The sequence below is a fragment of the Eulemur rufifrons genome, chromosome 18, assembly GCF_041146395.1.
Source record: "Eulemur rufifrons isolate Redbay chromosome 18, OSU_ERuf_1, whole genome shotgun sequence".
Taxonomy (NCBI): Eukaryota; Metazoa; Chordata; class Mammalia; order Primates; family Lemuridae; genus Eulemur; species Eulemur rufifrons.
The window spans coordinates 36,639,187-36,749,255 of record NC_091000.1 but is presented as its reverse complement, the minus strand read 5'-3'; the positions used below and the strand labels follow the sequence as shown (position 1 = coordinate 36,749,255).

Below are 110,069 nucleotides of genomic sequence, written 5' to 3'. Positions count from 1 at the left end.
TAGGAAAAAGAACTTAAGATCATTACTGCACCAAGATAAGGATATTTTAGCTAGGAAACCCCCCACTTTTTTTTTGTTTGTTTGTTTTTTAGTAATTATTGCTAATCTGGAAGAAGGCCATGAAGTTTTTGAAAGTACACAGCCTCCTGCAGCTTTGAGTTGGTTAATTCAGTATAGCACTTGTGGCCACAACCCACAATGAATATTGTACTTTTCATTTCAACTGAATTTAGGTGCATCATTTCAAGGATTCTACCTAGTAGCTGTTGGAAAAAAACACCAAATCTACCTGAAAGTCCAGATTTACTTGAAAGGCCGTTATCATAAGCAGCTTGGCAGTGGCTGCCACGCTTCTACAGCAGGTTTTAGACAAACGCATTCGTGAATTATTTTTGCACAGCGCTGACCCTGGGTTACGAGATGGAAGCATCCGAATGGAACCCTCTCACTGCCTCCCTGGGTCAAACAGCTTAGCAAAAGTCATGTATGTAAAGGCATCACTACCAAATTCCCTCTTCTAAAATATCTGCAGGGCAAAAAGAGGCCTTGACATAGGGGGGCCTTTTGTAGACTTGTCCCAATAAAAAGTTAGCTGACACTCTAAGGAGCACAGCCTTCTGAAGCCTCAGCTCCATGAAATTTATAATCTGGCCTGAGACCTTCCACCACCTTTGTCGAGGGCTAAAATGATACAGTAAATCCAAACTCCCCAAAAGATGCCTGAAATGCATAACGAACTCATGCTGATGGAATCCTACTGACAGTCTTGTTACTTGTGTGGGTGACAGCGTTAGGTTAATCCATGGTGACCTGACAGGATAGGAAAGGTCACTCCTCGCCAAAATCATCATCTGTTCTAGGATTCTACATGCAAAAGGACAAAGAACTGAAGGCTTCCCCCACTCTGTCCTAAAGAATCTCACTGAAAATCTTTCACTAAAGCCCTGTTTATCCAGTTAATGAGCTGCCAGGGTAATCTGTCCTCCCCAAACAAGTAATGGCCTAATAAATGCCTGGACGTAGAGAGGATTTACTGAGGCAAAATTATCCTGAAAACCATTCTTAGTCTTCTGAGAGCTCCTTCTAAAGCATTAGGTTTATGATGGTCATTGAAAAAGAAAAAAAAAAAAGAGAGTCAACTCTGTTCTCGTTTCCTCAATGATGTGATTTAAGGGTGGAATATAAACTGGCTTGACAGTGTTCTGTTTTAAGCTGTTATTTGATGGAGAATTAGTGTTACGTGATTTATAGACTGACAGCTGAAGCAAGAAGGGGCCTAGAATGTCTTCTTAATCACTTCAAGCTGATTGGCCTCAGCTCCAAGAGGACTGCGGTTTCCTGGAAGAGCGAACACTGCAAAGCAGGCTGAGGTTCACAGCAACCACACATGACACTGGCCTGGCCCAGTGACTTGAAATAGCACATGCGATAATAGCTGTCCTGCAATACAGTGTTCCATAAAAACAGCTAGCAGGACAGCCGTTTCAGTAAACACAGGGCTGGTAATTAGCAATTAAATTGAACTGCCCTTAAATGAGAACTGGAGCGTATGCAGATGTTGAACATCACACCAGTGACAGGTCCCACCCCTGCTGGGCCAGTGCTTCCCTGCGGAAGGCCACCTAGACACACTGAGCCAGATTCCGAAGGGGCAGCCCAGCCACCACCCTAAACCTCTAAACAGACCTGGGAATCAACCCACATGGCCACTGCAGCCAAGCTGATTCAGAGAAAGTGAAAACAGCTTTCAACCCTGAGTAACCCTGGCTGCCCAGATTAAATGGCCTACCCACATATTCACACGCCCTGTTTGTAGATTCTCTGCATTAGAGGATGCTTCCCTGACAACACCCCAGCTCCATGTATCTCAGTGGATTAGAACCCACAAGTCTATCAGACCTAAACAAAAGCCTCCTGAGGACCTGTAAAAGCACCGAGTGCATCCTCCCTCTATGTAATAGGGACTTCAACTCAAACCTCAGCACATCAAAGTATTTTCCAAAACAATACTAAGCAAAATGGGACAACTTCAAAATTCCTCTGAATACCAGGATAGGAAATATGACAAAGAAAATCACATCTCTAATTGATCATTCCAGCATCCCCATTTCTTGGCCGGGAAATTATAACTTACACCCATGAAATTATGTTTGAATTTCCTTGTTTAAAATTTTAAAACATTTACTTGGCCATTTCCAAAAATCAATTTTAAATATCCCCAGTGCTCTCATATGTTTTGAGCCACAAAATTCACTCGGTCTAGAACTTTAAATCAGACCCTGAATTATGCATTGAGGTTAACGTCGTGATGTTCCGGGAACCTTTGACTCACTCACCTTTACTGCCCAGGCCCAGTGGGCCAGACACAGCGACGCCAGCCCTGGGCTGCCCCAAAGGCCTGTGCCTCCTCTTCCTCTCTTCCCCATGTTCTTCCAGCAAGTAGCACAGCAACTGATGTGAGAACCTATCATATGGAAAAGTGTCCACACTCTCAGACCACCACATTTTTAAGCATGCCACATAGCTTTAAAAATTTTTCCCCAAAATTCATTACTCAAAAAGATATTTCTAAGGGCCTCGCCTATTTGTCTTAGGACTGGAATATTCTACTTCATTACCATAACTTTTTTCCCGCCAAGGAGTTCCAGCATCACCTGCCTGCTACATGGTGTCTTCATATCTGCCTAGACCAATGTTCACTCCCCGAATCTTTCAGGATTTGCTCTTCTATCTGTAGCCTCAGGTCTCTGCTGTTTTTCTTTTGGCATGTCCATCCCCTGCCCTGAATAACCCACTCCTGGATATTTCACCCAACTACACTGGCTTTTCAATTCTCTATACTGTATTTCCAGGTCAATTTCCTGACTTCATTTTGCAAAAGCCTAATACAACCCTCTGGAGGAGGACTGCGATGGATTCAGAAACATGAGCCAGTTTCCAATTCCAAGTAGGAAGTTGGGGGGGGGGCCGTTAGTGTGTGAATTTGCTGCCAGACCCCACCATGGGAAGTTGCATTTTCCTGCCTGTCATCTCTGTCCTCCTTTAAGTCTACTTCAGTACCTACTGAAAAAAATAAGAGGCATAAAATCAATCTCTTTCCCAAAGGGCACCTTGCACAAAGGAACCATGGTGTCCCATAATAAAGCACTACGGACTCAGGAGGAACTGACACCACCACCGGATAGTGGAGAGAGGTGTAAATCAAACAAAAAGCCAAAGAACACAGTTTCCAGATGTGGCTTTAGCATTCTGTGACCTGGCAAGTCCAAACAAGAAGATAAACACTTGTGCAAAACAAAGTTAGAGGATAATAATCTACAACTTAAATTCCATCTTTACCTGTTCTCTCTCTATCTTAAGCTACCTTCTTTTCTGATGGAGACGTGTAGGCAGTGCAAATACAAGCAGGCCAGTGTGCCCTGCCTCATCCCTCCTGGCTGCTGCACCACAGCTGAGCAAACCACTTCTCAAGACAAACAGAAACATGCAATGAGTAGGTAGCTGTCTTTGGTTTCTTGCTTATATTATGAACCACTTGTCAGGCTGGCTCCTAACAGCTCACCCAGCCCAGGTGGGATCTCCGGTGCCTTTGTGTTACGGGCTGGCTCTCAATCTCTCATTACCAAGCTCCTTCCAGAGCCCTGGAGCACAGAAGGGCCACCTCCGCTCTGCAGCGTCCAGATGTGATTCTCTCCTCCATTCCCCTTCCTGTGCGCTACGGGCCTGATTAAGACCAAAACAGCGCTCTTAAGGCACAAGCACCGGACCCGCTGCTGCCTCGGGGCTCCGCAGAGATGCCCACAAAGAAAAAGAGAGAACCAGGTCTTCCGATTTCCCTCCAAACAGGGAGGGCATGCTCATTACTCGCTTCTCATCTGCTGACTGGGCCCAAAATAGAGGGGAGTGGAATTTAATATCCATAAATATCAGTTGTTTATGGTCTCGTTTTTAGCCCACAATTATTCTTTGTTTCCCCCCTTGGTGGTGGTTTAACGTGGCTGTGGCTCTAAGTATAATTATGTCTCCTGGAGCAGGCTGAATAAATACAGACAGCATGTTGGGGCCTTCTAATGAGCCCCATTACTCAGAAAGCAGCACTTCCACGTGGAGCGAGTCCCCAGCAGGCACCTGGCTTTGCTGGACACCCTGAGACCCGTTTGCATTTACATCCCAGCTCCCGAAGTGGGCTGTACACTTCCTGTCTCTCTACAAAGTGCAACGTGTTAGCAAAAGCACACAGAATTTTAAATAATTACCAGTGTTTTTACAGGCTGCATTTAGTTTACTTTTATCTTTTTCCCCTACTCCATACTTTCCTCCAAAAAACCCACTATGAAATGGCTTCACAAGTTAATCTACTTCTTTTCATAAAACACTTAAAAAATGATGGCTGTGTTCTTATATAAGTATATAATACCATACTTTCTTTATCTGCTCAAACTCCTGAAAACCAAAGTAACAGTTTGCATAGGTACACCCAATTTTGTGCAAATCTTACTAAAATAAGGCTACATTCAGTGTTTAGGTAGTGCCACACTGATTAAAGTAAGTTCTCAAGCAACAAGAAAAATTGTCTGCATCCCAAATTCTCTCCAACTACATCTGACTTCCCAGGCAGGCAGCTGAGACTGGTGGATTTGCCTGCACCGTAAGGCAACACATGCTGGCCAAAAGACAAGTCCTGGAATAAAGTTAAAAGGGACGTATGCTACGTGCTTATGTGTGCAGGCAAGGGGGCTCCATCTTCAGTCTTCCCTTTTATGAAATGGAAGCCAAAATGCAGAAGGCAGCAGGAGCGTCTACGCAGCTGCAGGTATGTTTCTTCTCGTGTGCTGCTGAAGAGCCGGCCTTCTGACACGGAGCCTTCCAGAAATCGCTGAGCCCCAATATCTGCTTGATGCAATCTGAGCTGCAAGATGAGTGACTCAAGGGGGCGGGGAGAATAACCACCAAAAAATGCAAGGAGGAAAAACTGAGCAAAGAAAACCACCAAGGGAGCAATCAGCTCATGAGGCTTACATTCTATACAACAGAAGGTGGAAAGACCCGGCGTGAGAGAGAGGAGATACATAGAAAATTCCCCTCCCACAAATCAAGTATTGTCAGGAAATTTCAAAGTAGAAATTTTTGTAAGCAGCTTTGCATTTAACATTCAGTCAAGACACTAAAACCTTATAAAACAAGAACCTCTATTTTAAAAAAAGAAAAAAGAGCTAACAATAGGAGTCCTCGAAGTCACCCAGAATCTTGTAGCACAGAATGGAGTGTTCCTGGGCCAAGGCAGCCAGCTCCTTCAGGAACTCAGGGAAGAGGGCAGCGGCCAGCATGGTGTTCCTCACCGGCAAGGGCAGGCTTGGGGGGGCCCCAGCCACCCTGCCTCTGTTTGTCAGGAAGGGCTGAAGTACTCTTGGAGGACCATCCAGAAGGTTCTTGCCACTTCCTGTCCTGGAAGCCTCCTGAATGGGATCTGAAACCAGAAAGAAGACGGTCAGAAGGTGACCCTCTGTAGCCCTCTGTCCACCCTCTTAAGTGTATGTGCTGGGGGGCAGGGATGGTGGAGGGTGTCTAATCACGGGGGCAGTTCCTATAACTGGTTAAATCCTGAAGACGGCCCTTGAGCACTACGTGACACACGTATTGCCCAACAGATAACCTCCATATGAGATTTTAACCCCAAATCCTGTATAAGAAACTTTGTGCAAAAATTGTGGCAAAAACCCTCCGTGCCCAGAAGGTAGGGGAGAAAAATGAAAAAGGCATCTCCTACCACTGGCATTAACCGAGTGAAGACCTAGCTCGCCAGGATGCTTATGTAGGGATGACAAGGAACTCCCCCTGTTCTCACAGCCTCCCAGTGTGGGGTGACCATTCTCCCTTTGCCTGTTCAGCCCTGACCACACAGCAGAGCTACAGCAGGGAGGCTGGGTTACATGAGCCACTCTGAGTTCTCTGCAGCTGCTGCTGCAGACTTTAGGGCTCCCTGTTGACCCCCAGGCTCCTTCTGAACGAGACCTCTAACCTTTTATATAAAAGGAGAGTGGAAGATTTCTTCTGATCCATAGAAATAATGGAGAGGAAGTTGGGGGCTGGTAAGACCAGACTAAGAACTTCTTGGAACCATGGGGAAGAGGGTTTCCATCTCAGTTTCAATAACTAAGGTCTAAGACAATATGAGCCCAGACTTAAACATATTCAAGTGATTCGTATTTTCTTATCAAATCAGTTTTTGCTAATTAAAATGGTTCAACTTCCCTAATTCCTGAACATCACCAGCCCCCATATATTAATATTTGTGGGAATTATTTATGCCTTTCTCTGCCCCTATACAAACAGTCCCATTACTCCTTATAAATCATCATATTCAAGCTCCTCATTATTTTGGCTGCTTTTTTAGAATTCATTCCCATTTTTCAACACTCTTCTCAGAGTGTTGCTTAACTGCAGTACTAAAAATTCTTGACATTTATAGTACTTTCCACATTTCACTACTATAGTCTTTAGTGTTAAAAAAAATCTTCCACTTTACTGCTTTAAATATCCTTTTAGATTAAGGCATATCACAGCTTTAATGCCATAAAGAACTGGAAAAGTTGTTGAGAATCTGTCTTCTGTTACCTTTCTGCAGATACCACGTGCCCTGACCACAGAGTGAGGACCAAACGGTCGACTTCACCAAGGCACTGCCAACCTTGCAGACCACCCTCCCCATCCCCACCACAGCCCAGGCCTGCAGCTCTCCAAGGGCCCCGCGAAGCTCAGGAAGGAAGCTGACCTGCACACCAGTGGGGAATGGCCACTTGTGGACCCCACTCCCAGATCAAGACCAGTGTTGTTCAGGCTCGTTCCGCCACCTGGAATTCCCTGCCCCACATCTCTGCTCACCTAAATCTTACTCCCTTCGGAAGCACTAGTACAGTGGATAGGAGCGCAGACTCTGCCACTTACTGGCTGAGTGACTGCAGGCAAGTTGCTTTACCTCTCTGTACTTTAATTTCCTCACCTGTCAAAAGCTCAGAGAGTTGTTGTAAGGATTAAATGAGTCAATAGGTGTAAAGTACGCAGGGACCTCTAGATAGTGTCAGCCATCACATCATCCTCAGTGCAGCTGCCACTAACTTCACAGAGCATTTCCAGTTTCCTACTCCTTGTCCTGGCCTCCTCCCCCACGTTAGTGACCAGCGAAGGCCAGCACTGCCCTTCAGCCTTGCACTGTCGTTGATGTTCTGTCTCCTCCACCAGACTTGGAGCTTTCTCAAAGCTGAATCCCTATCAGATAAAGTCTTAGTATCTTGTGTAACCCCTAACACACTTCCCTACTCATAGCAGAAGCGAATAAAAACTTGCTGAATGAATGAGTGACCTCCTTAGTCTTCCCCACTCCTGATCCTCCCTGGAGCTGCTTATATTCCTCATCTCCACCTTCCTCTTTCCAATCCACTCTTCTTCTCCCCTAGAAAGCGTTTTTGTGATTCATTCATCTAGCCTGATCCATGAATAACAAGTGTCATCACTAAGGCTCATTTACACAGCTAGAAACCAAGAATCAAAACTGTATTCACCAGTGAAGGCAGGAGAGCACCCCGTGGGGAGATCAAGGACCAGTGGGGAAAATCTTCAGGGGGCTCCATCAGCGGCTGGGACGTATCAACCCAGCTCTCCTCTGGGGTCTTGGCCTTTCAGTGTGTCACCAAGCACCATCAAGCTCTCGATTCAAAAGCAAGCAGACCTGGGTTAGGGTCCCTACCTGACAACCAAAGCTAATCATAATGCCTCAGTTTGCTTCTCTGTGAAATGGGGCTATTACCTACCTGACCTCCCTTCTGGAATTAGAGATCAGTGGAAAAGACTTTAAATATAAGAAAATTCAAGGTTGAAGTATTCAACTCTGTGGTTTAGGAAGTATTTCAGGAGAAAAAGAAAAGCCTGGCAAGTGGCTGAACCTCAGAGAGCAGCAGCCTCAAGAGTAATAACGTGGCAGCTGGCACCAGGACGCCGCCTGCTCTGGAGCAGTGGTCACACGGGCTTTTGCTGGTGCTGGAAGCATTAGTGCGGCGGCTCGTTTTCCACCGGGGCTGCCAGGCAGCAAAGGGCACGCAGGGTCTGCGTGCTGGAGCAGTGCCGCTGCAGGGGCCCCAGTTGCGCCCCTAATAAAAGGGTCCAACAAGCATGCACGGGCACCTGAAGAAGGCAGGAGGAAGGGAAGCAGAAATAAATTTCAGAATTAGGAACGGTTTCTGAAATGCTGCCCTGGGTCTGAAGAGCTGCAATAAAAGGTTTTCAAGACTAATACTGGGAAGATTTGAGAAGTGAGGAGAGAGAGAGAGAGAGAGATGTTACAGGCTCCTCTCGCTGGCAGCAGTGTAAGGCAAAGGGCATAGCACACAGACACTGGAAACTGGCCCATTACCATGATTCTTAATTATAAATTGTTCTGTGTCACAGTAAGAATGGTGGGGGGGAAGATTTGGTGCACTTACAGGCAAATGATTCAGAAGTCAGCTTTATACAAGAGGATGGGAAACTTTCCCATTCTGTGAATTTAGACATTTTTTACCTTGGGGGGAGGGTGTTGCTTTGCTCACCTGAAAGAAGTTAGAAAGTTAATCTGAAAAACTCAGAGAAAGTCTTACATCCCAAGAGAAGCTTCCTACAAGTCAGAGTTCCCTGAGTGCCCCACACCCTTGTTAAAAAGCACTGACCCCAGCTGACTAGTCTGACAGTCTTCTGCAGTGAGAACAAGCTCCCCTGGGCACACATCTTACAACCACGGGCCCAGACAATCTGCAGCCAGGACAAAGCCCAAGGTGTGAGTGACCCCACCGCCCTCCTGAACGTGTTGGGTAAGTCTCAGTGCTCGTGCATTTGTCTCCCTGAATTAGGCAGGACAGGCTCAGGCACTTGAGCTTCATGATCCTGGCTGACTACCCTGGGCCTCTCATTTCAGCTTCCTTATATGAAAATGAAGCCAAGGGCACCTTTCTTGCCCATTTCACAGTGCCGTCTGACAATAAAAATTGACTGCCTGGGAAAGCACTTTATAAATTGTACAATACAAATGAAGACCAGGCCTGAAGTACAATGTAAAGAGACTGCAGCCACCTTCTGTCTAGGAGATGCAAAGATGGCCACAATTTATTGCATCAAGAGGTGGGGTTTTTGTTCCATTCTTGAATCCGCGCAGGCCCTGTGAGTTGCTTTGACCAACAGAACGCAGCAGAATTGACCTTGTACGAGGTCCGGGTTTGAGCCACAGATGTGAGTGAGGCCATCCTAGACATCCAGCCGCCTACTGACAGAAGACACACAAGTGAGTCCAGGCAAAATCAGCCTGGCCCAGGTCAGAAAACACCCAGATGACCACACAGACTCATAAGCAATCAGAAATGGCTTTGTTTAAAGCCAATGCATTTTTGCAGTGGTTTGATATGCACAGAAGCTAACTGATATACCTCCCTTCACAGGGTGAGTTACAGCAGCATGCTGTCTGTTCAGAAGAAACTCAGCTCACAGAGACCATACATGTGGCTAAGAGAGGCCACATGGGGCCTCAAGCCCACCTTCCCACGGAGATGTGGGGGTTCTTTCCCTCCACGAATGGCCTTGCCTGCTCGTCTCAAAGTCCAAGAGCTCAAAGCCTGGCCCCTCTTCCACCAGTGGCATGGCCTCCCTTTCTTTCCAACTCTGCCTTGCAGTACCCTAGCGGCTCATCACAACTCAAGTTCTGGTTTTAGCCAGAACAGATCTGAGAGATGGAGAACACATCCTTCATTTAAAAGTCAAGGGACAGGGGCCTAGTGAGACAAAGTGACCAAGATCAAATAGCTACACAGAGGAAGGATCAGGCCTTCAGAGTTCTGGGGGTTTTTTTTGTCTTTTTTTTTTTTTTCCCCAGCTTCTTTTAAAGGTTAAACAATTGCTCTGAGTTTCATTTCTGCCTCTCACTCCCAATCTTGTTTCTGATCACTTGCGTTAGCCCAGGACCGAGAGCCCTACTCTCTCCATTGTTCACCTGCCACAAAGAAGCCTGACTTGTCCGTGTGTGGGAAAGTAAAAGCCAGGGCCGTATGGGGCATTTCCTAGTTTGCTCACACCAAGGCATAAGTCACAGCTCAGAGGACAACAGCCATCAAATCTGTCCAACCAGAGCTTACATAAGGCAAAGCAGCGGCGCCCTATGGGCCCAGCAGGCAGCAGGATCACTCACTCTCAGTGCCCTCCCCCACCTGCACTGCCAGGGGCCCAACACCTCCTCCAGAGCTGATAAAAAGGCACTCTTGGGAATTTTAGGCTGAGCATAAACTTTACTTCTCCCAGTCCAAACAAACAGTTTTTTTTTTTTTTTTTTTACCTCCTAGAGCCCTGGAGCACATTTATTTTTGGCCCAAGAGCCTCTGAAAACATTAAAGAGAACAGATGCCCTCCTCAGGACAGGGTTGGTCAAAAAATGGCTCAGGGAGTGCACATAATGCCTCTTTCTGGCCCATATGTGCCGTGTTATTTATTCTAGACAACATCCCACACATCAGCTCCTTCCTGGAACCACTCTTGGTTAGGAAAACAAATGCCCTGCTAGACCCTCCAGGGAAGGAACAAGCCAAGTGTGGGCAAGGCAGATCTTTGTTTAGGTTTAAGGACACTAAGAGGAGGCTCCTCCCTGGTGGGTAAAACTGAAAGTATCTTTGGATGCTTCTAGGACCCAGGAGCCAGTGCAGCATCTGTGAACTCGAACCAGCGGGCTGGGGAAATGGAGGGACGCAGTGTACCTTTGGTTAGTGCCACAGGGGTCATATCGGACATGTCCACTCGGAAGAGCAGGTATTGCTGGGCTTGTATGAGGAGTCCCGGGAAGTCTCTCTCCACAGAAGCAAACTGTTCAATCTTGTTTTTCACAGATGCAAGGACCTGTCAAAAACAGCATTAATGACGTTAATGTTTCACAATGGAGTTCCACCCTCCGTTATCCATGTATCTTTCAGGTACAGCCCTCATTATAGGAATTATTATGACCTTAAGCATTTGCTCATTTTTGACTGCCTGGGTGTTCTGGGTAGAGCACCCTCAAAACATCAAACTAAATGAAGCTTTGCAGTTTGTCTACAATAATCTACACAGCTAGCTAACAGAACAGGGAAGGAAAGCAAATGAATTAGAACAGAAGGATTTTTGAAAAACTAAATAACAAGGGGAAAGAGAGAAGCAGCCCTGCAAATTAGCACCCACAAAATCAGCAGGTAAGGATGTGGGCTCAGCCAACTTACCTGGTAGAGAGAGCGTACACTCGGCTGGAAGACCATGTTGGTGTTGAGCAGAAAGGAGCGCAGGAGTGGCTGGGGGTAGCTAGCTAGCTGAGTAATGATCCCAATAAGCAGCAAATTAACATGTAAAGAGTTCTCCAGCATGTTCTCTAGCTTTGACAGGACCACGCTGATGAATGGGCCTGCAGGAAGAACACAAGGCTTCAGGGCTGGCTGGGCTCAAGGGGATGTCTTTCTTCATCACCTGCAGAACCCCTGGAGCCTCAGCTGCCAAACCACCACAGGCCCACGGTGCAAACCCTGACACAAGTACAGCTAGGTTTTCTCCTGCCTCACGACCAACGTGGAAGACAAACCACCACCACAACAAGAAAACAGAGAAACATGCATGGGAACTAAATATTCTGATTCCACCAGCAGTTTTAACACTTACTAAAATTATCACAGACCTTGAAAAAAATGTTAAATAATTTAATTTTTAAAAATTAAAATCTGCTTTTCTATATTGTTGCTGTATTTCTTGGGGCTATCAATGCTTAAAACATGATAGTCATCATCTCATGATGCCGTGGGCAGTAGGGTTTCATGCAAACATTAGAGGCCATTAAAAGTCTTGGTAACAAAAAAATCTTTGTTTATTAAAGAATACCAAAAACAAGACCAGGTACAGTGGCTCACTCCTGTAATCATAACTACTTTGGGAGGCTGAGGCCGGAGGATTGCTTGAGGTCAGGAATTTGAGACCAGCCTGGCAACAGCAAGACCTCATCTCTCTACAAAAAATTAGTGTGGATGTGGTGGTGCACACCTGGAGTCCCTGCTTCTTGGGAGGCTGAGGCAGGAGGATCACTTGAGCCCAGGACTTGGAGGTTGCAGTGAGCTATGATGATGCCACGGCACTCTAGCCTGGGTGACAGAGCAAGATTCTGTCTCAATTAAAAAAAAAAAAAGAATACCAAAAACATATAAATTATGTTTATCAGATAGCAACACTGTGAATAGGGATTGTCTATCCTGAACAAGCACTCTGAGAAAGATTTTGCTTTGTCAAGTGTCACAGTGTGGAAGAATGAAAAATGACAGACGAGAGGTGAATGAGCCCCTGGGCCTCTTGGTAACCACGCTTCAGCTTTCAGATGAGAGAGAGAGAAGAGACTCTGTTTTGGGAGATATAGTTTGGTGTGTCATAGATTTCTTAAAAAAGAAAATCCACATGACTACAAAAGTAGTCATAAAAAAAGCAGTTCATAACAAAAAAATTAGTCATACAAAAGCATTTTGTAAAAAAAATTAGGCAAAAAGGAGCTCCTGCTACTTAGGGTCACTAGAAAATTAATATGTTTTATGTTTGAGTTCATTGAAGACAGGGAAAACAAAAGAAATAAATCTGGCATTAATAAAATTACTTGAAGATGTTTTAAATTTTTACCATAAAAGTGTTCCATTCAACAAAATCGATAAGAATTTTGTACTTCCCCCAATGGAGCTATTGATGATGCAACTAAAGTACGGCATATTTACGACAAAGGCACACAGCCCTTGATGAGTAAACACGCCTCCTGAAGAGTTCACCAACATCAATACGAGTTTAACAAAAACATACTTCATCACAAGAGGCTTCATTCAGAAGGCCTGGGTAGCATAAGACAGTAAAACCCTTTGCAAGGAAACAGATGGTCTCTGTGAAAAGTGGTAACACCAAACCTAAACCTTTTACCCACCAGGTGAGTAACAGGGTAACTGTAATATTCTTGTTTCTAGGACTACTGAGGATGTCTCTAAGGGGTCTGGGAAAACAGAAGAGGCACCATCCCCTCACGTTGTCAAGTTTAGCCTCAACTGCCCGATCCTTGGGATGGGAGGCAGAGCCCTTCAGTTACTTCCATGACATAGGAGGTCAATGAACTCTTCAGATACAGAGTCCTCAGAGATGCTTACAAAACAAAACTGGGAGAGTTTGCCAAACACATTCAGAAACTCAGGATTGGAACCGCCCAGTTTGAAAGCAGCTAATGATTTTCCCATCAAGAACCCCAGAAATGTCACTGGAAACTCTTCTTAACGCATCACAACACAATTTTGGCTTTCTAGGGAGATCTACGGGGAGAAGGCTGCTGTCCTGGCCTCCTCGAGTTGAGGCCCAGTCTTTCTGCATCCCCTCCTGCCTGCTCCCCTGCAGTCCCGGGATCAGCATCTGTTTCCTTCCAGATGGAACAAAAACAGGTAAGACAGATCAGGGCCGGGCTCGGTGACTCACGCCTGTAATCCTAGCACTCTGGGAGGCCGAGGCGGGCGGATCATTTGAGCTCAGGAGTTCGAGACCAGCCTGAGCAAGAGCGAGACCCCGTCTCTACTAAAAATAGAACGAAATTATATGGACAGCTAAAATATATATAGAAAAATTATCTGGGCATGGTGGTGCATGCCTGTAGTCCCAGCTACTTGGGAGGCTGAGGCAGAAGGATTGCTTGGGCCCAGGAGTTTGAGGTTGCTGTGAGCTAGGCTGACGCCATGGCACTGTAGCCCGGGCAACAGAGTGAGACTCTGTCTCAAAAAAAAAAAAAGACAGATCAGGGGGGCAGCATCTTCTAGGTCCCTCAGCTTCCCTTTCTCAGTTCCAGACCCTACTTGGCCTCATCTGGCCATGCTACAAACCCTAAACTGCTGACCATGCAGTGACCAGGGGAGACCACCACTAATTTTAAGGGGTGAAAAACACCAGCTTAAACCCCATACCCTCTGGAGAGTAAAAGCATGTCATCATTCTCTCATTTGAATGGCAGAATATTAGGTCAAGGCCAGCAGACTGTCATACAAAAGCAGTCCACTTTGATATTATAATTAACATCCACTAGTGACATTAATTACAACTTGTTAGCCATGTGCAATCAAAAAAACTTATTGAGCACTTTCAATTAATCTTTTATTCTTACTTGGTTTCTAGCACTTAAAAAAATACTGCTTAGCAAAAAGTAGTTGCTAGGGTAAACTGGTAAGCAGCTGAAAATCAGAAGACTCAGCTACAATTTAGAAAGCCACAGGTGAATGTGGAGAATGGTGGGTATATTTTCTTCCCACATCTCCTAGGAGGACAGAAGAACTCCCCACCCATAAAATATTTAATTTTTCAGAGTCACCAGGACCTCACTGCCCCTCCCTGTCATTCACCTGTCTCCCTTCATGTGCCCCCATCCCCTGCCTCAATGGACTCCACACCCTCTGCCTGTATTTCCTCACTCCGAGGATGGAGCTGCCGGTAATCCCGCACCTCGGCTCTGAGCACGCATCTCCCAAGTGTGGACCTGCGCCTCCACCTCCCCTGCCAGCACCACCTTGGGTCAGACTCTCACCGTGTCTTGTCTGGACTCCAGAACAGTGCTTCTACGTTAAGAGAGATTAAATTGATTTAAAAAAAATTTTTTTCAAACATAAGGATATAAAATGAAAAATAAGCCTACCCCCTCGAGGCAACTCCTGTTAACAGATTCTAGTGTATTGTTCCAGAAATGTTTTATGTTATACAATAAAAATAATAATGGAATTATTATTAAAAACATGTATTAAGAACATCCTACATGCTGGGCAGTGTTCTAAGCACTTTTTATGTATCAACTCACTTAAGATTCACAACCCTAGGAAGTATATTTATTATTTATCCCCATTTAAAGATGAGGCAAAATGCATAAGTGCACACAGCTACAGCTAGTAAATAAAGAGCCAGAATTTTGATTCAAATCATCTGATCTGTTTCTAGGACTTTTTTTTTTGGTGGGCGGTGCAGAAATAGGGTCTCGCTCTGTTACACAGGCTAGAGTGCAGTGGCTCAATCATAGCTCACTGCAGCTTGAAACTCCTGGGCTCAAGCAATCCTTCTGCCTCAGCCTTCCAAGTAGCTGGGACTGCAGGCACATACAACCATGCCTGGCTATGTTTCCAGTGCTCTTAACCAATCCATTATCTTGCCACCGAAGGGTGTATGGGGGGGTGTGTGTGTGTGTGCATGTGTCTCACTCTCTCTAACTCCTGGTATTTTAAACAATATATCCCAGAGATTGCCTCATACCAGCACATACGGAGCTGTCTCATCTCAGGACCACAAAATATTGGATTGTTAGGGGTGATGCATGAGTAAGCCAGTCTCCTACTGGGGGGCATTTGGGCATTTGGTTTGTTTCCAGTCTTTTTCTATTAATATTATAAACAATGCTGAAATGAACATCCTCATACATACATCTTGTCTCCTAAATGTGAATACAGCTGCGAAAACATTCCTAGAAACAGAACTACTAGATCAAAACACTGGTGCATTCTGAATTCTGGTATGACAAGATTCTCTCACTTATTCTTCCTGGCACCAACCTCTCCCTACTCCAGTGCTGTCTCCACGCTGATCAAAGCTGGCTTTTCCAGATCTAGTCATGTCACTCTCCAGCTTTAATACTTCAAGGGTTTCTTTAGTGCCAGGGGCACAAGGTCCCTATTTCTCAGCTTGGCCCAATGGCCCCCCATAAGCTGGCATCAACCAAGCTTTCTGGCTCCCTCAGCTACCATCCTGCCCCACACAATCCACACTGTCACACGCCATGGGCTGTCAGGCTCTTGGTCTTCCTCCTGTTGTCTCCTCTGCCTGGACTATCATTCTCATCCACTTTCCCCTGGGGACTTCCCCTCCTCTGGGACGCCTTTCCCACTGCGCTCCATGGGCCGTGGCATGCAAGGACTAATAATGCATCTCTCACTGAGACAGTACAGTTCTTTGTTGGTGTCTCCTCTGAAAGTCTGTGAGTTCCTTTAATTTTGTGTGCTTACTTCCTAGCATAGAACCTGCCAAACATTAGAGGGTCAATAAAAGATTGTTGAATACATGAATAAATAAAATTAGATAAATGGAACGCTTTGATTTTGCTGGGAAGTGAATTCATTTCAGCGGAAATCAGATTCCCTGGAGAGAAGGAAGTTAAGCCTAATGCACAGAATACACTCAGAAGTTTGGACACTACAAAGCACACACACAGGGAAAGAGAAAAGATGTTTCCTGAAGCTGTGTACAAGTTTCAAAGGAGGAGAAAGGCAAGGTTTTAGTTACCATTACCTATATGTATCAAAGAACTCCCATTATGTTTTGTCACTTTTCTAGTTCTCAGGCGTATTATATGTAAAATATTGATGTTTTTTTATAAGGTGTTGTATTAGCTTTTTTTTTTTTTTTTTTTTTTTTTTGCCCTAAGCTATACTTTGTTTCCTCAATTTACACATTTCCCAGGGATGAAGCTCCTTTACAGGAAGGCTGGCATTCTAAAGAACAGCCTTCCTTAGCCACGGGTGGCCCTGATGTCCTACAAAAGGCAAGACTGTGATGTGTGCTAGGTTATTTCTGCCCCGTTCCCTCTGACTGAGCCCTCCCAGCTCCCTCCCTTCCCTGTCCCCCTTATCTGCTGGGAAAGTGAGATTATCTACTCCTTTTTACTTATGATTGACTGATTGGATTTTAATTAAAACCTGTTCACACTGAAATGTTATCTCAACTAGAACTGCAAGCCTTTTAATTATGGAATTAAAAGCTTTCTTCCTGTTTATATAAATCTTCAGGCATCAGTAAATAGAAGAATGAGTATTGGAGGAGGAGGGTGGAAGAGCTCTGAAGTCACATTAAGCCTACTTGGCTGGCTGGAGATGGCAATCTGCTTTAGGCGACCCTGGGAGGTGGGCGCACAGCCCCTCCTCACCAAGCTTCTCCCTGCTCAGCAGGGAAGAACAAGCCTCAGCTGAGGCTGCTGGGGGCTCCCTGTCATAACACTGGGAATGACGTCCCCAATCTCAGTCAGTGCTCCCAGGGGCACATGAAGGGTCAGGGGTGCCAAAGCTACATGGCTGGTAAGTGCTAGAGACTGGATTCATCCAGGCCTGACTCCAAGGCCACTGTCTTTCCCTCCATGTTGCTAGCATCTTCCAGCACCTCTCCCTGCTACGTGGACACCATGCAGAGGTCCCACCCCACCCTTCCCTGAGCTTAGTGAGCCCTCTCCTCTGTGGCAGTTCCCTCTGCACCACAATTTGCATCTTCCGATTTCACTGGCTAACATCTAATGATGTCTTCTATCACAATTCTTCACCCCAATTACCTGTATTCTATCCCTTTGCCTCTTACATGATTTCTACCTGTTGCTGGTGGTGTATCACTTCAACACACCCACTCTTTAGAAGAGGTATGAGTTTATGTGGGTCTACTCGGCTTATTTTTGGATAAAGGTCTTGTGATTATCTGAAATGAGCTCCCAGGCAAAGGGAGAACTAACCCCAATGGCCTCTGATGTATGCACACAGCTACTGTCTTTCAACAGCATGCTGAGCAATGCCCATGTGCCCTGTGCCCTGTTCAGGTGCTAGGGACAGGGCAGAGAACAAACGCGTCTCTGCCCTCATGCACCACATGTTCTAGCGGGGGAGACAGTAATTTTTAAAAAACACATATAAATAAGTGCCAAGGAGAAAAATAAGTTAGACTAAAGGAAATGAGGTTATTAAATAAGACTGGATTGTTGTGTGGTTTAATCAGTCCTATTACTTGATCACAGATATAGAGAGAAGTTACTAAACAGTAAAAATTTAACTCCTAAGAGAAACAAGACAACCATTACAAGAATGACAGAATAAAAATACAACCATCCCTCTTTGCTCTTCACAAAAATATTTCAGCCCTCTGTTAGGTAAACTGATGATGCTTCTTACCTTTACCTACCTTACTTTCCTGTTCCAAAATGTATAAGTACTTTCAAAAGCAGAAACCACAAACCAATTTAAGATCGTCACCTGTGAACGGGGTGCTCTGAGTCCTCACGGGATGGTGACTGGCAAAGGCAGTCTCATCTCTCACCCCAAATGGGGAAGGCACGGTCTCTACAGCAGGAGCTTCCACCGTGAAAGAGTCGAAGTCATCCTCTTCCTCTTCTAGTGCATTCTTCCCCTCCTCCTCCTCCTCTTCTCCTTTGCTCTCTTCTTCCTTTCCTTCCTCCTCCTTTGGGAGCAGCAAGGGATCAGGTGTGGGAAAAGTCTGCTCTATCAAGCCCTGGGTGTCAGAATCCAGTTCCTTAATGATCTGGTCATAGTGGGCGATGAAATCTTCACTCTCTGGGTTGATAACCGTTGGGTTTGTATTGTGCTCTGCATCAGAGACAGGGGACGCTAACTCTAAGTTTGAATCTTGGGCTACTTCAGGCTCACTCTCTTCCTTTGGCTCCTTGGACACATTTGGAAATAGGTCTGAACTGTCCCTATTGTGTTCCTCCTCTGAATCGATCTCTAGCTGGGGGCTGACGAGGGGGCCATTGTTCACAGGGACACTCTGAACACTGGTCTGGGTGTCAGCTGGTGGCTTCGCGGTTTCCTCTTGGGCATCCCTGGTGTCCTCAGAGTCCTTCTCAGCACACAGCCTGTACACTATCACATCGTCCTGAAAGTCTGACTCCTCGATGTAGGACCCTTTGAAGAGCAGGATAGCATTCTTCTTCATCTCCTGGATATGTTTGGGGGGATCGATGGGCACCGGGGGGCCTGAAGCCTCCAGATCATCAAAAGGCTTGGAGGAGCCCACATCAGCCCCTGAGGAGATCCCAGTGTCGTAGCTGTCATCCCATTCCAGCTCCGTCTGGGTCTTGTCCTTTCTGGGAGGCAGCTGAGGTCCAGTCTTCCTGGGGAGTTGCTGCGGGAGCCCAAACACAGGGCAGGCTGAGCTGGCGCTGCCCTCCTCTGTCAGACCTTGGAGAAACGTCTCGGCATCAGGGGAGTCCCCGTCATACAGAGCGGACCAGACGCGGCAGTCCCTCATGCAGCGCAGGATGTTGGTGTGGGCCTCCCAGAGGTACTGCAGGTAGCTGATGTCCAGGGCCTTCCCATACTCCACGATGCAGGCCGCCGGGGAGAACGGCTCTGGGAGCGGCTGCTCCACGGACCCTGCACAGGAGGCAGACGCCGGTCAGAACAGAGAGGTGTGGGGACAACTGTGGTGGGTGGGGATGTGACCCACTGGGCTAAGACTCTGCCTCACCAGCTACTTAGGTCTGATAATGTCTGATTCAATGATTTCTGAATAATAAAAAATGAATAGGGTGTAAGAAGGAAAGATAATAATAGAAACTCTACCCTCACAGAAGATATAAAACCAACATGGCCAGTCAGGTACTGGCCACGGCCAACGGAAAACAGTTATGTGGTCTCGGTCACTAGAGAAAGAAGAGCTATGACGGCAACCTCTCGGGTTGTTGAGAGGGCTCAATTAGGTAATAAACCTAATATGGTACCTGCCGCAGGGTGGTAATAACTTAAAAGGTTTTGGAATCTAAAGTAGAAGGATAGTAATCCACAAATTTGGGAACCAGATTTTCTGTAGAAAAACCCTAGGTTTTTAGAAAAGCTTCTTAACTCATTCTGCCTTCCTGGGCTATGAGGACTATATCAAATGGTCTCTTACAGTAAAGTTATATTCACTACAGAAGTCATTTTAACCTAAGAATGCTTCCTATGTTACCATGACTGCCTTTGATATGAAAAGTTCCAATTTCATTACTGAAATAATTGTGAAAACATCTGCATTTAAGTTTACGTTTTCACTCAAAAAAAAAAAAAGACTCAGACAAGGAAATTATATATATGTGTACGTGTGTATATATATTTCTTCTACCATTTCTTGAACATCTGATATGTTGCAGATGCTTTATCAATGCTAATTCTCCCATGATTCTAAATGGTAAATACTATTTTCTCCATTTACAGATATAGAAATAGGCTCAGAGATGAAAGAACACCCAATCCAAATTGTGGCAGAGCCACAATTCAAGCGCAGGATATTTCATGACAACTCCGATTCTTACTTCAGTGCCACACCTGTGCTAGCTTCGTGTCTCTTCATGATCCAAATCTCTAACAGACTGGGCCAGAAATGAGCCTTTAAGGGTACACATTAGTCATTAGCATAGATAGACGTCATTCATTTCTTACAGCTCTACTGCTAAAAGGTTAGTGTTTATCTCTTATCTACTTTAAAAATACATCAAAAATTACTACTGGCAACATTTATTGAGCACTTACTACATGCCAGGCCGTCTTCTAAGAGCTTTACATATCTTAACTCATTTATCCTTAGAATAATCCTTTGAGGTGGTACTATTTTACAGAAAAGAAAAAAAATTTAGAAAGGTTAAGTAATTTACCCAAGAAAGTAGCAGAGCCAAGACTTAGGTTTTCTACTTTTTTGAACAAATTACTTACCACTGCACAATAATTACTCTAGGTAGCTACTATGTGACCATCCATCCATTAGAGCTTTTATCTGCTGTTAATGCAACCCCAGAGGCAGGACAGAAGAACATGGAATTTAGAATCAGAGAACCTACCAGCTGTATAACCTTGAACAAGTCAATTCCTCTCTCTGAGTTTGTTTCTTCATCTGTAAAGTGGGAATACTAGTATATATTCTTCAAAGCATAAAAAGTGATCATATGGGGAAAGAAGTTGGCAAGTTATGGACAATAATGTTTAATTTGAATCTAGAATTCTGGGGCAAAGTTAGCCACAAAATCATTCTTGAAACAACTTTTCTGGTAAATTTAAAAAACATTAATTTTTAAAATGTTTTAAAAATAACTTAGGTGAGAAAATATAATATATCCACACTAGTTTTTCCAACAGGGAAATATTATTAAGATATAGTCACATAGATTAATTTCCATGCACAAACTGTATCTTTATATAAAGACCAAGAATCAGCAAGACAACCTTCATTTACAGAAATTACATTTACATCAAATATGCTGATATTTTCTTAGTCAAGTAACTTGGTTTTTAAATCTATTTTATCTAAGAGGAGTGTGGCTGGGTGGACAGAACAACATGTTAGGGTGGATATCAGAATACAGATCGGAAACATTTGAGTCAACACGAGGACTGGACCATTTCCTAGTGGTCACAGTACAGCAGAATGTTCCTGAACTGAAACAGCCATATGACCATCAGAAATACACAAATGCCCCCTTGCTCCAACTGCCTGTCAGGGGGCCAAGGTTGACAGAAGGGGCCATTTAAACTTTACTTGTATGAGGTGAACTGTAACTGGCAAACAGCACCTGAGTATTATAAGACCTGTAAAAACAGTATTTATGAAAGCCTCTGATTAGGTCAATCAAATGAATCAGACACTGTCGTCATATCACAACTTTCAAGCTTTATAATGATATTATATGTATACATCATTTGGAAAGTATGTATTTCCAAAAATGGCATTTTGGAAATTAAAATAAGGGCTAACTCTATCTCAGCTACAGCCATAACCACACCTCTCACCCCCATTTTGTTTTAGAAGACATGCTATACATGTTTTCATTCGCTTGGACTCAGAGGATGCCAGCAGAGAATGTCACTAGAAAGTCCACTTAAAATAAAGGTGTGGGAGCACTAACTAGGTGACAAGTGGGTGCTTCAATGAACACTCGTTACAAAGTGTCATAACTCCTTACAAGCAGAAAAGCATTGGTCATTCCTAAAAGAAACTAGACCCAGTTGGTCATTCCTAAAAGAAACTAGACCCACTGCATTATTCCCTACCTACCTAAAGAGACACATATCCTAAGGAGCGACGGATTTGGCATCGTTTTGTTTAAAGACCATCACCAGCACCTTCCTACCTGGACTATCGTGCGTATACTTTGACCAGAGAATATAATCCCTCTCTTGGTTCCCGAGCGTCAGAGTGATTCCACTGGAGCAGCAGACGGGGGTCAAGGCAAGCAGCTTGGCCGCAGAAACAGAGTAACAGTCTCTCTCCTTCACAGCCCACCTTTGACTCAGCATCATGTGATTGCAGGGGATCAGATACCTAGAATGACAAAAAGAGCCACATTCAGTCTCCACAATGTCCTAAACCATCACCAGGACTAACATTCTAAACCATAATAGGGACTGGTCATGGCCAGGGGTGGACTCATCCTCTCCCGGCTCTCAATCTACCCGTCATACCCTTGCCTGAAACTTGTCAAGTGCTTCTTTCTTCCAACAGAACCTCTGTGCAGAGCATTTATGGGCCTTCACAGTTCACCCCACACAAACTTCATCTCGTACCAATCCCTCTTTGCCTGTGGGCCTTTCCACCCACTGTACTCTTCACCTGGAGTGTGCGTCCCCTTTTTCTGCCTGACAGATACCTTTCATGCCACAAAGTCCAGCCGCAGTGTCTGTCACCTTTTCTGGGAAGGCCTCCTGGCTCCCTACTCCAAGACAGAGCTAATCTTCCTCTCCGCTATGCTCCCAGGCCTCCATTAAGCACTGTTACCTTGTACGACAATTATTTCAGTGTCTGCCTCCTCAATATAATGTGCTACCACAGCAAGGGCCTGCTTCAATATTTTGTTTTATAATCCTGGAAACTTTGGCTCATAGTGGGCACTGAATGGCAGCGGCAAATATCCACCCTGTAGTGTAAACCTCTTCTTATGCTGTCATGAGTGACCAGGGAAAAAATATAGTGGCCAATGACTCACTGAGGATCACTGGACCCCATTTCACACAAAACACTTTGGGTTTGTGATCAAAAGCATTTTAGTATCGTTATGAAACTGGAGACAAGAAACGCTGGGCAATCATTTCTGACACACCTGGAGCACATCAGTGGCTGCATGGGTAGAATAAAGTGTGTTTAAATGGCTTACTTTCTTAACAGGGAAAAAACCATACTGTTTACTTAAACAAAGGTGGAGCAAATGGGATAAAGGACTCAGAGCCAGGGCCAAGCATCACATTTGTGTACAGGAGCCAATTCCAGATGAGACAGCTCTTCTGGGAATAATCCCAACTTTTCAATAAACCAGAATGGTTTTGTTTCTGTAATCAGCCTTTGAGAAAGCAGCAGTCCAGAGGAAAACAAGCTAAGATTAAATTTTTCATAAAAAAGATAAAAAGTACAACGTTTAGGGTATATGTCTTAAGGCCTAGAAACATTAAGCCATTTCCCATACCTCCTGCTGATCCAAATGAGGAAAGCCTGAGTGTGTATTAATGCAAGAGCCATTGCAAGAGCCTGAGTCAAAGAGAAAAGAAAGATTCAATTCTTGTTGTGGTACTTTACCCTAAAGGTTTTAATAATACTTTCCAGGTAAGAAATGACAAACTTGCCACTTAACCTTCAGTTCTCCAAAAAAAAAAAAAAAAAAATCAAACCATTTCTCAAGAACTCTAACTACCTTGTATAGTTAGGTAAGGGGGTCCTGGTCCCTCCCCTCACTGCACCTGTGGGCATATACAAACTTCAACTGCTACCATTAAGAACCAGACACAACCCTGCATGTCTGATGTGGTAACATCTATTTTAATAAGCTCAGTTTCATGAAAGCCAAAGTTTACAAGAACGAAAAGGAAAGATGGAGGAGGACAGAATGAGAAAGGAGGGAGCTCTTCTCTAATGCTTGGCTCAGCTTCGGGGACTTTATCTGAGCCCCACTGGAGGAAAATGGATGCCACTGGAAGAAAATGAAGGAGCAGTGTTTCACAAGGATCTCGGTGAGTAGAGATGCTCTGGCAGCCAGGAATGACACAGGGGACAGAGGCATTCTCCCACCTCTGTCTGAACATGGCACAGTTGGGGCCAAGAGGGCACCAAGGGAAGGTGGAGGGGCCGGGGGCACAGCAGGGACAGAGGTGAGGTGGCCACAACAAAAGGAGCCAGAGAAGGTGAGGAGACCACAGCAGATGCTGCTGAGGCGACTGTGGAGGAAGAGAGGCATGTTCATGAATGTATGTAAGACTCTTGCTTGGGGACCCCGGGAAGCAATGGCTGATGCTTTGCAGGAAGTCAAGATCTGACCTGAGGTGGCCAGCGGGAGAGCTGGGGAAACCTGTCCTGTGGCTGTTGATGTGAACTACCTTTGTCCCATACACTGGTGAGGCCTAGGGAAATTCAGATAACACAGGATTTATTATATCCTTATTTTGGTCATTAATTATTTAAGAAATAAACTGCCTCAGTGCTTTTATATACTGCAGGAACTCAATGACTACTTACAGCCCAAACCAAGCATATTTCATGATTTAAGTTAACATACATAGGTTTCTACTCTTTGAAGTATTAAAAATGAAATACTGGATCAAAGCTAATAAAGCCATTTATCAAATATCACCAGTGGGTAACCTGAACTTATCTTAAAGAGTTATTGAGAATTTGCAACTTTGCAAATACATGCTTTCAGTAGAAACTAAGAATTTTCTTCTGAATAAATCAAATACAGGGAGATCCCCTAAGAGTTAAAGGAGAGATTCTACGAAATTGGAAATGCAGGAGTCTGTTCAAATGAACAACCACTCTTGGTATTCAAAGCAGTAGTTCTTGGGGGTCATTATGTTAGTGAAATAAGCCAGGAACAGAAAGACAAGTATCACATGTTCTCACTCACACATGGGAGCTAAAAAAGTGGATCTCATGGAGGAAGAGAGTAGAATGGAGGGTACCAGAGGCTGGGGAAAGAGGGAAGGATGAAGACAAGTTAGTTGTTAGTTAAGGAGTACAAAAATACAGTCGAATAGAAGAAATAAGTTCCAGTATTTGATACTACAGTGGGGAAATTATAGTTAACAATAATTTACTGTATATTTCAAAATAGCTAGACGAAAAGAACTATAATAGTCCCAACACAAAGAAAAGATAAATGTTGGAGGTGATGGATATCTCAATTACCATGATCTGATCATTACACATTGTATACAGTATCAATATATATCACATCTGCCCCTTAAATGCATAACTATTAAAGATCGATTTTTAAAAAAAGAAAACAAAACAAAATGGTGGTTCTGCTGTGCCTTTAAAATGAAGGGTCATCCCAGAGGGAAGAGTAGAAAAACCATACCTGGACCCTCTGTCTTTCCATCATGTACAGGGAAAGATTAGGGACAGAAGGAATGCCAGAAACTCCCCAAATGTCAAATATCAAAATGAACTGGTTGTCAATAGCAGAAACATCACTTACGAATTTAGTACAGGTATTTATCATCAAACTATCTTTTTATTTTTACTATATTTATTTTGTCTGGAAATTTTAATTAAATTCGGGAAACAGTAAAAATGATCAGATACTAACAAGTATCTAACTTCAGAGGTCCAGATTCCTTGAAGCCATTCTTCAACATAACAGGAAAAAAAATATTGCCCATGTTGTCCTGCCTATTCTCAGTACTTCCCACCCCTCTACAACCCTGGGTCTATTTCCTATTTTCTTGGATATCGTTCATTAAAATAAGTTACCATCACTTCTGAAATAAATCAGTGCCAATCAATTGACAACAAAGAACATGTATTGCCTACTGCTATATTGACCCAAAACAAGCAAAACAAAGCAGCGAAGTCCAAGGAGGTAAGTGAAGTGCATCTTCTGAGATGATGACACCCCCAACAATGCAGCAGTAGCCAAAAATCTACAAAGCAATGTTAGTGGATTTCACAAACATCGTTTGTTGTTCAAAGAAGTTCTGGCCATATTTCTCCTATGCATTTTCCCTCAGGCTGGCTGGCTCTTTTTATTTGTTTGCATGTTTTTCTTCTCCTCCAGACCCCCACCTCCTACGCAGATGGAAATGTTCCTGAAGTGTACACACAGCTCCTCTTCAAGCAAAACAGCCTCTATCTGAACACAACAGACAATGCAGTTCAGAAACCTGACAATGGACCAGCACTTCTGAAAAAACACCCTAACCAGAATATTCAGAAATGGCATTCAATGAAGCAATTAAATTGTGTCTCTACTGGGACATTCTGGGATGATGGCAGTGATCCGTCACTTCCCTGCTTGTCAACATTTCCTGCCTGCCTTTGGCCTATCGTATGTCACATCCGTGGCAGTGGACAATTTCTCCTTGGTTGTCTGCTCACTAAAATATCCTCTCTTTGGGGGTACCTTATTTCAGCTCACTTTTCTGACATTTTGCCAAATGAAAGAAACTAATACCAGCTACAAATGGATTATCACTTTGAAATGTTGATATTCGAGAGTATTTGGGTTGCAACAAAAATTGACACATGGCTATTATTTATCACATAACAAATACCTTCATTAAAAGCATCCACATAATCCTCACTGCTCTACTGCTTCTCAGATCTACAAGTACATCGCATACATTCAAATGACTGCAGCAGCAGCAACAACAAAAAGGATGCATGATAAATCTATTTTTTATGTCCCTCAAAATAATATTTAAATGACTAGAAGAATAAACATTTCTTATTGTCCTTGATTTTGGTACAGATTCTAAATCAGAATAGAATTGTTTTCATTACTTTAAAATGTATAGAAAATTCCCCTTCCTTAAATTTGTATAATATTTCACAGTGTTTCAAAGCATTTTCCCAGATATCACCACTGTGATCCTCCCAATAACCTGATAAGGTAGCACATCCCCAAACCAGAGCACGTCGAGTCATGTCAGCAGCTTGGAGAAGGAGACCAGAAACCAGGGGTCTCCTATGTGCCTATCATGTGCCCGATCGACAGAAGTCGGTACCCGTGAGTCCTCTCACTTGCTCTCCTCCTGGTTCCCCCAGGCAATGCGGAAGAATTAGAAATAGAGTAAAGGTTCAATAAAGAGCAACTATAGTATTACATTATTGTCACTATCATCCTAAAGAAACAAAGAAACCTGGGCTCAGAGAGCCTAGGACCAGTAGGTCAAGCCCATCTCCCAACCTCAGGTCTGGCATTTTCCCCACTATTCCATTCAGAGCTTGTGATAACATGCCCTGCAGGCACTTTTCTGGCAAATTATTTGTCCTTATTAACCCTGGGAATGAACATCCCTGACTTGGACATCTACGTGTTTCAACCATGAGCCACTTTCTTCATCTTCATAAGGTACAGGTTTGGGTCTCAAGAGAAGCCATGACTGACGCCATCTCTGAGGACAGTTTTCAACACAACAAGGCACCACTAATGTGAGCAGATAAAGGGTGCTCAGAGCTCACCTTGTAAAGGTCACTGAACAGCCAGCAAGTAAAAGCTTCCACCACCGGGGCTAAATCTGACCTGGTGACCCAGAGATGGGAAGCTCTGCACCTCCAGCAAGGCCAGGCTTCCAGGAACACTGAAAGAGACAGCTGCTTTTCCTGCCATCAAAGAAGCAGTATTTAAGAATTTCACATTTAAATATAATCAGGTTTCACTCGTGTGTTGGAGTAAAAGCCTGGGTTTTTGGCAATAGAAACGGCTTTGCCAAGTTGTTCTTCTGGATTCCATTCAGGCCTCGCTAATACATTCTGTCATATCAGCAGCAGAGACTTGCTAGGGAGCTAAAGTAATCTTTTTAGGACAGATAACTAATGCTCTGCCCAGACTACCAAGGGTGTTTCTTTATGATCGATCGGATTTGTTCTCCACTAATGCCTTAAGATTAGTTACTGATGACCTAATCTAAAACCCTAAAAAGTCCAAAAACTTTTAAATTTAAAAAATTAATAGGTGATACTCTCCCATAAAACAACTCTGTAAAGCCCTGCACAATATGCCACCACCAACTTTTTCAGACTGATTTTTCAATCACTCTCTTTTGAAAGGATGTTACATCTACACGGTACCATTCCTCAAACCAGTGGTTCTCAAATTTAGTAGGGGCATCAGAATCCCCTGGAGAGTTTGTTAAAAACACAGTTAGCTGAACCTCAATCCCAGTTTCTCATTCAGTAGATCTGGGAGGAGGCCAAGGATTCACATTTCTAACTAGGATCCCACTTTGACACCCCTCACTTTTCCAGAGCTACCTATTTGGAAATGTTACTGCACCTATTAGAATGCCTTCTCCTTGGTAACTTCTACTCCAGTCACATCAGAACCCCAGTTTCATCCACCCTTATTCCCAAGGACAGGTCAAATGAAGGGTCAGAAAGTCCACTAAGGGAAGAGGAGAGAGGTGTACATGCTGGAGGACCCTGGTGACTCTTTTTCTTTGTCACCTCCCACGCTACCAGAAGGGCATGTCAGAGCACAAACCCTGGCCACAAACTCTTGAGCTCCTCTGGCCCTAGCCCTCCACTCCTTTCTCAGCTTTGGGGCAACATCCTCCCTGGCTCCATTTCCTGTAGTTCAAGGGTGGGTCTTACTTGAGCAGTCAACTCCAAGATTCAGGATCTGGGTTTGGAGAAAAGAAGGAAATACGTGCACCATGGTCTAGCCTGTGGTTTGTAGAGTTCTGCCCTGGGGTTCAAGGCCAAATCCTGAGCTAACAATGAAGCATCATTGCTTTCCTTCACAAAAGCAGAAGCTTCCCTCAGGAATCTGGATAGGAAGAGGCACTGCTGGGCCAAGACAGGATTTGGTGCTCCTGAGTCCTCTACCTAAAGTTACCAAATTAATGTCATCTTAACAGGTGTCCACTTTGACTCCCAATGCCCATCTTCAAATGCCAGCCACTTCGTAAAACCTTTCCCACCTGTACTTCTGAAGGACACACCTTGGCTACCTTGTACATAAGCTCTTTTCAGTCCATCTACTCTACACCTTACTCCCTTCTGAATTGTGCACTGAAAGTACTCAATAAATAGTCACTGAATTTAACTGAAACATACTCACAGATCAGACTGTGCATACCAGATGTGTACCATTACCAAAGCAGAAATAAAAAAAATTATATATCAAAAGCAATTCATATTTGGAAAGTTGTTTTTAATAGCAGAATTCCCCTAGAAATGCACAGGAGAAAGATGTTTAGCCACAGATCAGAAGAACTTTCATAATACTTCTGAAAATTTCCAAGCATTCTACCTATTGTTCCCAGGAGCATGTTCATAATAAAATATATATGGCCCCTTAAAAACTTTTAATAGGAAAAGTAAAATTAACCTTGGGAAATAATGCAGAAAATAAACTAATGTTCTAGATAATTTTCTTCCTTAGATGCATGGCCCCTACTTAGCTTATATTACCAAAGTAATGTAAGGTATATAAAGCACAGAGGGAATTTTTCTTTAAAGGGAACAAAGAAGGCAACTCACCTTAGAATTAGTTGTAACATCACATCTTCACAATGTAAACCAATGAGAGTTCTGAATAACGCCAAGGACACCACACAGAGCTGGGAAGCAACAAACACACATTCCATTTCAGATACTGGAATAACTCCACTCCCCACAGATGGGAAATAAAGTAGAATTACAAAATAAAATGGCCTCTTTAAAAAAAAAAAAAACAAAAACAGTTTTGATAAAAAGCATGCTTCTGCCAGGGAGAATATATATTCAGGGTATCAGTTCTTCTACAGGATTTGATTGGAAAGCCAATGTCTGGAATTATGCCATTATGCAGAATTATCCTAGGCATTTTTTAAATGCCTATGCTCATATTTCCAATTTCTAAAGATCCAGATAAACCTGCCCCCTACAATTCCCCAACACTACTCTCTCCCTCTCTCTGCCTCTCTCTCTCCCTCACACACACACCCACACCCACACCCACACCCACACACAATCTCCTGTGTATGTAATTTGTTTTCCTAAGTTATTTTCAAGTATGATATTGGTTATTTACAAGATAGGGCTCACAGAAAACTGCATATAACCTGGCCAACTTGCCCTTCAGAGTTCTCAGCCAAGCCTCAGACCTTCTCTTGGCTTTGGTGCAAACATTCTCCTTGGATACATATCCTAAAGTGTTGAGGGTGAGATAATGTACTTTTCTAAGAAGTTCATCCAAAAAACAAGAAATCTTTCAATCTCTGATTTCCAAAAAGGAAAGACAAACTGCCACATAGGAGAGATACCCAAAGGTACATTATAAAATCATTGTGCTCTTTAGAGAATAAACTTCTATCAATCTACTAGGCCATTTAAGTAATTTAGGCTCTAATTCTTTGTACAGAAGAATAAATGCTCATCTGTCTTCCAGGCAAGATGGGTATAAAACCTGGCCGATGAAATCCACTATGGTGTTGTAAAGAAACAGCTGTTCTTGGCCTGCCCCAAAACATCTCTTACGTTCAGGGCAGGCCATATACTTATAGTTAGCCATAAGCAACACGCTCTGACTCCATTCCAAGTCTTTGCACATGCTGTTCCATTACCTGGAATGCCTTTTCCCGCCTTCTCCACAGGCTAATTCCTATTTATCCTCAGAAACTTTAGCTTAGGCATCACCTATCCCCTAGGAAATCTTTATGTTCTTTCTCACAATAGTACCATCCAACATCTCCTTTTTCCAAACTCAGTTCTTATCTATTGCCATAGTAACCCCTGAAAATCACTGTTCAGCGTCTTTAGTAGGGTGTATTTGTCCTTTTATTTTTGAGTTGTAGGAGTTCCTGATTCTGTGTACAAGTACCTTATCAGATACATAGTTTACAAAATTTTTTAATCATTTTTGTGGGTTGTCTTTTCAATTTCTTAATGGTGTCCTTTGAAGCACAAACCTTTTTATTTCTGATAATGTTCAATTTCACTATTTTTTCATTTGTTGCTCATGCCTTTGGTGTAATATCTAAGAAACCACTGCCAAGGCCACAAGGATTTATTCCTATGTTTTCTAAGAGTTTTATAATTTTAGCTCTTCCATTTAGGCCTTTGATCCATTTTGAGTTAATTTTTGTACATGGTGTAACATAAGGGTTCAGCTTTATTATTTTGCATGCGGATATACAACTGTGACAGCACCATTTATTAAAAAGACTATTCTTTCTCCCATGGAAAGGGCTTGAAACCTTGTTGAAAATTCACTGAGATACATGCGTTTATTTCGGGACTTTCAATTCTTTTCCATGGATCTGTATATCTATCCTTATACCAGTACCACACTGTTTTGATTACTGCAGCTTTGTAGCAAGTTTTGAAATTAGAAAGTGTGAGTTCTCCAACTTTGTTTTTTCAAGTTTGTTTTGGCTATTCTGGGTTCCGTGAATTTCCACACGAATTTTAGAATCCGCTTGTCTATTTTAACAAAGAGGTCAGCTAGCAGTTTCACAGGGAATGCACTGAATCTGCAAATCAATTAGGGGAGTATTCCTATATTAATAATATTAAGTCTTCTTATGTACGAACATGGGATGTTTTCCCATTTGTTTAGGTTGTCCTTAATCTCTTTCAACAATGTTTTGTAGTTTTCACAGCGTAAGTTTTGCACTTCTTTTGTGAAACTTACTCCTAAGTATTTTATTCTTCTTGATGCTATTGTAAATGGGATTTTATTGGTTTGATTTTTGGACTGTTCCCTGTTACTGTATAGAATACAACTGATTTTTGTACATTTACCTTATAACCTGCAATCTTTCCAAACTTATTATTAATTCTAATAGTTTTTTAGTGCATTCCTTAGCTGTCTACATCTACATGTAGATAATACGTAAACCATGTCACCCATAAATACAGATGGTTTTGCTTTGAATGTGGATTTTTAAATTTCATTTTCTTCTTTAATTGCCCTGACTAGAACTTCAAGCACTATGTTGAACAGAACTGGTGCGAGCAGATATTTTATCTTATTCTTTTTATTAGGGGAAAAGCTTTGTTCACCATTAAGTATGTTGTTAGCACTGACTTTTTCACAGATGCCCTTTATCAGATAGCTAGGAAGTTCTCTTCTATTCCTAGTTTATTATGTTTATCATGAAGCAGTGATGAATTTTGTAAAAAGCTTTTTCTGTGTCTACTCAGATAATCATTTGATTTTTTTTCTTTATCCTGTTGCTATGATGTATTACATTAACTGATTTTCAGATTTTAAACCAGTTTTGCAATCCTGGTTTGATAAATCCCACTTGATCATAGTGTATAATCCTTTCTATATATTCTAGATTCCATTTGCTAGTGTTTTATTGAGGATTTTTGTGCCTATATCATAACAGATGTTAGTCTGTAGTTTTCTTTTCTTGTGATATCTCTGCCTGGTTTGGAATTAGGATAACATTGGCCTCATAGAGTGAGCTGGGAAGTATCTCCTCCTCTTCTATTTTTTAGAAGATTTGCTGAAGAATTGGTATTAATTATTCTTTTTTAAAAAATGTGATTAAAAAACACATTTACGTGTACAATTCAGTACTGTTAAGTACGTTCCCATTGTTGCTCAAGAGGTCTCTAAAACATTTACATCTACAGCAGTCCCCAACCTTTTTGGCACCAGGGACCGGTTTCATGGAAGACAATTTTTCCTTGGATGACGGGGGAGGCACATGATTCTGGGATGATTCAAGTGCATTACATTTATTGTGCAGTCAAACCTCTCTGCTAATGATAATCTGTACTTGCAGCCACTCACCAGCGCTAGTTTCACCACCTCAGCTCCACCTCAGCTCATCAGGCATTAGATCCCTCACATGTACAGTTTACAGTAGGGGTTCGTGCTCCTATGAGAAGCTAATGCCCTGCTGATCTGACAGGAGGCAGAGCTTATACAGTGATGCGAGCAATGGGGAGTGGTTGTAAATACAGATGAAGCTTCTTTTGTTTGCCACTTACCTCCTGCTGTGCAGCCCAGTTCCTAACAGGCCATGGAGGGGTACCAGTCCGCAGCCCAGGGGTTGAGGACCACAGTCTTACAAAACAGAAACTCAGTAACCACTGAACACAACTCCACATTTTCTCTATCACCCAGTCCTTGGCAACCAACATTTTACTTTGTGTAAGTTTGACTTTAGACACCTCACTTCAGTGGAATCATACAGTTTTGTCTTTTTGTGACTGGCTTAATTTCACTTAGCATAATGTCCTCAAAGTTCATCCACACTGTAGCATGTGAAAAAATTTCCTTCTTTTTTAAGGTTAAATAATATTCAATTGTATGTATATATCACATTTTTTTATGCATTCATTTTTATGTTCATTTTTATGGACACCTAGGTTGCTTCAGCCTCTTGGCTACTGAATTAATGCTGCCATGAATGTGAGTGTACAACCAGTTCTTCAAGATTCTGCTTTCAATTCCTTTAGATATATACCCAGAAGTGAGATTGCCGGATCATATGGTAATTCTATTTTCCACTTTTTGAGGACCCTCCATACTGTTTTCCATAGCAACTGCACCATCCTACATTTCCACAAACAGGGCACAGAGCTTCCAATTTCTCCACATTCTCACCAACACTTACTTTCTTCTGCTGTTTTTGATAGTGGCCACCCCAATGGGTATGAGATATTTCATTGTGGTTTTGATTTGGACTTCCCTAATGATTGGTGATGTTAAGCATCTTTTCATATGCTTTTTGGCCTTTGTATATCTTCTTTGGAGAAATGTCTATTCAGATCATTTGCCCCTTTTTTAAACAGATCATTTGGGGTTCTTTGGTTGTTGTTGAGTTACAGGAATTTGTATACATTCTGGATATTAACCCCTTATCAGATATATGACTTGTAAATATTTTCTCCAATTCTGTAGTTGCCTTTTCATTTTGTTGTTTCCTTTGATGCACCAAAGTTTTTAAGTTTGATATACCCTCATTTGTCTATTTTTGCCTGTGATTTTGATGTCATATCCAAGATATTATTATAAAATCCACTGTCACGAAGCTCTTTCTGTTTCCTTCAAGGATTTTTATGGTTTTAGGTTTTACATTTAAGTTTTTGGTCAATTTTGAGTTAATTTTGCATATGATGTAGGGTAAGGGTTCAACTTCATTCTTTTGCACGTGGAGATCCAGTTTTCTCAGAGACTGTCCTTTCCTCATTGTGTGGTCTTAGCACCCTTGTTGACAATCATTTGACCACAGCATGAGGGCTCATTTCTAGGCGCTCTAATCTGCTTCACTGGTCTATGTGTCTGTCTTTATGCTAGCACCACACTGTTTTGATTACTATAGCTTCGTAATATGTTTGGAAATCAGGAAGTGTGAACCCTCCAACTTTTTTCCTCTTTTTCAAGATTGTTTTGGCTATTCAGGGTCCCTTGGCAATGCACATGCATATTAAGGTTTTTTTTTTTTATTTCTACAAAAAAAAATACCACTGGGATTTTATAGTTATTATACTGAATCTGTAGATTGCTTTGGGCAGTATGGACAGTTAAGTAAGTCTTTCAATCCACGAACATGGAATGTCTTTCCATTTATTTATTCTTCTCTCATTTCAGCAATATTTTGTGGTTTTCAGTGTACAAATCTTTCACCTCCTTAGTTAAATTTATTCCTAAGTGTTTTATTCTTTTTTTCTTTCCTTTTTTTTTTTTTTTTTTTTTTTTTTTTGAGAAAGAGCCTCACTCTGTTGCCCAGGCTAGAGTATCACAGCATCAGCCTAGCTCACAGCAACCTCAAACTCCTGGGCTCATGTGATTCTCCTGCCTCAGCCTCCTAAGTAGCTGGGACTATAGGTGTGTGCCACCACACTCAGCTAATTTTTCTATTTTTAGTAGAGATGGGATCTCACTCTTGCTCAGGCTGGTCTCGAACTCCTGACCTCAAGCAATCCTCCCACCTCAGCCTCCCAGAGTGCTAGGTTTACAGGCATGAGCCACCATGCCTGGCCAAGTATTTTATTCTTTTTGATGCTATTGTAAATAGTTTTTCTTAACTTCTTTTTCTAAGTGTTTGTTGTTAGTATATAGGAATGATCTTTGTGTGTTAATTTTGTATCCTGCAACTTTACTAAATTCATTCATGAGTTCTAATAGTTTTTTGGTGGCATCTTCAGGGTTTTCTGTATGTATGATCATGTTGTCTGCAAACAGGGATAATTTAATTTCTTCCTTTCTAATTTGGATGCCTTCTATTTTTTTCTCTTGTCTAAGTGCTCTGGCTAGGACTTCCAAGTGGGCATCCTAACATTGTTCCTGATGTCAGAGAAAAAGCTTTCAGTCTTTTACCACTGAGTATGATGCTAGCTGTGGGCTTTCATACATAGCCTTTACTATGTTGACGTTGTTTCCTTCTATTTCTAGTTTGTTGACTGTTTTTATCATGAAAGGATGTTTAATTTTGTCAAAGGTTTTTTTCTGCATCAATTGAGATGACCATGGGGGGTTTGTTCTTTATTCTGCTAATGTGGCATATTACACTGACTGATTTTCATATGTTGAACCATCTTTGCATTCTAGGACTAAATCCCACTTAGTCATGGTGTATAGTCTTTCTCATGTTGTTGAATTCTGTTTGCTAGCATTTTATCATTTCTGCATCAATTTTCATCAGGGATACTGGTCTCTAGTTTTCTTTTCTTATAATCTTTGTCTAGCTTCCTTATGAGGCTACTGCTGGCCTCATAAAATGAGTTTGGAAATGTTCCCTGATATTCAATGTTCTAGGAGTTTGAGAAGGACTGGTGTGTTCATTCTTCATTAAATGTTTCGTAGAATTCTCCAGTGAAGTCATCTGGTCTTGGGCTAATTCTTTGTTGAGTGATTTTTGATTACTGTCCTTACTAGATGTAAGTCTGTTCAGATTTTTAAAATTCCTTCATGATTAAGTCTTGGTGGGTTGTATATTTCTAAGAATTTATCCATTTCTTCTAGGTTATCCATTTAGTTGCTGTGTAATTGTTCATAGTATTCTCTTATAATCCTTTTTTTAATTTCTGTGGCATAAGTTGTAATGTCCCCTCTCTCATTTCTGATTTTAGTTATTTCAGTCTTCTCTTTTATTTAATCCAGCTAAGGGTTTATCAATTTTGTTGATTTTCTTTTTCCAAAAAAACTCCTGGTTTCATTGATGTTTTTTCTATTGTTTTCTCGATTCTCTATTGTCTCTTTTTCTCTGACCTTATTTCCTTTCTTCTGCCAACTTTGAGTTTAATTATCCTTCTTTTTCTAGCTCCTTGAGACATAAAGTTAGGTGGTTGTTTTGAAATCTTCTCTTTTAATTTAAGTGTTTACAGCTTCCTTCTTAGTACTGCTTTCACTGCATCTCATAAGTTTTAGTATGTTGTGCTTTCATTTTCATTCATCTCAAGATATTTTCTAAATTCCTGGTGATTTCTTCTTTGGTCCAATGGTTGTTTAAGGGCATGTTGTTTAATTTACATGTATTTGGGGATTTTTCCAGTTTTCCTTCTGCTATTCTAGTTTCATTCCATTGCAGTCAGAAAAAAATCTTTGTATGCTTTTAATCTTTGTAAATTTGTTAAGCCTTATTTTGTGATCTAACATGTGGTCTATCCTAGAGAATGGTCCATGTGCACTTGAGAAGAATGTATATTCTGCTGTTGCTGGGTGGAGTGTTCTATATATGTCTGTTAGGGCCAGTTGGTTTACAGCGTTGTTCAAATCCTCTGTTTCCTCATTCATCATCTGTCTAGTTGTTCTATCCATTATTGAAAGCAGGGCATTGAAGTCTCCTATTATTGTGCAACTGTCTATTTCTTGCTTCAGTTCTGTCAATGTTTGCTTCATAACATATATATATGTTATGTGCATATTTACAATTATTATATCTTCCTGGTGAATTGACCTTTTTATATTATATAATGTCTTGTGTGTCTCTTGTGTCCTTTGTCTCTTTATCTCAAAGTCTATTTTTTAAATATAAGTATGGCCACCTTTGTTCTATTTTAGTTACGATTTGCATGGAATATCTTTTTCCAACTTTTGACTTCCAGCCTATGTGTATGTTCTTAGATCAAAAGCGAGTCTCTTGTAGACAGTATATACTTGGATCTTGTTCTTTTATCCATTTAGCCAATTTATGTCTTTTGATTGGGATGTTTAATCCATTTACGTTTAAAATAATTACTGATAGGGAAGGACTTACCATTGTCATTTTGTTGATTGTCTTCTGTATATCTTGTAGCTATTTTGTTCCTCTTTTCCCAAAGACAAGACAGAAGATAAGAGGAAAAGTTCACTCTTCTTGTTCCCTCCTAAGAAAAAAATGGGTAGTTGGGAGTTTTCTCCTGATCTTGCCCCACTGTGCTGGGGAGGGGGAGTGGCTAGGACAGGTAATATGCCACCAATTTTCCTACCCACTTCAATATGCCTCTTCTTGGCTTCATGTTGCAACCTCTTAACTGGTTTTTGTAGTTCTAACAAAGGCAATTTGGTCCACAAATTTTTGTTAAGTCAGTGTCTCTGTGAAGAAATTAGGGCCTGGGGCTTCCTATTCCACCATCTTGTTGACATTACTTTTTAATTTTTCTTTAAATGTTTAATAGAATTCACCAGTGAGGCGAGGCGAGCAGGGCTTTTCTTTGTGGGTAGTTTTTTTAAACTACTGTTTTTTAATCTCTTGGCTGGTTATAGATCTATTTAGATTTTCCATTTCTTCCTGAATCAGTTTCAGAAGTTTGTATCTTTCTAGAATTTGTCTACTTCATCTAAGTTATCTTTTGGCATACAGTTGTTCATAGTACTCCCTTGTAATTGCTGTCATTTCTGTAAGGTCGATAGTAGTATCCCCCTCTTTCATCACTGATTTTAGAAATTTGACTTTTCTCTCTTCTTGGTCAGTCTAAATAAAGGTTTGTCAATTTTGTCAATCTTTTCAAAAAACCAACTTTTGGTTTTGTTGATTTTCTCTATTGTTTCTCCATTTTCTATTTCATTAATTTTTGCTCTTATCCTTATTTTCTTCTTTCTGCTTGCTTTAAGGGTACTTTTCTTCTTCCAGTGTGTTAAAGTGGAAGATTAGCTTACCGATTTGAGATCTTCTTTCTTCACATTTAAAACATATGTCTACATATTTCCCTCTAAACAATGCTTTCACTACATCTCATAAGCTTTGGTACATGTCTTCATTCTCATTCATCTCAATGTAAATTCTCCTTCCCCTGGTGATTTCTTCTTTGATCTACCGATTATTTAGGAGTGTGCTGTTTAATTTCCAAATATTTGTGAATTTCCCAAATTTCTTTCTGCCAATAATTTTTAATTTCAATCCACTGTGATCAGAGAATATACTTTGCATGCTTTCAATCCTTTTAAATTCACTGAGGCCTGTTATATGGCATAGCATATGGTCTGTCTTGGAAAATATTCCATGTACACTTGAGGAGAATGTGTATTCTGTTGCTGTTAGCTGGAATGTTACATGAATATTTTCTCTGGTATAACATTTTAATCCCTTTAATGATTTTTTTACTTTTTTATTTTCCATTTTTTAGTTATTTTCTTAGTGGTTGCTCTGGGCTTCCAATATACAATTTAACTTACTGGAATTTACTTCAAATTCATACTAAGTTAGTTCTAGTGAAATATAGATTATTCCCACATAGCTCTATTCCCTCTTCCTCCTCTTTGTGTGATTACTGTTGTATATATTATATCTATATATCTATATTGTAAAATCTATATATATGTTACAAACTCAATGATATATGGTCAAAGTATCATTCTTCTGTTTTTAAAACAATAATTACAGTTAAATAGAGAAGCTTTTAGGAAGAAATATTTTCAAAGTTCATCAGAGCTCCATGCTAAAGAGTAACCACCTAAATTCACAACTTCGAGACTTCAATTTCAAAATACTCATGGACAGAAATAATGATCTCTAATGCCCAGACTTGATATACTCTGGTTCCTTGAGTTTACCTGCACACAAGCCCGTATGTTCCCCTGCATCTCACCTCCTCAGAAGTACATTCTGCTAGTTCTACAGAAGTGCCAATACTAATTGAGAAAAATGTCCTATGAAAGGCAGTAAGTGCCACCTCTCTGACAGAAGGATTCCTGACAGCAAAACACATTATTCAGTTCATCTTGACCCCAATAGAAAGAAACGTAATGGCTGTAGGAAAAAACAAGGAAAAGAGAGCAAAACTGATATTTATAATTTCATTCCAAAAACAAACACTCCTGAAATCTGTTCTGAGTTGTCAGTTCCTCTCCTCTGAGGCTCTTCTTACCCGAAATGGGGTGTTGATTCGGCTTGTAAGAGTGTCTAGAATGTGGACATTCTCATGCTGGTGCAATAGGATAAAACGAAGGAAGATCTCAAGTAGTGCTGGCTCGGAGATGCTACGCAGGAAAAGGTCCAGATATGCAGTTGTGGTCATGACCTCCTCCACAGTCACCTGGGACCAACAACAGAGTGAGCACAGGTGAGCATCCTTTCGACGCTGTGATATATGCCTCCCCAACGGCCCCCAGCCTCACCACAGTGACCCCATCAAGGCAAGAACACGCCTGCCATGAAAACACACTTCAGAGGTTCATCTGAAGCCCATAACCTATTCGCATTTCACAACGCCTCATGCTGCTTCCACCCTTTAGTTCAGTAAGGAGAAAGAAAAGGCATAAAGAAGCAATTCAAGTGTTCTGACAACTCTAACCATCAAATGCAGTTCAAATCCCATAAAGATTTTAGTGTGTAATCAAAAATGAGAAAAAAAAGATAATGGAAAGTATTTACACGGTTAGTAAAGGATTAATTAGAAAACTCAGTATAACTTGTTTCATTATTAGTCATTCAATAAACATTTATTGGGATCTGCTATGTACAAGGAACTGGAAACATAAGACCATATTTTATGCCCAGGAAGGTGGGCTATAACAAGCAAAATGATAATATAATAAATTGCAAAGGAGAGGAACAGACACAAAGTGCTACAGATGTTCAGATGTGTTTCTGGGGAGTTGCAAGGTAATTTTTTATAACTGAATAATATACATAATGTGTTATTTATAAAGTACTCAAAGAGATTACTGCTTGCTTATAAGGCAACTGTGACTTTTTTATAATATAAATTAATATTTTCTATGTGGTGTGATTTTCCCATGCAGTAAAATGTCAATCTTTCACTGAATAAGACTCTGAAGAGTCAAGTTTTTTAAAGAGCTGAGGACTTGATGCTTAAAGCATCAAAATTTTAATCCTAAATATTTTGATTGGGAATATTTTAAGAGTTAGTATATAATTCTTTGTCCTCCTAAAAGCGGAATATACCATCTCTTGATGAACAGAGGTCATCCCCAGGGTCATCAATTGCCCTACTCAAGCATATATATAGAAACACCCACACCTGAATGCATAAAAGTTACCAGAGAAATAGTTCAAACTTTTATATTCCAATACCACACCCTAGAAATCTTAAAAATCCCTTTGCCATGAGTAAAATGCACTTGATCCTAAATGAAACAGATGGTGATAATTTTTGACTGATTTTATCTACTCTTTTCCATTTTTTTCCATCTTTTTTCTTACTCCCTTTAAAAGTGTTAGCTGTCACTTTATTATACCATTACTGGGACATTCCTTTTATACTGTATTCCTCTTATATCTTTTAATTTTCTGTTTTCAAAATCCACAGATCAGCTTGGAAACCACATGTCCAGATCTGATACATAAGTGTACATAAGCCCCGAGTGGATGGATCTGTGCATAAAGGCTTCTATTTTGTCTACATAATTTACTTTTTAGAAGTTTTTGTGCTCAGATATGTTCTAGATAGATGAGTCCAGGTGGATAAGATATTACCAAATCAATATCTGTCTTCTTTATTCTAAGCAAGACATGCTTATACAGTCTAGTTGAATCCACTCTCTCAGAATCTACTGGGAAGTCGTTCAGCAGTGCCCTGATCCTCTTAATTCTTCCGGATCCTCTACATGTGTCCTGAAGACCCCAGACAGTAGGGACATTTTTTTACAAAGCCCTCTAAAGTAACTGATGTCACCAAGTATAGCTAAGGAGGAAATGATGTACAATGACCCCGAGCACATAGCTCCATTAGCTCACATCCGCTCTACTGCTGCAACCGTGGGGTCCTGTAGCAGAAACTCAACCCAAAATGATTTAGGCAAAAGTCTAATTCTCCAACAATCTTGGTCAGTAGAAAAAAGTAGTGTAGCAATTCCAAAAGGCCCATGTGTGTAGTTCCTGTAATACCACATTTTCAACTTACCTATTGAGCACTGCTGAACTGGCATGTCACAGAATTCCAGCCTTTGGACCAATAATGCAGCATCAACTTTTCCCCCCTCAAGTTACCCATGACCTTAATAAGCTCAAAAGCACAGCAATAAACTCCTTAGAATATAGGTCTTAGTCTTTGGGGGCTAACATGAAAGAAGGGCATTAGCACCTATTGTTTACTACTCTAAGGCTGGATAAATGAAAAGATTTTATTTCTTTTTAGAAATCAAAGCTGTCACTTATAAGCTAAGAGGATTTAAGAAAGCACTTGGAGGGGCAGCATTTACATAACACGCTATAAATATTAAAAACGCAATTCCATTAAGCATCAAGTTGCAAATTCGTTATAAATTGAGGTCATATTCACCTTAAACTAATACCCAAACCAGGAAAATCTGGTTCCCTTTTCTTTCCATTTTTTCCCTCCACCATATCCTCAGAGCCTTTAGAAGCCTTTTATCCCAGAAAATCTTTTCCTGCCCCATTACCTTACTTTCAGAAACTTCCTCTAATCCCCCCAAATAGGCAACCCTCTTAATGAGGATGAGACCAGAGCCTAAGTGTGATCACTTGAAAGTTAACAATAAACCACCAGAGGAAAGATGCTCTGCTGTGCAGAATGTAAAACGAAATCTTCTGCTAATGCCCCAAAGAAGCAGCATTAGCAAGATAGGAAAGTAGCATCCTCTTCATGTTCCAATTATGAAGGACAATTAGCTACTAATGTAGGTGAGATCTTTTGTCTTATAGATGACTATCAATATTTACCTTGTCCTATAATTGCAGGTAGCTACAAATTTACATAGAAATACTAATAGAAACAGTAAACAAGCTTTTACTTTACTATCAATACACAATAATAAAGTTTAAGGATACTAAAGTTTAAGAATGCTATTTCATACTAAAGGTAGACAGTGACTAAAATAACCTAAAGAAAACTCAGTTTCCACAAACAATTATCCTTGACAAAGTAAGGACAACCGTAACTATGAAGAATAGATTTGCATAGGCACTCTTATGTGCTTACTTTTGAGCCCAAGTTCTAGGATGGAGCCCTGACTCAGGTACTTGATTTTACTGCTGTCGAGTCCAGTTTAGTGGATCTTTTGAAGTAAGTCTTTCTTTGCCCACCTTCTCCACCTCCCTCTAGCCCTTGCCTGGGTCCTCTCATGCCAAGCGCCTTCACCAATCCCTTAAATTGTTGTTTTTGAAACTATAGCTTGAGACCCAAGAGTGGGTAGTGAATTCAATTTATTGGTTCATTAATGGTTTAGACCAAATTCAAATACAAAATATCAGAATACACCACACACAGTAAGGGCAAGTACTGTTTGTGAAACTTCTGTCTGTATATTTTATTTAAAACTATATGATGTAATATATCATATATATGTGCTTTGCTTGCACATTCAGTAAATAAATACATGCAAACATATAAAATACATTTCTGACCACGAGCTGCTGTCAAAAACATCTGAAAAGCACTACAGGAGCACAGTTCGCAATCATCCATGCCATCCTTTCACTCAGCAGTTCTCGTCACCAGTTCCCTATCCTCCAGGCTGTAACTCAGCATGGTCTGGCCTGGAACAAGTACACGCATAGTTGAGATCAGTTTTCTGAACAGGATGGCATATGAATCTACAGTCAATCTATTCCTTTTTGTCTTAGCCTAAAAGCTCCGAAAGTGTGAGATTTTGTTAAATTAGAATTTCAAGCTTCTCAGAAATAGACAAAATGGACAGTTTGTTTTCTTTTAAAAAGGGGGTGGGTGGGAAGGGAGGAGGTGACACCATGTGTCACATTCCACTTCTATAAAGTCAAAACTCTATTTAAAAAAAAAAAAGATTAAGACCAGAACCAAGCCCAGCCATCATGCCCACAATTGCAGCAGCACATTAACTTAATGTGTAGCGTAGGAGTGAAATTGAGCATATAGACATCCTGACCTTTCTGTAATCAGCTCTAGTTGGGCAATTCCATTTGCATCTAAATTAGCACCAGAATCCTCCCTATAATGGCAGGTTTATGTGTGTCCTGAAAAATAAATTTCCCACCTGCTAATTGTTTCTTTGTGATCTAGTCACACTGGAGCAAACAGATGGATCCTACCTTCTGTCACTCAGGCAGGTGGCAGGCAGGGGTCAGGTGCCTGTGGCACCCTCTCAGAGTTAGGAGCCACCCATCCTTGGCTTGTCCTCTGAAACCAGAGGAGAAAAGTAGCCAAGTGCTGGTTCATCTGGGTCGCTTGTGAGGCCTCCGCCCCAGTGGCTCCAACCAGAGCGAGGAACACACCAACTGAAAGCAGCAGAGGGGAAAGGAATGATGGGGCTAGAGAACATGAAACTGGAATGAAAAGGTCTCTACAGGGAACACAGCTACAATCCTGCCCACTGCTGCCAGACAGAGACAAGCCAATGGACAGGCAGGAGGCACGTCCACTGCCGGGGACAGCAGCTGGATGGGCTCTTCACAGCCGTCTTTCTTCTCCAAGGACACAAAGCACCAAGAAGAACATTCAAGTACAGAAGGGAAGACAGACACCCTGGTTCTCAGCAAGTGCTCTACTGTTTCAGCCAAAAATTCAGGACAGAAAACGTTCAATTATTCAAGATCTGAAAATAGTCTGCAGCTGATGATTCTGGCTCCCTCCCTCTGGCTCCCCTCGTGCCTCCCTTCTGCTCCTCGACCTCCAGGCCACACGCTGCACTGATAGCACTGCCAGGGGCGGGCTGGGAGGTGAGTGGAGGTGACATCCAGAGTCAGCAAGCTTGCCTAGTTATTCCTAAAATATGTGAGGAAGAAGGAAATGAATGTGATGGCTACAATGAGGACTTCAGCAACATATTTGGAGGAAAATATGCTAAAAATAAAAGTTGGTCTCTGCCCTTTTTTACCAGCATTTCTTCAAAGGATCTGTAATATATTAAATACCTCAGTATAATAAACATATGCCCCCTGGGAGAAAAGGAAAGCAGTGAGCAAATGGCTTTTCAGGAACCTTCCAGACTCTGAATGCTAAAACACCTCTTCATCTCCCCAGAGTTAGGTGGGGCTGTGGAGTGCCGGAGGGAGAACCGGCGCCAGAAACAAACCTGGGAGGCAGTGCCACTTGTGCCACAGGACAAGGGCGGTGCCTTTATGGCCACGTAGCTCCCTTGCTGAGCACTGCTCCCATGAGGCATGCTCCCAATGCACTCAAGTGGCCCAAATTTGAGGTACGTTAATAAACACTGTTCTTACTGTCTATACCTCCCCCTAAGTACAACTCTATTATCTGGGCTTTGGTTGATGCTTTTTACCTGTTTCCCATTTTGTTCCCAGTGTGCCAATTACCTTGTCCTGAATCTTGTCAACTGTTATGGATGGTGCGCTTTTGGGGTCCCTAACTGTTCCTACACTTCCTGCACTGGGAACATAGCAGGAATGGTCCTATTCAACACACACTTGTTAAGCTCACGTGAAAGCTTTGGACTAGGTATTGGGGAGAGAAAGACGAACAAAACACAGTGCTTTCCTGTTGTAAGTGAGAAGCCAAAAGCATTAGGAAATTCTAATTAAGTCTATACCAGGAGTTACAGAGTAATGTGAGCTTTGCAGATAATACATTTACCAGTATTCAGCAGAAAATGAGGTTTTGAGAAAAAAGAGCAGGAGGTAATGGAGAGTGGTTTTCAGAAAGAGCACAGGCTTTGGAACTGGACAAACTGGAGTTCAAATGCTAGTATTTATTGCCTGTATGGCCCTGATTGTGTTAGGTAATCTCTCTGAGCCTGTTCCCTCCTCTGTAAAATGGGGATAATCCACTGTCTCTGGAAGTATTGAGAGGATTAAAGACAACGTGCATAAATCTCGACACACAGAAGGGACTCAGTAAAGGATGGCTATTATTTTCTGATTTGGGTCATCACTTTAAAATAAGCCAAACTGAGGCAAAAAAGAACCAGGAAGCGGGTGGGGGTTGGTTAAAAAAAAAAAGTACTTGCCTATGTTGGTGGAAAAAAAAAAAAAAAATGCCTGTCTGTATATTTTGGCGCTTGGAGGAGAGAAAAGAACAACAGTCCTTACAGAAAATGAGCGTCTCTTCTATTTCCACACCCAAACCCCTGTGCCCAATTGCCCCCAGGCATTTTGCAGAATCTGGAGATACTGAGGCGGCCACAAGGGATGGGCTAGGACAGCTCCCAAAAGTGTGTCCTAGGAGGGGCTGGACTTAAAGAGGGGGCACTGGAACTCTCTAAAACATTTTTCTTTCTGTATTTGCCAATGTTAGCCAGTTTAAAACTCATTCTAACCCCACAGGACCAGTTGGCTAATATTTAAGAATAGAAATAAAGATGTCACTGCCAACAGAAATGGCCCTATGTCCAATGGGCCTATGCTACAACTAGGGTTGGCCAAGTTGAAGTGTCACTGTCCTCATAACAGCAAAAATTTTTTTCTCTTGCCCATCATAAACCTCTCCTTGGAGGATTCAGCAAATGGTTATATCTAAAGCCTCCTCTTCCATACTATGCGTGCATAACTTGTACCCTACAACTTCATTATGATACAATTTATCAGAGTATAATTAATATATGATCCATTATATTTGAACCTCATCCAATAGAGTTTAGCTATTGAAATACCCCCAATATCACATTACAAAGGTATTTCATAGCATGGCTCTGAGGTCAGAATTAACAAGGAAATTTGGGGGCATTTTAGCTCAGAAGCAAAGATCTGAAGAGTATTCCAAAGATCACTTGATTCATCCCTTTCCTGTTTACTAATTGCTCCAGAAAGAATCTTCCTTTTTGTTCAGATTTCTTGGTTGCAACTGAAATAATAAAAGCAACATCATTGACCAGTTCTTGAGCACTTGTTATGTAATTAAGGACTATTCTAAGCATATTGTTTCCGTGCTTTGAATCCATACTATCTTAGAGAATTGACTCCAGACGACCTAAGCAGAAAAGATACTTACTGAAAGGGTACGTCAAACAAAACACCAGAAGGCTGGAGAAACAAGCTTAGAAATGAAAGGAGGTCTGATGCCAGGTAGCCAAAACATGAATACACACTACACCCTCCTTCCAAACTCAGACAGAGATTACAAAGGTTCCTTTGTCAACACAGCACAAAGCTCACAATCTTTTGAATCAGAAGAAAGCATTCCTCATTATAAAGCTGATTCCACTGACTGTAATTTAAATTGTACCTTATCCTGCCCTCATTTTAAGAAGCAGCAATAGAAGAACGCTATTCCCCAAAACTCCACTTTCTTTCCTATTCTGGAATTCTTATTCAACACCTCAGCATCCCCTTTTGTAGGCTAAGTCAATTCCCTTTCTCAGTTTTTTAAATTTTTTTATCCACCCTTTAAGATTACAAACTTACTGCAGAAATAACGATGTCTGACCTGCGGTGTGAATTCTCAAAGGACCCGGTATACCGTCAAGTACTCAAAGAGTAATCAATAAATGTGTCAGGATGGAAACAAGCAGCACTGTTACTTATAAAAACACTGGGTTTTCATAGCCCATGTTGGGGATGCCTTCCTTAGCAGGGTAGTTAGATTAATTTTATAATACTTGAACAGCAGGGAGAATTTTCCATTTATAGTGAATAACATTTCATTGAAAATACAGAGCCTAACTCATGTCATGCCTTTTGAATTACAGCAATCTAGAAAACCAACCCACTGGCAAAAAAAAAAAAAAAGAAGAAGAAGAAAAAGAAGAAGAAATGCTTCCTCAGGCTCCCCCGTTTCTCCTCCTGATTAATAAGACAGTTCTATTGGATTCTGATGAGACTGATTTTAAACCTAAGAGCAGAGGGGAAAGGGTTCATGGGTTCATGGGCCAGGGTCCCAACCAGCAGCTTCTATGGAGTGAAGTGCCTGAGAATTACAAGAAGGTGGCATCTAATGCCTGCCACCTCCCCCACCACCACCAACTCAATCTGCCTGCTGTGTTCAACATATCATTTGACTCAACCAGCATAACCAACACATCACTGTATTCTAATATAGTGATAAGGGTGCTAGCCACTTTCTTTTGATACACTTGTTTACTGCATATTCATTGAGTGCTTTGTATGTGTACAATCCATTAGCAGCTGAGGATACATAAAACAAGTATAAGAAACATCTGTCCCTGAAGGAACTTACAGCAGTTGGATGATAAAGCTCACTTGATGAGACAACTGCTAAGCTGTGTGGTCCGTGTGAAAGTTCAGTGGCAGCTCAGAGCTGAGAGAAATCAGTGTGCTTAAGCGCAAGGCTTTCGCTCAATGTAAGGCTTATATTAGGACTTAACAGATGAATATGCTTTGGATGAACAGACAAGAAGTGGAAAGGATACTCCAACAGTAACACAGGAACAAGAATGGACTGTACAGAGGACGACAGGGACACTGATTGGACTCCCGATTTTCATGGGAACATCAGGAGGGGAAGGAAGGTTAACTGGCAAGCATGGACCAGATAGGAGGTTTGCAAAACCAGGCGAAGGAGTCTGGATTATCTTCTGCAGGTACTAGGGCCTGTAATAGGTTCTTGGCTATGGGAGTGACATTTAAACCACCCTCATTTGTTTTTTAAATATCAAATACTACTTCCAAATTTGCTAGAACGTAGAAAGGTTGGATTTTTGTAGACCTGGTAGAGAAAAGTGAAGTCTACAATCCTCACATGTCCTCCCACATGCAGGATCTCCTGGCAGAGCACTTCTGAGCTCCCTCTGCCTCCCTCAGTAACTCTTCCCCAAGAGACGAGGAATAATTTGCCATTTTGATGAGCCTGGGGTTGAGTCTGTGCCTTCCTTTCTCTTTTCTCCTGGGAGTCAGGCTTCTAGCAGAAAGTACACATTCTTCTCTGCTCTTCCACACCACAAATTCTGTGGTGTGTCTGAACGAGTGTCTAATTCTGGGGTTAAATATTAGGAAATCTTGCCCACAGGTATAGACCCTTTTTTCTAGCATCAGTTTCACTGGTAATAAAGGTGCTGTTTTTGTCTTCCATCTGCCTCACTTTTCATAAGAACTCATAAGAACTTAGATGGGGAGGATAGCCCTTTATACCTCAATTAAACTATACTGACTTTTCTGAAACTGTATTACAGGTCCCTCAGCTATGCAAATTCAGTTTACACTGATTCACATAAATGCTTTATACTCCAAGCCAAGTGCTTCAATGAAATGGAACTATACTCCAGACACTGCCAACTTATGGCAAATGACAAAGGTGGCATCAAGACAAACTTACAGCAACACTTAGGCAATCCTAACAGGGAACCCTGTACAGCTGTGGTCCCCAGCTCCTGGGCCTGGGACGGGTACCAGTCCGTGGCTTGTTAAGATCTAGGCTACACAGCAGGAGAGGAGCGGCAGGCAAGTGAGTGAAGTTGCATCTGCATTAGCCACTCCCCATCGCTCACCATCCCCCCCCCTCCGCACCCCCAGTCTGTGGAAAAACTGTTTTCTATGAAACCGGTCCCTGGTGCCAAAAAGGTGGGAGACTGCTGCTGTACAGCAATTCCAAATTGATGGCTGTTGTATTAGCTGGGACCCCACCACTCTCTGATCGCCCTTTCTGGTATCTCTTCTCAGCTTCCCAGTGGTCCAACCTTTTCTGGATGTCCAAAGCCCACACCAACTTCTTGGAAATATCCAGTTAGCTGGGCCTCAACATAGATTTGTCTGCCAAAACCATTTTAGGCTCTGAGCTTTTCGCCTCTCACACTTTTCACCTCTCACAAAAGTGGGTACTTCTCATCTCTCACAATAATCAACTCAAACAAAAGACTGACACAGGACCTGCACTTTCCACCTCTCACAAAAATCAGCTCCAACAAATGATTCTTAAAATAATGGCGAAAAGTGCTACCATTCTTAAAATAACGGTGAAATGATGGTGAAATAATTCTTAAAATAATGGTTATTTTAAAGGCTCTAGTCCCAATTTCTTGGAAATATCCAGTTAGCTGGGCCTAAACATAGATTTGTCTACCAAAACCATTTTCAATTCCAAGCTGATTAATCAAATGATTCTTTTTTTTTTTTTATTAGCCAGGTGTGGTGGTGCACATCTGTAGTTCCAGCTACTCAGGAGGCTGAGGCAGGAGGGTCACTTGAGCCCTATATATAGCCATATATAACTCATTTAATCCTCATAACAATTCCATGAGGTAGGGATTATTATTACTATTATTGATGATTCTTAAAATAATGGTGAAAAGTGAAAATGCAAGACTGAAACAGGATCTGCACTTTTCACCTCTCACAAAAACGCGCGCTTCTCATCTCTGACAATAACTCAAACAAAAGACATCAAGGCCCTTATTAGGGTTCTCATCTTACAGATAAGAAAATTGTGGCTTCAAAGCACACGGTAAGTGGCAGAGGCCAAATTCAAACCCAGGTCTACCTGATAACAAATTTTATGTTTTTTACACTATTGTGAGAATAAACCAAGACAAGAATTCTAACAATGTCCTGGCATTCTCGTCCCCTGCCCTCTGAAAACAGAGCAGAAATCCTTTGAAATTGAATCTCTGTATCAACCATTTGACCATGCAGTCAAAGACACTGTCTTCCACTATAAAAGCTCAAGCTGCAGCATTTTAGAGGATTTCCACTCACTCCCTGCCCTTTTACCACCCTACCATGCCTCCTCCAACCAATTCAGCCACATCTGTCAGAAGAAAGCTGCTCCCACGGGCAGATCAAGACTTTACTCCAGAAAACAGCTTCTCCAAAAAGCTCACTGCGGACCCTACTCCTGGAAACTGCAGAGAGAGGTGAAATTCATTATTAAACCAACAAGAAAAAAAATGCTTTATGTGAGACATCCACTTTCCTACTGTCACTGGGACAAGGGCCAACAACATAGAATCAATGCCATCAGATGAGGACAATTATAATAATACATTAAGCTGCCACTCACAGAAGCATTAACTCTGGCCCTCACTGCTCCTGGCAATCCCTGAAAGTACTCATGTCCCACAAACCCGGGTCACGCACCAGGACTGACTCCACCAGCACCTCCAAGAGATGTATAAATGGAGTCATTTAGACATAATGATAACTTCATTACTCCAATCACAACACAGCACAATTCCTGCTTCCTGGCCCCTAGGAGAATACTGTTTATCAAATATGGATCTCCAATGTTCAAATAATTTAAAAGCCATAAAATAAACACATGATACTATGAAACTTTATTTGGAATCCAATGATTCATGACACATTTTTAAGGATATCTTATGGCAGTGGTTCCCAACCCTGGTTCCAGGTTATTAGAATCACCTGGGGAGCTATTAAAAAATACCATGCTCATGCCCCATCCTGATCCAGGTAAATCAAAATTCCCAGGGGTAGAGGTGGGCACCCCTTGCTGATTCTGACTTGCAGCAGGGTGTGAACCACTATCACAAAGCCTCCTGGACGTTATGACCATCAAGTACAACTATACTACAGGTGCTAAGGTGCCATTTGTTATAAGATATTTCAGCTGACTAACAAAAGTTTTTTTAACAGCTGATTTTTGCTGAGCAGTACTCTATAAAGATAACCAATCACACTCTTTTCAAAGAAAACTCAGGCCCAGGAGGTTAACGAGTATTTCAGATCATGGGGCAAAGTCACTGGTGAGAACCCTCAGCCGGTACACTGCCCAGTCAGGCATCAAGTTATCCTGCTTGACAGATACCATCTTCAACCACCTGCCACACGAGACAAATATTTTTCAGAGCTTGTAAATAGATTAAAAATCGCCATTGAAGGAAAACAAAGGAGTAATTTGAAAGCTTCCAAAATTACATTATCTAATTGGGTAGTAGAATACTGTACATTGTTGAATAAGTTAATTGTCCAAGTGAGCACTAGAGAATTTCCCAGAAATAATAGGATTTGACTAATTCCCAACGATGATGGGAAGGCCCATTACAGAAGAGCTAATGTTTTGAATTAATGAGTAAAAGACTCCAAACATTGGTTGAAAAAAGAGGTTGATATATTACCTTAACCCTTATTCCCCTACTAAAAAGCAGCAGCACAGTCAATAATGTGCCTTGTTTTTAGTGCTGTGAAGTACAGAGTGATCCTACCTTCATTCTGTGCTGCAAATGCCACATTCTCATGATACAAACAAAGGGGTCCATGTGAGAAACTGCAGATTTATTAAAATATTGTTCCTTTCTTCTTTTTAAAGTAGGGCCACCAAAAAATTAAACCTGAGAGCCTCTTGTTAGATCCACTAGATGGTGCAAGCTCTCCTTTTGAGCAGACTTACCAGGAAGAAAGGACATTAAAAAATTATTATGGGTGCACCCAAGCAGCCCATGTATTACACAGGAGCCTTGAGAGGAAGGGGATTTGCTGTGCAAGAAATCTTTCTATTTTTCAATTAACAAAAGCATAAGAATTTTTTTAAATTCTGCTTTGGGAGCTCAGGAGTTAAACATAGGCCGTGGAAGAAATCATGGAACTAGGATTTACTTGAAAGGGTGCTAATGGAAAGAGATGATATGGAAGCCTGGAGATCTAGAGATCTGGGTTTGGTCCAAGCTTGACCAGTATCAGCTGTGTGAGTATAAGCAAGCCACTTAACCTCTCTGGTCTTCAATGCCTTTGTCTGAAAAATGAGGAGTTAGGACTACATAATCTCTGGAATTATGTCTAACACTAAAAATTTACAAGTGTATATATAACTTGTAAAAATATGATATTTTTCTACCTCCAGTTTTCTCTCTCCATTTGTATTTGGCAAGAACTGTAAACACAAAGGACATATTTCATGAAATCCATCCAGTCTATGAAATTTTTAAAAACCGAGATGATATTAATTCATTTACCCAAAAACTGAGATATTAATTCATTTACTGAGAAACACTTATAGAGCACATACTGGGTGCCAAGCATAGATTGACAATGTGCCACGCAGGAAGGACATAGAGACAGATGAGTCCCTCACCTCTCCTCCTCTATGCAATTGAATGGATTTCAAAGTTCCAAATCTCTAAATTCTGACAAACAGAACACTATCTTGAAAGAAAAAGACTAAATAGTTAAAATCTACTAGTTATATTTAAGCATTTAACATAAATATAAATACTACACATGCTTAGTCAGATAGTTTGATGTCTTGATAAACAACCATGGCAATGATATATTGCCAATTATTTTTAACTTGATATCTCACGGGCAACTCAAACAAAAAACAGTAAAGAAAAGTTTGCCTATCCTACAAAGTCATTTCTACATGCAGAGAGCACATTTTAAACATGATTCTTGGAGCCATCACCAATTCTTCAATAATAATTTTGGTTCATGTTTCATAAAATATCTATATCTTCCTTCATATTTTTGCAGCAATATCTATCTCAAATCTGGTTCCCTTTTGGACTTCAACGAGAATTAAGAGTTGTCCCACTTTCAGCAACAGCCATCTCTCATCAGTCCCAAACACCACCCCCCACAAAGTACCTCACTCTTTTCCCACTCCACACCACCCGAGTGCCAGGTAACATCAGCTCATCAACCTGAACCCACTCCCTACAACGCTAAACTATTCAATCTTTCTCCTCTCACTCCCTCACATTTGCTACACACACATACACAGACATACTCACACTCCTACCTAGTGGCCATATCTATGTCCACACATTAACTTATTTACTCAAGAGATATAACACCTACTATGTACACAGCAAAGTACTAGATAGGCTATTATAATATTTGCTCAGTGAAAAAATGAATAAATAAACATGTATAGTCCTTCATGGTGTTTACCTCATGGTAGGAGAGGTAAGACATAACAAACCCATAATGATCACACAAGGTAACCTTTAGGTGCCACGTGGGTGATACCAGACAAACTCTGGAGAAGTGAAGAGTGATTGCCTATGCCTGGATTACCAGAAAGAGTTTCAGAAGGAGGTGGCATGTGGTGTGGATACTGGAGGATGAGAAAGATTAAGGTAAGCATAGTTGGAAGAGAAGGGGATCTCAAGTGGAAGAAAGCACGGGCATTTAACTAGAAGGCTTAATTCACACTCAGAGCACAGAAACTGGTCCAGGATAGCTGGAGAAGTGAGTGTATGGAGAGGGAAATAGGAGGAAGTTTGGGATTAGCCTAGGAAAAGATTCAAATAGTTGGGTTCTACCAAGTCTACATCTCTGAGTTATTTCTCCTAGTACCTTGATTTATATAGTTCTATACCTACCACCTCCTGGCAGTATGCCAAATCTTATAAATTACAGATCAATAAAATAGCTGTTTGGTCATGTAGAACTATGATCTTTCCAACAAGTATATAACAATAAAAACAGTAATATGAGTTAACACATATATTAATACTCATTATGTGCCGGGAACCACTTTAAAGTATTAACTCACTTAATCCTCATAAATCCTACAGAGTAAAGCACCATTATTATCATCCCTATTTTACAAATGAGAAAGATGTCTCGGAGAGGTTAAGTGTTCTACCAAAGGCATACAGCTAGCAAGTGGCAGAGGTGGGAGACCAACCCTGGTAGTCTGACTGTAAAGTCCACATCATATTAAATCCTGTGCAAAGAACTTATTTACTAGATATCACTACATCTAGGTTTATGGCAATGAATAAATTTGTCTTCCTCTTTGCTCTCTATTTTAAGTCTATTTACTTAGGCCAGAGCTTTTATTTATTTGTGGTTTTTGTTTTGGCACAGCATTAAATACAGCATGACAGGGATGCCCCAAGACACCATGAAGTTGGCTGTGGGCCAAGGTGATGATATCATGGATCCTATGGCCAACTAGTTCACTACTTGTTCTATGACTATGAAAAATGAGAGGAAAGATTTGGGCTTCTGTGCACAGAACAACATCCCCAGCTCTCAGATAAACACATGCCATGCGCCCTACATGGAGGCTCCGTGTCTACAAAACATTCAAAGATGCAGTGCTTAATTAGGGGAGAAACTCAACACAAGACCTCAGATATTAATTACAAGATTTTATTTTGAAAAAAAAGAAGAAGTGAATGTTCTAATAGCTTCTATTATAATCTATTTCCACATTCTTAGAGGCTTTCCACAACAAACGTTAGTCATTTCTTTATGTTCCACAACTGGTCCATAAGTGATAGCTCTGGGGACTCCCTTAGGCTTTTCTATACATTGATGAAGAGAAAGTATATTTACATATGGATCTAAATGTCTATGTGCATCATCTTTCCACTTAATCACCTTGGGAATGGGAAGTGAAAAAAAAGTAATAATGATTATACTCAACAGAAGAAAATTTTCCCATCTCATCTTTACTGTGTAACCTCAAATTACAAGGAGCACTCTCTTTCCCTTCTGCCCACAGCACCAAGGCAGCTGGCGGGCCTGGGTCAGTGGTGGAACGTGTGACGCCTTATAGTATTCCATGATATACGTGAACTGACATCAGTGAGTGGCCAATATTGCCATCCCAAGCTGATAACATTTCCATTTGAAAGAAGTTTTTATGGCATCAGCATCACTGTCCATGTATCTGAAAAGCACCACACAGCACAGCAGAGTGGATTTCACAGTAATAAATAATGGAACTTGTCCAGCATCCTGAACAATGGGAGATACCTCTATCAATCAAATGCTATACAATACATGCATCGGGGCAGAAACACGTTCTTAGAACCAATAGTTAAGAACTCAACAACCCCCTTTCACTACTCACCTTTAGCTGCTACTAGTAAGTCCTTAATTTATGCAAAGTATTTTGACCTACGTAATCTCCATATTAATATGTTGCCATTTGGAAAAGGCCTCCCAGCTTCCCAAAGTGCTTTTAGCTATTATAGCTTCTCATTTGATGTTCACCACAGTCTTGGGAGGCTGACAGGATGGGGATTATCACAAATGACAAAACTGGATCCTTAAATGGGTTGAGAATCTTGAGATCACACATAAAACTAGAACTCATGTATTCTGAATCCTAGCATAGTGAAAGAACATAAATAGCAAAAGTGCCAGCAGAGGGGCCAGGTCAGTGCTCCTCCAAGTGTGGTCCTTGGAGCCCCTGCGTGCTGGCTAATGGGCAAATTCCCAGGCCTCAACCCTACCTGTTAAATCAGAATCTCTGGAACTCGAGAGTTTGCAATTAAGAAGTTCATTGTGCAACTTAATTGTCTGTACATTTAAGTTTGAAAACATCTGACACTAAAAATTAGAATAGGAAAATAATTCTATGAATAACTGAATTGATATCACATTCTGAGATGTGTTCAGGATGTAAAAGTGTGTTAAGGAACAATAGCATATTATCTAAAATCAAAATACCACATGACCAAAAATGATATAAAAATTGCTGGCTAGTACCACACAGTGCCATGGGAAGGATGTCTAATTTTAGACATTTAGCTGGTTACATAAATAAATAATAACAACAGGTCATATGTCTAGCACTAAGTGCCAGACATAGTGATAAGCACTTTAAATTCATTATCTTGTTCATTCTTCACAAGAGCCCAGTGAGGTAGGTATTACCGTCCACAGACAATATATATACACAGATGAGGATACTTGGCACAGTCACATCAATAATTCAAGTAGCAAAGAGTCAGACTCAAACCAAGGTATCTCTAACCTCAAAACCCATTACTTGAACTGTTAAGCCAGACTGCTTCCCAAAATTGTATCAACTGAATATCATGCCTTAAATGAATATATTATAATAGATGGTACACAGTTTAGTTTTCAATTAAAAATAAAAGATCTTCAAGTCAAAGCCTCTTATACTTGTCACTAAAATCTAAGGTCTATTTAGTAGCTGGCTCTCACTGGATAGAGAAATTATTAATTTCATCTGTCTAGAGCAGACCTGATGAATATGATTTTTTTCAGTCCAGATTTAATAGTGTCACTGCCGCTCCATGTGACATAGCTGCAGGCCCGTGACAGGACTGGGCCTTTTAATTACCTTGTTCAACTGCCATTACCAACTGACTGTAGTGATGGTTACATCTGGCCTCTCTGCTTCCATGGCACTTTTCTGTTTAAGTCCAAGGAACAGAATGATTGTTTGGATCCCACCACTCCCATCCCAGCTGAGCCAGCCTCCTTAATTAGAGCTTCTCTGGTCACAAATGGAACTCCAACCTGGGACAAGGACCACAACACAACATGTGAGATGGTGCCAGAGACATCAAACTTTCCTGCTGAACTTAAGCATCCCCCACGCACACCAGTTGCTGCCCTAAAGGGAATACCTGTCTGCCCTGGAGCCAGCTGGAGCCTACCTATGAGGCTGTGGAGAAAACATCAGCAACTTCTAAGAACAAGCACCTCATTTCTCCAGGACATCACTGGGACCCCCTTTACTTTACACCAGACCAGCAGTTTGGGTCAAGGTGAGCACACAGGTATGCTTCCAGCGCAGTGGAGGACAGAATCTTCTGAAGTGACTGGTTTACTTCCAGGCATGGTACAAAATACAGGTCAAGATTATGATAGGAAGACGAGTGAGTAGCTAGCAAAAATAGAGCAAGATAACATTCAGGAGCCTTTAGTGATTTAAAAACCATGGATCAATAATGTAGATAATGGTTTATTTGCAAATTACTGAAATGTATAAGTAGAGAACAAAAAATTATCCCTCTATATATATTAGTATGGTTCACCTGAGAGCTGGAGTCTAGCTTGGGGCTCAAATACTAAATAACTCAAAGGAAACTACAAAATATTTAACAAAGAACTACCAAATTAAAAAAAATAAAACCTCAAAATTCCAAAGCCAAGATGGCATCCTAATTCCATGATTTTGATTCCTTCTTTCTTCCAGTTTTCCACTGAAAGGAATGACATGATCAATGAAATTCTGCAGCATTACAGGAAACCAGACATGAAACTTCAAGGTGTTTTTCATCAGGAAGTGGGGCAGATGACAGCAGAGTGACAAAGAGCACAGACATGCCGGGCATCAAAAACTGCAACAGGAAGTTTGCCAGAAAGCAAGTAAGGGGACTTGCCTCTTCCCTCCTACCCCAGATGCCCCTCTGCTATCTTCCAGACTAGAGACGCGTGAGGGAGAATGGACAGGAGACGCGGAGCTAAATAACGTTCCAACAGCTGGCTGCTCTGCCCACTCCTCACTGTGACATAAGACATCAGTGTATTCCTCCTGTAAACTTAGTACCCAATTCTAGCCCATTAATATTTTATAGTAGTGATAATTCGAAGATGGCACTTAATTGCTCTTAAAATCTTCAGTCAATACTTTCACTAGGCATAAAAGTCCAAAACATGCCCAGCCAGTGAGAGCCAAACTGGGCTCCAACGGAGTGTTCCAACCTGCCCCACCCACATACACACTAACAGCAAATGGGCAACCCACAAGTGTGACTGCGCTCAGCCTCTCAAAATTTCTCTTTTCTCCTCTAGTCCCCAAAAAACTTCCATCTATCAACCTAAGTCAATAAGCCATGAATTATTGAGCTTGCAGGGTACAGATCATGAATATGTATGTGTGTGTTTGGAAGACAAGATTGTAAAACAAATGGGCTCCACAGCGACTTATACAGACCCAGCAGCATACCTGCCTTTAAGGAAGCAGGTGAAATTATTCTACCCATGTATACTGTTCAAGCATGGTTCTAGCACACCGGAGACAGTGGAAAAATTGGTTTTTCTGGTAGATTTTTTGCTTCTATTTTTCCAGGCACACTTGTATGGAATTATTTGCTGAATGAAACACAGCTGGCTGCTCTTTGCAAAAACCAAAGGAACAAGCTCTTTTTAAGGTCAACAGTTACCACGCTAATGCCCGTGAGGTGCCTGCAGAAAGGGACGGTGTGTAATTATTTTCCCTCCATCCACCTCTTACTTCAGCATACTCCCCTCAAGGTCTCTGCCTCCATCTACCAGAGATAGCACCAAACTGCTGCCCTAATTTACTAACAGTCTCTAATTAAGGGAGCTCAACAACCCACTAAATAAAAGACCATCCTAGTTCATGAGACACTTGACAGAAATAATATGACTGAGCCCAGGGTGCTGCTTATACAACCCTTTCCCATCCAAACACCCTGCCCAGCCCCCTCTTTCTAATCCTGCCAGAGCCAGAACAAGCACTGAAGCCATCTTTGACGGTTCCTGCTGACCGTCCACTGGTCTCCCAGGCTCCCTAAACAACACACCTGTTCAGAGTCTTCCCAGCTAGTGACAATGCCAATCAGGCTGCTTCACTTGATTGTGTCTGCTGCTCCTCAGCCTGACCACTGCATTCAAAGAAAACCCACAAAAACAAAAGCTACTTGATAATCCTTTCACTAGGCTTTCTTTCTCGATCTGGGTACTTTCTTCTGCTATTACCGTCTGCAAACATTTACCGGTCACCTAAAATATGAGAGACAACATGCCACCCGCTAGAGCAGGGCTTGGCAAACTTTTCTATAAAGGGCCAGAGGATAAATATTTTAGGCATTGTGGGCCACATACAGTCTCTATTGTATATTTCTTTTTTTAAAACAACCTTTGAAAAATGTAAACTATTCCTTTATAAAAAATTATGGTAAATACATGTAATATTAAATTTACCATCCTGATAATTTTTAAGTGTACAATTCTTTAGTATTCAGTACATTCACACTGTTGTACTTAATATTTAATATACCCACTAATCTCCAGAACATTTTTCCTCTTGCAAAACTAAAGTTCTATACCCATTAAACACTAACTCCTTGTTCTCCCCTCTCCCTAACCTCTGGCAACCACCCTTCTACTTCTGTTTCTATGAATTTAACTATTCTAAGTATCTCATGTAAGTGGAATCATGCCGTTTTTGTCCTTCTGTGACTGGCTTAATTTACTTAGCATAATGTCCTCAAGTTTCATCCATGTTGTAGCGTATGTCAGAATGTCCTTCCTTGAGAGTGAATAATATTCCATTGTTCGTACATACCACAGTTTGTTATCCATTCATCCACTGACAGATGTAAAAACCATTCTTAACTCTCAGGATATACAACAACAGACTAACAGCCAGGTTTGGCCCACAGATAGCAGTTTGCCAACCCTACTCTAGAAGCATAAAAAGGCATACAGCATAGATAAGAGGTTCTAAAACTTTCTCAGTTTATGGCACCTCAATTTTTTCATAGCACCCCTAAGCCAAAAGAAATACCCAACTATCCCATTTATTAAATATTTAGGTCCAAACAACATAATATGTAGTTAAATCAAAACAACTTGACCTGTTCTCAGAGTCAGACTGGAACCTGCATACGTCATTTCTGGTTCCACACTAATTTTCATGTGATACTTGCTTTCTAAAATTTATTTATTTATTTATTTTTCAAGACAGGGTCTCACTCTGTCACCCAGGCTAAAGTACAGTGCCACAAATATAGCTCACTGCAACCTCGACCTCCCAGGCTCAAGCAATCTTTCCAGCTCAGCCTTCCCAGTATCTAGGACTACAGGTATGAACCACCATGCTTAGCTAATTTATTTGTTGTGGAAATAGGGGTCTCACTATGTTGCCCAGGCTGGTCTCCAACTCCTGGCCTCCAGCTATCCTCCCACCTTGGCCTCCCAAAGTGCTGGGATTACAAGAGTGAGCCACCTCACCCCAGCAATACTTGCTTTTAAACACAGAACCCAACAAAGGTCATCTTTGCAAAGGTATGACCACATTGAAAGCAATGTGTATGATTTAATGCTGAAACTGTAAACTATTTGGAGCTAGTAGTTCATGTGGTGTCACTGTGTTTCCCTCATAAATTGAAAATATCTCTCAGCGCCCATCTGAGTTTGCTGAAAAGCCCCAGGGCTCCTTGGCATGCTGTTTGGGATCCACAGATACAGGCCCTTCCAGAGGTTTCAGGATAGAGTGGAGAAGCAGGGTCAAAAATATACCTGACAACAGAAAGGAGAATATGCTCAGAATGACACAGGCACTGAGAGTGACAAATTCTAGAGAAGAGAGAAGCCTAGAACCTCCGAAGTCAGGGACAGCTGCAGGAGGGTGTGAGAGTCAGGCTGGTCCTTGGAGAAAGAGTCACATCTGCCCATAGAAGAGGAAGGAAGAAGACATTCCAAGCAGAGGAAACAGACTGCGTGTAAGAGAGGCCTTGAACCAGGAATGAGGATGGCATGGAGCAGGGGCTGTGGCACACAGTGCATAGTGTAGACTGAGGAGAGTGCAGGAGGGTTTAGAAGACGGGTGATATATTTAAAGATGTGTTTAGAAAACTTAATCCAGCAGTTATTTGGGAGACAACCCGAAGAAAGAAGTTGCAGTAATGAGACTCGTAAGCAAAAACTAACCCTGGTCAAGACATGTGCAGATGAAGACCTAAAGTGACACTGTTGGGAGAAGAAACAAAAAACAGATTAAAGAATCTTGTGGGAAAAGGCTGGCACTCCTTTAGGGGAGAGTAAGAGAAACATTCGAGAACAATCAAGGCTTCTAGGCCTGGTAACTAGGAAAAATGACACTGCTCACAAAAAGAAGGTATGCACAAAAGAGCTAAGCTGGCCTTGGGAGACAGATGTTACGAGTTGGCTTCTGCTATTTCAAGTTTGAAGGGAACAATGGATCATTCAGGCAAAGTGATCCAACCAGTGGTTTCCATACACAGGCCCAGAAGATTTTCAGGCCATCTGTGCAGAGTGGAGAGTTGATCACGAGGGACCATCAGCACAGGACTGATCCCAGGGACATGCACACATTTAGGGAAGGAAAGGAGACAGTTAAGTCGGTGGAGCAGACAGACTCTGAAGAAGAACTAAGTGAGTTTAGAATGTGGTGTCAAAGGGGAAAAGAGGCCATGTGGGTCCAGGGCGTTAGAAGCCTTGTGGGGCTGTTAATAAAGCAATTCTTTAAAATCCCAATATTTTTAAGAAAAATTTAAAACATTTAATAATCTGGTGAGGGAAAGCTGGCATAGTACATAAGGGGGAAGCAGTCACCTCTTTCAGGTAGTTTGGAGAATTTTATAGCTGGGTAGCAGGGCAATCCCTTCTCTTTTGAATCTTTAATCCCTTGTGTCCATATTTTCTCCATCCCCGTCCCCCTAACCCTTCCCTTCTCTTGAAACCCCTTCCTTTCTGTTTTCTTTTGTTTCCAGAACACCAGTCCACACCTGCCGCCTTATTTTGTCATCGCCAGATGTTTCCTGAGCCCCTTATCATCCAACTCCTTCTGCACTGCTTGCTATGGGTATAAATGTTCACCTGCCTTAGGAATCAAACTAGGCTGTTTCCTCAGTCCTCCCCCTTACCTCTTTCGCACGCCACAGTGCTCCTGGTGTACTTCTATCCAAACCTACTCCTCCTTGCATTCCCTACCTGCTCACCTTGAAGGTTCCACCCAATGTCACTCTCTCCCCGCCACCACCCTCCCTGGCATCTTTCTCTGTTGCAGCACTTATTTTAATCTTTCTTAAGTTTGTGGTTAGCATGTCAGTCTCTTGGGTCCCAGATATAAACTCCATGGAGACGAGAGGGTTCTTCAGTCACCTTCATTTCCCCACAGACTCTGGAAGAGTGCTCTGCACCTGGTGCACACTTATAAATGGTCTTTGAACAAATGATATTACCTTTTACTGTATATAAGATGGCAGAATTTGTCCTGGAATAGATACAATAATATTTTTGCATATAAAAGTATGTGATTTTTCAGAAATCATGATCTGTACACTCATGAGCTACACTCATGTTTGATCTTCACACCCTGTAAGGAGGAAAGAGGAGCATTATATCCTCATTGTGCACCTAAGGAAACTGCGATTCAGAGAGGTTAAAAGCTTTGTACAACATTGAGCAGCAGTAAATACAAGAGCCGCAACTAGAACCCAGATCTTCTGACTCATAATCTAGTATCTTCTACTGCACACCCTGCCTCTGCATGAATTCGTGTAATAAGTGTGATTTGGTGATGGTAACCTGTGCTTTAGATATTTCTTCATTGTTTATTCATATACTATCTAGCATGCTGTTAGCATTTCCACCTGTCACATTAACGTCTAACTCAGATTTTAGGTTCCAGAGGACCACGGTCGATACGCAGAATTAGGCAGTAAGTATAAATGATAAAAAGTAGATTTTCTAATGTGTTTCTAAAAATTTCAAGCTGCAGTTTATTTAAGTACAAAACCCAAACACCCTCTACAGAAGCCTTTGTACCTGCTAGTTAATGCTTGAAAATGCTGACACTAGTAAATCAGTGTGCTGATGGCTTCTACTAACACTCCTACCGTCAAAAAGTGGAGTCTATGTCCCCTCTCCTTGAAAGTAGGCGGTCTCTATGCTACTATGAACAATAAAATATGGCAGAAGTGATACTGTTCAAAGTTCCAGACCCAAGCCTTAGGAGACTGGTAGCTTCTACTGCCTGCCTCTTGGAACACTCACTCTTCAAGCCCTTGGAGCTCAACCAGCAAAGGAAGTCCAGCTGTCTGAGGTTGTAACACTGTGAAGAAGCCCAGGCTAGCCCTGTGGAAAGGCCGTGTGGATGGAGGGAAAAAGGGAGAGATCCAGTCACCCCCAAACTGTTGAAGCCCCAGCCAGTGAGGCCCCAGACATCACAGAGCAGAGATGAGCTGTCCCCACTGTGCCCCATCCAAATTCCTGAACCAGAGCGTTGTGAATATACTAATAATCAATGATTGTTTTAAGTCACTAAGTTTAGGGATAGTTTATTACACAGCAATAGATCACTGAAATACCACACTCTTTATTTTTTTTTTTTTTTTTTTTGGAGACAGAGTCTCACTTTGTTGCCCAGGCTAGAGTGAGTGCCGTGGCGTCAGCCTAGCTCACAGCAACCTCAAACTCCTGGGCTCAAGCGATCCTCCTGCCTCAGCCTCCCGAGTAGCTGGGACTACAGGCATGTGCCACTATGCCCGGCTAATTTTTCTATATATATATTTTTAGTTGTCCATATAATTTTTTTCTATTTTTAGTAGAGACGGGGTCTCGCTCTTGCTCAGGCTGGTCTCGAACTCCTGACCTTGAGCGATCCACCAGCCTCGGCCTCCCAGAGTGCTAGGATTACAGGCGTGAGCCACCGCGCCTGGCCCTACCACACTCTTTTAAGCTTCCCTCACTACCCACTTTTCGTGCCCTTTGTTCCTTCTGGGGCCCTAACTGACAAAATATGCATGACAGTCATTAGGATTGCTAATCACGTTCTAGACATCTCTTCTGAGAAAATCGTAGAAATGCACTTCCCCCTGAGAACAACTATGGCCTGGCAACTTGCTTTTAGACAATGAAAGGTGAACAGAAATGACATGTGTCATTTCCAGACAAAAGCTTGAAGAGCCATAAGAGGACACTCACTATGTTCTCTTCCCTCTGACACTATGACCACAGATATCAGTTCCAGATGGTGAAGGTTCTACCAACCTGGAGCCCTGAGTAAGGACAGCATGGAGAAAAGCTACCTACAGATTTTTCGTCCCTCAAACCAAGATGTACATGCAGTATGAATAAGAGATAAAGATTATTTCAGTCCTTGGGATTTTAACGGTGTTTGTGGCTGCAACATAATCACTATGACTGATAGAATTAGCTCCTTTGTCAAGCTAATCCTGACCAAAATGCCCCCACGCATTAGGAGTCCATTTGAATTCCTGAATATTCTGCACACCAGGAAAGAGGTCTCTGTCTCCAAATTAAAAAAATATCTATGTCCATCTTTTTCACATCTATAATCAGAAAAACCATGGAAATCAGCCAACCATCATGATGACGACAGAAATGCACCTCGCAGACCTCCTCCTACAAGGAGCATTGCTGACCAAGAGGCCCCGCTGCTAAACTCTAGAATGCTCTCCATATTTGCTCTGAGGCCACACTTCCTACAGGTTGCTCTCAGCCAGTGACCAAGTACAGCATGGATACTAAAGCAAGCCCATTCCTAGGAGACACAGGCCACCTCTGATAGCCTTTCTCAGACACTTTCAGCCAACCCTCTCTCCCTTTCCCCCTCTCTCGGGGTCAGACTGGCATTGCACTCTGACAACTCTCCCAACCTTCCATTTGCTCCCTATTTTCTCTCACACAGGCATTCCCTCAAATAAAATCCTTGCACATTTAATCCTATCTTGGCATCTGCTTCTCTGAGAACCCAGACTAATAGAACAGTATCAATGAATATGCAGTCTTGAAAATTTAGCTTTGACAAAGTGAACATACAGAGACAACAGAACTAGCTCTTGTTGGATACGGGCTGTCCCATTAATCTGAAGTCATAAATAAGCAGTTTTGTACTGGCTGGATATAATTCCTACATTACCTATATTAATATGGTATCATTTTCTTTAATATGACGTCTTCAAAGTATGATTTAAACCAATCTTTAAAAATTTAATCTTTCCAAATATCCAAAGTAGGCTTCCAATCCCTTATCCAAAACCCTGGAGACCGTGTGTATACTGGAATTCAAAACTTTTAGAAAATTAATATGTACATCTTACCTGACATAAGATTCCCAGGAGATCTGGGGCAACAACTTATGATCAAATATATTAATATTTCTTCCAGAAACATACAAACATTAACACAAGTGGGTTGAAAGTAAATAGTCTTGAGAGGGTGTAGGTAGAGTTTGATACCAAATGAGTTTAGCAAAAGTTAGGTTGTGTGCCAAATGAATTATAAGAAAATATTCAGTTTTCAGAGCTTTTTGAAGTTCAAGTTGTAGATAAGGATTTGTGGACCTTTATGTCTACACTACAGAAAATAATGCAGCCCTTTGAAAAAAAAAACAGAACGCCTCTGTACTAACACAGAAGAATAAATGGCCACCCTACAGTGTTGGATGAAGAAAGCATGTAACATAAGAATTTGCAAAACCAACCTGCAAAAACAGTATTATATCATACACATAAAGAATGGGGAGAGGAAAGGGGAGACTTCACTTGTTAAGCACTCCCACTCCCCACCTTTTATTACCCATAACTCTGTGACGACTTCATCTCTGGTTCAAAAGTGCTGTGGAAATACTGTTTATGAGTATTAACTGTGATGTGGGAAAATATTTAAGTATATTATTTATGAATCAGAGAGAATAGATTCGCCTCCGTAAACTGCCTACACTGATGGCAGGTAACTAAAATGTTACGAGTAAGGTGGTGGCTGAGATAGTGCACAAAGGAAATTTATTTAGGATACAAAATGAGGCTCACCTGTCAAGGCAGTGGGTACAGATTATGAAAAATGTAGACAAGAGCTTCCAGTAGATCACACTACCAGGTAGCCCTTCCCATATCAAAGGAGAGGAGACAAGAAATAGGATATGACTGCTCCCACTGGGAACTCCTCAAGAAACACCAATTCTGGACTTCTTTGCTCATGTGCCTCCGAGTCCCTGTCCTAACACTCCTTCCTGTCCTTTCAGCTCCTTCCTTCATCAACCACATAGTGAGCCAAGGGCCAGAGGAGAGGCTGTTTACCTTTCCCCAACCGTCCTCACTTCTAACCCTGCTAATTCTAAATGATAAAAACACAAACAAATTTTTTAAAAGATGGGGAACAGGGAGAGAAATTAATTAAGGAGGAAAAAAAATCCGTCTTTGTTCTAGCCACTTGCTATATAGCCCTGGGAAAAATTGTCTGCAATGGAAAAAAGTTCAGGAATCTTAATTAGGGCTTGGAAATTCAAATCTAATATAATAACATTCACTTTTCATTTTATATATTCAGCATTGACTCTTTTTTTTTTTTTTTTTACAATAAGCATGTATTAATTTCATGGTTTTAAAAATCTCATATTTTAATTATGGGCATAATTGAGAATAATATTAGGTAATATACGTCAAGTGCTATATCCGATGTTACCTATTAATCTCTTACGAACCACAGTCTGGGAAGGTACTAAGTACCAGCACTCTGTTAGCACTTTAACAAATATTCCATTTGTGTGGACCCTCCTAAGTCTAAGGTACTGTGCTCAGCACTGGAGATAGCCTGGTGAACAAAACACACATGAACCCTGTCCCCAGAAAGGATGTATACCACTGTGGAGACAGACATTAAACAAGTAATCACACATTTAATGATTCAGTTCCACTGTGGTAAGCATTATGAAGGAGAAGTGCAGAGTGACCAGTAAGATCTTCATAACAGCTCTCTGAGGTGGCTCTCGTCTTCAATTATGGATAAAGAGTTATTATTAATGTTTGTAACATTAAAGTATGCTAATTATAACACAAAATATACTGTACAAATAATAATTACAATAATTATTACTATTATAATAATGATGGGAAATTATTTTATGTCAATAGATCAGTGAGGTAAAGGAAGGAAATAAATGAGGAAGAAAGTATAAATGTGTGAGCGAGTCTATGGATAATTACTGCCAAAGAATTTCTACAACACTGTTGTATTCCTCTGCAGAGGAAAATTCCATGCAGAGGCTTAGAGGCATCCAATGCGAGACACCCATCCTATTCCTGGAACAGCAAAGTACTGACAGACAAAAGGGCAACCTAGAAACAAATACAAGGTTTGTATTTTCCAAAGCTATGCCCGATATTCTCCAAGACAGATCTAATTTCACAGACTTGGTCCCTTTGCACCCATAAACCACTGCAATAAACTGGAAATCTCAGTATTTCAATGTTTAAACCACGTCAAAGATTACCTCTTGAACCTGCAAGTAACACAAAAATCCCAGCCAGACCAAGCACTCTGTTTGTTCTGGAAAATGTGGCTACTGTGCTCAAAAGGCACTAAATGATAAGAGATGAACATCTTCCATCAAGATCTGCTGCGCTAAACCAGAAACCCCATCAGCATGGACACCAAGGCTTCAAAGTTACCATAATCAGGTATTCTTGGATTCTATAAAATAAGAGCATATAAAAATGGAACTTCAGGGTACAGAAGGTGGGCAATGTATATATAAAGGTGGGCAATTCCATCAAAACGACATAAGAAAGTTGCTCTTTGCTTCTCTCCCTGCCATAGGTGGTAACTCAAAAAGCTTGGCAAAGATCCTCTGAACTAAATACTGTACAAGTCTCTTTACTTAGTAAAGAAAAAACTCCTTAAAATTAGAATTCTAGGTCTATGGGTGCCTCCTGACAGCTCACAACGGAAAAGATATCAGCTGATTTATTATACAAAATGAGAGAGTCTTAAGGAATTCAGAGTGGTGCTAATGAGATAGCCAACCTTTGATGGGCCCTTAACTTGGCTTCACTTTAATTTTTGCTGTCACAAACTTGTTATAATAAAAAATTATGTTCTATTAAGGAGATAGCAAATCCATGGCACTTATGCTACCACTGCCCCCTCCATGCCCGCAGCAGTCCTTGCATTCTGTGTGACAGACACAGCTGGCTTCGGAGGCCAGCTCACCGAAGAGTTCCAAGTAGCCGCCTCCCGTGAACTGAAGCAGGCGTAGAGTCAGAGTCTATTTGCCAATTCTCCTTTACACTGACTGCCCTACTTGACACTCACAATACTGTATTCTACCAAATGAAGCCCATGAGACTTCAGCCATTGTTAAGACCTGTGTTGGATATTGCTAAGAAATACGGATGGAATGATAAGACAAATAAGGCTAAAGCCACCGTCAAATCAATTGCACTGTGTTTACCCTCCTCAGTTTCCATCAGTTGTACCATAAATAGACAGAAAATTACATGAGCCAATCACTGACCTTATGGAGAGCAGGAGCCAAGACTGGTACCAAAAACCCATTGTAAATGTAATTGACAAGCTGACGGCGAATCAAGGGGTGAGCCACCTAAGAGAGAAACATGAAGTCATAAAAAAGACGAAGGGTTTGATCAATCTTCAGGTCTTCTTAAAATAACACATTTCTGTGTATATCCCAGATTCAAAAAGGAAATCATATTTTGGACATTTATTTCATGGTTAAAGAGTAATTCAAACCTCACATTGCCATGTAATTTTTTCAAATGCTTTATTCCAATACAAACAGCTTGGCTAAAATTAGCAGAAGTTAAACTTATAAATTAAAAAATTGGTAATTTCAAAGTGACTGTTTGAAAAAAAATTCAACAAATAGGATATGTAGAAGGATTCATATATTAAAATTAGCAAACTGGAAAGAATAACTTTTTCCCCCTAACTACTTCTAGGTCACATCTCAACTTGTGACTAATTTTTTTTTTTTTAAAGAGTATAACTATCAAAATAGACAATTGAATACATTTTTTTTGCTACCAGAAAGAATTGTCTCATTTTGAAGATGCATTTTCTGATAGTCATTTATATCGGGGAGGAAGGCATTTGGAAAATTTTTTCATAAAAAGCAGATAATGTTCAAAAGCAGAAAACATTATCAGAGGCACACTTCCTATATTTGATTTCCAAAAGACATGTAGCACAGATAACCCTTCACTAATTTCTCTTGTAAGTAACCTTTTCAATAGTCCCCCCAAATAAAAAATCTTATAAGTATATGCTTTCAATTTCAAAATATAGTACGAAATATATAATTTCTCTGTGCTTAACCATGCCTGTTAGTTTTACTTCTCTTTCTAAAAAAAATGAAGTCAAACAATAAACTAAAAAGCAATTTCTAGGAAAGTGAAACTAGATCTTTAAATTACTGATAATCTCTCTCTCTCTGTGTGTACATTTGGGGAGGAACTAACAGTGGTTCCATCTTTTTTATTTCCACACACTTCTGTAAGAAAATGCTGATAGACTGCAATATTAAAGGAAAAAATAACTTAAAATGTAATCTATTTATCTTATATATAAATAAAACTTCCTTTGACTTAGCAATAAAAATGAGATGGGAACTAAAGTCATTTTGCTTGTATTTTCTTCCAGAAGCTATTTCTTTATTTGGTAGATAAACAGATTATAACTAACATTTTTCATCCTACAATCACCATAAAGAAAACTTGATTTCTTAATAAATCCAATATTAAGGTAATATTTATGCTGTATAGAAGCAAAACATTTTTGATGAAAACCTATTATATCCTTAAATATAAATCTTTTATTGAAAACAGTAACAAGAAATCTAAAGGTAAAAATCTAATCAAGAAGCCAAATACACAAGAGTTCAGTGGTTGTTTTTTTTCCCCCAAGCAGGCCAATTTCAAAGCAAATTTAATTTGTGTTGTTAAGAAGATGCTTAATTTCTTCTAAATTCAATTGGGATAACAATATTCTTTATGTAGTATGCACCATTAACCAAAATAAAGTATTTTTCTTTGTAGACTCCAAAGAAGACCTTGAAGTAAAAGTGGTATAATATGAAGTACTTAGAAACCTAAAAATATCTATTTAATGAGTTAGGTATTAAACTTATTTTTGATGGTTAAGTGTATAATCAAAACAGAACTAATACTTTATAAAAAAAGATAAAGAAAATCTATTCTTTTTTTCCTCAATTAAACCTTCCTGGCAACCTACAAACTAACATTTTCCTTCATTCGGTGGGCTTAAAGCATCAACATTCCATAAACATTTATTAAAATAAAAGAATGAATGTTCATAACTAATCCTTTGTGGTGCTTGTGTTCTGCATGAAACCAGGACAAAGGGATCCTTGACGGTGCTCTGGTACCTGGATGACTGCATTGCAGAACTCCAGGGAGTTCATGAACTGGACGAGAGAAGGGAGTAAAAGCCAGTCGTCTTTCAGAAGGCAGTGCCATTCCTCGCCTTTCTCTTCTAGCTTTGTAGGCAGGGAAGAGTAGAGACCACTGAGCCCAGTTGCAAGTACCTGTGTTTAGAAATAAAAATGTAATAAACTCTTTCCCAAAGTTCTTAACCTGCAACTAACAGCTCACAGGTGATACCAATGCTGCTAGTCTCAAGACTGAACTTTAAGTAGCAAGGTATTAAAGGTACTGGAGGATATCAGCTAGCTAGGAAGGATTCAGCAGGTGGAGACAGTAGGGAAGAACAACTCCAGCAGAGGTAATAACAGTACCAGAGCCATTTGGCTAACATACGCACGGTTGATAGGAGTGGCTCAACTCTTATGTGCTGGGCACTACGCTGGCCTAGGGTCAGGGGAGTAAAATGGCTACACATAAAGATGAATAAAACATGATTCCAGCCACAAGAAATTCAGGAGAGGAACAAATTCAAAAAGAATACATTATAGTACAATGCACCGGCTGCAAACACAGAGACAGTACATACCCCAATCTATAGGAGGAAGCCCTGGATGGAGGTGGTCCAGGACAGGTCACAATGGTAGGAACCACGAGGAGCTTCATGAGAAAGATTCTTTGCAATTCCTTGCATGTTTAAAGTCATGACTGACAGGCGCATGTTTACCGTTTAGAAAGCACTTTCACATATGTTATCTCATCTGATCTTCACAAACAATAGCAAGGAGAAACAACTGGGGGGCAGGGGACAGTTAGATATGGTGACAAGAGTTCAAACAGAGCTAATGTGGGTCTACACTGAGGCATCATGAATAGGAAAAGAGAGTAGAGAATAAATTTGAGCATTCCATGGAAGGTGGGTGCAAGGGTGATCTAACCGTGAGATCTATCAGTCCAGTGTTAATCCAAAGCTTCGTCCCTCAGCATTAAACTGACAGCATTGGGCTCGATAAGTGGGATGAGTGAGAACTCAAAACTGTCAAGTTATCCAACTTGGTCATTAAGAAGATGGTGATGATGCCTTTAATTGAGATAGAAATGTAGGAAAGGAACACATTTAATGCTGAGTGCTTGTTGATTTTACCTTGTGGAACATAAATAAGACCAGGTAAAACAATGAATTTCACATTGGAGGCCTCCCAGCTGGGAAGAGATGCTAGCTAAGCAGCATCTTAGAGACCCTGACTTGGCAGATGAGCACAGGACGGGCAGGAACAGCACAGACTGGATGCAAGGAAGTCAGCTACTGCCCTAGAGCACGTTCTGAGGTGACGATGGCCTCAAATGGGATGGAAATATTTAAGAAAACAAAACAAATTAGGCCCAGAAAAGAAGTAGTGACACACTCATCGATCTCACAGTCTAATGAGAGATGAACAGGCAATTATAATAGTGTTAGAAATACTCAGAATACACAACAGAAAAGATACCGTGCTGTGGGTGTACAAAAGGCTCTTACCCCTGACTTGAGGAGTTGGCAGCAGGAAATGTTCTCAGAAAAAGTGAAGTCTAAGGTGCTGAAGAATTCAAAGGAGTCAGCCAGAAAAAGAGTGGTGGAAGGAAGGATATTCCATGCAGAGCATGTACAAAAGCTCAAAGGAGAAAGAAAAGATGGTATCTCCTCCAGGAACTAAGAGAAGTACAGTACTCTTAGAGCATAGACTTATAGGTGAAAGGAGGCCAGCAAGGTAAATAGGAACCAAATCCTGCAAGGTGTTCTAGGCCAGAATAAAGAGCTTGTGGGGCATCCAAATGGAGAGCCCAGTGGACAGATATGTGGGTCTGATGCTTAGGAGAGAGCTCTGGGCCACAGATGGAGATCTAGAGCCATCTATATGTAGATGGTTCCTCAAGCCTTATAAACCAGAGAGAGAAGGAGGAAAGGGAGAATTAGACAGATGAGATATGACAAAATAATCCACAGTGTCAGGCATCAGAAACAGAAAGTCAGAAGGAGGTGTGGTGCCAGGTATGTTAAACTTGGAAAAAAATTATCTACAGACCTATTGTTGCCTCTCCTTTCCCCTTGTCCTGTTCCCACAGCACTCCATGCATCCCTCTGTGCAGCAATCATCCTTCCTGCATCTATTCGTTTATTGCCTGTCTTCTCCATCTCACTTGGTCTGACTGGTTCACGCCAGTCCACATTGGAGGTATGGGAGGTTTGTCCAGTCAGGTATGGTAAGTTTCAGACACATTCCCCGTGAGCAACATACCCAACTCAATCAACAGAGTACAGGCCAGGAGAGGTCTTAGCACAGAGAAAACAGATGAAGCCGTGGGAGGGTCTAGGAGGGGTGGGGGAGATGCTATAGGAGCCCACTGTGAAGTATAAAGGGCAGGGAGAGAAAAGACGAACTATTTTGGTACTGGAGAAACCAAAAGATTATGTACATTTCTCCATTCTATTTCCTGATAAGCTTTATTCACTCATTTATTCACTCACTAAAAAAAAATTACTGAGCACTTATTTCAGGCCAGGTACTATGTTAAGCATAAGAAATAGTAAACAAGATAGTACATTTATCTCTCTTTCAAAATCAGGGCTTCTATAGTCCCAAAGGAGAATGCCCCCTATTTAAAGTATTTAATTCCTTGTCAACATACCCAAACCACTTTAATTCCAGTTTTAAATGTGACCCAAATGAGTTGCTTGTTACAAATTAGAAACTTCTGCCAAAAGAGAACACAGACCAAAAGTTCTCCTTGAAGAGAAATCTAATCTTGACACCACATTTTTAAAATCAATTACATTTGCTAACTCATGCTAAATTAACCACAGAACAAAGGCTTTAATTCTGCATACTCCTGATTTCTTAACCACTTTGAGACTTTGAAGATGAATTCATAAAGACAGGCTTAATTTGTCTGACTAAAAAGCTGGGAATAACTATTCAGTATATCAATATAATTACAGCAACATTAATTTCCAAATTACATACATCAGCGACAGTAATTAAAAATAACACATACCTAATAGTCACTTTTTAAAATGAGTATTCTAAAAAAAGGCATGGCTGAGATGCAAAGAGAAGGCTGCCCATACAGAAGGATCCTGCCCGTACAGAGGATACTCCTATACAGAAGGATACTCCGTGTACAGAGGATGCTCCCATATAGAAGGATACTCCCTGTACAGGATGCTGCCCATACAGAAGTGACAGCTGAACGGGGAGTCCTGCCATGTTCCTGCCCCTACAAAGTGTCTCTGATACCTTCTTCTTAATGGCAAAGAAACAAGCAAGAAGATATTCTGCAGAATAAAGAGTACTGCACAGTCTTAAGAACAAGATTCCAAATCTTTACTAGTATTTACATCCTCCCTTCCAAGGCTTTTCTCAGAGTTCAGATTCATTCATCCATGCTGCACATATTTCTAGAACGCAGACTGTGGGCCAGGCATATGCAAGGTTGGGAAAGAGCAGTGAACAAGTTAGACCAGGTGAGAGGAAGAAGACAGCTGACCAACTAGTAAGCGGGAGAAAGAAGATTGCTATCCAAAGGAATACAGAGGACTGTGAGAACAGGACAAGGGAAAAGGAGAGGCAACACAAGTTTGTAGGTGATTTTTTCCAGGTTGAAGAGTTTAATAGCACAATCTGTTTACTTTTAAATTACATTTTTTAACTTAAAAATTGAATTATAAAAAATTTATATATGTATTTAATAGCTAATTAAAAATAAAACGCCCATCCATTATTTTAGCCTTTTATTGATCCTGATCACAAAAAAAGTTAATTGTAAAACATTATATTTATTCCCAATACATTAAGTATTAACCCCATATTTTACATTTATCTTCTCCCAGGAGTCTCCTTAAAAGAAACTCATCACTATACAAAACCATATGGATAACAACAGACAAAAAAGCAAACAACTTCCCTGGCAGCAGTACAGCATGGCAGTTGCTGAGACCATGGATTTTAATGTCAGACTAACATAGTTTTGAACCAGACTCTGTCACTGACAGGCAGTTATTAAAGTTCTCTAAATTTCAGATTCTTCACTAAATTGTTGCAAGGATTAAAGAAAATAACGCACGAACCAAGATTAGCATAATGTTTTACACACAGAAATGTTTCCAAAGGAGGAAAGAAACATGACATGCACAAAGCACCGAACACATCAAGTAATGTTTAACTTTAAATATCTAATGATACTCAGTTAATTTTAGCAAACACAAAGATTTTTAGCAGATGGCTTTAGTTTGAAGCTCACAGCAAAACACCTGGTGGGGACCATTTGATACAACCTGCCAAAATAAAAAGCCTCATAAATTTTGGATATGGGATAAATAACTTTCTACCTGCGGCTGTATACCTAAACGATGCTTGTTTTAATTTGCATTTCTTGATTTATGTAAACGCTGTTTTCTACATTTGCCAATATGTAACAAATGGTACAGGTCTAACCATCAATATTTGGTTAAAAAAAAATCAAAAGAAGTGATAGGGTCATTTAGTCCCCAGCCATTTGTTGGCACCAAATTGTTCCCTAGAGTGTCCTCATTCTCCTCCTTTTGAGGAAGCACATCTTGAGATAAGCAGCAGCAGAACCAGCAAGCTCTTCCTATCAACTATCACAATAAAGGTTTCCAAAAGTGGTCCAATTTCCTGAAAGAGTCATTACTCTTCCAACAGCCTGATGCTAACACACTTTGACAATCATACTAATTAGAGAAAGCTTTTTGTCAATTGTGGTCCTTAGCCGGATGGTTAATAGAGTATGTTTTTATCTTCAACATAAAGAGGGCTTTTTTTTAATTATGTTGTCAGATGTAATTATAGAAAACTGGGTACAAATGAGATTATGGGATCTATCCTGAGGGGCACCTTAACACAACAAAGCTCGTGTTTCATTCTAGCAAATAAGGTCAGCTGGAGATGTTGTTTTCCCTCCAATTTTAACGAACTGAATAGTGTTTTAAAACACAGTTTTGTAAAAGCAACAGTTACACAGTAAAATATGCTTATGACAGAGTTAAGTGGAAATCTAAACATTAAAACATGCTCCATTCTTGTCATAATATGTTTAAATTTTTCAATTATAAAATATTACAAAACAGAATAGAAACCCATCACCAAGACCTAACAGATTTTAACACTTTGCCATAATTTCTTCAGAGCACTCTTTATTTTTTTTCAAAAAATAAAACATTACAAATAGAACTAAACCCTACTCCAATCTCATTACCATCCCTTCTCCTTCCTTCATCCCCCAAAAGTAACCACAGTCTTGAATTTAGCATATATTATTCCTGTGCTTATTTTTGTACTTTTACTGTATACATATGTATCCAAAAAACAGTACATACTAGGTTTCTGTGTTTTAAAATTTTATGTAAATTGTTTGTATATTGTATGTAAACTTTTGTTGTTTTTTACTTAACTTGTTTTTAGATTTATTGGTGTTCATATATGTAGTTACATGATAATATATGTGATTCATTCACTTTGAATACTGAGTATCATTCCATTGATGTATGAATAAACCAGTTTATTTATCTTTCACTTCATATTTTTCTATTTTCTCTTCTTCAAATCACTGTTCTACTGAACATCTTTGTTTATATATCCTTATAAACATGTGCCAGATTTCTCTAGGCCAGATATCCAGAAATGAAACTGCAGGATCACATGGTATACAGATATTCAATTTTACTAAATATTGCCATACTGCTTTCCTGAGTTATTATACCAATTCATATTCTCAAAATTTCCTGGGTTTTTTTCCATACTCTTGATAACACTTGGTATTATCAGATATCTAACAGCCATTCTGGTAAGTATTAACTGGTGTCTCATTGTATCACCAATAGTGGGACAACCTAATGTGTCTTAACATGTTAACATGTCTCTTGCTATAATACCCTAAGTATACAGCATCACCTGTAAAGTATTCTTGCCAAAAATATTTAACCTAAATTTAATGCAGCAGGTAGACCTAACTCCAATTTGCAGGAAATATGGGTATAGGGACAACAAACTACACAAAAAACAACCAAATCCAGGATGTGGGGTATTCTGTAAGACAATGGCCTGGTCTCTTCAAAAGTCAATGTCATGGGGAAGAAAAGTGGCAGGTTGTTATATATTAACAGAGACTAAGGAGACATGATAGCTCCATGCATACCTTTCATGGGACTCTAGCTTGGGGGAGGAAAAGTTATGAAAGTAATTTTGGGCATAATGGGAGAACTGGGTATTAGATCATATTAGGAAATTACTATATAATTCTCTCAGGTACAATAACGGTATTATGGTTAGGTAGAAGAATGTCCCTATTTGTAGAGAATACAGGCTAAAGTATGTGATGCCTGCAACTTCATTTTAAATGGAACAGAAAAAATAAATAAAAGTATAGATGATAAATATACCAAAGAATGGCAAAATATTAACAAATTTTGAATTTAGGTGATATGTATATGGTGTTCATTTTAATTGTTCTCAATTTTCTGCATTTTACTTTTTCTCATAATAAAAAAGCTGTAAAACATAAATTGCATTAACTTTATGGATTTTTGGGAATGTCCCATCTACACAATATCTACAAACTATAGAGCTTTCCATTTATTTAGATCTTCTTTTACTTCTTTCAATAAAGTTTTATAATTTTCTCTATAAAGGCATTTCATATGTTTGTTAGACTTATTTCAAGATACTTAATGATTGTGTTGCTTTTTTAAATATTTTTAACATTTGCTTTTTGCATGTTGATCAAGTGAACCACCTGAATATTCTGATGATTCATTACAATGCCTGCTCTTCTTTAACAGCAGAACTACCCAAAACAATTCAAATAAGCCAAAACCCAAAATTTGTATAGCTCCCTCACAAAAGTGCCTTTTTAAAACAGTTTACTTTTTTAAAACAGTTTTAAGGTTCATGACAAAATTGAATGGAAGATACAGATATATCCCATATACCCCAGCACCCACATATGCATAGCTTCTTTTATTATCAACATCCCCTACATGAGTGGTACATTTGTTACAATTGATGAACTTACAGTGACACATTACAGTCACCTAAAATCCATAGTTTACATTGGGGTTCCCTCACGGTGCTTTACATTCTATGGGTTTGGACAAATGTAACCACCATTATAGTATCATAAAGAGTGGTTTCACTGCCCTAAAAATCCTCTGTGCTTTGCCCTTCATCCCTTCTTCTGCCCCAACACTTGGGGGAAAAAATGATCTTTTCACTGTCTCCATAGTTATGCCTTTTCCAGACTGTCATATAGTTGGAATCATATAACAGATAGCCTTTTCAGATTGGCTTCTTCCACTTAGTAACATGCATTTAAGGTTCCTTTGTGTCTTTTCATGGCTTGATAGCTCATTTCTTTTTAGCTGAACACTGTATTCCATTTTCTAGATGTACCATGGTTTATTTATCTATTCACCTACTGAAGGCCATCTTGGCTGCTTCCAAGTTTTGGCAATTATGAACATAGCTGCTATAAACAACCATGTGTGGGCTTTCGTGTGGACGTAAGTTTTCAACTCCTTTGAATAAATACCAAAGAGAGCAATTGCTAGATCACATAGTAAAACTATGTTTAGTTTTGTAAGAAACTGCCAAACTGAATTCCAAAGTGGCTGTAGAATTTTGCATTCCCACCAGCAACGAATGAGAGTTCCTGTTGCTCCATATCCTTGCCAGTATTTGATGTTGTCAGTGTGACCTCTGCACACTAAATGCCTGCTGAACCTCCCCGCCACCTAATGTCCCTGTGACCACCAAACACACTACAGCTAATGGTCATTATCTTGCTGAGAGACAAATTAATTTGTGAAACCAGCCGTGAGGGGTCTTACTGCATGCCATGATTCGTTGGAACAAAATCGATCCGGAAAGCTAAGGATTTAGAAAGTACAGGTTTTACCAATCTCTCAGGATATGCTCTTAGAAAAACTAAAATCATTCCTAATGCAATAATAATGAACCAAGAAATGGTAACACATATCGCTTCCTCTGTCAGCTGTCATTGAGCTGACACTGCTTAGCCAAATAGCATCTCAACTTAGATCCCTCTGCTCCCTCCAAAAGGTTTCTTCTAAACACCTTTCCATAGAAGGTGCCAGGCACAACTTTCTGAAAAAAGGGAATAAAAAAGTATTTATCATTAGCACAGAAGAGGAAAAGGGAGTGGGTGGAAAACATGCTGAGGAGAGGAACTTACTGGACAAAAGTAGGTGTTCTCCACGATGTGATGCGCCACCATGCTATTCTCGGCTGAGAGGGACATGATGAACAGCAAAGCATCCCGAGCTTGCTGGCCCACTGTCCCCTCTCGGTGAATGAAGGGAATCAGAAGGGAGAAGATGAGGAAGTTGGCGGCCCCTTGGTCCTCACTAGTGTGGAAGAAGAGTTCCAGGATGGATGGATCTTTGGCAAGGATGGAACAGAGCTGATTGAGTAGGACAACCAGCTTCCCCTCCACAACAGGGGTAGTCGTTCCTGAACAAGAGCTTAGCAACATCATCAGAGGCTTCAGAATGGGCTTGTGGTGCAAAAGAGGCTGGTGTGACTGGGTGACCAACATCTCATACATCTTTAGCTGCTCAATTTTAGTCTCATCAGTAAATTCCCTTCTCAAGCTCCAAAGGAAGAGTTTCTCCATGATGTTCTCAGAGACCACAAATTCCAGAATTGGCCCCATGGCAGCATCCTTGGCTTGCTCTTCAATCAGTAAAAAGAGCATGTGTTCTACATAATTCTGCACAGCACTGGCCTCATCTGGAGGGATAGACCCATATTTTGCCTGGGTGTTTTTCAAGGGGTCATGCTTCTCCAAGATTTTCACAACCTGTAACCAAATCAAACATCTGTCATCCATCTGATGTTTACCATAATTACAAAAACACACCACTATCGACTTTACTAAATCTTCACCAAAAATACAGGAGCCATTGCCCACATGATATATGTGAGCATTGTGTGTATGTGTGTGTCTCTCTCTTGAGTATAAAATGAAACGGTTAAACTACAGAAAGAGGAAGTTGGAAGATGTTCAATTACAATAGTTACAAATGCTAGCAACTTAAATATCAAAGAAAATAGTATAGTTATGTAAATTAAGCTACATGCATTCCTTGAACTATTTATTATGAAGATTATTGAGCAACATGAAAAATTGTAAGTGATATGTTAGATGAAAAAGTAAGCTACTTGTATATGTGAGATCCGTAATTATCAACTGTCAGACACAAGTACATGAAAAAAAGACTCAAAAGAAACATGCAAAAGTAATCATCATTTTTGTGTTCAATGTGATGACTTCTTAAATTTTTTCTAGACTGCCAATAATATAATATTGTTTTTAAATTTTAAAATGCATTAAATAAGCAAAAGGACACCTGACTACCTGTGTTCTCCTAAAAATAGAGTTGGCTTTGGGGATTTCAGCACAGGAACACGGCTACTCATATGCCCTTGACAGAACAATATTCTTCCCTCCCCTATTTGGTTGGGCACCCTCTTCAACCAAGCTTGTAGCAATAGAAAAGAGAAAAGGAAACTGATGAACAAGAGACATATAACTAGCAGAATCAACCCCAACATATACTGAAATTTAAAAATGAAAGGTTGGAATGCTGTGTTTCTTTAAACTAAAAAATATTCTGATATAGCCAATTATATCAGAAAAGTCTGGAGTAATGAAAAAGTTTTGGGAACAGTTGTAATGATTGTGAATATAGTTAATGCCATTGAATTATACACTTAAAAATGGTTAAGATGGCCTATTTTGTTACATATACTTTCCCACAAAAAAACCAATTAATAATAAAAAATAAATAAATCCCTAAATAGGTCATGTCACGGCCCTGGTCTGTTTCTCTCCCTTTCCACTGCTGGCATTTGAATGCTTCTCTGCCCACGGATACTTACTTTGACTTTGGGACCTGGAAATTAAAACAATTTTATATCCCAACTTCCATTTAACTTTATGATTTAGACTTTCTACAATTCCCAATTTACTCCCTTTAAATTTTATACAAATAATTTTTAATCAACCAAACATTTTATCAATTATTTTATCTTTCTTCCTTGTTGCCTTTCTGAATTGCATGGAATATGTGTGTCTTTTGCAGTACCCTCCTGGTCCAGTTCTATGATGTGCTGTTGCATGTTCTGTGCAAGTATTTAGGTCACGGAATTTTGGCAAGTCATTAGGGAAGCTGGCAAATGTACAATGCTACGTCAGCATGCAGGAGCAATGAGGAAAAGGTTTGTTTCTCAGGAAAAGGTCTAAGTTTCTCCGCTGCCAGAATCAGGACAAAAAAAAAAAAAAAAAACCCTTTGTAGACCAGACAAGTACATCCTCACAGAACAAATGGATTCCCACAGAATCTACAATCTCCATCAACTTCCATTATAAATTTGATAATGCCGTATCACAAAGAAAAAAATCACCCCAACATTCTTGAGTTGACATTTTTAATGAGGAAAACCTTTGGTTTGCAGCTACCCAGGAGGGGCATGGTCTACAGACTGGTGGCCACACTGAAGCCATCTAGATATTCTCTTCCCCTTTGCTGCACACCTGACTCCAAAGTGTGCCCATTATCCTACAACCTCCACCAAGCCCTCCAGAATTCTTCGCAGGCCTGACAACCTCGCTGGCAGAAGAAACACTGGGACGGGGCCCTCCACCTTTCCTTTTGCTCTGGGCTTTGACCACACCTCATAGAGTGCAGTCACAATACTACATACACGGGTCCAAAAGGCGCCTCCACCTCAACACCACATGTTCTCCAGCCCCAAGAGTCCTTAACTTCAAGGCTCCACATTCTGAAGAACAAATTAGGTACACGCTTTATCAGTTCTATAATTTCAAAGTCCACATATTGAGCTTACTTATGAGAGCTATCTTTACAGCTAGGCCTTGGGGTAAAAATGTAATTGTACTTTTCATGTGTGCTCAGGCCATCTAAACTGTCTTAAAACTGGGACTATGCTTCATACATTGATAGTGGCATGGCAAATTAGCTTGATCTTTCCGGAAAACAATCTGTCAATATGTAACAGAAGCTATAAAATTGTTACTGCCCTTTGACTTGTTAATCTGACTTTCAGGCAAATGTCCCAAGGCAATGATCCAAAAATGATTTTTAAAAAAGTTCATACTAATGACATCTTCCAATAATGAAAGATAAAAATGCTATTGACCCAAATAGTCAAGAATAAGAGAATTATAATCAAAATATGCTATATTAACATACAATAGTTTTTACAAATAAACAGTACGTGAATTATATCATTACACGCAAATGTATGCATGAAATAATTTAAGTAAAAAAGCAAATATATTGACAGATGTATGATTAAAAGTGAGTCTAAAGAGACGTTAATGAGATTTTAAGGTTAATTAGGTCTTCTTTCCTGTAAGTTGATCTACTTTCATAATACAAATAAAAATAAAGGTAGACAAAGTAATTTTGTACTAATGTTTAAAAAAGGGACCAAAACATTATGTTAAAAACAATTATTAAAAATCTTCTAATTCTCAGAAATTCCTAAGCAATGTAAATTTATAAATATGCACATGTATATTCATACTATATACGTGCATGTAAATATTTATTACATATATAAATGTGTATGTGTAATGTACAGCAAAACTCTTTACATGATCACAAATTACATTTTTCTCATTAACCTTCATTTATATTATAATTTATTATATTATATTATTTATTCCAGTGCATTCCTTTCCAAAGGAAAGGAAGGTTTTATGCTATGAAAAACCTCAAAAAGAGAACTGAGATTTTTACACAGAATGCAAACTGTTTAGCAGCTTTTAAACTGAAGCACTTTACCCTTTTTATATTAATAGTTGCTCCTTTATACTGCCTTCTGAGTTAATGGACAGAGACACAGCAGACACATTAAGCCCCCTTTACTCATTCCCAGCCCTGGCCGGGTGGTTTTACTGCCTGGAAGATGGGTGTGTTACAACCAAGGGTTATGAGTCATGGAATACACAATGCTCAGCAAAGTGCTGATTATGCTTCTATTGCCACTTGTCCTTAACCTCTCTTCTTAAGTGTCAGGACCTTCCCAGGCTACCTCCTACTCCCTTCCAGGCAGACACACCCATTACCTGCTTTTACAAGTGGGCTCTGGGACCCACCCCTGGGACTGGTCCCTACCCTGGCAGGGAGTGCCTAAGAAGCTTCTTGGCTAGAGCACAACTTGCACCGAAATGCCAAAGAAGTTCTATTCAGATGTCCCAGGTTTGCAACCCAAATGGTGTCATGGTTCTTTCAGTTTCTGCAGACTGATTTCTGATGTGACCTAGATTCTTCTTTATTTTTTCCTTTTGTGCCCTCTTCTCACACCATTCCCATCAAACTCTAATATTCCCGAGTTCCCATCCACTTAGCAACTCTGACCTTCCAGGCCTGTGGATGCCATGATTCCATAATACAGTGGCTTCCTCAGTCCTGGCCTATTTCTGTGATTATCTACTGTCTTATACTCTCAACCTTGCCTCAAGCACCCAGCCCCAGCTTTTTCTCAGCTATATACTCTCAGGCTCAGAGATTCAGTTCAAGGGAAAAACATAATTAATTAATGGGGTGGGAGGGGTCCCAACAGGTAAGAGAAAGAAAGCAAGTAAAATATGCTTTCCAAATATTTCCATTACAAAACAAGTTCAATTTGCTAGGCAGAAAGTATCATTTAATAAACTAATCAACACCTGATAAAGCCCACACTCAATTAAACAAACCAGTTGAGATCAGAAATAGCCACTTGAATGTTTTGCTGATCATAGCTAAGCATTTGCTGATCTACAAATTTTAACAAATACAGGCCTATATATACACATGCAAATCGTGAGCATGAATCACATGTAGATCTACACGTAAATTACCACAATTCTAAAAAGAAACACAAAAAAATCAACAATTTGAACAATGGTGTTCAAATAATCATCAAATCAATATAGCTAAATTTAATCTAATTTCAAAGCCACTTGACCTACAAATATGAGGATTATTGGTGCTAAATAAGATTAACAAATAGCACATTTTTTTCATTAAGTACTATCAGATACTCTCATCCTTATCTGAAAGGATGGCCCCTATCAGTCAATGACAATCAGCCTGAATTTCAAATAGTTGCAAATTCTAAATAGGAAGCTTTCAGAATGAAAGGTCTACGTAAATCACATAATTGTACTTTGAGCTAAACAACAATTACCCTTCATGACAAACATGTTTCTGTGTCAAGAAATTAGCTTCAATTCCACTTAATATTGTTCTGTGTCTTTTATACACACATCAATAGATGGTAATTTTTGCTACTTTGGTTAAAACCTAGTTATTTCAAGAAAGTCATGAGTAAAATCCATATTTCCAAATCCTTTGGAATGCTAATTTAAAATGGCATTGTGGAAAAAACCCAGTTACTAAGCAACATTTTCCATCACATAGAACGGCAGGATTGAGCTGTCATAAGCCAAATTCCACTTAATGTACCAAATAACTACAGAAATGTTAAGTTTCCATCCAGTCCTTGTTCATTACTTAACAGCTGTGTCTTTCAATTTGAGGTATTCCTTGCACACCTATCTCCACAGGGAGACCTTTACCAAGTCATTTATTTTTATCTTAAGATAACAGCTTTATAATAGGTGTGCACTTGCACCAGTTGTTTAATGTCAGCTCCAGTCCTAAGCTCTGGAGACTTGTCTAAATCTTGGATAAAACAAGATAAAGCAGGAGCTATGGAAAGGACTTAGGAGTAATAATCTAACGTACTAATATTCCAAAGAACACTAATTTCAAACTGATCACCAAGCACACAGTAGGAAAACTGCCAACATTTCAACATGCTCAGCCACGTTAGAGTCTAATAGAAGCATAAGTTAATTACTCAGCTCTCTATCTGAAGAAGCATAGCACTTGTTCACTTTACTGTCTACTGACAAGTTTAGGGCTACTTGTAAGGCCAGGAAGAGAGATACAAACTTTTTAAGTGTTAACAAATATCAATTAACTAAGATATTCAGAAAATTAACCAGTGTTCTCTAATACCTCCCACCTTTTCATCTCTCAAAGGCCCATCTTAATTTGTCTCTGTCAGTGAGTCTATTACAAGGTGCAGACCAAAAGAGTGAAGATGAACAGAGCAAGGGAATGAGATTCAAATACGGTATACATGTCAAATCCATGCAGAGATGCTCGGCAGTTCTTTAACAGAGTCAGGCTACTTGGAGCTCTACACAAGATACTATACCTAAAGTACATTATCTGTTTCTCATTATTGTGGGAGGGCATTTGACTTAAACAATCTAGATTGTTCTGTGTTTTCCCATCTCCATCCCCTCCGAGATAAAAGAAGTTACTAAACCCATTGGCTTTTCCTCATCCATCATCATTACCCTACTGGAGCTCTGACATTTTCTTAGTCTAAAAAATTGTAAAGCAGTTTATTTTTGGAGGCCAAGAGTGGTTAGCAACAGCTCTGGGTTATTAACAACTAACTAGAAACAAAGACAGGATTGGGCATTTCCAATCTATTTTTTTTTTTTCTTTAAGAGACAGTCTCACTCTGTCACCCAGGCTGGAGTGTAGTGGCACAATTATAGATTGCTGTGACCTTGAACTCCTGGGCGATCCTCCCACCTCAGCCTCCCGAGTAGCTAGGATTATAGGTGCAATGCACTATGCCTGGCTAATTTTTTAAAATTTTTTTAGAGATGAGGTCTCACTATGTTTCCCAGGCTGGTCTCAAACTCTTGGCCTCAAGTGATCCTCCTGCCTCAGCCTCCCAAAGCACTGGGATTACAAGCATGAGCTACTGCGCTCAGCTCAATTTATTTTTTTCAAACCTACCTCCTTTGTTCTCCTGGCTCTAAGAGCAGACACCATTTAGAATTCAATGCTTAAAAGGAACAGATAGAGAATAGAGCAAGGTCTACAAGGCTTCACAAAGTACAACTGTGGCATTAAAAATAACTAGTATAGGGGATTTAATTCACATAGCAGTATACTTGAATAGTTTATAACCTGGTGGACAAATGCTTCTTACGATTTTTGTCCTCTCTTCCATTCAGGAAAAGCAAAGACACAAAGGCAAAAGAAAAAAAGAACAGTCTACTAGATAATAAACTGTTCTTAGAGACTACTATAAAAATTAAACACGTATAGATACTCTTCCAAATCATTGAATGCAAGTCTAAAGATCTTACTGGTAGCAAATTACACAATGTTTTAAAGTCAGTGTATGTTCAAAGCTGTTTTCTAAGTTGCCTAGGTCATCTAAAGTTGTATTTCATATTGCCTGCCTTTCAGTTCAACAGTTTAATGACCATCTACAATATCCTACACTCTACTTGGGGCACTGGAGACATAGATAAATTACAAATGCCTCTGATCTTGAGGAGCTTATAATGAAGTTGGGAAGAAGATACTATATATGTAATTTTAGGTAGTTGGGCCAGGCACAGTAGCACGGGCCTATAGTCCCAGCTACTCAGGAGGCTGAGGTGTGAGGGACACTAGGGCCCAGGAGTTTGAGGCTATAGTGTGTGATGATCAAGCCTGTGAACAGCCACTGCCTTCCAGCCTGGGCAACATAGTAAGACCCTGTCTCTAAAGAAGTAATATTAATAATTATATAAAAAGGTGTTTGGTGGAACAGTGAAAGAACACTCAAGGTGATATTCAAGCATGAGAGAAGGCGGGGAAGGTTTCCTAAAGGAAATGATGCCCTAAATGAGGCCTGTAAAAGGAGAGGCGTTTAACCAGGGGGAGGGATATTTCAGGCTGAAAGAAGAGCAAGTGCCTAAGGCACAGAGGCATGAAACAGTATAATGGGCACTGCCTAGGGCAGGGGGCAACTCCGCATTTCTGGAGACTAAATGAGAGGCAGGGGGTAACAGAAGCCAGGACAGAAAGAATGCTACGTGCTGTCCCTGGCCTGTAGGTGGCCAGATACCACTGAAAGGTCCAACTAGAGGAAAGACCCAGACAGATCTGGGTTTTAGATTCACTGCTCTAGCAACTTAAGGAGCAAGATAGCATCTCAGAAAGCAAGAGGAAGTACAGGCCAGGGGCTACTTCCTGTAGCCTGGATTCAATAGTGTCATTGTTAGGAATGCAACTCTTCTTGAATGTCTATTCTAGAACTATTCTGGGAATGTCATGAGATCACTGGACCCAGGGAACAGCTGGGAAACTCAAGAGCACCACTGGGCCGTTTAAGGTCTCTCCCCTGGCAACCCTCCGAATCACAGACTGATTGGATGATGGCTGGTTGTATAACTAGCTGCCCCTGACAGACTATAAGGTATAAGTGGACAAGTAGATATCCTTCTCTATCAATGTTTACTTTTTAACTATGGTTCTGGAATAGCAGCTACTAATAAATAGTAAAAAAGAACCTGTCAAATATATATTAATTATGTTGAATTTATACATAAGTATCCTAACAAACAGAAGAATTCAGGACACCACAGGCTTTGTCTTTATTTTTCCTAATTTAACATATACAAAAGCATTGTACCAGGCAAGTAACAGGATACCACACTAAAAATGTTGTTGGCCAGCTCTGTCTATACCTCATTTCTTACCAGCCTTACAGGTTTTCTTGGGTTGCCTCGGGGGAGCCCAGAGGTTGCCGTCACAGTAGTCATAGGAGTTTATATCAGACTTCAGCTCATTTCCCAACCCTCTGCAACTGCTCTTCATCCACCCCCAGCTTCAACAACTCACAGCAAAGAGCTAATGTATGAAACTCCAAAACAGTGAAAAAACAGCACTCATCTTTATCAACTGAAGTTCCCATTCCTTACCTCACACTTGGCCCCACTTCTCTGCCTTACACTGATAGTTTTTGCCTCACCCTCCTTTTTTTTTTACTATCCAAAAAAGCCAAAATTGGGAGCATTTGTTCCCAATATCCTTTCTCTAAAATGTTCTCTTCCTCTCTGTCATCAAAACCTTCTTTTTCCATAGCCAAACTAGCAAAATCTCACTTTCTCCTTTTTTCAGGCCATTTCCAGCCATAATCGTCCCTTCTCTTGCCTTAATTACTGTAATCATTGTTTTCTTGACTTAATTACTATAATCACTGTTATTCGTTTTACAATAATGCATCATCATCTAAATGAGCTTATACAGTCTTTAAAAGCCCAGACCAAGGCTTACACATCTTAAGTCCCACCTGTGACACCTAAACTGACATTCCAGAAATGTAGGCTCAGTAAATCTCAGTTGAACAATAACAACTTTAACACTGACAAAAATTTCTTCAACCAGTGTTTTCATTCATAAAAGTAACAGAAAGGCCCTCAAGGGCCTCTGTAGACAGAGACTAAGGGCATTCTCCAGATTCATTCAAAAGGAAAAGTCACCCTAAAAAGTTAAAAGAAAAAACCTGCCCAAAGTTAAAGACATGGGTGAGCCAACAATAAGACCAAGAATGTCCCCACTTTACAAAAGGAAATGTTTAACAACTGAACACCATTCCCTCTGACAAAGTAATCCTTTCTTCAACTCAATAGGAGGGTACTATGTATCTGTACTATGCATCAGATAACCGAAAATGTCTGATAATGCTGAAGTCATTCATATTGGTAATAGAAATGAATAATATGATTCTGGGACCAATATTTACTCTTTCAACAATGTGAAAAAGTACTGACACACCCCTGAATTAGGACATTCTAACAGCACTCCCACAGCTTTGGAGAATGCTTGTCTGGGACAGAATCTGATAGGGCAGATGATTCACATATAATCAAGAAACTGATGATAAACATGTCTTTGGGAAGTGTTACAGAACACTAAATGGATCACATCACAGCTATCCCAGCAGAAATGATTGTAATCAAAGGTATTATACACAAACAAATAAACAAAATGGGGCCGGGAGCGAAGATTGCATATTAGAATGATAGACATCATCAGGCAAATGAAATCACTGGAGCTGAAAATGTTCTCAATTCAAAACACCTGATTATGTACTAACAGTAAAAAAAAAAAAAAAAAAAAGCACAAATAATTAAATTAATAAACATACATGTGCCAATACACAAATATGTTATTTATATTGTAAACACAAAATAGAAATTTTCAAAAGATAAAGACAGAAATAGGCCTTCTAAAATACTCTTTCCACACCCAATGGACTACTGGGCTCGTCCCTTAGTGGGGTTTGCCACCCCACTTTAGTGCCACTGCTTTAAAATACTTACACAAGTGCAAAGCCAAAGATAATTACTCTAATTATCTAGAAAGCTCCTAAATTATTTAATACTTTCTTCCCTTTACCAAAGCTGATGTACACTTAATGTCCATAGCAAACCCATGAAAATTCTAACAGTAAAAAGTCAGAGAATGGGAAATGCACAAAAAATCTTGGCAGCTTTACGTTGGGTAGTGACAAGAAGCTACAAAGTATAAATGACCCTGAAGCAGAATTGATTTTATTCATTTTTGATCTAAACTGTGTCCCCAATAATTGCTGTGATTTACAAGCTTAGTGCTTTAACCCATTTGCTATTTCCAGCCACAGGAAGGAACTGGGCAGTCATTTAAAAGCTGTCACATAAATAGCCACTTACCAGCTCACCTGGGGAGTGCATGTTGGATAAGTAGCAAAAAATGCCAATTTCGTTTATTTTACTACTTGTAAACTCCCTGAGGAAAGGGGTGGGCTGGTAAATTTCTAAACATCCAACCCTTAATTATCCACACAAGCAGATCAGAGTTATAGAAGTCAAGATAAATAATCAAAAAAAAATTATAATCAGCTTTGTAATGAAGAAGGCATACATATTCAGGTATAGTTAAGCATCTTCTTTGCTTAAATTACATAAGAACCACCAGCACAAGAATGGTAGACTGCAGAGGTCAAATACATGGGCTCCAGAGCCAAGGGACCAAGGTCTAAGTTCTGGCTTGGTAACTCACAAGTTGTATAACCTTAAGCAAGTTATTAAACCTCTGTAATTTTCTATTCCCTCATCTGTAAAATGAGAAAGCTAATACTAGCTACCTTATAGGTTTGTGGAGAAGATTAAATGATATGAGGTATTTGAAGTACTCAACACATATTTGGTAAATGTTTAATAAATGTGTATTTTAGTATTATTAGAGTTTAAGAACTGGATGAAAATCAGCAGGGAAGAGAGAAAGAGAGAGGATGTAATTATGGTCAAGTATACTGCGAAGTGATGTTAAAAGTCACTTTAAGGAATAGCTGCTGTTCTAAAAATATCTGAGGAACATGCATGTTCCCTAATTGCTTTTATGAAAACCATGGTTTTCAACCAGATACCTATTCTAGGAAAGCAAGAAGAGAAAGTTACTTTCCTTCCTATCTAAAAGGGCTTCCCTCCCTATGTTTCTGGAAACCTAGTTACCTATCACAGAGGCAGGAAACCCCAGTTCAGTGTGATGGAGGCCCCTTGGGCTACCAAGACCAGCAGAGAAAGGGAAACTCATACATTACCTGTGCCCAGTGGTTTTTAAATACAATCATGCATGTTTCTGGGTCAACTCCTTGCAGGCTCACAGCCTGCTGGAGTTTGCTTTCTGTCGAAACCGATGACATCATAAACCTTCACAAATCAATGCTTCTAAGTCATATTTCATTAAAATTTGGTAAGCAGTCACTAACTTTCAAGTATCATATTAGAAACATAACTTCTTCACGTTTCATTGTCACCTTCCAAAACCTGTAATGACAATAACAAAAAATGGATCTCATTATGTTCATATATTAAATAGGAAACTATGAAATTTAAATCAAAGACATTTTCAAAGTCCAAACACAGGGGAAAAAAATCTACAAAACAGATGTTTATATTCAGTCTAAAGGCTTTCCTATTTTCTTCCACCTTGGTACAACAAATATACAAAGTAATGATGCTACCCTAAACTACATGCATAAATTAAACAATTCTGGGGTTTCTTCTCTCTACTGTAACCACAACCCCCAAATTACTATTCTAAATCACTCAATTCTCGTTTCTATAATCAGGCAAGAAACTATGATACCAATTTTATAGAATTTAAAAACATCTAGTAACAGGAAAACCGTAAGTTAATAGCAACAGAAATAAATGGCCAGAGGCAACTTGGGGGAATTATAAACCAGCACCTAGATTCCTTGATCTAATATGATTGAATATTTTCTTTTAAATCATTGACTGTCATGATGGAATTGAAAGCATTCTTAGTCAGTTTTTGGCTATAAACCAGGTTAAGGTTTCTACCTTTTCTGAAAAATAACAGAATTCCAAGTAACCTTGACAAATCAGAGATAGAAATGATCTACCAGAAACAAGATAGTGCTTATCAGGTGTGATACAAGGTAGCACACTTACAAATGAAAAATGAATTATGTGGCTAAAATATGAGAAAATCTTGACTACAACAAAGCTGGTAGGGGAAAAAAGATATTGAGGTCATAGAGTGTACAGTGAATATGATCCAGCTATGTGGTACTCTCTGACAAATGTAGTAAGATATTATCTCACCAGTTTGATCAGCCCACAAAAGGACTGGGTATAGGTCAAAATATTATTTTTTTAGTATAAAGATTAGAAAGAGCTCAGAGAAAAGTAATTACAATTATCAGAGCCCTGGAAAACAAAATCCATTAAAAAAGTTTGCAGACTTATATTACCGAAAGAAAAAAATGGGGAGGGGGACATATTTTCAACTGAGTAGGATGAAGGGTATTACAAGGAGAACACTGATCAACTGTTCCTCTCTACAAACAATAAAATGTGAGAAAGGGGCAGCCGCTTTGACTTAGGGATTAAGTTCTTTGTGGGGAGCAGAATTAAACACTGGAAAATAGTTAAGGAATACAAAAAACTAATAATTCTGTTAGTGGGGAAGAGAGACTATTCAACATTAAAAAAATCTTTAAAAAGATTTTTAGGACTTAAGAACAGAAAACTTGTAAGAATAATTCTGCAGAAAGAAACATTTTTTTAAGGAGAATGAAGGAAGGTTAAGGTATGTAGAAAGGATGGCCTGTTATAGGAAGGACTACACAAATCACATACTTCAGGGAAACATCCTATATATATCTTCTATAACTGTGTTTTATTATTACAATTGAATTCCCCAGACTAAATCCAAAATAATACAAGTTTGTTGTTTTCAACAGACATTATCCACGGCCAACCATGGCCCTTTGCCACTAAGAAGCAAATTTTAGAGGGTTCATCTGGTGTTTTAAAAATCAGAAGTGGCCGCCACACACATGCAGGGTATGCATTCTCCTGTCCCCACAGTCCCTGCCATTCCCCATGACCTACTGCCAGTCTCCTCACCTCATTCAGGTTACCTGCTAGCCCTTATAAACATTTATATTTACCGCCCTGTTCTAAGTGGTAAGAGATAAAGCCCTATTGGGAATCAACTTCTTCCTTATCCTGTACACTCTATAGGCCTTTTATTCAGATGATATAGTGTTAATAATGAGAAAAATCAAAGTGCTTTTGGTTTATCTCAGAGGTTGAAACACTACAAAACTCCTCCAGATTCCTTCCAGCTCCAGGATTCTAAGACTCTTCTTGAAAAGTATTATAGGAACAAACATATTATACATTATGCCAATTGCATCTAAATAAAAAATAGACACATATGCTCTCTAAGATCCTGTAAGTTAGTCCTCGGAGGGAATTTACATGCAACCTTTTCAGAGATGCAAGAATGCAGTACAGACAAGATAAATATCTTAGCCAATGTCATGAACCTGCAAGTTAGTTTTGATGGAAACAGAATGTAAGTTTCTGCATTCCTGGCCCAGTGCTCGTTCTAGGAAACTATATTCTCCTTTCTGCTGGTTATAATGCCTATTCTCTTAAGGAATCTGTATCTTCCCTAACAAAAGTGCATCTCATTTGGTTCATGCTTATCCAATCATACTTTGGAGACAGATGTCTAAAGAATCAAAATGTGTCTTGAATGCACAAACTATAACGTAAAGAAAACTAGGGAGAGAATGGAGGAGATAGACAAGTCAGATAAGGTAAGTGTGAGGAGCGAAAAACTATGCCAGAAGATCCTAACACACCCAGACACCAAAAAGTTGGATATTTCCCTTCTCTCTCTCTCGTTCCCAAGTTAGATATTAAAACACTGACATGTCCCCAGGGCAATATAAAACTGAAAAAGGTAGCTCCATATCTATAAGACATTTATAAGGACATATATCCTCAAGCACCAAGGTTTTCAATACGTTGTCTGCATTTTCTTGTTATCAACCTTTACTTTTTTTCTTTTTTGCAGCCATTCCAAGCTAATTTTCAGATCACAGCTAAAAGTCCCAAGTGAAGAAAGAACAGAGGACAAAATGAAGCAGAAGCTGTAAGCAGGTAAAGGGGCTGCAGGCACTAGGATGTGTGTCTGTGTTACGACTATGGCATTATCGGACATTTCCCCTTTCTTGCCCTCTGTTCTCTTCAGTCTAAGGTATGTGCAGCTGGAAATGTTTAGAGTGAAGCTTGCCACTCTTGGCACACATCCAAGCCTGTTCGTCCCATAAACACGTACATCAACTTGAATTTCATGCCTAAGAAAGAGCTCTACACCTGCGATCCCCAACCCCCGGGCTTTGGCCAGGTACCGTCTGTGGCCTGATAAGAAAACAGGGCCACCCATCACGGCCTTAGCTCTGCCTCCTGCCCCCACCCCACCTCCATCCATGGAAAAACTGTCTTCTATGAAACCGGTCCCTGGTGCCAAAAAGGTTGGGGCCCGCTGCAAACCATTCAGACTCCAAGGAGTGATTTTTTTTTTTTCCTTCTTCAAACAAATCACCAACACCAAAAAATACCCAAAGAACTCTTCTTGCAACATCGGTTGCATGTGGGTTTGTGGTGCGATTCTTGAGTTTTTCGGTTGTGGGGTGGGCAAGGAAGACATGAGCTGTCCAAATACATGTATAACAGCCTGATATTTCAGCACAAATTCTACATGGCAAAGAGAACTAACTATATTATTTCCAAAGGTATTACTGAGTGGTCACACTTACAATAACATTAATATTGTATATAGAAATATCTTCCATCAATAAGGAAAAAAACTCTATTAAATACTGTTGGAGACAGGAATAACTGACCTAAGAATCATATGTATCTATATTTGCTTTTTTTAAAAGTATGTATCTTTTATTGATGATGAAAAAGTATAAGCATATGCTTCCACATCACAGAATTATAAAATATATAATATATAAATATACAATCATAAAAGTTTAGATTCCAGTCATGTAAATCACACCTCTTTTCCAATGTCAAAATTTTATCAACCCCATTTCCAGACATTTTATCTAATTTCTGACTCTTTGGAAAGCTACAATACTTAGAAAAGCTATAAATGTGTCAAAATCACATTTTTTCCTCAACTACCAATAACTATATATTGATATATCTTTCTCTCACTACCAGACTGTAAACATTTTGGCATTTAGTTATGCATTATCTCATACCTTCCTTCAATTCTTTTATCTATCTAGGTATAATATCCCTTAATAATGGATTTTTTTTAATCTTTATGAGAAAGAAATGAGATAGTCACCTTCAGGGAAAACAGAGCCAAAGGAACATTTTTATTAAGGGAATAGTGACCACATTTGCAGGCCTGACGGAAAGGAACCAATGAACATGGAGAATTTGAAGATAAAAGAAAAAGGATTTTGATGAAGCAAAAGGAGAAGAAAGATGAGGTCAAAAAGACAAGTAGGAGAGTCCTAGAGATAAAAGAGAAGCAATGCCTAGTCTTTTCATAGTGAGTTACCAAATCAAAAAACGGTATCTTAAACTTGAAGGAAAGACATGGCAGGCTCCCTTCCTACCTTTCCTTCTTCATTCCTCCTGATATTCCTCTGGTTGGTTTACAGAAACGATTAAAGGATTTGGGTAGATATTGAGAAGGGAGCAAAGGGTATGGGGTTAAGAGTTTTTAGCTTAGTTCTCCAAGACTGAAAGTCTACAAATTTGAAGTCCCAACCTGGGAACTTGAGCTTTGAGCTAACAGACAGGGCCCTAGGGCTCTCATTCTAGCTCTAACCAGCTTGAAACCTGCAGTAAAAAAAAATGGGGCTCTTCATCTGGAACCTTGCTTAAGTAAGCAGTTAGGACTGAATTATGATTTCTTAGGTCTCTTCTAGCTCAAAAGTCATTATTTTATGTACTTTATCCCAACTGTTATACTAAGTGGGGAGGGGTAATCAGATAATCATTAAAGGCAGATAATTTGTACAAAATCTTTATAAGAATTCTAGTTGTAAATGGAATTCTATCTGCATTCTTTTTACTATTAAAGCATATTTCACTTACAGAATCCACAGCATAAGAATCAACCATATCAAATATAATTCTGTGGTTGAGGGTTTTTTTTTTCCCTTTCCTGAGCAGCTGCCAGTAGAAAAACTCATTGTTTTAGAATGCACTTTGGAATGCCCTGAATTGGCTACTACTAAACACATAAAAGTCTATTACTGTAAATGTGCTTATCATGTACAATTCTATCTACGGGTGAAGACTCGTCAAATATTGGGAACACCTGAAGAGAGGCAAACCTTGTGCCCTCAATTATAACTAATAGCAGTAGGGGGGTGTTACATTTTGGGGTCAAACTACCTCAGACAACCTCTTCTTAGAGACTAACAAAATCCTATTAAACCTAAATCCTCCCTGTGCTCTAATCCTCTGGCCCAGTTTCCTTTTCTCTCTCACTGTAATATCACATGGCAATACTGGGCTGTAAAAAATAAAGCAAGCATCTAATAGTCCCCGACTCTCCTGGACCTTGTCCTAAGCCTGCCTCAACTTGCCATAGTTTGACTCTGGCTCATTCATTGTTCAACATCCATCACTTCAGTAAAGCAATATCTTGTTTTGTTCCACCAACTTGTAGGTCACCAGTTAACACGTAGAACGTGCACAAAGAAAATTCCCTCAATATACACATTACAAATGGTTTTAAGCTTTGAAAACTGCACACTTCAAAACAGTAACAAGACTGCAGAAAACTGTTAATAATGCCATGAAATAATCCCACCTTGTTTTACACCTTGATTTCACAAGAACAGGCCACCAACTATGCCATATCCAAGTGCCACGTAGCTGTCTGATAAGCACAATTAATGGATAAAGAAAATTAATATTCAAATTCATATCTGAAATTTTTTGGACTTAATTTTAATGCTATTTAGGAAACTACATATATCAATTATACCTCAATAAAGCTTAAAAATTTTTTCAAGTTTTTTAAAGAAGAAACTAAACACCTACTGACAATGATTTAGAATGTAAAAATTAGATATTTTGAAAATTATAGCAAATGTTGAGAAATCAACCCATTGATGATTGAACAGAAAAGATTCTTATACACATAGGGTGGTTTGTTGAAACATAAAATCTGGACCATTCTTAGGGAAGTCTCCTCAATAACCCAATTGATCACTGTACCCTTGATAGTATGCACCATCCTTTCACATCACTATTTCATTGAAAGTTACTAAGGAATAACTTATGTTTAAGATTTCTGCGACAAAACTCCTAAAATTTGGCGAAGATAAAATAAAGAAATGGAATATCTGACAACTGCTGTGGGGTAGTACTTTAAAGCAGAGATTTGAAGTAGATGCTCTGAATTTTTCTAAGACCTCTCTCATACTAATGAAGTTCTTCTCAAGAAATGTTCCTGGAAAAAAATACGTAAGTTTCTGATCAACATGTCTTAGTCATCTTCTCTGGAAAAGTAGGTACCTTTGGCAAGCTGTAGTGTTAATACCTGTCTTTACAACCATATGAATCAGAATTAGTTCCCTACCTGGTCCTTCAAATGCCTTCAAGTGAAAATGTGCAGATATGTGACCCATAGTGTAATCAAGATGATGTGATGATTACCTTTTGGAAAAACATGAAAAACCTCCTTTCCAAAAAGGTTCTTTAGCCATGCTTGGCATAAAAGTACTCAATACAATGAGTGAAATAACAATAAAATTCCATATACATCCATGAATCTTATAAATTATGGGCACATTTTAATGAAGAAGTAGCCATAATTTTCAGCCAATTCTAAAAAGGGTCCATGAGTTGCCCTGCTTGAAAAAAGTTTAAAAGCCACTTTAAAGATGCATTCATGGCAAAACTGTAAAGTAAAATAATCTTAAGCTTCCATTCCCAACTGACTGCATGGACCCCCTCTTAGCCAAGGGAAAACCCTAACACTGAGTTGCTGGCCATGAGAAGGGAGGTCAGACACACCTGATCATGCACCTCTCTTTCTAGGAGACATCCTTTGTAACTCATTAACAGGCCTAAAGCTATGAAACACAAAGCTTAAATTGAGGACACCTGCAGGTCCTCAATTTACATACCAAATCACTTGAGTCTGGGCATATGGCTGGTGGCTTATCTCTGATTAACAGACTTCCTTATCTTAAAACATTCCAAGCCTTTAGACAAAGCTTCATTTCTTTAACCAATTACAAATCAAAGAGTCTTTAAACCCACCTATAACCTATAAGCACTACCCCCATTTGAGATGTCCCACCTTTTCAGGCCAAATCAATGTATGTCTTCCATGTGCTGATTTACAACTTTTACTATAAATTCCTGTCTCACTGAAATATATAAAACCAAACTGTAACCCAACATCAGCAAGTTCACTTGCTCAAGGCTTCTTGGGCATGGTTCCAGACCATGGTCCTCAAATTTGGCTTAGAATAAACCTCTTTAAATTATTTTACAGATCTTGGCTTCTTTTCCATTGTCAAAAACATTTAGAGCCCAAAACAGAGGCTAATAGCCAGTTCAAATTCTACAGACATTCCTGCAGAGATAGTTGTGGAATTTTGTGACTTTTGTAATAACAAAAAGTTCTGTTATAAAAAGAGAGGTAAAAGAACTCATCTAATCAAGGTCACACAGATATCATAGGGTCTGACGGAATAGCAAGTACAGTATGCCACCATTTGTGTGAGAAAAAACAGCAGTGTATTACTCCATATGCTTATAAATGCATTGACCTCTGTGAAGACACACAAGAGCTCTATGGTGGTTGCCTCAGCACAGGGGCACTGGATGACTGGGGGACAGTGGAGGGAGGAAGACTTACTTTCACTGTGTACCCTTTTTTACTTTTTGAATTGTGCACCATGAGTATGTACTATTTAGCAAAAACATCTTTTTAATTTAACAAAATAAAAGCAAAAGAACTTCCTCAACAAAAGGAAAAGTACCTCCTAAGTCCAGCTTAAGTACAGCAATTATAACATATTTAATCTCAATATAAAAGGAAAGTACCTGCACAATGATTATAGCCCGAAGGGGATGAGTAGAGATAAAAGAGTAGCTTAATACAATATCCTATTTGACTCAATTACAATGATCACAAAATGTTTGAAAGATATTTAATAGAAAATACACAAAGGAAAACCAACTACACATCTGTAACTTCCAATGGAATAAATATGGATGAAACTGACATGTCAGGAAAGTGTGAAGAATTCAGAAGAGTGGTAGTCTTATTTTTAAGGAGCACTCCTTTAATGGTTATTTGAATATTATTGTGCAATACTTATTGAATTAAATTTATGCACTTTACCTTCAGCCTGAGGGGCTCACAGCTCTAGGAATTTGTAAAGTTAATGTTCTGCCAAAATTTTTTTCAATCTAGACCAATGATTCTTCAAATGTGGTCTGAGGAACCCTGAGGGTCCCCAAGACCCTTTCCAGGGGTCCCAACAGTTCTCAGTAATTTTTTCAAGGACCTCTTTTTTAAGAAAAAACAAAATTGGTCAAAGTAAATGCAGCTCACTACAAAGATTTCTCGTATCTAAAAAGCTTTCTGTACTGCAATTTACTGTAGTTATACTTGGACAGTTCCACCACTATTCACCACCACTCTTTTAATTTGGCTTTTCTTATAGTTGTTTTTTTACTTGTTCAAAGGCATTCTTTCAGACTAAGATTTACTATGAAAACTGAAGGTCATTATGCACCTGTAAATAGGTTTCTCACACTCTCTATGTAAAAAGATTGCACTTGTTAACAGCAGATCTGGCTGCTGTGAAGCCTTCATTTTGCCACAAGCATCATTTTGTGGAATTCTGAAACAGAATTTGGCAAGAGACCGGTTACCCCTGCAGAGAGCAGTGCTGTACCTCACTCAACAAGGGGTGATCTCTCTCTCTTCCTTGTACTCAGAGATACATACACGGTAGCACATGCAAGTCTAACTCTGCACACAGATGTAAATACTAATTATTAGTTGCTGCCTTTTTAGAGACTCCACAATAGGAAAAGCCCTGTGTAATTTACAATTAACAAAGGGTAATAATAGAGGCTCTAATTTCTGCTTGGGGGTCCAGAATTTAGGTTTACCATGCTGCACTACCAAGAAATAAAAGTAAAAGCTGAAACAACTTTAATTAAGCAATTCCTCTGTTGCAGCAAAGATGGCTTATTGCCATCCCTGCCCCGCCAAGCAGAGAGGCTGTCCTCATGGGGAAGAAGGCATTGATTTATCTATACGTCTCCAGAAGCAAGTGGGTAGATCACAACTCTCCCATATTCTGCTTCAATTCATCTACACTTGCCTCTAGAGTGACTGGCATACACTTGAATGGTTTCAGGCTATCTACGTTTCTTTAATTAAAACTCTTCTCCACTAAATTAACATGTGTGTATCAATGTCTTTTGTACAAAGATAAAAAAAGAGAAAGCAAAAGAAAAAAAAAATCAAAGGCTATTCTAAATTAAGTTTTGCTTCAGAAAAATTTCATATTTGTCACTATTTCTCCCTAGAGTTGGTGCTTCAGGTAGAAAACAATGAGCAAGAATGGACAAGGATTCCTACTTCCCTCTCAAAAGCATCCTGCACTTTACAGAGTTAATTAACTTCCAAATTCAAAGAAGTTGTAAAGAGGGTATAGAAGCAGAAGAGGAACCTGGGTAGTTCCTTTTTCCTGCAAAAAGAAGTTTATATACTATTAACACATAAATATATAACACAAGGATCTGAAAAAGGGCAAAATGTTTCACAAATTGTCTCTTTAAAACCCCTCACCCTTTTGGACAAATTAAAACCTGCATTCCTACCCAAGGCCAGTAATCAGAGGGGCAGAAGAGTGTTCTTTGTTCTTTATTTTCTAGTATCTTAAACCACAGGAGATGGCTCCACAAAATTATCTGGACAGAGGTCACAAGGTCATCTTCACCACAGATGCTATAGTTAAACAGCAATAGCCCAAAGCTGAAACCCCCCTTTAAGAATCTTGTATTTCTGCTTAAAGTGGGACGATGGTTCTTTATGATGAGAATCTGCCACCAGCATCATTTGCCAGCAAATTAATAAACTTTTCTTTCCTTTTCCTCAAACCACTTGTCCTCATTCTTTGTTCAGCTTTGGGGACAAGTACCAAGCTTTCAGTAACATATCCACAATAATTCCATTCTATGCTTTAGGGAATTACCAAAATTGATGATCTGACCCAATAATATTAGACTGGAATTGCAACTTATCTTGGGATTAGGTTTAAATGTCAGTACATAAGGCAAAACATGAAAATACTCAAAATTGCTATGGAACATCCCTTAGCAACGCACTTGTTGGAAACCAACATACTTTTTCTCATTAAGTTGGAGAAACAGTTGAGCATCCAACAAAGCAATAGGAATTTGGGGTCACATTGTACAAAAACTAATGTGTATCTTTAAATGCAAGAATTACTTTCAGCACAGTGAGATGAAATCCACACTATGAGAGGCAGTGGGAACTGGGCCCAAGCAAGCAAACAGCAGGTGTACATCTATAGTTCCTTAAGAATAAACTCAAAATCATTTGAACCTTGTAGAGGATTACCCTCTACAAGGGAGGTGGGGCAAGGACATAAACAATGGAGGAAGCGACTACACATAACTACCCTGAAGGAGCTTCACAAACATTACTAATTGTATACCAAATCTGTACAAAGTTCCAAGGAAATTCCATTTCCACCTTTCATAGAAAAGGAATCTAATACAGGTAAACCATCCAAGAGATGACAAAAGTAAAGTTCGTTTCTGAACTAAAGTTCGGATTTTTCCATGAAGTAAACATGTCTCTGTTTCTAAAACATTTTAAATTTACACCCACAAATTTGGCATACAAACATTGCCAATTAGAAATTCAACAATAAACATCACCCTTTGTAGAAAGATTTTTCAAAAGTGAGGGAAAGGAAGATGATGGCATAAAAAACAAAGAAAAGTGAGCATCTGGGTTTTAGGTGGATTTGATCATGCTAATATTAGTATTTATCTAATAAACTGATAAGGAAATTAGCAGCAATAACTTCCAGCTCTGCCATATAAATTGCTCATTTCTAGGTTCTTTCTGTGGAAATATAAAGAGAATTTTGAGCTCTAAAAACCTGGCCATATTTAGTTCTAAGGGCTCCCAAAAATATAATTAAAGAACATTTGAAATATAAGAGTATCAACCTTAGCACCAGAGAATTTTCCACATGTTTATACATTGTTTATTGACAGAATAAAATGCTTCGCTCCAAAAAGTTGCCACAACCTTTTCTATCATGTGTTCCGAGAATTTAAGACCTAGAGTAAGGAAAAGATTAAAGGGCTGCTATGGTACTTAAATATTTTATATGATTGTATCACAATAACATCTTCTTCAGTCTAACATAATCAGCATTCTATATCTGTTGCCTGCACAAAACCATAATTACTCATTGATTTGATCAAAATTACTAGCTGACTTGAGTAATTCAGTCAGCCAGCCAGCCTTCAGGGTAATTAGTCAAATCAACAGTCTATCAAAATGACTAATATATCTCTGAATCATGGATTAGACTATCTACAACATCAAGGCAATTCTTAGATTCCGTTTCAAAACCTCAGTTCATCTTGTTTAACTTCACAGACTATTTTCCTCATAATTTAATTTACTCTGTACACAGTTGAGAGGTTTTTTCTCCCCTTTAAGGGAGAAAAGGAAAGTGACAATAAAAACCTTTCAAAAACTTTTTTATTTCCAAAAAGTAAGATAAAAAAGTACAAAATTCAATGAAATCAGATCCTCTTGTTTCAAAAAATAGGAGGAGGAGTAGAGTTGTTTTTGTTATTGTGTGAGCAAGGTATAGTCAAGGAGAAAGGAACAAAAATGGATTCTTACCAATCAAACCACTTCTCAGTGCCTCAAATTCCATTAAAGGCCACAATTCCCTTGATTCGATGCCAAATGCCTCTAAAGTGTTCTTATCCAAGAAAAGTGTGTTTTTTGAAAGAACAAGGAAAGCAATACATTTAAAGGCTGGAGAAAATTTTCTTCCATTTACTTGGGTCAGTGAAACATCCATCATACACAGACACAAACACCTTACAGAATAAAAGATCAGAGGAGCTACACTAGTAGAAGATCAAAGAGCCAGTACCTCTGGGGGAATCAAACAAGTAACTATCTGAACAGATCCCCCTGTGATTTCTCCCGTAAATCTAGTTTACGTGATTGGGGAGAGAACCACAAAGCAGAACTTGTTACCAAGAAAATGTGATTAAAAAATAATTAAGTCTAGTTTGGCACGTGCACACACGCACGCGCTCTCTTTCTCTCTCTCTGGAGAAAGAATCTTTTCAAAGTCATTAAATAGAATAACTAATGAAAATTTTTAAAAAGCAAAAATGTTCAAATTACCTATACACACTAGCTACAAAAAGGCATTTGAAATTATCATATACTCAGCATAACACCAGAAGAAATAACATATTTAGTAAGTGGTTGCAAAAATGTAAGAAGGAAGTGGATGCTTTTAACAGATGCCCTCAGATCTAATTCCACCCGCTTGGGCTATAAAAAGAGCACTCTCTCTGTCCCCCGCCACATATACAGTTCAAAGAACAAGTTGTCATTAAGAGTTGAAGGGTGTAAAATTCAGAATAGAAATAGAACATGTCTAGTATAATTTAGCAAAAATTTTTGGGATCCTAAAACCTTTGGCTGCCAACATCAAAAACATGCTGAACTAAGTGCCTACTAAGTACCTGTCTTAAACATGCCTATTAGTATTTTTCTACTCTAAACCTCTTAGTTCAAATACATCTCACTATGGTGATGTAGTTTATGCTTTGTGTTGTGGTTATTTCAGAACGGACTCTGGTCTCCTCAAAAGTAGGGGTCACATTTTATGTCATCCATGGGTTGATTCAACAAGGCTTTAATCTAAGTGCCCACAATGTGCAGTGTGAGGCATGTGAATAAAATCCAGTCCAGGTCTCAGGGAATAAGCAGCTTACTAGGAGAGATGTTTGCTCAGCAAGTAATAGTAATAGCCACCTGTGAGAAGAGCCACCATTTATCGGGTACTTACTCTGTGCTGGGCACACACTAAATTGTCTGTTCAATTCTCACAACCACCCAATGAGGCTGGGATTGTCATCCCATTTACAGATGAAACTGAAGCTTACAGCAAAGTGACATTGCTAACAAGAAGCAAAGTCAGAGGACTGGGAGGGGAGGATGGGAGGGAGAAGGAGTCAATGTACAGCCATGATCAGGACAGGAGGTTAGGAATGGCTCCACCAAGGAGGGCCTCCTTCATCAAGACCATGTTTGTACAAGAATATATCTGAGGGTGACACAAGGAAGAAATTCACCTAAGCAAATGAGAAGAGTGTCGATAAAAACATGATGTGATTCCCTGTATTACAGCCCCTCATCAAATATCTTCCTTGTTTTTTGTTTGTTTGCTTGCTTGCTTGTTTTGCCATAAGTTCAACAGAACAATGTTGTGGAACTTTTACCTATCACAAATCCAACTTGTAAGAGGATTAAAAGATTGAAAATAGGCAAAAATGACTTGAAGGGGCTCTAACTACTAGTCTATTAGTCATTGCTACTACCACAAAGTATCACGCAGTCTAGAAAACCTGGGGTTTCAGGCATTATAGATGTTGCATCTCTCTGCTTAACTAAAGTCTAGCTACACAAATGAAGTCCAGCTGGTTAGTAATTCTAATACATGTTAGAAAGATGAACAAAACTGATTGTCAGCAAAAAGAAAAAAACACTGAACATTAACCATTTAATATATCTTAATTCATTATTTTATTATGAGAGGATATATTAACATCTACTGTAAGATGCATTACTCAAAATGCTGACTCAAAATATTTTTGTGTTTTCCTTCTCCTATGGCATATACTGACCAATAATGCAAGGAATAGCCCATAAATTCAGCTATATATATTCTGCAGGTTCTTTTATACAATTTAAATTAGCAAATTAAGATGTAACTGTATGTGTTTTCCTGTAATTGTTCATGAAATATAATACCATGCAATATTATAAATTAAAATTCAGGTCATTAATCACAATTGACCCTCACATTAAATCCTCCCTGTGGATCAGACTCAGCAATTTAGCCCCTGGTTTTATAAAATTTCTGTAGACCATGCTCATCTTTGCTATGCAGTATGGTCCCAGATTTTTCCTCAACTAATTATGATACAAAGCGCATTCCTATGTGTGCAATTCGAGGATCTGTGACTTAGCCAGGTTTGAGACTTAATGCTAGAATAAATCACAACATGAATCAAGTAAATTGTATGAGAAAGGTGGTTCCAGTTTTACAGGGTTATGTACCAAACTTTTTTGACACAAGCACACACACACAGGGGAAAAATGGATCCGTTAATGGATTACATTTTGTACAACTACCCATCTACCTTAACACTATATTCATCACACAGAGATTATCTGATGACCTTTTCTCCACCCTCCGCTACTGTTTCACTGAATTTTAAGAGTTAAGAGTACTGTAATGGAGGCAGTGATGTTCCCCCCACCCCCCCCCACCCCCCACCCCCGTCCCCTGAGGACTGAAGGATTTATTCTCGCAGCTGCTATGAGTGCACCTGGCTGTCAGCCCTCTCCAGAAATTGCCCTCTACTGTACCGAAGAGTGCTGCCTTGCCTAAGATCATGCTCTCCCCTTGAAGCAGCCCACATCCATGACTAAGGGAGGGTGTGACCCCACCCAACACCAACTCAGGACAACACTGAGGGGCCAATCCCAGCTCCGGACCTCCCTATAGGGTCAGCCCAGGCCTTTGGTGAGGTTTCATGGCAGGCCACCATCACCCTCTGCCCAGTCTTGCTTCCTTCTCTGCCTCACAGGTGCTGATTCAGAGAGCACACCCTAACAAATTCCTGCATGCAAGTATCTATCGCAAAGTCTACATCCTAGAATAACATGCAACAAGGACACCACTATCTGTCAACTACGAAACTATATATCTAGGTTATTAAAGATACCTTTAGAGAGAGACAAAATAATTTTTTTTAAAAAATTCTTTTAAATGGTATAAGCCTTCAAACAGGGAAAAAACAGCACCTTTGCTAAGAAAACTAACAAAAACATGCCAAGGCTGCTTCAGTAAGCTCAATCAATATTTTCCAATATTTGGCCTTTAATATTAATAACAGTTTTAAATTATCCCAAACCAATTTTAAGAATTAACACAAAAAGTGGCTATGGGCTTACATTTATCACTCATGTTAGGCTGCTGGTGATTTGGCTAATTTAAAAATAAATAAATAAATGCCAACAACATGGAAAACAAGAAAAAATAAATTAATCCAGCCACTAACTTTTTTCTTTCAAAAATAAACACTTTTCAAAGATTTTTCAAGTCTTCTGATTACAAGGGGTAGAGAGTAAGGAGAAGAGAGAAGGAAGGAGAGATCTTCCCCCCTACTTTAACACATACTCATCTCTCTTTCAAAGAAATGGTAAGCTAGTCCTTGTTAGGCTACATAAAAAGAAGGACATGTATCCTATTCTACGTTTTGTTTTAAAGGAACTGTCTTTGTAGAGAATCAGCTCACCTATTAAATATGGCTCTGATATTTCCGAAGCAGTTGTCATTATGGTGCAGCACAAAGAACCTTGGACCAGGGATAAGAATTCCTGGGTCCTAATCTTGGTGCTGGCACGAACCTACAGTATCTAGCAATGAGATTTCACTAGATTAGTAATAAAGGGCACTGGCTGGTTAACCAGTCAGGGAGACCCAGATTCAAGTACCAGCTCCATAACCTACTAGCCATGTGACCTTGGACAGGACATTAAACCACTCTAAGCTTAATGCTTCTTCTGTAAAATAGAGATGATCATAATGGTGCCTACCCCAAGGGGCTCCAGGGGAGATTAAATATGACACTGTGGGTAAGTGCTCAGCAAAATGTCTTTCTCATCGCAAGCACTAATGAAAGTGAGCTATTATTACTATTAGCTATTTTTCCATCTGTGCCTGTCAAAGCCCAAGAGCTTTGGAGAGAGGCAGTGTTTCAACTATTTAAAAAATAATGACTATAAAAAATCTCTAAGATGTCAATTCATTGCTTTTATCAGATTTATATTCCAGATTTCCAAAGAAGATTTTGTTGGGGGGAAAAAAAGAGTATTTAAGAAAGTTCAAAGAACATTGGACTAAATGATCTTGTAGCTTAAGCCTTAGGTTCAGTCTGTGAGTCTGTGGCCTGCTCTGAAGGGCAACTTTTCTCCTGGAGCTGCCATTTACACACTAAAGTAGAGAAGTGTGTCTTGACTGTGTCAGAGAGACCTCCCTTCTAACACATCAGCAGCACCCTTATCTGCAGGACTTCTGCCACTTCTCACTCTACAGGATGCAACTGATGGCCTACAGTCCTTTATCACAACTCCTCAGGGGACAAGATATAGTCAATTAAGGGTGCTGCTGTACAAAAGCATGTCACACTGTTCTCTCCTGGTTGGTGAGTATAAATAAGTCACTCCAATCAGAATTGCCAACCTAGGGAAAAATTGTCATGCAGTTTTCAAATTAGCCAACAAGTAGCAATGCAGGCAGTGGCTGGAGCTACTGGGACTGATGAAATGGGGACCAAAGAGGATGTCTCTGTGATTGGAACCCAAGACCTTGAATTTCCCCCTCACTCTTGAGGCCTGGCTACCTGGAGAAACAAAATGTAGGTCAGGGATGGGGAACCTGTGGCCTTGAGACCACATGTGGCCTTCTAGGTCCTTAAGTGCGGCCTTTGAATTGAATCCAAATTTTACACAATAAATCCTTTTATTTTTATTAATACATTTCTGTTTGTCTTTTATCTTTTTATTTTTAAAGTGCACATTTTTAAAATACCAAAGAATAAATTAAGTTTCAACAAAATAATCCTCCCAGATTGACCGGTACCAATTACAACATTAGTAAACCATAAGGGCTAAATTGATAGCTGCTACACTCATGATTTAGTTCTAACTTCCCCCACCTGACTGGCACCACTACTGCATGAGGCTAGTTGGTGAGAGTTTATAGGGGTCAAGTATACCAGTCTGTTACCAGCTTTTGACGATGGCACAGTGTGTTTCTGTTTAAAGTAGAATTTGTAAATAGTTGCACAACTCAACAGTATTTTTTAATTCTGTCTGCTTGACAGCCCATCATGCCAAAGAAGACCAAGAGAACACTGAAGGAAGAAAACAGATTATTTAATGAGGATTGGGAATTGCAATATTATCTTGTTTCTGCTAAAGAGATGATTTGCTTGCTTTGTGATACTACAGTATTGACATTAAAGAAATTCAATGTTCATCAGCATTATAACACTCATAAGGACCACAAATATTTTAAATTAGAGAGAGAGGTGCGAAACGTATTGCAGAAATTAAAAGATGAAAAGCAAAATAAAGACAATTCTTTCAAGCAGCAATAAGACCTAGAAATAACACCACTGAAGCAACTTATAAAGTAGCTTATATACTCAAGGAAAAAAGGGAAGCCATTCAGTGATACAGAAATTGTGAAACAATGCATTGTCAAAGTTGTAGGATGCTTAGACCCTGATAACTTTTCAAAGTACAAACAACTACTTCTTTCAAGGAGAACCATAACTGGCAAACTGAATCAGCCTTCAACTTAACAGAACAACTTCATGTAATAATTCAAAAGGAAAATATGTATTATTCAATCGCTTTCGATGAATCAACTGATACTACTGACCCAGAGTAGGTTTTATACTTCATTCAGGTAATAAATAGAAGATTTTCTTCGCTAGGAAGAGTTATTTGCTTTGGTCACTCCTGCGAACAGAACATGGAGAATAGATACCTTCAACAACTTCCAAGATAAATGTCATGAAGTTGGACTGAATTTGGTAAATTTAGTGAGTGTATGTACAGATGGTGCACCCTCCATGACAGGAAAACACAAAGGGGTTATTGCAAAGATTAAAAAAAAAAAAAAAAAAGTATTAACAGATCCAGATGCTCTCATTTCTTTTCACGGTATCTTACTTATATCAGCAAAATCTCTGTGCTAAAGTTACTATTTTAAGTGATACTTTGCAACAAGTTATAAGTGCTGTTAACTATATTCATGCAAATGCAACACGGCATCATCAGTTTTATAACATGCTAAAGTTGAATGATGAGGTATTCAGTGTGGATTTGCTGTATGATTCTAAAGTGTGTTGGCTATCACAGGGACAGGTGTTAGCCAAAATTTTATTTCTGTGAAAACAAACAGTTAAATTTTATGAAGAACAGAATCAGCAATGTGAATTATTAAAAGAACATTTCTATTGGAATGCAGCATTTCTGTGTGATATCATGTCAAATCAAAACAACTTGAATATTTCTTTGCTAGGTAAAACTAAATCTATATATAATATGTGGCCAAAAAATCCAAGTATTTTGAAAAAAGATATCTTTTTTCAAAACACTTCTTCAAAAGGAAATTTCAGATGAACATTGATGAACAGGATGAAGTATGTGAATCATCTGAAGAACACACAGCTGTTATAGATCTATTAATTGGAGAATACAATTAATTTGAGAATCATGACATCACACTCAAATTACACTCAAATACCACATCACACTCAAATATCACCTATTTGATATCACCAGGGCACCTAAAGATACAGATGGAATTGACTGAGGTCTCAGTAGATGACATTTTAAAGTCATTGTCTGATGCTAAGAAAGATCCAACTGAAACATGGAAACATCCAGTAGAACACCCACACCTTCAGCAACATGCCTGAAAAATGCTTTCTTGCTTTTCAGCCACTTACTGCTGCAAATCTACATTCTCCTACCTAACCCAAATCAAGACACCCTTAAGGTCACAAATGACTGACAGCCATCTAGAGGATCAAATGAAACTGCAGACCTCCATGCCGCAACAACCAAATATTCAAACACTTTCCGACAAAAATGAGACACAACAAAGTCATTAAAAGGTTAACTTTAAAATTAACAAATAGTTTTCATTTTTTTGAAATTATTAAGTACATATAGTAGTTAAATTTTTACAAAATAATGTATATTTTTAAGTATATCTAATTGAAGTTTCTTGAATGTGGCCTCATTTGATTACAGCTCAATTAATGCAGCCTTGCAACATGAAAAGCTTCTACACCCCTGGTCTAGGCTCTAAAATAGCAGCAAACAGTTTTTGTTTTTGAGATAAAGACTCTGTTATTAAACATTAATATTTCCATGGCCCTCCTTCTTTAACACGTCATATGTATATGACCATATTAAAGGTCTAGCCAGTATGATTCACTACTTTCCCACATTCAGATCTGATAATGGTAGGCATATTCTTCAGTCCAGGTAACTAAGATTTCTTCTCACTCCTCAGGTCTCAGCTTCAATGTCTCCACCACTAGGAAGCATTCCCAGAATAACAAGTCTTTTTGCTTCACAAGACTACAAACTCTGTGAAGGCAAGGTCTACATTTTTTTCACTGCTATAGCATTAAGGCATTTACCTTTCCCCAAAGGCGAGAGGTTTTTCAAAGCAGGTTTCTTCTTTGATTTTTTTTAATAGGAAAATTTTAATTCATCAAGATAATTCTTGTAATCAATTGGTAACATCCTTTGCTCTTTGTTAAGGAAAAGAGGGGCAATAAAGGTAGGTTATTCTGAAAACTTAGAAGAGTAAGGAAATACTTTGCCTTGATAATTTCAGTTAATCTTACTGGTGATTAATAAGGTGAGATATGAATTTAATATATGTTTCCATCATTGAAACTGCTAACCTTTTTATGGCTTAACCTTCACAATATCCAAAAAAGAATGAACTGCAAAAAGTCACTGCATTTACTTTTCATTCCACATTATTGATATACAGAAACATTAATCTATGCTACCTGGACCTTCCTGGGAAACCAAGTGCTCTTCAGGGAAATTCAAAAATAGTGAGGGTACGGAGGACACTTCTGAACCCATAGAGCCAGGCTGCATTAAAATGATGGCTCAGAGAACCTATTCCAAGGGCAAGATTAAGTCAAACTGAGCCAGCTTCCATGGATTTCCTTTTCTCAACACCATGGTAGGAGAGGGGAAAGGCCATAGAGCCAGATACTGCAACTACCACTTAAATCCATAACCTCTAAGGAAACCTATTTCTAAGCACAAAGCACTGAACAGTCTGAGGTCTTTGTGAGACACAGGCCATATTTCAGGTCCCCATCTTTACGTACCTTCCATTTGATCTAAGTTAAACACTGGCACTTGGGAAGCTCTAAGGGGGTGGGGGAAATGGAGGAATTCACTAATAACAAAGCTGGCCTGTCTAATGAGGTTAATCAGAATCCCTTCACCTTAGCCCCAAAATGTTGAAAACATTGATTATTTTGTTCTATGATCATAAGGTATACCTCCAAATTTGGCCAGTTATGTCTCATTGTAAGTGAAACCAGATGGGGGAATGTGAATGGATTAAGGTAAATGAAAAACAATGTGAGCTAGTGAAAAATCAATGAATTTGAAAACTGGGAACCTAATACATATTCTGCTCCTAACCAGCTATATGAACTTGGACAAGTTACTTCACCTCTCTGTGTCTCACTTTATCTTCAAAACATGGGGCTATATTAATTGATTTGTCCTATCTTCTGCACTTTCTAAATCTTAGAATTCTACAAAAACCATCACATGACTATTGAAAACCAACCAAATAAGTACTCATGGAGTATCATTTGCTCATTACTCTAAGTATCTTGGGTTCAATGCAATTTGAGCAATGACCCTTGCCCTAGATCATCTACCACATTAGCAAAGACTCACCAAAATTTTAGTAATCAACAGGTGTCATGAAACACCGTGGAGTTTCCCGCTACAGAAGAAGTAATAAATTGATACAATCTTTTGAAAGGCAATTTTCCAAACATACCAGAAGTCATTTTAAGGCCACAATCTTTGACCCATTTAATTTTAGAAATGTTTCTAGTAATTAAAAAAATTGGAAATAAACAATATGTCCACATAGACAGACTAAATTAGCAATTTAATTGTTTGCATTCATTATAATGATTTAGAATAATATTTAATGACACAGGCAAATGCTCACACTATAATATTAAGCAAGAAAAGCAAGATGCAAAATTATATACATGGCATGACCATAATTATGTATAAAGTATG

The 110,069-nt window shown here is 39.7% G+C and overlaps 1 protein-coding gene across 1 annotated transcript; it reads right to left on the bottom strand.

Moving 5' to 3' along the window:
• Window positions 1–5,190: 5,190 nt before the first annotated feature.
• On the bottom strand, window positions 5,191–89,223 carry FHIP1A (FHF complex subunit HOOK interacting protein 1A). The gene is made up of 11 exons (XM_069493211.1): window positions 89,077–89,223; window positions 77,789–78,415; window positions 69,547–69,705; window positions 67,657–67,743; window positions 39,019–39,186; window positions 29,269–29,348; window positions 21,932–22,122; window positions 18,066–19,205; window positions 11,259–11,437; window positions 10,764–10,902; window positions 5,191–5,467 (listed from the first exon to the last, which is right to left on the bottom strand). Exons 1-11 carry the CDS (start codon window positions 89,179–89,181, stop codon window positions 5,214–5,216), a joined length of 3,129 nt encoding a protein of 1,042 aa, XP_069349312.1. The 5' UTR covers window positions 89,182–89,223; the 3' UTR covers window positions 5,191–5,213.
• Between the last annotated feature and the right edge of the window lie 20,846 nt (window positions 89,224–110,069).

What these genes read in the sequence shown, in the direction of transcription:
- FHIP1A (XM_069493211.1), bottom strand. Translation starts at nt 89,181, where the DNA reads ATGATGTCATCGGTTTCGACAGAAAGCAAACTCCAGCAGGCTGTGAGC. An exon ending in TCAGAGCACCCCGTTCACAG is followed by an intron (nt 11,438 to 18,065) that starts GTGACGATCTTA and finishes TTCTTCCTGCAG; the next exon opens with GCCCATTCATCAGCGTGGTC. An exon ending in CCCTGTGGCACTAACCAAAG is followed by an intron (nt 5,468 to 10,763) that starts GTACACTGCGTC and finishes TTCTGGTTTCAG; the next exon opens with ATCCCATTCAGGAGGCTTCC.